Source organism: Cnephaeus nilssonii (genome assembly GCF_951640355.1).
Source record: "Cnephaeus nilssonii genome assembly, chromosome: 2".
In the NCBI taxonomy this organism is placed as follows: Eukaryota; Metazoa; Chordata; class Mammalia; order Chiroptera; family Vespertilionidae; genus Cnephaeus; species Cnephaeus nilssonii.
The window spans coordinates 56,973,686-57,117,864 of NC_137073.1; the positions used below are offsets into that span (position 1 = coordinate 56,973,686).

Genomic DNA, 144,179 nt, shown 5'->3' on the forward strand with positions numbered 1-144,179 from the left:
TAGGATTGATGTTTCTTTGCTGATTTTTTGTTTAGAGGATTTGTCCAATGGTGATAGTGGTGTATTAAAGTCTCCTACTATGAATATATTGCAGTCAATCTCTCCCTTGATATCCTCCAGGAATTTTTTTTATGTATTTGGGTGCTGCTGTATTGGGTGTGTATGTTTACCAGAGTTATTTCTTCTTGTTGGATTGCTCCCTTTAGTATTATGAAGTGGCCTTCCTTATCTCTTGTTATGTCCTTCACTTTAAGATCTAATTTGTCAGATATAAGTATTGCTACCCCAGCTTTTTTTTCATTTCCATTCACCTGGGAAACCTTTTTCCATCCCTTCACCCTCAGTCTGTGTGTGTCTTTTCTGAGGTGGGTTTCTTGTAGACAGCAGATATCTGGGTCCTGTTTTCTTATCCAATCCGTTGCCCTGTGTCTTTTGATTGGGGCATTTAATCCATTTACATTTAAAGTTATTATTGATAGGTACTTATTTGTCACCATTCTTATTCTTTACCCGCATTCCTTCTTCAATTTATATATATATATTTTTACAGCAGACCCTTTAGCATTTCCTGCATTGCTGGTTTGGTGGTGATAAATTCCCTTAGTTTTTTTTGTCTGTGAAGCTCCTGATTTCACCTTCAATTATGATTGATAGCTTTGCTGGGTACAGTATTCTTGGATTCAGACCCTTCCTTTGCATGAATTTGTATATTTCATTCCATTCCATTCTGGCCTGATGAGTTTCTGTTGAGAAATCAGTTGCTAGTCTGATGGGGGTTCCTTTGTATGTAACTGTCTCTCTGGCCGCTTTTAAGGTTCTTACTTTGTCGTTGGTGTTTGCCAATTTAATTATAATGTGCCTTGGCGTTGGTCTTTAGGGGTTCATTTTGCTTGGGACTCTGTGAGCTTCTTGGATTTGTGTGGGTATTTTCTTCCCTATATCAGGGAAGTTTTCTGTCATTATTTCTTCAAACAGGTTTTCTATTCCTTGCTCAGTTTCCTCTCCTTCTGGCGCCCCTATTATGCGAATGTTGTTTTGTTTCGTGTTGTCCCAAAGTTACCTTAGGCTCTCCTCCTGCTTTTTAATTGTTTTTCTAGAAGCTGCTCTAATTGGGTATTTTTTCCCCATCTTGTCTTCTAGTTCACTGATGCGTTCCTCTGCTTCTTCTAGTCTACTCTTGATGCTTTCTATTGCATTCTTTACAGCAGTGATGTCATTTTTAATTTCTTCTTGGTTTTTCTTCATTTCCTCTTGGTTCTTACTCATATTGTCGAATTTGTCTTCCATTCTTTTCAGCCACCTTATGACCATTTCTCTGAATTCTTTCTCTGACATGTTGCTAGCCTCCATTTCGTATACTTCCTTTTCTGGTGATGCCTGCTTTTATTTTATATGCGGGCTGTTTCTTTGTCTCCCCATGGTCTCTCTTCTCTGGATGTCTGGTTATGTAGTTCTCTCTCTCCTTATCCCAGGCAAAATCTGACCTTTCTGTGGTGGAGTGTAGACCTCCTCTGAAACTGCGTGTTTGCGCCTATTGGGGACTGGTGTTCTGGGGCTCGCAGCTGCTGGGTGGTTGCTGCGGTTGTAGCTTTTCAAGCTTCTGCTAAGATCCACTTTCCCCTTCAAGATGGCGTGGTCTCCGCGTCCGAGCCGGTCACTCTGAGAGGGAACCCAGCGCAGTAGGGGCTTCCCGGTCAGGGGAACCCTGTCCAGCAGTCCCCCACCTTCTCCTGGAGTTTATCTATCCCTTAACTTGCCAACAAATACTCCCCATGTGACCCTCAGCTGTTCTTTCTTTCTTCTCTGATACAAGTCTCAGGACCCATGTGTGTATTCCGTCATTTTTTTCAGCAGCAGCCTTTAAAGCAGATTGAATTATTCTTTATGATCAAATCTATTCTCTTTAGAATATCTAAAATGGAATACAGTCAGCCCTCCATATCCCTATGTTTTACATCCACAGATTCAACCAAGCACTGACTGAAAATATTCTGGAAAATAAAAAAGAAATCCAGAAAGTTCCAAAAGGCAAAACTTGAATTTGTCACCCATACCAGGCATAACCTGTTTTAGCCGATCTGCAAATATAGGTTATATGCAAATACTTCCCCATTTTAAATAAGGGACTGGAGCTTCTGTGAATGCTGATATTCCAGAGGGGGTCCTGGAACCAATCGCCTGGAGATATGAAGGGACTGCTGTACTGGCCTTAACTTTTCTAGGATTCAAAAATCAACATTTCTAGACCTACTACATAAGAAATAGGAACCATAATAATTATGTCACATCTCTTTATATATTCATATAATAAATGCAAAATTGTTTGGGACTATTGAGATTCTCTTTAGTATTTAAGTTTGGGACAGCCACAGGTTGGCACCTATTGCCTGGTGGGAAATTATTTTCCAGCCTTTTCTGTCTGGTGTCATTAAGTGTCCTGTGGTCAATTTTATTTTACTACTTGTATTTCACTGTAAGATTTTTGCCTTTACTCTTGACTTTTATTTTTTATTTTTATTTTTTGGGAGAGGGGGGTAGGTTAAAAGGAAATATGGGTATAAGTTTCTGAAACATGGATATTATAAAATAACTAGAGGCCTGGTGCACAAAATTCATGCACAAGGGTGGTGGTCCCTCAGCCTGGCCTGCACCCTCTCCAATCTGGGACCCCTTGGGGGTTGTCCGACTCACAATCCAGGACCGCTGGCTCCTAACTGTTCGCTTGCCTGCCTGCTTGATTGCCCCTAACCACTCTACCTGCCTGCCTGATTACCCCTAACTGCCTCTGCTTGCTAGCCTGATCACCCTTAACTGGCCACCTGCCAGCCTGGCCTCACCCTAATTGCCCCCCCTGCCGGCCTGGCCACCCCCTGATTGCTCCCCTGATAGCCTGGCCACTCCCTACTGCCCCCCTGCTGGCCTGGTTGCCCCCTAACTTCTCCCCCGCTGGCCTGGTTGCCCCTAACTTCCCGGAAGGAAGTCAGACATTCGGAAGATGTCTGGTCGACCCAGTCTAATTAGCATATTACCCTTTTATTAGTATAAATGTGGAATTGAATCCAAAATTTTGTCATCAACATTGATGTTTGAATATGACATATACATTATAGTAACTAATTAATGTTTATGCCTACAGTAGTTTCATGCTTATCGCATACCATACTTACTGTTTTAGTATACTGTTGTAGGCAGTCTTGAGTGGCATTCAGGCAATATAACCTTTATGTTCAGGTCCATTATTTGAAAAAGTATTTGTTTGTGTGCAATTATATGTACCTTACTGTGTTATGACTCATTTCACTCTATGAATGACATCAAAACTAGATAGTATCTTCATTCTTGTTTTATTTCCCATCCAGAACTGAATCTTTCTCTCCTTGCTAACAAGTACTTTTAATGTCTTAGTATTAAAAGAAAACAAGAGTGGGTGGGGGTAAACATTACTCAGAAGCATAAGAGATTTATTGTCTATTCAGTCAAAAATACTAAGAAAGGAAGATGGTCACAACAAACAAACATCTCACAAACAATGAGTTCATGAATAGTTCCAGTTAGACTACATCAGTGGTCGGCAAACTCATTAGTCAACAGAGCCAAATATCAACAGTACAACGATTGAAATTTCTTTTGAGAGCCAAATTTTTTAAACTTAAACTATATAGGTAGGTACAATGGTATTAACTTAGAGTACTCCTAAGCTGGCCTTTGCTAAAAACTCAAGGGGCCAAAGAGCCCCATGTGGCTCGTGAGCCCCAGTTTGCCGACCACTGGACTAGGTCACAGTCCATTTACTGCCTGGCCAAGGTCTGGTGGAAAACAAGGTTGCTAGCTATGGGACTATGATCAAGAGAAGGAATAAATATGGTCTAGTGCAGTGATGGCGAACCTATGACACGCGTGTCAGCACTGACACGCGTAGCCATTTCTGAGGATGAAACATTTGCTGCTCCTGAGGATGAAACATTTGCGAAATAATGTTTTTTCCTCAAAGTGACACACTACCCGAGTTATGCTCAGTTTTTTGGTGAAGTTTGACACACCAAGCTCAAAAGGTTGCCCATCACTGGTCTAGTGGAAAGACAACAGAATTCTAATTATGAACCTGACACTAAATAGTGTTTGATGAAACAAATTTAAATAAATTTATATTCTTGTCAGTATTTTATGAAATTAATGGATTATTACAGAGTTTTTGCATCACTAAGTTTCATATTTGCAATAGGCTTCAGTGATTGCCAACCCAAATCTCTATAGTTTGAATGCCTCCCATAACATCATTAATAACTGGCCTGCTTGCTCCTTCAGTGATAGCGAATTTATCTACCCATTTTGTATGGCTCTATTCAATGGGTGTTAAACATTTTTTGTCTCAGAACCAATCCCCAACCCATTTTTAGCAAACGGTCCCAGCTGGAGATCGAAGCAGGAAAGATGGACTTCTTCATTCTCATTCAACTACCAAGCCTTCTTCACCCACAAACATATCTACATCTGCCCCTGTCCTTATCTCTGCCTGGACATCCTGTGTTCCCTTCCGCCCTAGGCTTCCGAACCCTATGCTCAGGTGACATTCTCTTCATCCTCTCAGAAACCTCACAACATAGCTCTTTATACTCTCACTTTGCATTGGGTTTTACCTTTCAGCACATAAATGTGTTCAAGTCTTCATCATACCTTGCCTTGTGTCCTTGTCTACATTAGCTCTCATCCTATATTTTTCTTTTTCCTAAAACAGTTTATTGAGATACAACTCACATACCATACAGTTTCCAGTATATGGTCTCCAGTATAGTTGGAGTTGCACACCCTTCCCCAAAATCAACTTTATGTTTCTTTCTTGACGTAGCCAAATAGCTTACTAGAGGGCTGCAGGTGGCCTCCTGTCTCATCTCCATTAGCTCCTGAGTGCACCACATATTGGCTTCTGCTTGTACCTCTACTCAAGCTTAGATCACCAATCGTACTCTAATTGAGAGGCAGGTATTAGAATTTCCGTGCATTTGTCTATTTTTCCTTACAGTTTTTGTTTTGTGCATTTTGACATCTTGTTTGTAGGTGCATAAGTCCTCTTGATGAATTTACCCCTTTACTATTAGGAAGTAACCTTCTTTATCCCATCTAATTTTTTTTTGGCCTTAAAGTTTATTTGGACTATTATTAATAACCATTCCAAGTTTCTTTTGATTAGTGTAAGCATAATATATCATTTTCAATTTTTTTACTTTTAGGCTATTATAATTTAAAGTATGCTTGTTGTAGTCAGCATTTAATTGTTTCTTGCATTTTATATGAGATCTGGTAATCTTTTCCTTTTAGTAGAAATGTTTACCATATTTACACTTGATGTGATTATTCATATAGTTAGGTTTAAACCATCATCTTGGTTTTTTGTTTTGTTTTTTTTTTGTCTTATCCATTTTTGTTCCCTTTGTCTTCTTTTTCTGCATTTTTTTGTCCTGATCCTTTAGGAGCATGCTTTAAAGGCTTTCACAGTTATAAAGTAGAAATGTAAGGGTTTTATTTTGTTTTACCTATGTCTACCGCCTTGAACTCTTTTCATTAAAGCTTTTACTTGTGTTTACAAGTAGATTATTTTGCTAATTAATAGTAGCCTGCTAGCTTCCTCAACCTTACACTAGAATTCTCCCAACTCCCAGTAAATTATGGAAAGATTACTGTAAAAAAATATACAAAAGTTACTCACTCACCACTCTCATTTTATTTGTTATTGGCCTAGTTCCTGTTTTTTTTTTTGCATTGAGCTTTTGGGTGCATTTGACATTAATCTTCCCAGAAGCAGGCTGCGGGAACAAATGATATCTTGATGTCCCTCTTGGTTCTATAAATCTAAATTTTAATAATGTTCACCATTTACTTTCTTTTGTTAAAAAACGGATAGGAATTAAATTGTGGGTTGGTGGGACTATCAAGAGTTGTAGTTTGTTTATTCAATAAAGATTGCATTTTGTCATGATCATAAAATTGTGATTACATATATCCTATAGAATTATGGCATATTATTGACTGTTTCTAGGCATCAAAATCAGATCTTGAGTGGAAAAGCAATATGTTTTTAGAAATTATATCCTTATTTCTAATGTACAATAGAATAATTTCTTCCAGTTTAAAGCATTTCTTAATATACGTAAGTCCAACAATGCTTCCTTCACTATATCTAATGTTGTGATGTTTGTATCATAAGTGATGCTTTTATAGAGTTCATAATGTTTTGAATAAATTATAATAATTATCACATATTAGTGAAAAGCTTAACTTCATACAGTATAGTGTTTTATACTAATACTAATTTATTTTTCATAACCTATTGGGTTAACTTTCTTATGGGATTACTGTATTAAATGTTTTCTTTTTAAAAAAATTATGATCATCCTTGTTTATGTATGTACTTAATGATTTATGGTTAGTGTGACTAAAAAAGTATAGCTGCAAATTTTTAATATGTCTTTCTATACAATTATAATTTAAAACATTATTTTAAATATTCTAGTTCAGCATTACTTTTTTTCTTAGATATAATTTGTTATTTCTACACATTTTGTGGGAGCATTTAAATGGCAAAGAAAGTGAAGAATACGAGATCACTTAGATTGTTTCATTGCTTTTATTTAGTAATATGAGATCAAGTGGCATTAATAAATTTTTAATACTGGGATTTTTTTCACAAGATATATTTTTAATCATTTATTTACTCATCCATCTAACCACCCATCCATCTATCTATTCAAGCAATAATTATTGTGTACCTACTACAACTATGAGTTCCATCTATGGGGATACAGCAATGAACAAGTTTGACAATCTCTGCTCTCAAGTAGTTTACATTCCTTGGAGACAGGTCAACAGCAGATAAATAAGAAAATAACACCTAGTAAAAAGTAGAAGATGCACATACAGTGATGTCATAGAGGGTGCTTAGGTGGGTGGCCCAGGAAAGGCCTCTGAAAAGGAAGCATGCAAACTGAGATAGGAGCACCAGGAAGAAGCCACTGTGACAAGAGGAGGGAAGAGCATTCAATACTGGCATTTTTAATTTACTTCAACAATATCTGCCCTTGTCCATCTTTGCATTCAGGCTCTCTCCAAGATCCCTCTAATTTTAATATTCTATGAGTCTCAGTGTTATACCTGTAACGGAGTCACATCCAATTTGCAACTATAATGGAGCTAATACAATATTAAAAGTACACAGAAAGGAAAATGATAAAATACTCAACATAGGCATATACTTCATCCTATTGGTGTATATCTACATGGAAGGCCAAATTATAATCATAAGATTGCTTTTAAGTATGGAATCAGAGCAAGAAGAGTTAGTGAGATAATCTTGACAGCTTTTTTCATTAAGCCACTTTCCTTGGTTTATTCAGTGCCTGATTGGGAAGACCTACCTATTATATATCCTAGAGAATATCCATAGGCAGGGACATCTGCTCCTCTGGAGACTGTTGGAGCTTTACTATAAAATTTGGGTACTATTCTTTTTTCCATTCTCCACCTTCAAAAATATAACAAATAAAATCCACAAAATTAATAGCAATTTATTAATTACCTTCTGAAATTTAACATGGTATATTTTGACTATGCTTACTAGACTTATGCTTACTAGAATTAAAAAAATAATGGGATCACTGTATTACTGTAAAAGATAATTTTCCATAGAATTAGCACAAACAAAACCTATCAAGTTTCTTTGTTTGTTTTGTTTTGCTTGTCTGTCTTTGTTGCAAACCTGAACCTCCTTCCTTCTATCATTGCAGCATAAAGGATGTAGGGGAACAGGAAAGTGGTGTTGATAGCACTTTCAGTAAGAACAATTTGTATTTAAAATGAAGCAATAGTACTTATGCTAGTCTTTCAACAAAATTCTAGAACGCTGCAAGAGTAGAGATTTCTCCTTAGATAGTATAGATTTAAGTGCATGATGACGGCGCTACTTTAACTTTGGTAGTATGGTTTGAACTGATTTATTTTTTAAATTGAAATTTTTAACCAGGTGACACTGGTTAAAAAATGATACAGCTTTCAGGTGAACAATTCTACAATACATCATCTTCTCACTGTATTTATTGTGTGTTCACCACTCCAAGTCAAGCCTCTGACCATCACCATTTATCCTCCCTATATCCTCCTCCATCTCCCCCCACCCCTAAGGTATGACTGTATTTAATTACCTCTGATGAAAGCAAAATTTGCTTATTGGTTAAATTGTTTCATATTTCACAGATAAAATGGTGATCATGCCTAAACCTTTAGATACCACTTTAAGTCCATATCTGTCCACTTTTTTTTGATAGACGGCCTAGGCAGATTACATACTAAATCTAATGTGGATATCTGAAAACTCTGGGCATTCAGAACAGAATTCGTCTTCAAACCTCATCAACATCTGGTATATATGAGTCTTAATCTCTTAGAATTTCTAGGCAATAATTCTACAGAGTTAGGCTGTAGAAATTAAAAAAGAAAAATGCAAAGACCAGGGAAGATATCTGACTGAGAGAACTGACTTCATAGCCTTAAAAAGTGGCAGGCCATTTATTAGCTATACTGTATGACTTTGGGAGAGTTACTAATCTGCTCTTCACTATGTAAAATGTAGACAATAACAGCTACTGCTTGTATAAAGATTAATAATGGGATATTTGGCATACATTTAAAATGTTATTTCAAAACCAATGTCACCCCAGTAAATTTAATTTAAAAATGTAAAAAAAAAAAGTTATTTCTTATTTCTACTCTTTTCCTATATTTTTGGTCAGTCTAGACCTTTTTTGACAGTGAGGGAACAAGAAACACAGGATGTACAATATATTTTTAAAATTTCAATTCCTCGATTCAGTAAATAAAGCATATATAACTGAAACTAAATTTTCACAAAATAGCACTTATGCAATTCTTTTTTCTGAATTCTAGTTTATTTAGAAGTAATAGTGTTTGAAAAACATTTCTCTAAGCCATCTTAACTGAGCCTAGTGTCTATAGTTAGAAGAAATAAAAATAATCTTATTTTAGGAGGAGAAGGAGCCTTTTTATCACCATATTCTCTTCTCTAGGTGAAAGGCTACAACTGGATATGACCATCATATGCTACCAAATCATGGCTATTTGAGATGTATTAGCACTGAATCTACAAGTAGCTTCTTGGGTAGGCAATCAGCCATGTGTTAAATTAAGATAGCAAGACTTGAAAATTCTCTCTAGAACTTGATAGCGTGATGGATTAATATGTGGTGAAGTACTCTAATGTCTAATAAAATGGGGACCTTATATGTGAATAATAGTAGTAGTGTATTGAAAAAAATATAATATAGCAGTATCATATCCAGTAACATCTGAGACCTGTTTTGAGATATTTTATAATCAATAATTAGATCTGAGGAAGTGGGTTCCTTAACACTGTACAGTCTTATGAAGCATAACAACTTCGTACATGTAGCCCTGAGTAACTAGCAAAAAGAAAATATGTATGTTTTATTACGTTCCTTATTGGAATAACATTTAATTTAGGGAAAGAAGCATTTTGAGATCTTAATATATAGTTTTAAAAACATCATTGTTTAAAATATACTAATTTGGGATATATTAGTCTATCTTTAGAAGGGGAGAGAGAATGGATCCTTTGAAAACCTAATCATGTCAGGATCATGTCACTCCTTGGCTCCACATTTTTGTATTTCACTCACAATAAAAGCTAAAGTCCTATAATGGCCTACAAAGTCTGGCCCCAATCACTTCTCCTCCACCCCACCTGCATCCCTTTACCTGCCTGGACTCCTACTGTTCTCCAGCTATCTCATTCCACCCCAGCTGCTGTTCTCCAACATGCCGGGCTCTCTCCCTTACCTCCTTCAGGTCTTAGCTCAAAAGCCACCTTCTCAGCGAGGCCTTCCCTAACCACAAAATTTAAAAGTGCATTGTGTTCCTCCCCTTCTCGGACACACACACACTTTCCAGCCTGCTCTTGCTTTATTTCTCCGCCCCAGCACTTATCACAATGAAATGCACTATATAGTTATTACTTATTATCTATCTCTTTATTAGAATGCAAGCACCATAAGGCTAGGGGTATTTGCCAGTTTTTAAGCACGCCTGTACCTCCAGGGGCTAGAACGGTGTTTGGCACCCAGGAAATAAATATATTTCCACGAATGAATGAATAAATTGTAACCACTACCGTATAATGGTGTTCAGTTCTTCAATGTGCTTTTAAAAATTTATTCCACATTATCTGCTTTTAAAGTTTCTTAATTCCTTTTCTTTCAGTTTGGGGGAAGTAAAATAAAAAAAAGGCGGCTATGTTGTGATGGGGAGCAGGCAGGTAGGAATTTCCTTTTTTTTTTTTTTTTTTTTTAGGGAGATGACGGGTAGAAGTCTCACCATGATGCTCCTGGAATCCAAAGTATTGTACCTGCGGCTGCCAGATTCCTCGAGTCCAAACGCAGCCTGGTGCGGTGGGCAGCTGAGGAAGAAAGCCACAGAATATTTATTTTCTTGAATGATCTCCTGATGCAACTGTGTTTACAGCTTTGCCGCCAGCTCCCAGGGAGAGCTGTGCGGTCACCAGGCTCCTTCAACCTCTGTTAGGCTCTAGTCCCCGGGCTCCCCCCGTCCCCCCCCCCCCCCGCCCCCGCCTCCTCACCTGGCGGCGGCCGGCACGCCCACGACCCGCATCCGGTCGGTCCCGGCGGCCGCAGGTGAGACCGGGCCCGAAGGAGGCGAGCGCAGGAGGCGGGGCCCGGCGGCGGCGCGGCGAGGGCCGGAGAGGGAGACCGGGAGGCGGTACCTCCCCGCACGAGGGCGCTGCCACCTGCCCCGGGGAGGAGCCGGAGCGGGACCAGTTTTTTTTTTCTTTTTTTTTCTCGGCTCAGACACGCTGAAGCGGGGAGAACCCATCCGGACCATGAAGCGCGGCGGCGGCATTGAGAACCCGGCTTTCCTCAGCTCCAGCCCCGACACGCCGCGCCGCGTCCCCGCATCGCCCTCTCACGTCGAGGTCTCCGCCTCGCCCGCCCGGACCCAGACGGAGAATGCGCCGCCGAAGCACCCGCAGTCCCCGGAGCCCCCGCTGCCGGCCGCTCCCGCCCCGGACGCCCGGGCGCGGTCCGGGCTGGAGTCGCGGTCGGAGTGCGAGGGGCCCTGCGGGTGGGGCAGCTTCAGACCCCGGTGCCTCCAGCCCTGCAACACGCCGCAGGGCTTTCTGCTTCACTACTGCCTCCTGGCCCTCACGCAAGGTAAGGTCCAGCGCCCGCCGGGGGGCGGGGGCCGGGCGCGGGACCCGGGGCGCGGGCGGGGGGCGAGGGCGGCAGCTCCCACCCACGTTAGCCAGCCAGGCTCCGACTTCCACATTTCAGCTTCTCTCTTGCCGCTAAGATTTTTAAAACTTGGCAGCACAGCCTTTGCTCTTTGGGGTCCTGCCTCCCTCAGTTTCGCAGATTCGATCCCTCCAGGGAAGATTGAAATGATCGGAGCCGTCCTGTGGGGTGGGGTTGCCCTGGGGGGATTCGTTCTACGGGACCAAAGTGTGCATTTTGCTAAACCTCCAATGGAAGGGATTTTTTTTTTTTTTTTTTTACAGTTTCTGGGACGGATTGATTAAGACATTTGCAGGTGAGGGTAGGCTGGTTCTCCAAGGAGAAGCTTGTTGAGTGTGTCTAGTAGAGGCTGGGTATTAGGTTTTAGTATTTTGTGGCTATTTGTAGTCCGAGTAGTATGAAGGCGCAAGTGAAGTCCTATTAGCGAAGGTTTCCGGCGTTGTGGCGGGTGAGGTCCTCCAACAGTCTGTGGTGCAGCCTCCGTTTTGTTCAAGGGCTTCTTTTACGTTCCCTTGGGAGTTGCTGGCAAAGTCCGGGCTCATACCCTCAGGGGTTTGCCATCCAAGGCTGGTTTGGAGGAGTGAGTCTGAGGGTGGAGGAGAGGGCCTCCCTGAAGAGGGAGCAGAGAGAAGGTGGAAGCGGCGGGGTGGTGGCCCAAGGCAGGGCAGGAGAGAAATGGGAAACGACACCAACACCAACATGACAGTGGGGACAGGTAGACATTGAGGTGGAGCATGTTCAAGGACATGCTGAAGGTTAATTAGAATTTAACGATATGTCCATGTTTTTTAAAATATTGTGTGAGGCAAGCAAGGACTGATCTGAAGTGTCTTCTAAGAAACTTCGGGAACTTTGGCGGAGGGGTTGGACATCCTCTTTTCTGAGATTAACAGAAGAATAAATACAAACGTATTTGCTCCCCTGTTTCAAAGGAACATAATGTCCCTTGCTTTGCACAAGTTAGGCGCTAAGTATTTGTTGATGGTAAGTGGGACTAACTTTAGCTCTTCTACGAAAGGTAGTTTTATGCTAGAGCTATTTCCCTTTCCACCTTTCTTGTCCCCACCAAAGTTCACCTTCTCTCAATATCTCCATCCTAGTCAATTTCTTGATCTCAGTTGTCCAAAACCTGTGATTGGGAAGCATCTCAGTGCCAAAGGAGAAGTTGTGTTAGCAAGCCTAGGAGACCTCCGCGCTTGTCTTGTGTGTATGTGTGTGAATCCTCACTTGATTTTTAGAGAGAGTGGAAGGGAAGGAGGGAGGGAGAGGGAGGGAGAGAGAAACATCTATGTGAGAGAGACACATAGATTGGTTGCCTCCTGCACACGCCAGCAACCCAGGTACGTGCCCTTGACTGGGAATGAACCTGAGATCTTTCAGTGGGAAGGCCAATGCTCTAACCACTCAACACACCAGCCAGGGCAGTTTTTGTCTCCTTAAAGGAAAGATTTCAATCAAGAGACAAAGTGTAGAAAAGCAAGCAAGGATTTATTGACCAAAACGTACTTAGATCAGTGGAACAAGGGCGTAGAAGAAGCAACCGGAGAGCCGCAGCTGGGCTGCTTTGGCTCACTGGTGCAGCAGATTTTTTGGACTGGAACCCGGATTCTTTGTCCGCCCAAGTCAAAGAATGAATCCAGGGTCAGAAGGTGGTCTAGCAAAGGTGATTTATTGGAGAACAAGTACAGACTCCCAGGTGGGGAGGGGGAAAGGGTCCCACCCAGTTCCTTTTCCCTCTGGCTTCTAAAGGCTGCAGATCTTGGTGCTTTGAAATCCCCTCTAGGTCCTGGGCTCCTCCTTCCTTATTGTTTTCCTATTCCCTTTGGGCTTTCTTCTTCTCCTTCTCTTTATTTTGTAAATATAGACCTTCTGCTGTTCCCAGCTTCCTCATTCTATGGAAATGTACCTGTTGCAGCTTTTCAGCTCCCCTATTCTATGGAGATACACCTTCTGCTGCTCTGCAGCCCTGTGCTTCCTCCATGGTCCCCTTAATTTCTAAAATTTCCTAAAACCTGTCTTTTTCACCCCCCAAAGTTCCTGTTTCACTGGGAAGTCAGAGAAAAGGGGGCCTGGAGACCAGTTCTGGGGGTTAGCCCAGGATGAGCTGCTGCTGCCATTGCTCCCCTATTGCAAGTCTTTTCGGGTCCCTTAGAGGTTAGCAGATAGTGCCTGTGGGGAAGGGACAGGGGGAAGGGAAGGCATGGGTGAGATCCTTGAGACCGTCCCTTTTCAGGGGTTTTAAAGGCTGGGCATTTAGGGGAGGTCTTAGGGGAGAATCAATAGAATATTCATCAGCTTAATGCTGATGTACCAAAATGAGATTTATTCTCTTAATTTCTCTGTCCTTGGGTGTGGTTGGGAAAAGGCACTAATTGGATTTCTGTTATCTGTCTCCTTGAGTAGGTTGATTTAAGCTATAAACCATTTAATCTTAAGTATCCTTGGTTTAGGGAAGATAGGATTTACTATGTGGCTGAAAACTGCTCTATAGCTATCTATCTTAGTTTCCCTATTACTAAGGTGACCAGATTTTAACATTGGTAAAGCGGGACACCATTGACAGGGTGGGGGGGGGGGGTGTATTTTTTTAAAAATATATTTTATTGATTTTTCACAGAGAGGAAGAGAGAGGGATAGAGAGTTAGAAACATCGATGAGAGAGAAACATCGATCAGCTGCCTCTTGCACACCCCCTACTGGGGATGTGCCCGAAACCAAGGTACATGCCCTTGACCAGAATCGAACCTGTGACCCTTGAGTCCCCAGGCCGACGCTCTATCCACTGAGCCAAACCGGTTTCGGCCTGGGGCAGGGGGGTTCTTGATTAAAAATTTGGTCTATATTGTAATCGCTTTTGGTTTTTTTAATAAAAGGAAATTCACTTCTTAGATCATTGAATTTGCATCCTCTTTTCTTACTCATTATGTTAAAAATCTAAAAAAAATAATTTAAAATTATATTATAAATTATTATATACATCTTGCTTAAAAACACAGTAGGTACATAATTACATGAACATATTTTATTGTTAGTTTACAAATTAAATTAATTTGATTGTTATAAAGTAACTATATTTTAAAAATTATTTTAATCCTATATTTCTTTCTAAATAATAACAATACTAACTTGTATTATTTTTCCTCTGAATTTGCCGTAACGTAAGTCGTAAGTGTCACTTTCAAGGCCGGCGCTAGACTTTTTGCCACCACTATACAATATAAATAATACGAGTACTGTCTGCTAAATTCAAGAAAATTTATGTATTTATGAAATAAATAAATAAATTACTTACCTAAATTATCTGAATAGCTGATTTGTAATGACATCACTTGTTTAACTAGCTTACTAGCACGCAGTACGATGTGTATCGTCTGAGAGACAGTTACAAAATGTTTTCGTCGTTGCCAATCCCAAAAATGCCATTGTTCATTAAGTCCAAACAATGGTGGTCGAATTCTAACAACTGATCAACAATGCGAACTTTGATAAGCAGTTCTCAATAATCAGTTCTCAATAATTATTTGTTATTATTAAAGTTTAACATTATAAAATTAACAAAAATAATATAAAACTCATATCCTGGCTAAATAGCCACATGGCCGCCGAAAACCGTATATTCCCTTCCCGTTCTCCCGCCGTTCCCTAGCTTGTCGTGCATTCTTTCCAAAAATCGGGACTTTTTTAAAACGCCGCGGGATGCGGGACAAATTGTTAAAAATTGGGACGACTGGTCACCTTACTCTAGACCCCTCGCTTTACATAGCAATAGTACCTGAGCTCTCCTTTAGAGCTGCAACCTCAGTAGCCTGTCTAGCTCAGCAGCTTCTCCTGTCTTCCTTGCCCAGCACACTGGCTGGTTAACATGGTAGCTGTATCTGAGCTCTCTATGAGCTCTTAGCCTCACATCATAGCAGTATCAGCTCTCAGCTCCATCTGAACTCTCTAGCCTCTCCTGCACACATAGGAGCTACCTTCTCTGTGCCTATCACCTCTGCTTCTCTCCCAGCTTCATCTTCATACTCCTCTGCTTCTTACACTAGCTCTGCCCAGCTGCTCTTCGAGCTGGTCTCTAACTTGTATATACCGTATTTTCCTGCGTATAAGACGACATATTCGACGACATTATTCCACATGACATAATTTTACATTTAATATAACATTTTAAAAATTATTATAAAATATAATTGTCACTCTTAAAATGTGTTTAGCCTGCAGCTACATCTACCCAGAGGTCCCTGCTTTATTACCATGTCTCTCTTGGAAGACCATTTCCATTGTATATGAATACATGTTTAACTGCAGGGGAACCCCAAAACTTATCAAGTGAGTTTACTTAACCCCCTGGTCAGCAAACTGTGGCTCGCGAGCCACATGCGGCTCTTCGGCCCCTTGAGTTTTTAGCAAAGGCCAGCCTAGGAGTACCCTAATTAACTTAATAACAATGTACCTACCTATATAGTTTAAGTTAAAAAAATTTGGCTCTCAAAAGAAATTCCAGTCGTTGTACTGTTGATATTTGGCTCTGTTGACTAATGAGTTTGCCAACCACTGCCTTAACCCAATATTTTTCAGAGATAAACAGGATTTCTCTTAGAACCTAATTTCCTAGCATACTTCCTAACTTCAAGCATAATATGCAGTTTTTCATAGAATTTCTTTTTTTTTTTTTTAAAGTAGAGTTCTTGGAACTTCTGTAGCATAAAATTCACATTCAGATTCATAGGCTTAAACTGCCATCCTGTATAATAAAGAGGTAATATGCAAATTAACCCTCACGCCATAATGCTGTCACAAGATGGTGGCTCGAACAGTGTGGGTTGGGGCCAGCTGCTCCATGCGCCTGCTGCTGCAGTTCCCTCAGCCCCGCTCGGGGGCAGGTCCCGGCTGCTGCTCCAAGTGCCTTCCCCGGAGTTCCCTCAGCCCCGCCGGGGGCGCGGGTCCCAGCTTCTGCTCCTCGGCTTCCACTGGGATGACCAGGCTGGCAGGGGAGGGTAGTTGGGGGTGATCGGGCTGCCAGGGGAGCAGTTAGGTGTCAATCAGGCCAGCAGGGGAGCAGTTAGGGGGTAATCAGGCTGGCAGGCAGAAGCAGTTAGGGGCAGTCAGACAGGCAGGCAGACAAGCAGTTAGGAACCAGCAGTCTTGGATTGTGAGAGGGATGCCCGACTGACGGTTTAGGCCTGATCCCTAAACCAGCAGTCGAACATCCCCCGAGGGGTCCCAGATTGGAGAGGGTGCAGGCTGGGCTGAGGGACACCCCCCTCCAGTGCACGAATTTTGTGCACCAGGCCTCTAATACTTGCATAGGAGTTTACAAATGAACTTTTTCAGAAAAGTTTTACCATAAAGGCAAGGAGTTCAAATGACTGAGTTTTAATCAGTATGGCAAATATGTTGGGAAGCTGATTTTTAGATGAGAAAATTTTCATATTATCTCCTTATACCAGTTAAATTGTCTTTCCTAGGTACTTTAGATACTTTATTTTTCACTGACACGTTAGTAATTGTAATTTATTTATAGACTAAAACTGGCATACAAGTATATTAGAACTTTTAGAAACTTGTTATCAATTTTCTTGATAAAGAAAAATCTTAAAAATTACAAATATTATGACTTCTGTATACTTTTTCTATTAATAAACACATGAAAACAATTCATGATATTCTCTTAAGTAAAAGGGGTAACTAATTAAACACTTTGTAATTTGGTCAGATGCCTTTTCTTTAGTAATGTATAAACTAAATTTAATCAATATTTGGACAGGATATTTTTGTCATCAATCAAAATTGGATTTTCAGCTTTTACTTCTTTACATTATATGCCTACATCATAGTTATAATAAACAGATGAAGTGTAAGGTGTTTTTTTAAATTTTATTTCACCTATGATTTAAAATCCCAGTGGTTGAAATAATGGTCTTAATTTATTTTTACTTAAAAAAAATATTTTTATTGGATTCAGAGAGGAAGGGAGGGAGAGGGAGAGATAGAAACATCAATGATGAGAATCCTTGATCGTCTGCTTCCTGCATGCCCCCTACTGGGGAATCGAGCCCACAATCTGTGCATGTGCCCTTGACCCAAATTGAACCTGGGGCCCTTCAGTCCACAGGCTGATGCTCTATCCACTGAGCCAAACTGGCTAGGGCAATTTATGTTTACCTTTGCTCCAGGACCTTTAACTTTAATATCTTCAAGAGCATTAGAAAGAAAAAGAGGCTTGAGAGCTCAATTTTCAACTTTCAAAGACTTAAGTCAAGGATCTCTTGTTATATATAAATATTTTAAGGACTGAATAACTTGGGAAGTGTTTGGGCATTGCGCAGATGACCTTTGGAATCAGCTGTACTTTTAGTACTCTTCTAAGTTAGGGCGGTGAAAGTATGGTACAATTGGAAACTGGCAAACTGCCTCATGAGACTTTACCAGTCTCACTTTTTGATTGTCATTTAAAGAAAAATGAAGTTAGCTACAATTTAGGATGTGGTAAGCATCAATTTTATTTAACACCTGAAAATTCCCAAGTGTACAATTTAAGAGCAAACTGATTTTGTAAGCAGGTATATTTAGGGTTTTCTACCTTTGAAACCTTGAGCCTTTTAAAATTGGTACATTTTTAAATATCAAAAATAACAAACAACCAAATTTTAGTACATTATGCTAGTAATCATAATCTATATGGCAAAGTTGTAATAATGCCATAATTTTTTTTTCTCTTTTAGGTGTTGTGGTAAATGGCCTAGTAAATATTAGTATTTCCACTATTGAGAAGCGCTATGAAATGAAGAGTTCCCTGACCGGCCTGATATCATCAAGCTATGACATCGCATTCTGTTTGTTGTCATTATTTGTTTCATATGTTGGTGAAAGAGGACACAAACCAAGATGGCTTGCATTTGCATCTTTTATGATAGGACTGGGAGCACTTGTATTTTCATTGCCAAAATTTTTTAGTGGAAAATACGAGTTGGGGTCCCCTTTTGAAGGTAAGTTTCTGTTGTGTTTTTGTTTGTTTTACTTTAAGAAGTAGTATGAAACTAGGCCATCAACTATATATTGCAACTCACTGGTACAGGTAAGTAGGGTAAGGTCTCTTGCATTGCTCACTGCTTTGTTGTGATGGGAATTGTGTGAAGTAGATTACAGAGACAGATTGTGCATCAGAAATCACTTCAGTGGTTCCAAACTTGTAGTCCTCTGATACTCATTCCCCATATTACACACAGTCCTCAAAAAACGATGACATTTTTCTTTGAGGTTGTGACCTCACTGGAGTTCTAAGATCTATAGTTTTTCCCTTTGCGGTTTTATTTGCTGTGCTTACAACTCTGTACTCAGACTTGTTTATTCCTGATTTGAGATAAAAAGAGGTGAAATTTCTAGAACTTAAGCTTCTCCTAAGAACTGAAGGATTTAAGAGTTCCTGGAGGAGGAAGAGAAAGTATTTTTCATAAACTCATTATCTGGGACTGTTTCTAGCTCTGGAGGGTCTAAGACTGTCTTCCTTAGCCCCACAGTGTGTGGGGCAGTGCAGACTTGATTGTACAAAATATGTTTTATCAACGTACTATTCACCTGCAAATAAAGTTGGTAACAAATACTTCCATTCAAAAAAAAGAGTCCCCAGAGGCACAGAACTTCAGGAGTTATATAATGTGTTCAAGTTAGTTGAAAAAGCATTATTCAGGGTCTTAAAAAAGAAATTTGATTATTTGTTTTTCTTGTTTTTCTCTGAAAGAATAACTTTTAGTGGAAAAACAATTATGGTATTACCAGAGGAATGTACTAGTGAAAGTAGATGTTAACATTTCTATTATCCTTCCTGGCATCTTAATAGCAACATAGAATAAAATCAGAGGGCTACCAAATCAGAAGCTTTAAGGGCCTTGGGTAAGTGAAGAAAAGGCTTAGAGTAAAAAGAAAGGAGAATTGGGGGCTGCTGCAATATAGGCATTATTTTTTAAAAGTTAAGATTGTTAAGTTTGTGAGAATTAATATTAAAAATTATTAAAGTGTTAACATTTCCTAAGACCAAATTCCCAATTATAGAATGACTAGAGGCCTGGTGCACGGATTTGTGTACATTGAAAGGAAATTAATTAGAAGGTGGCGGGCAGGGCGGGACTGGGCTAGACGGACTGGACACGCCCTGGAGCCAATGTCCAACAGTCCCTCCCCGGCCTGGGGCGGCGCCGAGGCTCAAAGGGCTTCTGCGGAGTCTAGTGCATTATCTAAAATTGGACAAGATTTCATAAAGCCAACAACATAATTTCACTGGGGTAGTTTTAGGAACAGGGTGTATAGGCTTTAGTATGACACCTTTGAAATCTTTAACAGTAAGGGAAAATCTAAATTTTAGTCTGTCACACAAGAAACGATACTGATTTTATGATGGTAAAAACATTACAATGTTTATTGTATGTAGGAGGTGATCTTTGTACTGAATAATCTCACACTCTTGTAGTTGATCAGATGCCCTACTTGTTCCTATAGTACACAAACTTTGATGACAAACCTCTTACTCTCTAAAGCATAATCAACTATTCCAGTACAAAAGCCTGATCTATCCTCAGCAATCTTCTTATCTTCGTCTCTTGCTACATGCACCCAGAGTTGCAGCCAATCTGGATAATTTATATTTCCCACAGGAAAAGGGTCACAAGTTACGGAATGGGCCAGAGATGAAGCCAAGAAGATTGCCGAAGCCAGATCATAAACTTTTAGTACATTATTGTATACTGTGTAAATTTTCACCAAATTCTTACTGCTATTTTTTTCTTATTTTAGCTGAAGTAGGTTAGATAAAGGTATTGGCTGGTCTGTAAAATTTTTACTCAAGGCTCTTAATTTAAATAATAGCTTATCTGTGGCAAATGAAAGCAAGAACTCAGGTTGCCCTTATGTTAGTCTGTCATCCATGTCATAAATATTGGTATGAACTATATGTTGCTGGGAAAATAGCAGTGAAATAGTTGATGCCATCTGGATGTTATGTACTAGTGTGAAGAAATAGAAAATTAAATAAGTAAACAAGATAAAGATTGAGGTGAGTGTATGAATGGAACAGATAGTATGAAGTAGTAGTGTACAAAAGGAAAAAAAATGTGGCCAAGGGAAGGCTATTTTGATAACTGAAAATGAGGAACCAGCCTTGAAAGAAGTGTACCAGCCTGGCTGGTGTGGCTCAGTGGTTGAGCATCAACCTATGAACCAGGAGGTCACAATTTGATGATGGTCAGGGCACATGCCCGGGTTGCAGACTCAATCCCCAGTGTGGGGTGTGCAGGTGGCAGCCAATCAATGATTCTCTCTCATAATTGATGTTTCTCTCTCTCTCTCTCTCTCTCTCTCTCTCTCTCTCTCTCTCTCTCTCCCTCCCTCCCTCCCTCCCTCCCTCCCTCCCTCCCTCCTTTCCTCTCTGCAATCAATAAAAATATATTTAAAAAAAAAAAAGATGCTTTCCAGGATGGGGGAAAAACGTGATCAAGGGCCCTGTAGCAGGAAAGAGCGTGGCAGGTTTTATGACTGTCAGTTTTGCCTGGCATGATCAAAACAAGGGAGAACGTGGCGTGAGATGAGCTTGGAGAGGCAGGTAGAGGCATGGGTTTTCCTTTGTGCAGTGGAAAGTGTGAGAGAATTTTACACAGGGAAGTGCATGGTCTTATTTAAAATGATCATTTTGGCTTCTGTGGTTCTGAAGTGTAAGATTAAGTGGGAAGAAATCACTCAGGAGGATTTTACAGTAGTCAAGGTGAGACACAGGTGGTTGGGACTGGGTTGGTAGCAGAAGAGATCTAGAGGAGTGACTGATTTTCAATGTATTCTAAAGGAAAAGAGATCGGACTTTCTAGTGGATTGATTGTGAAGGAGGAATGAAGAATGACTCTTCGATATTTGCCTTGACCAACTGGGGCCCTTTGCTAGAATGTGGAACACTATGTAGAACAGCATATTGTGTATCTGGTGTTGTAATATATATCTGTGAACACATATGTTTATGTAAATGTGCAAGTCATTCTTGAGTCTTCATTCCTAGAAGTGCAAATACTGGGTTTGAAGGGCTTCCTCATTCTAATTTTTCATAGATAATGTCACACTGACTTTTAGGAAGGAATATAGCAGTTACTCTCCCATAGTCAATATGAACATGCCCAGCTGCTATTTTGAATTTTTACCTGAAAAATTTCTTTAATGGAAATATCATTATGGTATGTGTTGGTGTGTATGTGCAGGTGTTGACACTGTAACAGATACCGAACTCAGGACTGAAGTTGCATTATATATTTAAAGGAACTCAGACATTTAGAACATAAGAAATGTTAGAAATCAGAAATCCCTTTTTTTTTTGCAATGTAGAACCTTAGGACAAGAGATGAAGTGACTTAAAAGTGATTTTATAGGTGGTCAATAACAGCCAAAACTAATACTAGTTTTTATGCTTTGTTAAATGTTTTCTAAATTGTAGTAGGTTTTTTAACTATATCGAGTAATTTAGATATTTTTATGATTTAAACCATTTCTCCCCCAGTTACAAATAGCCAGTTATAAAGGTCTGTACTTTATTGTTATTTTTTAAATCTTCACCCTGGGATATGCTTTTATTGATTTTAGAGAGAGGAAGTTGAGAGAGAGACAGAGACAGAGATAGACAGACACAAGAGAGAGACAGAAAGAGAGAAACACATCAAGTGGTTGCCTCCCATGTGTGTCTGACCCGGATCAGTCCTGCACCCTTCTGGTGTACAGATGATGCTCCAACCACCTGAGCCACCCGGCCAGGGCTGGTCTGTGCTTCCTTTAAAACATAATTGTCTGCTCAAGTGACTTAATCTACTTTTGCAAATATGGGAGATCCTGTCGCCAAAATCTGAATTATTCAGTGTAGAAGAAAGCTGAAGTTTGACGTGGGAAAAGGAAACAAATTAGTTGGAAACGTCCTGTGGCTAAATTAGAAGCCAGGGAATGTACATTTTCTTTGGTAACATAACATAAATAGCCTAAAGAGCATAACATTAAGAACTTACTTTATTAATTAAATCATACATATAACTTAATTTGAAACTGTCATTGAAAGAATTAACATATTCCCTGTGTGCTATTTTGTGACCATTGTTTTTGAATCTGAGATAAACCAAAGTCAGGCCTCAGTTTGGATGAGATAATTTCTGTAAGAAGAGATTAAAGTAATGTAATATAGTTGGTAAGTAGAAGATAACAAAATGTGAAGTATGATACTCATTAACATTTCCACAGGTGTGAGAACACATAAGGATGTTAGGACGTAGCAAAAGGTAGAAAAGTGTGTTTGGAAGCAGTCTGAATTTTCTATTTCGTAAAAAAATAAATTTAAGTACTTTTGGAAAGTATTTATTTATTTGTCACCCAAGGACATGCTTTTTATTGATTCTAGACAGATGGGAAGGGAGAGGGGAGAAGAGAGAGATAAAACATTGATATGAGAGTGAGACATTGATTGGTTACCCCTTGCACTGACCCCCATTGCCCTGCAACCTAGGTATGTACCCTGACCATCCAACCCTGGACATTTTAGTGGATGGGGAGACACTCTAACCAACTGAGCCACATGAGCCAGAGTGGGAAAGTATTTTTTAAGGTGCGCTTTTATGGAGCTATAAGGGTGAGAAGTGATTATCTTACTTTGAAGGGAAATAAAAACATTTATTAACCTTTTGCACTCGGATGTCGAGTGTGACTTGACAAGGTTAGCATTAGAATAAAGGAATCGAGAAAAAAGCAAGCGAGTGCAAAGGGTTAAAGGTAAGCTTTGATGGTTTCTGTTGTATACAAAAAAGGGGAAGAATTACAATTAAGAGATATAAATGCTTCGAAGAGCCAATTTTTGCATATGTTAACCTGAAAAATAAAATGATGTTAGAAAACATTTTCAAGTAAATCCTTTTGACACTTTTGATGTATTTTAACATAACAACATAATGCAACATATTTTAATAAAACTTAAATATTTAAAAAATGTAATAAATCAATCTTTATCATATTACATTTTCTTTTTATCCAAGCACTGCTTAATTCCTTTTGGATCAGTGTTAATTTAATCTTGTTAAGCAAAATAATCTTTTCTCTGAGACTTTGGGCAGGGTGTCATTAGTCATTGGTATATACTTAGGAATTAAAGAGAATAATCACTAAATCCAGTAAGCTCTTTTTCTTTATTGACCAATATTTGGATAACTTTTCTTAAGTTGTATTCTTTTCTTGTTTCTCTGCTCCATCCCCTTCTCTTAAAAAAAGGTAGCTCTCAACACTTTTTTGCTTTGGCACTGATTTTCTAATGTAGATTGATATTTCAGGGAGAATTTTGCAACAAAGGACTTTGGTTATGCAAGGTGACTACTTAATAAAGTTAAACTAGGAAAATGATTATAGCAGAACTCAACATTGTACTTAATTTTTAGTTACTGTTTTGTCTTTTATCTTGTACTCTTAAGGCCTTTTTTAAAGTATGGAATACTTGCCTAGATTGGTACAGACATAGTGCTGAGAATCTTAGTTTTTCAAGCACTAATTTAATATAGGATGCCTTAACTTTGCTTGGCCTGTTCTTGATATTACTTCTTCCTTATGAAAATGACTTTTATTTTTCTTATGATTTAATTTTATTGTAACTGTTCAGCGATGGCCATTGGCGCCAAAAGGAATTCCCAATCTGGGGTGCAGTGAAGAAGGAACAGTGCATGATACAGCATGGAGGTGATACAGCATGGTTGTGGAACAGCTCAACTGTGATACAGCAGCACTGTGAGGCAGCCCTGTGGCCAGGGCCTTCTTTAGCTGGGCAGTTCTGCTGTCTGAGCTGCTCTGCTCTGGCGAGACAATGTCTTTGGTGCTTAAGCTCCATCTGGGGAAACACAGTCTTCAGTGGAAGGGAAAGTGGGCTCACATTGGCATGTATAGGCTGAAGTCCCACCTCTGGTCCCTGATTAGTCCATCCTCATGGAAATGAGGTCTCCAAATCCTCCCAGTTTGATTGGTCAGAATAGAGCGGCTCTGATTGATCAGTGAAGATGTTGATAGGGATATAGCTATGCAGCTTCAATTGGATGGAGAAGCCTCAGTCCTATTGGTTGAAACAGGATTCCAGGAACTCCTCAAAGGTTGGTTCAGATAGAAGAAACTTGTACAGTGTAGGAAGGCGGTGTAGTGCAGGTTTCTCCCTGAAGTTCAGTTTGTGTGCGAGGCCCCTCTTTAGAAATGGCTTTCCAGGCTCTGTTTTCGTTTTGTTGTGTTTTTTTTTTTAAGTCCAGTTAAGCCACCAGGAACCCTTCTTAGTAGATAATGTTCTCAGGGTCCATATAATTGAAGTGAATTGAGGTGATTTCTTAGGTTAGAAGATACAATTTTGTAATAAAACAAATCATTCAGAAATATTTTTAAAGTTAATACAGAATAAAAGAGCTAGATGTGCTCCATATAAAATACCACAATTTTTAATATCAGAAGCACTTTAGTCTTCACCAAAATTCCTAGATAATATGAATTACTCTGTATGGTTATTACCCTTATTTAATAATATCCTTTGGAGATCCTTAATCAGTAAGTCTGGAGGAGAACTCAGGAATTTATATTTTTAAAAAATATCCAAGGTTATCTTATTAGTCCATTTTTGGAAACACTTGTCCAGTTTAGTGTTTAATTATTTTTAGTGTTTAATTAAAAAGTTTCAACTGTGAGCATAAAGAGAAAGGATTCTTCTCATTTCAGGATTATCCTATATAATAAAAGCCTAACATGCTAAGTTTTTGGTTGTCCAGTCGGCTGTTTAACCAATCAAAGTGTAATCCTACATAATAAAAAGGCAATATGCAAATTGCATCACTCCGCTATGCCCACGATTGGGCTGGCTGGAGGCGCGGGGGGCGGGACTCAGGGTGGCCGATTGGCTGGCAGTAGGAGCGGGGGGCAGGGACTTGTGAGTCCCCGTTCCCCGCTCCTCCCGCAGGCCTAAACGGCTGGCGCTGTGGGCGGCAGAAGACGCCGGTGGCGGTGGTGGCTGATTGCGTGGCTGCCGGCACCAGTTTTCCGCCAGCACCAGTTTTCCTCTGGCCACCGCCCCCCATCGGAGTGCCTCCCGAGTCCCGCCCTCAGCCTTCAGGAGGCGCTTCGATCAGGGGTGGCCAGACGAAAACTGGTGCTGGCGGAAAACTGGTGCTGGCAGCCAGGTGAAGGAAAGTCTATTGCACGAAACTTCGTGCAACGGGCTTCTAGTATGCTAATAATATGCTAAGGCGACTCAACTGCTCGCTATGATGTGCACTCACCACCAGGGGGCAGACAGTTGGTCGATTGACCAGTTGCTATGGTGTGTACTAACCACCAGGGGGCAGACAGTGACTGGTCGACCAGTTGCTATGATGTGCACTGACCACCGGGGGGCAGGCGCTCTGACCAGTAGGTTAGCTTGCTGCGGGGGTGTGGCTGATCGGGAGGGACCGGACACGCTCTGGAGCCCTCCTGTGGTCTCTCCCTGGCTGGCCAACTTCTTGTGTCCCCCCTCCAGCCCTGATCATGCACTGGTGGGGTGCCTCAGCCTGGCCTGCGCTCTCTCGCAATCTGAGACCCCCCAGGGGATGTCGGAGAGCTGGTTTCAGCCCTATCCTGCAGGCCAGGCCGAGGGACCCTACTGGTGCACGAATTTGTGTACTGGGCCTCTAGTTGCTTTATATCTTCCTTTAACATAGGAGTTTCACAACAATCATGAAATACTAGGTACTTTAATATAGTCACTTTTGTTGAAATTCAAATGACCAAACTTCTGAAAGAGGGGAAATTCACAGAAATAAATAAGTAGAAAAACATGTGTCAACGAGAAGTTAGCACAGTCTCAATTCTGTTCACAGTTATAGTTTGTAGAAAGATAGACGTTTTCAAAATCCATGGCCTTGACCAAGAAACTATGTCTCCGTATTTCCTAAAGTATGATCTGCAAAGCATAGTTTCTGAAGGTATTTAGAGTATGTTAAAATGTGTTCTATGGTTCAATGAGTTTTGGGGAAAAAGTTAAAGAGGTGTCTATATTGCATCACTGTAAAAGTGAATGAATTTTGTGACTCTAAGTACTGTGTGCGATTTTGAAAGTTCTTGTTGAATTTAGAAATGTCCTTATGTCTAGCACTTAGAACAGCATGTGAGAGATAGTAGGTGCTCAGGAAATGTGTGTTGAGTTGTCAAATAAGTGAATGAATGAATGGATCCCTTCAGTGGAGGCATATTAGGAATCTGATGACTTGTGCTTCCAGAAGGCATTAAGAGTAGGTAATCACAGATAAAAGCAGATTGTGATTCTCTGTTTACATTTTCCATAAACTTGGCTTAATGTTTAATGGGGCATTTTTTCTTCTTTTGGCCACTGAATTTGGGAAGAATTGTGTTGTCAGAGGCAAAATTTTTTTTTACCATAAATGAACTTTTTTTGGGTAGGAATTAGGATTTGAAAATTTTACAGTGTGAACAGGAAGCTAAAATGAGAAGAATATTCAGAAATAGTAACTTTTGGTTTTTGTCTTAATTATTAAAATAATGATTTCACTGTGTATCTACTGTACTTTTAAGGTGGTGTGAAATGTCAGGATTATTTTTTATTTATTATTTTAAAATAGTTTATTGATTTTTAGAGAGAGGGAGAGGGAAAGACAGAGAGAAACATCAATGGTACAACATCAGTCGGCTGCCTTCTATACTCTCCTCCTCACCCCCCAGACCAGAGATGGAGCCTGCAACCTAGGCATATGCCCTTGACTGAATCAAACTGGCAACCTCCTGGGGCACGGGCCAATGCCCAACCAATTGAGCCACACTAGCCAAGGCCTTATTTATCTTAATTTATAGAACAAAAGGGAATGCTTTGACAGGGCATTCATGTGGATCATAGGCATAGTTGTATCTAACCAGATGCATTGTATGTGGGAGGTAAAGATTAAGCAATGCTTTTTGTAGCTTCCTCAGAAAGGTTGGTTAAAATGTGGTTTGTGGAAAGAACAAAATGAGGAAATTCTGTTTTCTTAGTGTTCTTAAGAAATGCACAAATTAGCCAGTGTGTGTTTTAATGTATTTTTTTCTTAAATTTTAATGCTATTGGCCCATTGCATTGAGTGAAAGTATGCAGTAGTAGAGCAAGGATATTAGGGGCAGACAAAACTGGGCTTACATTTTTGCTTCAGCACTGTATTACTGGTATGTGACCCTGGACAAGTTTATGCAACTATAAATCATGATGATGATAAAAACTGTTACCTTTTGGGAGATTGTACACTAAGCTGTACCTAGTGTTTGGTTTGGTTAGTGCTCAGTAAATAGGAGCAATGAATAATAATGATGTTCATGATAATTCAGTAACAGCTATACTAATGTAAAAAACTGCCTATCTTGGTTTGTTTAGTTATTTTCAATGGTAGTTAAAACTAATATGAATAACTACAATATGGTACATTTTAAAAATATTTTATTGATTTTTACAGAGAGGAAGGGAGAGGGATAGAGAGTTAGAAACATCGATGAGAGAGAAACATTGATCAGCTGCCTCCTGCACACCTCCTACTGGGGATGTGCCTGCAACCAAGGTACATGCCCTTGACTGGAATCGAACCTGGGACCTTTCAGTCCGCAGACTGAGGCTCTATCCACTGAGCCAAACCAGTTAGGGCAATATGGTACATTTTTAAACAAAATATGTTTTTGTTGATTTCAGAGAGGAAGGGAGAGGGAGAGAGAGAGAGAAACATCAGTGATGAGAGAGAATCCTCAATCTGCTGCCTCCTAACTTCCCCCCAACTGGGGATCGAGCATGCAACCCAGACATGTGCCCTGACTGGGAATTGAACCTTGACCTTTGATTCATTGGTTGACACTCAAACACTGAGTCACACCCTGGCTGGGCTAGTACATTTTTTTTTTTTTTTTTTTTTGTAGGCACCACTTGATATTGACATACCCTCAAAGTATGGCTAACCACTTTCAAAATAATATATTAGAAAGGGTGTTACTTAGATAATGTTTCCAGTATTGTATTCTTCTTATAAGGTAGGTAAAGATTAATTGAATCCACTAAAGTATCATGTTGAAATACTGTCTTTTAAATGGCCAACTTGCCTCTTTTAAAGTATCTTTTTTTCTAATTTAAAATTTTTAATACGTCCTTTGCAGGACATTCAGAAGATAGAAAACAAAAATGGAATAAAAAGAAACAAGTGGAACAAAAAAGGAAATAAAAATTGCTCATAATATAACCTAGTTACACTGTTAATATTGTTCAAGCTTTTAAATGTATATACATATTCATACATGAATTCACAAATAGTCAGATAATTACACACATGCATTTTGCACAGTAAGCACACAGTCATATCCACACACTCTTACTAACACTCATATGTAATCATTATATCACATTTACACATACATATTCAAATGCATATTTTAAGGAAACAAGAGTTTGAAATTATGGATCTCTACTTTTTGTTTACTCAGAATAATATTGGACATTGTTATATATGAAAAAAGAGCTATAGAATATGCTTTTATATTATTTCCTTTTATAGATAATTTATCTATTTAGTCAACCCTCCTTTGTTGTGTTTTTTTTTTTTAATTTATTGTTGACAGTATTATAGATGTCCCTCATTTTCCCTCACTTTGCCCCCTTTCACCTATCCCCCATCCCCATCCCTGACCTTCCCCACACTATTTTCTGTGTACATGGACTATGCATATCCTATATAATAAAACCCTAATATGCAAATCGAGCGAATGGCGGAATAATAGGCAGAATGACTGGTTGCTATGATGCGCATTGACCAACCGGGGGCAGCTCCTGTGTTGAGTGTCTGCCTCCCCTCCCCATCCCCGCCCCCCCAGAAGGAGGTGACTGGCGGGGGGAGATGGGGGTGCAGGGCTGGCCAGCAGACAGCACCAGGCTGTTAGCCAAGGCAGGTGTCAGCGGGGAGGGGGGGGGGGGCCCAATTGCCCCACTCGCCTGTTGCCCCTCAGAGGGAGATGACCAGCAGTGGCGGCAAGGGGCAGGGCCGGCAAGCAGGCAGCGCCAGGCCACCAGCCAAGGCAGGTGCCATCGGGTCCCCCCCTACCCCCCATCGCTCCACCCGCCAGTCGCCCCACAGATGGCCCTGATTGCCGGCCAGGTCTAGGGACCCTACCCTATATATAGTAGGTCCTTGGGTAACGTTGGAGATCCATTCCTACAGCGCAATGTAACGCGATTTTCTCTAAGTCGGAACCCACCTACATAAGCACCTACGTCACACACATGGAGCACATACACAACAGCAATGAAGTGAAACATTAAAAAAAATTTAAAAGAAAGATAATAATTCCTGACCTTTACTTGTGGTAAATAAATAATAAAAAACATAAAGCACATATGTACATACATCGAAATGACGGAACTTTTTTTTTAATAAATACTGTAAATGGGAGGTGGCGACGTAACCACGAAATGATGTATGTCCCCAGGACTGCCTGTATTGGGAACAGTGTCTTAGATTTAAAAATTGAAACCTGGCAAGGCTACTCTAACACTGAAAAAACAGGATGATGCAGCGATGACATGCATGGACTCTGGCTTGCACATTTTGTGGTCAGCCCTGATTCTGACGCTTATAACTGTGTGATAAAGCCAATTACTTAACTTCCCTCTGCTTCAGTTTTTCCACCCATAAGATTGGGAAAATGGTACTACTGCCTCAGAAGGATCATGTTATGTACTATTTTATAATCAGGGCGAAATAATGTATCTGCCCATATAACAGCAAGAGGGATGTCCAACTGCTGGTTTAGGCCCGGCATACCCAAAGGGGTCCCGGATTGTGAGAGGGCACAGGGCGGGCTGAGGGACCCCCCTTGTGCATGAATTTCATGCATCGGGCCTCTAGTGTACATATATGTTCTTTGGCTAATGTCTTTCCCTTCTCTATAAGCCCCTTCCCTTCTGAGATCTGTTATTCTTTTAAAAAATATATATATTTTTATTGATTTCAGAGAGGAAGGAAGAGAGAGAAAGAGAAACCTCAATGATGAGAGAGAATCAGTGATAGGCTGCCTCCTGCACACCCCCTACTGGGGATCAAGCCTGCAACCCGAGCATGTGCCCTTGACCAGAATTGAACCCAGAACCCTTCAGTCTGCAGGCTGACGCTCTGTCCACTGAGCCAAACCAACTAGGGCTGAGATCTGTCATTCTGTTCCATGCATCCATGCTTCTGGTCCTATTTTTTTCATCAGTTTATTTTGTTCACTAGATTCCACATAAAAGAGATCATATGATATTTGTCTTCCTCTAATTGGCTTATTTCACTTAGCATAATAATCTCCAGGTTCATCCATGCTGTCACAAAGGCTAAGATATTCTTCTTTTTACAGCCCCATAGTATTCCATTGTGTAAAGGTACCATAGCTTTTTTTTATCCACTTATCTACTGATGGGGCACTTGGGCTGTTTCCAGATCTTAGCTATTGTTAATAATGCTGTTATGAACATGGGTGCATATATTCTTTCTGTTGGTTGTTTCAGTATTCTTTGGATATATTCCCAAAAGTGAAATGCTGGGTCAAAAGACAGTTCCATTTTTAAGGTTTTGAGGAAACTCCATACTGTTTTCTATAATGGCTGCACCAGTCTGTATTCCCACCACCAGTGTACTAGGATTCCCTTTTCTCCACATCCTTGCCAGCACTTGTTTGTTAATTTATTGATGGTAGACATTCTGACAGGTGTGAGGTGATACCTTATTGTGGTTTTAATTTGCATCTCTCTGATGATTAGTGACATTGAGCATTTTTTCATATGTCTATTGGTGATCTGTATGTCCTCTTTGGAGAAGTATCTATTCAGGTCCTCAGCCCATTTTTTAATTGGATTGTTTGTCTTCTTGGTGTTGAGTTGTATGAATTCTTCATATACTAGTATTTTGGAAATAACCCCATACCAGAAGTATCATTGGTGTATATGTTCTCCCATACCTTGGGTTCCCTTCTCATTTTGTTGGGGGTTTCTTTTGCTTTTTATTTTGATGTGGTCCCATTTGTTTATGTTGTCCTTTGTTTCTCTTACCTTAGGAGATGTATGGGTGAAAATACTGTTATGTGAGATGTCTGAAATTTTACTGCCTATGTTTTCTTCTAGGATTTTTATGGTTTCATGACTTACTTTTAAGTCTTTAATCCATTTTGAGTTTATTCTTGTGTATGGTGTAAGATGGTGGTCTCTTTTCTTTTTTGCATGTACCTGTCCAGTTTTCCCAACACTATTTATTAAAGAGACTGTTTGACTTCTTTGTATGCTCTTGCCTCCTTTGTCAAATATTTATTGACCATAGTGGCATCGGTCGAGTTCTGGTGTGTCTATTCTGTTCAGTTGATATACATGCCTGTTCTTATGTCAGTACCAGGCTGTTTCAGTTACAATAGCTTTGTAGTATAGTTGGATATATGGTATTGTGATCCCTCCAACTTTGTTCTTCTTTCTCAAGATTGCTGAGGCTATTCAGGGTCTTTTTGGTTCCATATAAATTTTTTGAATATTTTTTCCTAGGTCTGAAACATGGATTGCATTGAACTTGTAGATTGCTTTGGGTAGTATGTACATTTTAATGATGTTAATTCTTCCAATCCATGAACATGGTATATGCTTCCACTGGTTTGTATCTTCTTCTATTTCCTTTTTTAATGACTATAGTTTTCTGTGTGCAGGTGTGTTACTGCTTTTATTAAGTTTATTCCCAGGTATCTTATTTATTTACTAGTGTCCCAGTGCACGGATTCGTGCACATTGAAAGGAAATTAATTAGAAGGTGGATGGTGGGGCTGGATGGACGAGATGGGCCTGACACAACCTTGAGACAACCTCCCACGGTCCCTCCCTGGCCAGCTGCATCTGGGGCGGCACTGGGGCTCAAAGGGCATCTACAGAGTGAGCGGTGTCCCTCTGGCAGGTGGGGTCCCTCAGCCTGGCCTGTGGAGATCTGGCTGAAACTGGCTCTCCGACATCCCCAGAGGGGTCCTGAATTGCAAGAGGGCGGTTTTCGGGTTACGCACCTTGGAATTGGGCTCCCTCCTCTCTGGTTCCTGGTGCATCACCCGAGAACCGCAGCTGCCAAGTCACCACAACTCAGCAGCTCCTGTGTTGAACGTCTGCCCCCTGGTGGTCAGTGTGTGTCATAGCTACCGTTTGGAGCATCTGCCCCCCTGGTGGTCATTGTGTGTCATAGCTACCAGTTGGAAGGTTGACCGGTCAGACAGTCCCTTAGGCTTTTATATAAATAGATTGTTGTTGTAATGGTATATGGGATTGATTTTTTAGTTTCTATTTCTAAGAGTTCATTATTGGTATATAAAAATGCCTTCAGTTTCTTGGCATTAATTTTTTATCCTCCTTCTTTGCCAAATTTATTTATTAGCAGTTTTTTGGTAGTGTATTCTTTAGGGTTTTCTATGTACAATATCATGTCATCTGTAATGACAAGTTTTACTTCCTCCTTTGCAAATTGGATGCCTTTTATGTCTTCCTCTTTTTCTGATCGCTATGGCTATCCAGTACTATATTGAATAAGAGTGGTGAAAGTGGACATCCCTGTCTTGTTCCTGATCTTAAGGGAAACACTTTTAGTTTTAGCCCATTGAGTATAATGTTGGCTGTAGGTTTTTTATATATGGCCTTTATTGTGTTCAGATATCATTCCTCTATTCCCACTTTGCTGAGAGTTTTCATCATAAATGGGTGCTGGATTTTGTCAAATGCTTTTTCTGTATCTATTGATACGATCATGTGATTTTTATCCTTCTTTTTAATGTGATGTATCATGTTTATTTATTTGTGAATATTGTAACAGTCTTGCATTCCCAGAATAAATCCCACTTGGCCATGGAATATGATCTTTTTAATTTATTGCTGGATCCGATTTGCTAATATTTTGTTGAGGATTTTAGCATTTATGTTCATCAGGGATATTGGCTTGCAATTTTCTTTCTTTGTAGTGACTTCATCTGGTTTTGGAGTTAGGATAATGCTGGTCTCATAAAAAGAGCTTGGAAGTCTTCTCTCCTTATTTTTTTGGAATAGTTTAGGAGGATAGGTGTTACTTCTTTGAATGCTTGGTAAACTTGCCTGTGAAGCCATCTGTTTGCTGGGAGTTTTTTCTATTACTGCTTCAATTTCATTAGTTGTTATCAGCCTATTCATGTTTTCTGATTATTCCTGATTGAGTTTTGGAAGATTATATGTTTCTAGGAATTTGTCCATTTTGTCCTGGCTGTCCAATTTGTTAGTATATAGTTATTCATAGTATTTTCTTACAATCTTTTTATTTCTGGCATGTCAGATGTTACTTCTCTTCTTTCATTTCTGATTTTATTTATTAGAGTTATCTCTCTGTTTCTTGTTAAGTTTGGCTAAAGGTTCATCAATGTTGTTCATCTTTTCAAAGAACCAGCTCATGTTTTCATTGATCTTTTGTATTATTTTTTAGTCTCTATTTCCTTTCCCTCTGCTTACTCTGAGATTTTCTTTTTCTCTTTCTAATGCTTTTAGTTGTAGGGTTAGATAGTTTATTAGAAATTTTTCTTGTTTTTTGAGGTAGGCCTGTAGTGCTATGAACTTCCTTCTCAGGTCTGCTTTCGCCCTTTCCCAGAGATTTTAGGTAGTTGTGTGTTCATTTTCGTTTGTTTCCAGGAAGTTTTTCATCTCTTCCTTGATCTCATTGGTAATTCATTCATTGCTTAATATCATGCTTTTTAGCCTCTATGTGTTTGGATGTTTTTGAGTTTTTTTTATTGTAGTTGATTTCTGGTTTTAGGCCATTGTGATCTGAGAAGATGCTTGATATGATTTCAGTCTTCTTGAATTTGTAAAGACTTATTTTCTATCCTAACATGTGGTCTAACTTTGAGAATGTTCCTTGTACACTTGAGGAGATTGTCTATTCTGCTGCTTTGGGATGAAATGTTCTGTAATTATCAATTAAATTCATCTGATCCAGTGTGTCGTTTAAGGTGGCTGTTTCCTTGTTGAGTTTTTGTCTGGAAGATCTATCCGTGATGTCAGTAGGGTGTTCAAGTTCCCTCCTATGACTGTATTGCTATTGAGCTCTCCCATAATGTCCTCTAAGAGTTTTTTAAAATATATTTAGGTGCTCCTATGTTGGATACATATACGTTCACAAAGGTTATATTTTCTTATTGGATCATTACCTTTAGTATTATGTAGTGATGTTCTTTGCCTCTTTTTGGCCTTGTTTTGAAGTCTATTTTGTCAGATATGAGTATTGCTACCCCAGATTTTTTTTTTCATTTCCATTTGCATGGACTATTTTGTCTGATTTATTTCACTTAGGATGATACTCTCTAGGTCCATCCATGTTGTCGCAAATGGCAAGATTTCATTCTTTTTTATTGTTGAATCATATTCTAATATTATATGGTGTGTGTGGTGTGTATGTATCACATATTTTTTATCTATTTGTCTATCGATGGACACTTAGGTATATCTTGGCTATTGTAAATAATGCTGCAATGAACATAGAGGTAATCATATTTTGCCAACTTATTCTTTTTCTTTTTATTCTTTGGCTAAATACTCACAAGTGGAATTGCTATGTTGTATGGTAGTTCTTTTTTTGATCTACATCTAATATATATTAATATATTTTATTTATTTATTCCTTATTAGATATGCCATTTGCAAATATATCCTCCGATTCAGTAGGTTGTATTTTTGTTGTGTTGATAGTTTCCTTTGCTATACAAAAGCTTTTTAGTTTGATGTAGCCCCATTGATTTATTTTTGCTGTTGTTGCCCTTGCTTGGGGAGATGTATCCAAAAAATTATTGCTAAGACTGATGTAAAGAGTCTACTGCTTATGTTTTCTTCTAAGAGTTTTATGGTTTCTCTGTCACAAATTAGCCTTTTGGCATTTCCCTTGTGTGTGACTACTTGATATCTCTTGCTGCCTTCAAGATTCTCTCTTTGTCTTAAACTTTTGTTATTTTAATTACAATATATCTTGGTGGGTCTCTTTGGATTTATCTTGTTTGGAACTTCCTGTGTTTCCTGGACTTGGATGTATTTTTTCTTCCCCAGGTAAGGAAAGCTTTCTGTCATAATTTCTTTAAGTAAGCTTTTTGTCTCCCTTTGTCTCTCTCTTCATTATGTGTTTCCTATAATGTGAATGTTAGTATGCTTGATGTTGTACCAGAAGTCTGTTAAACTATCCTCATTATAAAAAAAATTTCCCTTTCTCTTTACTGTTTTGATTGGGTTATTTCCACTATTTTGTTTTCCAGGTCACTAATCTGTTCTTCTGTATTTTCTAATTTGCTGTTGATTCCTTCTAGTACATTTTTAATCTTTTGCACTCGGATGTCGAGTGTGACTCGACACGGTTAGCATCGGTAGCAGCTCAATGAAAAAAAGCAAGCGAGTGCAAAGGGTTAATTTCAAATTCTTCCTTAGCTCTGATTGATTCTTTATTTTATTTTCTAACACTATGTAAAATTTCTCACTGAGTTTCCCTATTGTTCTCCCAAGTTTGGTGAGCATCTTTATAACTATTACTTTAACTTTTTATCAGGAAAATTACTTATTTTTGTTTCATTAGGGCTTTTTTTCTTGTCCTTTCATGTATTTGTCTTCTCATTTTGTGTGACATTCTGTGTTTGTTACTGTGAATTAGACGAAATAGCTAATCTTGAAGGAGTGTCCTTGTATAGTAGTGACTTCTGTGTAAGATTGCTTATGCCCAATGCTGGCTCGTATGTGCTTGGGGAGCCCTGGAGGGCTGGCTAGTTGCCTGGTCGTGGCTGAGGAGGCCTGGGGCATTGGGCTGGGGGAGCTAAAATGCCTGGTTTATATTAGCTACCCTGCAAATGTTTACTAAATTGAATTAAAACTTATGGCTTTTTGCTATAAAATTTAATTTAATCTTGTATTCGTATCTTCTGGATTCCCCTCTCCCCCACCACAAATTAAAAAAGACCTATGGGATATACATTGTACTGGATAGTTTTCATTTGCCCATTCAGATCCTGGGAGGATAGAAACTAAGTGGCTATGCTAACCTTTAAAGGAAAGCTTGGCTCAATTATTCAAACAAGTTCCAGAGATTGAATTGACATAAGTGGGAAGACTCAAAGTGTTATGGGCAGGAACCTCATCTTAAACCTACCAGACCTGAGGCCCTGAACCTAACTGTCTCCCATACCTGGGCTCCTGAGCATTAAAGAGAAAAAATCAACATGATAGAGAAAAATGTTAGTTACATGCAAACAAGTGGTTAGAATAAGATGGAACTTGGAGACATTGTAGAAAATAGGTCTAGGCAAAGTACTGAAAATTAGGAGTCACCAGAGATTCGAAAATTACCGAAAAATCGGTACAGTGGTCTGGTAGGGTTAATCAGTATGGTGGGGTTTTACAACACTTAAACCAGTTCTAGGCCTAAGTAAATTTATTATTGACTAGAGGCCTGGTGCACAAAATTCATGCATGGGTAAGGTCCCTAGGTCTGGCCAGGGATCAGGGCCAATCAGGGCCTTCTGGCTGCTGGCCGGGGCCTCCTTCATTCCGTGCCACCCCCTGGTGGTCAGCGCAAGTCATAGCAAGTGATCGGTCTCCCGGTCAAACTCCCACATATTAGGCTTTTATATATATAGGTAGGGAAGATAAATCTCTGTAAAGAACTTTACAACACAGCCAGGAGTATATAATGTTTCTCTTCCCCTAAACCTCTCCTGACACCTTTTATCCCAAGTTTGAGGGGAAAGTGTAGTATTCAAACTCATTGGTGGTAATTCGATAATGACTTTGAGCTGATCTGATCTCTGGAACTCTAGAATACTTCCATGGTCCTCTTGTAAAATGAGGACTTAAGGAGTTCCAATAATAAAGGTGGCCCAAGACTACTCTATTTCTAGTGGATCCATCATGTAGTTATTTTCCTAGTCTGAGGATGTAGAAAGGATATAGGTATACCAGCTGGCAGAATCCCCACATTGTTTTCCTGACTTGTGGAATAAGAGATATTATTGAAGGAAGAACTAAGTAGAACCCCCTGTATGAGATAGTAAACCAATAAGGGAATTATGGAGCTTAGTGATACCATTAAATATTTGAAAGACATAGGGGTGGTGATTCCTACTACACTCTCTCTTTTTTTATGTATTTGGTGCAGATGCAGAATAAAGTAATAGAAAATGACTTTAGATCATTGTAAACATAATCAGGTGGTATACTAATTACAGCTATGGTTCCACATTTGGAACTTCCCTCTTCAGGAGCAAGTCAGCACAGACCCTGACACCTAATCTATGGTTGTTGATCTAGCAAATGTTTTCTTTCCCTTCTCAACTGCAAAGACAGTCTAGATAATTTGCTTTTCTGTGGAGGAACAAGAGTGCATTATCACTATCTTATCTCAGTATTTCATACATCCTCTTGTTCTTTATCATAAGATGGTCTGGAGCAGTGGTTCTCAACTGGGGATAATTTTTCACTTCTAGAGATACTTTTTTATTGTTATGATTAGGGTGAAGGGCACTACTGTCATCTAGTTGGTAGAGGCCAGAGACACTGGTAAATATCCTATAAGGCATAGGAGAGCCCCCCCCCCCCCAAAAAAAAAAAAAAAAGAATTATCTGGCCCCAAATGTCAATATTGTCAACGTTGTGAAACTCTAGTCTAGAGGTACCATGATCATGCTAGACTCTATAGTGAAGGTATTAAGCTAATTGGACTTGGTGAGTTGAAGTATTTTAGTTGCCATAATAAAGCATGTGTGTGCCAGAAGATAGGAGATACACCACAAAAACTTTAATAAGAGTCATACCATAACAGTTAAGCTTTTAGTGGTCGGGTGGCTTGGGCCATGTCAGAGCTTCCACTTTGCGTCTTGTATACTCTGCACTTGCACAGGGCTTAGGGTTTAGGAGATATCATCTACCACACTTGTGTACATTGCTCCAGAATATTTACCAGGTAATACATAAGGCTGGAACAAGATGAAGTTCTTGGAGCAGATACAGACAGTGATAAAGGCAGGGAGGATGAAGGAAGCCTCTGGCAAGTCTGCATGGCACTATCAAGTGAGAACCCTGAGTTTTTGTAGTAAGATCATCCTTCTGCCTACACTATTCTCCTTTTGAAAAGAAACTCTTGGCTTGCTCCTTGATACTGGTTTGTTAGATTAAACCTGATTATGAACACCCCGTGATCTGAACTCCGATCATGAGGTATGTGCTATCTACTATAACAAATCATCATATTAGATGTGTGAGGTACCCCTCATTGTTAAATGAAATCTTAGGTACAGGTAGGTTTGGAAAGCACAAGTAGCTATTTAGGCAGCTATCTCAGACTACGGCTACTTATTTTTATTGCCTTGCAATTCTCTCTTCAAATGCAGAAAAGTTATCATTGTAGGCAGAAGTTAACATGGCCTTACTAAAAAAAACCTAGATGACTTCATTATAAGGACCTCAGAGTTCCCTGTGTCTGGCTCTTAGAGGAAGAAGAAGTATAGCCTGGTTTACAGAGGGTATGTAAGGTATGTTGGCACCCACCAGAAGTGGACAGCTCTTAAGTAACAGCCATAATTAAGCATTTCCCTAAAAGGCAGTGATAAGTGGAAATTCCCTTTGATAGGAGAGGAGAGGATTAAGGTACAGATTTATATTGATTCATGAACCACACAATATATAAGCTGGCTGGTCAGAAGCTTGGGAAAAACTAAAATGAAAGTTATTTACAAAGTATAAGGAGTTCCAGCTAAGAGATGTGTAGTGTGCCTTTTGGCATGGACCCAGAATACAAAGATATTTTTGCCACTTGTTAATGCTCACTTGAGGGCATTCTTTGTGGAAAAGGCTCTCAATCAGGAAGAAAAGATGGTCTGTCCAGTGAACGTCAATCAGTGTTTTTCCCTGGCCACTGTGGTGCTTATATAATTGTCCCAGGTTAAAGGTGGCCGTATAGCATAAAAAGAAGCTAAGCCAGAGGTAAAAAAAAAAAAAAACAAAAAAAACCACACACACAAAAAAACATGCCCTTTCCCTCTTTAAGGCTGTTCTAATTACCTCCACCTCCACTGCAGATTCATTGCTTGATTACAAACTGTAGGGGCCAGTCCTGAGAGCTCCTGGTATTGCAGCATTCCCCAGAGCAACCAGTATACCCCAGGGCCACCAAAATATATCTATCCTGGTTGCGATTTATCCTCCTGAGATAAGTGTATATTCCATGGATTGGTGTCTCCTACTACTGTACCTAAACATTTATTTATGAATATTTTGCTTCCTGCCTTGGTCTTGTGGAGTCCTAGTCCCCAAAGTATGAATGCTTCTATCAGGCAACATAGTCCTTATTCCCTTAGAATCAAAGCTGACATTGTTCTCTGATCATTTTTCATCTCTTCATGCAAAATAATCAGGAAGAGATGGTCACTGAACTGGCACACGTGAGAGATCCTAGTTAACAAGAGGAAGTTGGGTTGCTTTTATATATTGACAAAGAACATGCATTTTGGACTGAGTGAATGCATTTGGATGCCTCTTAACACGCCCACACCCCGTAGTATTTGTTAAAAGGAAAACTGCAGCAACCAATAGTGATAGAACAGCTGAAGACTTGTAAAGGCAACATAAAATCCCAGACCAGCTGGGGCGCCTGTCAAGTAAAGGGAACATGACCTGCTTGATAGGAAAATAAATAATGATTGTCAGCACAGGCTTTCTGACCAGCTGCAGAAGGAAGAACTTGTTAGTTGTCCTACTGCCCTTGTTTTCCTCTACCACTTATATGGCGTCCACTGGTGGCTAACATCTCAGTGTTGGGTTCAGATGGGAGAATAACTGGATTGGTGTTGCCCAGGATGATATTTCACTGATAGGTTTTTGTGGATTTCTTGTGTTGGAGATACATTTTTCATCTGGATGAAGATAAAAGTGGGTGCAAAGGTACCAAAGGAAATATTGGGCAGTGCTGGATAATCTCTGTTTATGCCCCCAGATCTGCCATTCATTATTTGTCACCTGTTTTATCATTTCACAGAAGTCCCATGGACCATATGGCCCCAGCACATTTGCCCCCTGGTTTCCAGCTGAGTTCAGTGAAAGGGAGTTTGCATGTTGAGAAGAGATTGTAGTGTTTATTTCCCTCATTTGCTCCCCACCAGACATGTTGCAAAAGTTGCTATGTGCTTCTACCTCAGGCCACAGCTCATAGAGGTTGCCCCTTACAGCTGTAGAACTTTCAGGGCTCCGGTAACTGTCCAGTGGTAGTAGCCCTCACTGTTTGTTCTCTGAACTCTGCCTTTGTTAAAAAGTCTACTTCATAGCCCGGCAGTGTGGCTGAGTGTTGACCTGTGTACCAGGAAGTCACGGTCTGATTCCAGACCAGGGCACATGTCTGGCTTGTGGGCTCGGTTCAGTGTGGGGCATGTGGAGACAGCAGTCAGTCATTCTCTCTCATCATTCATGTTTCTATCTCTCTCTCCCTCTCCCTTCCTCTTTGAAATCAATAAAAAATATTTTTAAAAAATCTACATTCATTAAAAAATGTTTAATTTGCTTTAGTTATTTCTTTTGTTTGTGTCCTACTGCAGCCTTAATTGATACATAAAAATATCCATACACATATTTTAACTTTCATCTTTTAAAAATATGTAAAGTTCCTTCTCATAAATGACTGCTGTTTTGAAATGAAATTTTGCTAATATACATATATTTTTAATCCTCACCTGAGGATATGTTTTATTGATTTTAGAGGAAGGGAGCGAGAGAGAAAAACCTCAATGTCAAAAACATCCATTTGATGACTCCCATATGCATCTAGATCAGGGAATCAAACCTAAAATCTGGATGTGGCCTCTTGTACACACCCTGACTGGGGTTTGGACCTGCCACCTAGATATATGCCTGACCAGGAATCATATACCTCAATGGGGAATCGAACCTGCAACCTTTTTGGTGCATGAGATGATACTTCAACAGAGCAACCAGGCCAGGCGTGTGCTAAGGCTATTATAACAAGTTTGGAACGTTTTATTTTATTTTCTGTATTGAGACAGTTTAAGTCAAGAATTGATTGTTTTTTATTGAGCTTTAATACAAATTCTCTAGAAAAATAATTTCAGATAGGTTGATTTCAGAGGTAGACTTTTGATTCTCACTTTAGCTTATTCCAGAATTATGGCTTCATTCAAATTTTATATCACTTATGGTCAATATTTTTATTTTAAGAGATTTTCAAATTGTTGGTTAGGTCATGAGTTTGCATTTTCAAGAAGATAAAGGAGATTGACTGTTCAATCTATGTCAAAAGCTTTTGTCTCTTTATTTTATCTTGATAGAAACCCTTATAGAAATGTTTTGAATTTATATCCCAGGTTATTTAAGCAACTGATATAGTTTTACTTTATGTCACCATTAATCATGAGTTGAATCTGTTAAAAGCTTAGCCTCTTAAATCTTAGAGCTATTGTAGGAGTTAATCTAATCCCAACTTCACTGGTCTGTAAAATGAGGAAAGTAATTGTACCTCCTTCATAGGATATTTCTGGGGATTAGATAATGCATACCAGTGAATGACCTTGCTTAAGATAAGCACTCAGTAAATATTACTATAATTATTGCTATTGAGATATGTGAAGATAAGAGATAAGTTAGGCATGATAAGCAAGAACCTGGTGAGTCATACAGGCAATTAAAACGTGGTTTATAGTCACTGAAAGAAGAATTCCCTTTGGGCAATTCAGGGGAAAACTTTTAATAAGAAGTGGAATTTGAGCTGGGCTTGAACAAGGTAAAATTTCAATAGGAAAAGCATGTGGTGTGGTCATTATAAACAAGGAATATGCTATTGAAGGATTTTTATGTTTTAAACTTGATTAGAAAATGGATGTTATAAACATATTAGAAAATCAGAGAATTAGGTTTTGTGAGAAAGAGAGTGAGTTTGTTTTAGAGGTAGACATTTGGCATTTGAAAATGAAGCTCTAGATCATAAGAGATACTGGAAATTCAACTTTGAGATTTGTAGTCATCTTCATAGTTTCTACATCCATGGTAGTGGATGTTTATTCTAAAGGAGAGAGAATAGTAAGGGAGAAAGTGAAAAGAGAAAATCCTAAATCTTGACAGTAGGAATCATTAAGTGATCATTGATTGATAAGACTAACTCTCTATGATTTAAGTCTATCTATTCAAGGATTAAATTTTAAAAATTTTATTGCCCAGGATTGTTTTGCTCTACTTGATACCTTTGTCATACTTCAGACAAGTATTTTTCAAAATTGTGTTTTATAGAGCACTGGTTCTGTGAGATGATAGACATTAATGGAGAAAAAAGGTAACAACTATATGATCGATAGTATGTAAAACTTTGTCCTACTACATATAAATGCATGCATATTACTCTGTAAGAGGAGAGGTGCAGTAATAGAATACAGTGTTTTGCAAACTAATTTGACCATAGAACTAGTTACAGAACAGAAAACTCTGTCTGGGAAGCTCAATTGGTTACAGCATTGTTCAGATAGTCACTGTTGCAGTTTGGTCCTTGGTCAGGGCACATAAAGGAATCAACCAATGAATGTACAAATAGATGAACAACAAATTGATCTCTCTCTCTCTCTCTCTCTCTCTCTCTCTGTTTCTCTCAATTGTCAAATAAATAAATAAATCTATATATTTAAAAGCCCAGCGACCAGAAAGGCAGAATGCCTGGAACGACTGGTGGCTATGATGCACACTGTAGCAGCCAACTGGCTTGATCCGGGTCCCTATTGGCCCCCCACCTGGCCAGCCCTGCTCCCAATTGGTCCCCCCTTACCCCGGCCAACCACCCACGGCCCCTCCCCGCTGCCGGCCCAGCCCGATGGCCCCCATCGGGGTGGGCTGGCTGGACCCCACCTGTGTACAAATTTGTGCACTGGGCCTCTAGTAAATCCTACCTAATAAAAGAGTAATATGCAAATTAACCATCACTCTGCTACACCAACAAGCCACGCCCACCAGGAAACCATCCGCTGGAGGCTTTTCTGGCCTTGGGCACCAGCGGGGAGCCTGCGATGAATTGTAGGCAACTGGGGGTCTGCTCCTGTGGTGGATTGCAGGGAGCTGGAGGTCCCCTTCCCAGGCCTAAAGCTTTGGCCAGAGGCTTTAGGCCTGGGCAGGGCATAGCCGGTGATTGGTGTGAACTATAGAGGAAACACCTTTTCTGACTGCACATTGGCTAAGCTTCCTGTATGCCACTGGTAATATTCTTAGTAACTTGGGTAATAAGAATCCAAAAAGATGATCTAGGGTTTTTCCACCTCACTTCTGGAGAAAAAACGAAGGTCCGCTGCTGGAGGGCTAAGAAATGTCATATCCTGCCCTAGCTGGTTTGACTCAGTGGATAGAGCCTCGGCCTGCCCACAGCAGGGTCTGGGTTGATTCTGATCAAGGGCATTTACCTAGGTTGCAGGCTCCTCCCTGGCCGGGGCCCAGATCAGGGCTCATGCAGGAGGCAACCAATCAAAGTGTTCCTCTCACTTTGATGTTTCTCTCTGTCTTTCCCTTTCTCTTCCACATTCTCTAAAAGTCAATGGAAACATATCCTTAGGCGAGGATAAAAAAAAAAATGAAAGAAAGAAATGCATATCTTATGAAAGACACATCTTGAAAATGCCTAAAGAAAGTTGTCATTTTTTCTTGGTGAAGGGACTGGAGTCTGTGTTGATGAAAACACCTTGGTGGCTGTGGTGACTGGCCGTGGCTGCAGCAGCGGGGTGATGGGGCTGCTGCCTTCCCCTGATCAGCGTGGTTGCCTCCCACAAAGGGAGGCCAGACTGTGGCTTAGGCCCGCTTCCCGTGGGGATCGGGCCTAAGCCATCAGTAGGACATCTCCTGAGGGCTCTCAGTATGTGAGAGGGGGCAGGTTGGGCTGAGGGCCCCCCCCCCCCAGTGCATGAATTTCGTGCACCAGGCCCCTAGTAAATAAATAAACAAACAAACAAACAGAAAGAGTTTGTTCTCCCATTGCTAGCAGAACCAAACATTAGACAATAAGAATTGGAGAAATATTGGTTATTTTATTATAATGGCGCCATGAAGGAGAACAGGAAGCTTATGCTCAAAAGCCTGAAGTCCCTGATGGCACATAGGTTACAGATTGCATAGGGCAATATGACAGGACACTGTGGATTAGGGGTTTGGGGTCCCGTTGGGAGCTGATTGGTCAGAGGTGAGATGATGGGGCTGAATCATTTCTTCAGGTGTTGAGAACAGCTCTGAGGTCTGTTCCTGTGTCCCTTGTTCCCTCTCATGAGAAAGCAGCCAAGAGGTCATTCTATCTTAGGGCTCAGGAGCTGAAACATAGCTTAGAATAAGAAGTTTTCTTTATCCTGCTACGGGAGAGGGGGAGGAAGATGTGATTTCTAGAGCTAGGATTTAAAGCTAAAAGTCATAAGGACCCTTCGTTTCAAACCCTTTTGTTCATGAAAATTCTCAGAAGCCTAGGGGTTTCATAAAATATATTTGGGGAAATCTTGCTTTATACCCTTTTAGAGGATGGTTCAACTTATTAAATTATTGTAGCTTAAAGCTCATGGTGAATACATTGGGGGACCAGAAGAATAGGAATCAGATTATTTGTTTGTGTTGCACAATGTGACTTTGGGTTTCTAGTTTCTTCATTTATTAAATGTTTGCAGAAAGTTATAAAGGTTAGACTGGGAAATGTATGTGAAAGCTTTGAGTATTGAGAAGCACCATGAGTCTAACAATATTTGTATAGTTTTTTTTTTTTTCCTCGTGAACAATGCAATGTGTAAAGTAGGATATATTTTATTGTAGTTCAAGGTTAATGGGTTATTTTTCAGAAGGTGCTATTTATATTCGTAGCTTCAATATTTTTCCTTTGTACTTCCATAATTTGATCATTGCCTTTTTTAGAATTTCTTATCCCATTCTTACATTACTTAAGAACTCAATAGCCTCTGTTCACCTGTGTATTCTGAAGTCATTTAGAAGTGCTTGTGATACTTGATATACAGCATACTGCTGGTACTCTAAAAAGAATGCAGTAGTCTCAGTAGTCCATATGTCTATGCAATTAACTATCTCTTGAAAGTCCATACTAAGCTATGTCTTAGTTATGGCTGTTAATGTCATCTTTCCCTGACACCCACTTATGCATATTGAAGTACTGTATATGGGTTTATAGACATACTTTAAATATTAAGGATGTTTTCTGAAATTACATATTTCAGTACTTTATTCATTTATGTTAGTTTTTCTTCCCCTTATGTACTTCACTTATGTGTACATACAATCTCCTTTGGCCACCTTTATTAACATTTGCTGTTGTTCTTTTTTTTTTAATTATTATTCATTTAAATAATTTGTCATGGATACACTACAAGTGTATTTGACTTATGAGCCTTGTTCTGCACTACAGACTGCTTCTTAAGTATTCTTTTTAAAAATTTAAAATCTTAATTTAATTTTAGTAATTGAATTTATTGTGGTAACATTGTTTCGCAAAACCATACAGGTTTCAAGTGTATAGCTCAATAAGACATCATCTTCACACTGCATTGAGAGCCCATTGCCCCAAGCAAAGTCTTTTTCCATTCCCATTTTCCTCTCCTTTGCCCACCTCCACATACCCTCCATCACCCTTTTCCTCTGGCTATCAGCATACTGTTTTCTGTGTCTTTGTGTTATGTATATATGTTTTTTGGCAAATCCCTTCACCTTCTTACATTCAGCCCTCCGGTTCCCCCCAAAAGCTGTCAGTTTATTCCATGTATCCATGTCTCTGATTCTGTTTTGTTCATCAGTTTATTTTATCCATTAGATTCCACATATAAATGAGATCATGTGATACTTGTCTTTCTCTGACTGGCTTATTTTACTTAGCATAATACTCTCCAGGTCCCTACATGCTGTCTCAAAGGGTAAGAGATCTTTCTTTTTTACTGCTGCATGGTATTCCATGGTATAAATGTACCACAGCTTTATTATCCACTCATGGGCACTTGGGCTGTTTCTGTATCTTAGCTATTGTGAGTAACGCTGCTATGAACATCGGGGTACATATATTCTTTCTAATTGTTGTTTCATGATTCTTAGGATATATTCCCAGAAGTGGGATTGCTGACTCAAAAGGTAGTTCCAATACTGTTTTTCACAGTGACTACATCAGTCTGCATGCTCCCCCACAGTGCACTAGGGTTTCCTTTGCCCCACATCCTCACCAGCACTTGTTTGTTGATTTATTGATGGTAGCCATTCTGGCAGGTGTGAGGAGTATTTCATTGTGGTTTTAATTTGCATCTCTCTGAAGATTGGTGACATGTATCTACTGGCCTTCTGTATATCCTCTTTGGAAGTATCTATTCAGGTCCTTTGCCCATTTTTAAAACCAGATTATTTGTCTTTCTGGTATTGAATTGTGTAAGTTTTTTTATGTATTTTGGAAATTAATCCCTTATCAGATGTATCATTGGCGAATGTGTTCTCCCATACCATGGGTTCCCTTTTCATTTTCTTGATGGTTTCTTTTGCTGTGCAAGCTTTTTAGTTTGGTGTGGTCCAATTTTTGTTTATTTTGTCCTTTGTTTGCCTTGCCATAGGAGATACATCAGCAAAAATATTGCTATGAGAGATGTCTGAAATTTTACTGCCTATGTTTTCTTCTAGGATTTTTACAGTTAGGCGACATACATTTATGTCTTTTACAAATTTTGAGTTTATTCTTGTGTATGATGTAGGATGGTGGTCTATTTTCTCCTCCTCCTCCTCCTCCTCCTCCTCCTCCTCCTCCTCCTCCTTTTTTTGCATGTAGTTGTCCAGTTTTTCCAACACCGTTTACTGAAGAGACTGTCTTTACTCCATTGTATGCTCTTGCCTCCTTTGTCAAATATTAATTGATCATGAAAGTGTGTGTTGATTTTGGGGTTCTCTGGTCTATTCCATTGAACTATACAGTATATGTGTGTGTGTATATGTTTGCATGTATATATATATGTGCCTCTTCCAGGCTGTTTTGATTATAGTGGCCTTGTAGTATACTTTGATATAGATATTGTGATCCCTTCAACTTTATTTTTTTTTCTCAAGATTGCTGATACTATTGGGTTTTTTTTTGGTTCCATATAAATTTTTGGAATATTTATGCTAGATTTGTGAAATAAGCTGTTGGTATTTTAATAGGAATTATGTTGAATCTATAGATTGCTTTGCAGTGGTTAGAAGATGGGAAGTAGAGCCAGGGGGAGAAAATTATAGTCACTCCCTGGGAAGGGAGAAAGAGACTTTAAAAAAAAAATTTCTTTATTGATTAAGGTGTTACATGTGTCCTTATTCCCCCATTACCCCTCAAATCCCCCCCCCCCCCCACTCATGCCCTCACCCCCCTGTTGTCTGTGTCCATTGTTTAGGCTTATATGCATGCATACAAGTCCTTTGGTTGATCTCTCCCCCTTACTCCCACCCTCCCCTACCTTCCCTCTGAGGTTTGACGGTCTGATCGATGTTTCTCTGTCTCTGGATCTATTTTTGTTCATCAGTTTATGTTGTTCATTATATTCCATAAATGAGTGAGATCATGCGATATTTATCTTTCTCTGACTGGCTTATTTCACTTAGCATAATGCTCTCCAGTTCCATCCATGCTGTTGCAAAAGAGACTGTTTTTGATTAAAGTTAGCCACCTCAAAGTACCTGGTGCAGGCAATGAGGCAGACCCGGTTCCCCAGAAAACTATCCTACTTCTCAGGAGGTATGGATACTTCCTGAAAATACTGTCACAAAACTTGTTGGGGGTGTGGAATGTCATCTCAGACAGCAGCATCCTGCTGTACTGAAGGCAGCAGAATGAGCCCTGAAGAAAACATAGCCCCTTTAAATTTCCAAAGATTTGAAGGAAAATGCCTGGGGAGGAGGAGGCTGAGGGCCTCTGAGTGGGGATGAGGGTTGAGCTGAGCTTGATATTTTAACTGCTAAATATTTTTCTATGTAGATTTTATTTTGCCTTTTTTGTCTTTAGTTCCCATCCATGTTAGTAGGCCAGAGAGGTCACTAGTTTGTTCATTAAGTGAAGTTCTATGCCTCAGTTTTATTATTAACAACACTCCATGTTCATACACAACAGAGGAGCTCCCTCTTGTGTTATATTGTCAAATCAGATGTTTTTAAATTGGTGATACAAGTATTATTTTCAGATATTTTATTATTCCCCATTAGAAGTTGAAATTCTAGGTTCAAATAGTTTCCTCAGCAAATAATACCACATAGTTTACATAATAGGTAAATCTAGCTATTCTTAAAGATGTTTTTAACAGATGCAATGTAATAAGTTATTTAATATTACTTGTGATGTATGGTTTTCAGGTCCCCATGGCATCTCTGAAACGCACTTTCTAGTTAATAGTTTTTGTTCTTCCAAGAGAAGTTAATTTCATGAGATTTTAAATATATTTAAATATTTGTCATTTGCCTTTATGTTTCTATGACTGTTGGAACATAACATTGTGAGTCATATTATCTTTCACTGGTTACTTTTGCCATTCCTTTACTTCTTTATGGGATTAGTATTGCTGTAGAGAAGTCTGATGTCAGCTAAGTGGTTTTCATTTCCATCTGCATAGTGTGACTGTTTCCCTGACTGTTCAAATAAGTTTTTCTTCATCTTGAAAATCCAGTAACTTTATAAGGGATTGTCTTATTGTTGGACGTTCTGTAACAACATTTTCATCTAACTTGGGCATATGAAGCCTACTGATTTTTTTGGTATGTTAATTTTATATTTTACTGCTTTCATAAATTCTCTTATTGTTTTTAGTAGTTTCTTCATTTATTGTTTTCAGTGTTCCAGAAAGACAATTATAACTTCTGCAAATTGAGATAGCTTTACCTCTTTATTTCCAATTCGTAAGCCTCTAGTTCCTTTCTCTTTCCCTCTAATACATTATTGAAAAGTTGAAGAGGAGCCTGGCTGGTGTGGCTAAGTGGTCGAGTCAACCCATGAACCAAGAAGTCACAGTTCAATTCCTGGTCAGGGCACGTGCCGGGCTTGCTGGCTGTATTCCTAGTAGGGGGCATCCAAGAGGCATCCAATCAATGATTCTCTCATCATTGATGTTTCTATCTCTCTCCCCCTTCCTCTCTGAAATTAAATATACATATAAAGTCCTACTGTATTTTTCGTTTGTTCACATGCTGGTGTCAATTTGTATTCAATTCATAAAAACATTTTGGTGTCAATTTGTATTCAATTCATAAAAACATTTTGGTACTTTTTAACCCTTTTTCTATGTTCTGGAATAGTTTTAAGTAGCATTAAGTAGTATAATAATATGATTATTGTCATTATTATTAAATATTTACAAGATTGGTAAAATTCATCTCTGAACTATGGGCTTGAGAATTAATCATTTTAGATTTTCAAATTTATTTGCTAGAAATCTGCTTTAAGTAATCTCTTGTGATTTTTAAAAATTTTCATCTCTTTAGAGTTTATTTCCTTTTTTCATGTATTATTTGTATACATATATAATTTCTTCTTTTTCATTATTTTAGCTACTGGCATATTTTACTGATTATTTCAAATAACTTTATGTTAATTATAATATTTTTATTCCATTAATCAGATTTCTGTTTATTTGTTACTTTTTTTTTTAAATTAGGGAGGCCTCTTAATCGCTTGCCTCTTTCAGTATTGTTTTTTTAGGTATTCTTTTGCATGTTATTTTCTCTATAGATTTTCTATAATAACCTTATCTAGCTGCAGTGGTGGTAGTGTTGGGAGCAGCTCATTAATGTGTAATTTATTTTTACATATTTTAAATTTTGATTTCATTATTTTTGGTGTGTTTTTTTCTGTTTGAATAAGATGTTTTCTTGTAACTATTATAGTAGTTTTACCATATAATTTTTGATTTGCATTATTTCTAGAATCATTTTGAGAAACTTTGTAATTCCAAATTTTTTTTGACCTAAGAATAATTTAATAGTTTTAAATTTTTTTGAATTTTAGATAGAAGGGCCTAGAAGTTTCTAGTTTTGTTTTATTTTGATCATAGATTTTATTGTCATTTAGTCTTTGGAATGTATATAGATATTTTTGCATTGTAATATTTTGGTTAGTGTTTCTTAGACTTGTCCATGGGACCTAAAAATGGAAGGCACAATTTTATCAGAGAATGGAATTTGACATGCTTTCCTAAATTCAATGTTACTAATTGTATTGTTCAGGTTTTCTCTTTCCTTGCCTATTTTTAACAATTTGTGCTCTTGGACTGAGAAAGATGAAAATTAAATTCTGTTGTTCTAACTTTTTCTGTTTATTCTTGCATCTTCTGGTGGAATCTGCTTAATTAAAATTGCTGTTATATATTTTCATTATTTATTTATTTACTATTAATTTTTATGAAAGTTTAAGCCTGTATTTATAATGGGTTGTTTTATTCTGTACTTTAAACTTGACTTTTAGAACAATTTTAGGTTTACAGAAAAATTGTGAAGATAGTATATAGTTTCCATTTCCCCCTATTATTAACGTTATATGCTACATTTCTTATGATTAATGAACTGTTGATATATCATCCATTAATGTTTATAATTATTAACTGAAGTGCATACATTATTCACATTTCCTTAATTTTTATCTAATGTTCTTTTCTGTTCCAGGATCTGATCCAGGGTACTGTGTAACATTTAATTGTCATGCTCAATTGGCTTCTCTTGGCTATGATGATTTCTCAGATATTTCCCTTTTTTTCCGATGACCTTGGCAGTTTTGAGAAGTGCTAGTCAGATGTAGAATAGCCTTCAACTGGGCTTTACCTGGTGATTAGACTGGGGTTATGAGTTTTTTAGGAGAGGACCACACAGGCAAAATGCCATTTTCATCACATCATGTCAAGGGTATACACTCTCAACATCACTTATCACTCTTGATGATGATCTTGGTCACCTGACTGAGGCACTGTTTTTCAGGTTAATACACTGCGAAGTCACTCTTTTTGTTCTTGCCTTCCATACATACTCTTTGGAAGAAAGTCACTATGTGCACCCACACTTTCGAAGTGGGGTGTTATGCTCCACCTCTTTGAAGGTAGACTATTGACATAAATAACGAGACATGCTTCTGAACTAAAGACTTGTCTTTCTTTCTCATATTTGTTTGTTTATTTAGCCTTTTGATTTTCAGTGTGGATATATATGTATTCCAAAACTACTTTATTTTGTTGCTTAAATTATTCCAGCTTTGGCTATCAGAATCCTTTCAGTTGGCTCATGTGTCCCTTTGACAGACCTCCATCACTGTGGGGTTTTGTTTGTTTGTTAATAATTTTAACACTTCTTTACTTGTTGGCACTATGAGATGATCCAGGCTCATCCTGTATAATTCTTGCCCAGTCCTAGAATCAACCATTTCTCCAAGATAAGTATTTAAATTATTGGCTGGATTTCTTTTTTATATAGATTTTTTTCTGTGCTCATGTATTCATTTATTGCATTTATTGGGGTGACATTGGTTAATAATATTATATAGGTTTCAAGTGTACAATTCTATAATACATCATCTGTATATTGTTTTGCGTATTTACCACCCCAAATCAAGTATCCTTCTGTCACCATTTATGCCCTCTTCTACTTCCCCCTATTTCCCCTTTCCTCTGATAATCACCATAAGTTTTATTTTATTTTATTTTCTTAATCTCTTCACCTTTTTCACCCAGCCCCCCAACTCCTTCCCCTCTTTAAACTGTCCATCTGTTCTGTCTCTATGAGTCTGTTTCTATTATGTTTGTTAATTTATTTTGTTCATTAAATTCTACATGTAAGTAAAATCATATGGTGTTTGTCTTTCTCTGAATTTCTTTATGTTTACAATTTTATTTTTCCCTCTCTAAAGATACTTGCTCAATAGCGAGGAATAGAACCGGTTGTACCTCTTCAAGTTCTTCACTTTCCAACTTCTTGTATGTCTTCATCTTGGGACAACTGTTGCTGGGAGCAGGAGGAACTCCCCTCTATACCCTGGGAACAGCCTTTCTTGATGACTCTGTACCCACACACAAATCTTCTCTCTATATAGGTAAGTTTGCTCTGTAATATGAATGTCTAGGTATCATTTCATCTTATTGATGTTTAAATTTATAAGTAAAGCATAACATATGCTTATTTAAAATTAGTTGTAATATCATAAGAGTATCTATCAGATACATGCAATATTGCTTTTTATTATTATTATTTACTGACATAACGTGTCTTTCCATTGAATTTTGTTGAATGCCCTGCACTATTTCTTATAGTGGGCATGCCAGCCTTCCTGGAAGTGCCGTTCAAGCAGTAGACTCTAGACTGCTTGAATTCCAGGCTGATTTACACAGGGTATGGAGATCGAGCTCTGCCACTCTATGGGACTTACTACATCCTACTGTCTAAAGTCAGCAAAAGAAAACACAAGATAGTGCCCAGAAACTGTGGAGTTTTCCATTTCAGATTAACCCTTTTGATATATAACTGGATCTCCTCTCCCCCCACCCCCCTTTGTGATCTGATTTTCTGGTAGCGTAAGTTTATCTCAAATTCCTTTTCTGATGTACCTGCAAGGTAGAGCTATATGGCCCTACAGCCAATCCATGGCCCTATAGCCAATTAATGTGCAATTCATTTGCACATGAGTTTTTACTTTATCAATTTATTATTCTACTAGTGATGTAGAGGACTATCTTAGTCCATTCATACTGCTATAATAGAATACCATAGACTGGTTAGCTTATAGACAACATATATTTATTTCTTAAAACTCCTGGAGGCTTGGAAGCCCAAGATCAGGGTACCCACTGATTCAGAGTTGGTGAGGTGTTAATTTGCAAAATTTAAATGTTACATATGATGAATTTTTACATATCTGAGAGAAATAAGGTCAATTTAATTCTGCTGCAGGTAAAAATGGGAGATTCACTAAAAGCATATGGCTAAATGAATTGCTTGTTTTTAAGAAACAGACTAATGACCAGATCCAGGTTTTTATCAGCTGTTGTAGTATAAAATAAAGAAGGCTTTTGTAGTGTGTACAGAGTGGAAAAGGCTTATACTTTCATATATTTTCCATAAGGATTGTAAAAAATAATTACTATAACCATCTGTAAAGGATAATAGTCGATGCACTACCCCTGCCACCAGTTAAAGATATAACCCTCCATGGATTTATAATAACTGGATTTATTGCAATTATTATTTATGCAATTATTATTTCAGTGTAATAGCTTTTAAATTATAAAATTTAAGCTCCTGGATTTTACAAGTGATACCATTCAAATGGCATCATGTATTTTTTTTAGTGAAAATATGTGTAATTTTTTTGTTTGTTTCTTTTTTTTTTTTTGTTAATCCTCACCTGAGGATATTTTTCCATTGATCCTTTAGAGAGAGTGGAAGAGAGAGGGAAAGGCAAGGACAAACATTGAAGTGAGAGAAACACATTGATTGGTTGCTCCCTGCAGGTGCCCTGATCAGGGCTCGGGCTGGGGAGGAGCCTGCAACCAAGGTACATGCTCTTGGCGGGAATCAAACACAGGAGCCTTTGGTCCTCAGGCCAAGGCTCTATCCACTGAGCCAAACCAGGTAGGGCTAATATGTGTAATTTTCATGTAATTCTAACCATTTTGATTTTTCTACAGTAAAATATTTGTATCTTTACTATTATTAGACATTTAAAGCAAACTTGTATAGATGACAACTTTCCTTGTCTTTGTCCTTCTAGGAATTGGCTATTCTATGTCAATATTAGGCCCTGCTGTTGGCTATGTGCTGGGAGGACAGCTGTTAAAAGTGTACATTGATGTCGGTTTGGAACAAAGGCAAGGCAATATCTGTTTTTCTTTTATTTAAATTTATTTCATTATTTTAGTGTTAACATCATAGACAGAAATATTTTCACAGTATTTCTTTAGCATATTATGAAGATTTTTTTTCAGGAAACAAAACTGAATACACACAATTTTTATGTAATGTTTTGGTTACATTGTTTCATGAGTTAATCCATACCATCTTTTAGTATAAAACATTTATTATTCATAAATAAGGATATTTAATAGTCACCTAGTATAATTTTTCTATACACATACAAGATGCCATAAATTGTTCAAAAGGAGAATTTAATCAAAATTAGTTATGTTTTTATAAGTACCGCGTGCTAACCGATTGCGCCACTGGAGCTCCTAAAATTAGTTATGTTTTTAGTAGATTTAACTGGAGGTAGGTAGCTTGAAGAGTCAAGAGTGTATGATTCTCAGACTAAGTTCTCTAGTATCTCTAATGATATCTTAGAGATCACAGTTGTGCAGTTTTAATAACTGACCATGGAGGATAGAAATAGGGAATATTTATTTGTTTTGTACAGAGACTATATAGAAAAAGGTGTCAGGGGAAGCCTTGAAGCAGAGAGCTGATTTTAAGAAAGGACATTTTAATTTCAGTGGAGAATTGCATAAGTTTTGTAGGAGTGGAGTATTTTGGGAAAGAGTCTATTATTATAAAATAGGAAACCATTATAAAAATGTAATGAATCATTTTACAAAGACATATTTAAAAGAATGCTGTAATTGAAGTGGGCTTTTAACATAGGTCAGATATGCTGTGAGATGTATTGAATATAGTAGAGAATGAAGACTTAGCCAAAGTTAGATAAAGTGTGTTCAGAAATTCTATGTATACTTTCAATAGTATATTTAGTATTAAATAGTTTAAATTTCTATGTCCTATTTGCCAGTCTGAAATACGTTGCAAACCATTATTCTTATAGCTCTCATTTATGCTTGCTATCTGTTGTCTGATTCATCAGAATGGCTTCTCTTAAAATTTTGGATATTATAAAAATATTACTTTATAAATGTACTTGAATTATAAAGTATATAATTATCATAACTGAGTTTTAATGAACAAAATAGAGTTGACTTTGACCTTTTGTTTTTCTGTCATATAGCACTGATATAACTGAGGATGACCCACGATGGCTCGGGGCATGGTGGATTGGATTTCTTATGGCTTGTCTCTGTGCTTGGTGTTTAATAATACCTTTTTCTTGCTTTCCAAAACATTTACCAGGTAAAAATAATATCTTTAAGACAAGGAAGTTTTAGTCCAATTCTAGGTTAAGTGTTGCTTTCTACATGATTGGTAAGAACCCTAGAAAATTTATTTGTTTTTTTAGAATCTCAGTTTTCTGCCTATGCAAACTTTTGAATAGCTGTCTCTATTTTGGGAAATATTAGGGAGCAATCTTAATATTCATGGTTTCCTTTAATTTTCAATTCATAATCAGCAAAACTATACATATTCACCTATTTACTATATACTTACTAAATTTGTTGCTTATTTGTTATCTAGAATCCTGCTGTATATATCTCTATAAGATAATATCTTTTAAACTATTTGTCTGTATTTAGTTAGTCACTAAATTCAAGAGCCCATCTGCCTTAAATCATTGATGTTTATTATTTACTGTTAAAAGTACAAGTGCTTTTCTTTCAATTATCATCAAAGACATGCTGTAGTATACTCATTTTCACTAGTCTGTTCAAAAAAGAAAATATTAATAGAGAATATTTCTGATATTTTGCTTCTGTATAATCATGAAGTTCAAGTATATATATGTGTACACACACACACACACACACACTAGAGGCCCAGTGCATGAAATTCATGCACTGGGGGAGGGGGGTGTCCCTCAGCCCAGCCTTCACCCTCTCCAATCTGGGACCCCTCAGGTAATGTCTGACTGCCAGCAGTCAGACATCCCTCTCACAATCCGGGACTGCTGGCTCCCAACCGCTCACCTGCCTGCCTGCCTAGTTTCCCCGTAACCACTCCCCTGCCAGCCTGATAGACGCCTAACTGCCTAACTGCTCCCCTGCTGGCCCGATTGCCCCCAACTGCCCTCCCCTGCCGGCCATCTTGTGGTAGCCATCTTTGACCACATGGGGGCAGCCATCTGGTCAGGCATGAGGGTCAATTTGCATATAATATAGTACCAGAAGCCCGGTGCACCCTCAGCCCAGCCTGCATGCTCTCCAATCTGGGACCCCTTGAAGGATGTCTGACTGCCTGTTTAGGCCTGATCCAGATCCTATAGGATCGGGCCTAAACGGGCAGTTGGACATCCCTCTCACAATTCAGGACTGCTGGCTCCCAACTGCTCGCCTGCCTGCCTTCCTGATTGCCCCTAACTGCTTCTGCCTGCCAGCCTGATCACCCCCTAACCACTCCCCTGCCAGCCTGATTGATGCCTAACTGCTCCCCTGCCAGCCTGTTTGCCCCTAACTGCCCTCCCCTGCAGGCTTGATCGCCCCCAACTGCCCTCCTTTGCAGGCCTGGTCCCTCCCAACTGCCCTCCCCTGCTGGCCATCTTGTGGTGGCCATCTTGTGTCCACATGGGGGCAGTCATCTTGTGTGTTGGAGTGATGGTCAATTTGCATATTATTCTTTTATTAGATAGGATTAGATAGGCTAGAGGCCTGGTGCATGGTTGGGGACCTGGTTTGCCCTGAAGGGTGTCCCAGATAAGGGTGGGGGTTCCCTTGGGGTGTGGGGTTGCCTGGGCGAGGGGCCTGTGTTGGTTTGCAGGCCGGCCACATCCCCCTGGCGACCCAAGCGGAGGCCCTGGTATCTGGGATTTATTTATCTTCTATAATTGAAACTTTGTAGCCTTGAGTGGAGCCAAGCCTCCTGCTCACTCCGTGGCCGCAGCCATTTCTGTTGGGATTTATTTATCTTCTATAATTAAAACTTTGTAGCATTGAGTGGAGGCCTGGGCGGCAAGGGCAGGTGGAAAGCTTGGCTTCTTCCATCTCCGGGGGCATCCCTAGCCTCCTGCTCTCTCCAGCTCCATGGCTGCCACCATTTTTGTTGGGATTTATTTACCTTCTATCATTGAAACTTTGTAGCATTGAGTGGAGGCCTAGGCTGGCAAGGGCAGGCAGAAAGCTTGGCTTCCTCCATTGCCGGGGAAACCCAAGCCTCCCTCCTGTTCTCTCCGTGGCCACAGCCATCTTGGTTGGGTTTATTTGCATATTCGCTCCTGATTGGCTTGTGGGTGTGGCTTGTGGGTATAGTGGAGGCACAGTCAATTTGCATATTACTCTTATTAGATAGGATATGCATTGTTGTTTGAATATTTCCATAATGCATTGCTGTTTGCTTATATATACACATATGTACTTTTCTCTAGGCTCAGATATTGTTTCTATTATTTAAAAAAGGATAGAAGATTACCATTGGGAAATGGGCAAAACAAATGTTGACAGAGTAGAAGTAGGTGGAACCATTGCTTTTTATTTATTATTTAAAGATGTTTTTATTGATTTTTTTAGAGAGAGTAAGGGATAGGGATAGATAGAAACACTGATGAGAGAGAAACATCAATCAGCTGCCTCCTGTATGCCCCCTACAGGGGATTGAGCCTGCAGCCAGGGGCATGTGCTCTGACCTGGAATTGAACTGGGGTCAGTGCTCAACCAGAGAACCACACTGGCTGGGCTGATTTTTTTTTTCTTCTACCTTGGACCATCCAACTTATGATTCAATATATTAACTGTTTTCTCAGATTTATTCATAGAACCATTATTAAAAATGAAAGGGACCTGGTAATAGATGTTAAACATTGTTTCATCTGCAAAGTATGTTAGAATTAAAGAGAGTAAAAGAAAAAAAGCCACAAACATACTTTGTTTAATATATAAAAGATGTGAAAGAGAAACATTTGAGCAAAAGAGATATTTTTAAAGAAAGTTTTATAATAAAGAGAATAAATATGTGATTAGAGGAAGAGTGTCTCATGTTAAATTTTAGACCAGTTGGAACTTCCTTAGCTAATTGTAAAAATATTAACTCTTGCCAGATTGCAGACTTGGATATTTATACAGTTTTTTGTTTTTTTTTTGACGAAAAGAGGAACTGGATCCTTATTTATGGAATTTATATATGTGTAGAAGTGTGTGTCAATTAAAAAGTATTTTTTAAATGAAGAATGAAGTGATAGAGCAAGTACATTTACTTTTTTTTTTTTTTTTTTTTTTTTAGGTACAGCAAAAGTTCAAGATGGAAAAACTTCCCAGACTCATCAGAGTAATAGTTCCTTAGATCATATAGACGAGAATTTTGGGGAAAGTTTTAAAGATTTTCCAGCTGCACTAAAGGTAAAATAACATGGTTCATGCACACACCCACCCTCACACATACATATGTAGATATATGTATACATTACATATGTACATGAACACATATATATCCATACAAATATTCCCACAATGCATTGTTGTTTGACTATTTCCATAATGCATTCATTGCTGTTTGCTTATTTACTATTATTCTAGCTCTTGTAAAAAACCCACCAGATTTAAATTTTTTGAGCTTTGAGTAAATGAAAACTATTTCAGAATAGAATGGTTGAAAGAACATGAGTTACGTTATTGGCAATATCAATATTCAGTGCTTCCTTATTAGCACAATAACCTGTTATTCCATGCCATTTCCTTGATGTAATGGATCAATCAGTTATCACTGAATTGTAAATATATATTTGAGAATGCCAAACCTATATATTTGCCTTGTGAAAGAAGTGGAGGTTAGTGGTTACTGGGCTTGAACTTGAGGTTAAAGACACAAAAGTGTTATGGTCTATTCTTTTGAACTCAGCAGAAAAGCATTCTTTCTATTTAGCATTATGAAAGTTTTATACATAAATTTGTAATTTTATCTTTTTGAGATTTGAAATTATTTAAATTATTTACTTTTTCTTAGATCATCTGCCTCTGACTCGTGTGTTTGTGCACATGTGTGTCTGTATGTATTGTGGTTGGTTTTATGATTTTTTTGTATTTAATATTCCAGAACTATACTTTGGTTTTCAATATATGATTAAGTATATTGAATTAATGAATGTCTACACACCCTTCTGATAGATAGATAACATTCTGAGAAGTCTAGCAACATAGACACCCTTTTTTTTAAAAAAAAAAATCTTTATTCAGATTATCACAGGTCTCCCCCCCCCCGCATAGCTCCCCTCCACCTGATTCCCCATCTCACCCCATGCCCTTACTCCCCGCCACTGTCTTCATCCATAGGTGTAAGATTTTTGTCCAATCTCTTCCTGCACCCCTCAGACCCCCTTCCCCCTGATAATTGTCCGTCCCCTCCCTTTCTATGTCCCTGGTTCTATTATATTCACCAGTCCATTCTGTTCTTCAGATTTTTCATTCACTTGATTTTTAGATTCACTTGTTGGTAGGTATGTATTTGATGTCTTTTTGTTGTTCATAATTTTTTACCTTTACCTTTTTTTTCTTCTTCCTCTTCTTAAAGAATACCCTTCAGCATTTCATGTAATCCTGGTTTGGTGGTGATCAACTCCTTTAGCTTTTTCTTGTCTTTGAAGCTCTTCGTCTGACCTTCAATTCTGAATGATAGCTTTGCTGGGTAGAGTAATCTTGGTTGTAGGTTCTTGCTGTTCATCACTTTGAATATTTCTTGCCACTCCTGTCTGGCCTGCATAGTTTCTGTTGAGAAATCAGCTGACAGTCGTATGGGTACTCCCTTGTAGGTAACTAAGTGTTTTTCTCTTGCTGCTTTCAAGATTCTCTCTTTGTCTTTTGCTTTGGCATTTTAATTATGATGTGTCTTGGTGTGGTCCTCTTTGGATTCCTCTTGTTTGGGGTTCTGTGCGCTTCCTGAACTTGTAAGTTATTTCTTTCACCAGGTGGGGGAAGTTTTCTGTCATTATTTCTTCAAGTAGGTTTTCAGTATCTTGCTCTCTCTCTTCTTCTGGCACCCCAAAAATTCGGATGTTGGTATGCTTGAAGCCGTCCCAGAGGCTTCTTACGCTATCTTCACACTTTTGGGTTCTTTCTTTCTGCCTCTCTGGTTGGGTGTTTTTTGCTTCCTCATATTCCAGATCTTTGGTTTGACTCTTTGGGTACGGTGATCTACAGTTGAGTTTCTGTATATTCTCTATTTCAGACAGTGTATGCATAATTTCTGACTGGTCCTTTTCCATTATTTTGGTATTCTCATTAAGGTCCTTGAAGGTCTCTTCAAGTTTCTCAGCATTTTTTAGAAAATTTAAGGTTTTGAGTAACCTTAAAAATGTGGTTCTGAACACTGTGTCGTCCATTAGTTTACTTTCCTCCATCTCTTCTATTTGAGACATACTTCGGTGTCTCCACATTTTGGCTGCCTCCCTGTGTTGATGGAGTGGCATTGTGTGGTTAGTGACCTATAGGGGCCGGTAGCTCAGCTTCCCCAATCACCCTAGGTGGTCGTTCTTGGTACCCCCCTTTGTGGGCTGAGTGGAAAGTCTTGGTGTAGTTAAAAGCCTTGATTGCTGTTGGTACACTGGGAGGAATTGACCTCCAGGCCAATTGGCTGTGAGGACCTGCTGTGTCTATAATGGAAGCACTGCTGCGCTGGAGACACGCTTGTGGTACAGGGCTTGTTTGAGTGGGGCTTTGGTGCTCACTGAGTCCGCCTCCCGAGTGTGTCACTTATGGATGTGAGGAGTTGAAATCTGGTGCCTCACACTGGCCACTAGGTGCATTGGCTTCTGGATCTCCAATGTGGTGCAGTTCAGCTGCTATCTGAGGCTACCCTGCAGGAGCTACAGCTAGAACCACGGCCCTCTCCTCCCTGCTTGGAGCTTGGAGGCCTTGGAGCTGTCTGTATCGGGTTGCAAGTTTACTAGTTTAAACTGCAATAGAGAAGGCCATTCATATGCAAAAGCCGCTGCTAGGAGCTTGGGTGTGTTTGTAGATTGTGCGGGTCGGAGTCTCAGGGCGTCACTAGGCTAGGGCGTGTCAAACAGCAATGGCTGGCAGTGAGCCGCCTCCAACCGCATCCCGCAATCGCGTCCCCGCCATCTCGCGCGCCCCGGCGCAGCCAACAATTCTACCTCCACGCAGTTCTGGTAGTAGCCACCCTCACTCTGACCCGATGGCAGACAGCCCAGTCTCTCCCCAGAAACTGGATTTCAGAGAGATTGGGGGCTTGTCTCTCTTCAGATTGAAGAAAGCAATGCCCGCCTCTAGCTGGGTTCCGCCGCCAGCTCGTAACGTGCGCGTGCTCCCCTGTACCTCAGTTTTTCAGCGTTTGTGTCCTGATTGCGCCTGTCTCTTTCGGTCTAGTTGTAGAGGTTCCGCTCAGCCAGCTTTCCCGTGGTTCTGGGTGATAGACGTTCTGTCTTTTAGTTGTAGTTTTGGAAATTGTTGTGGACGGCAGCAGCCCAGATGTTTATCTACGCCGCCATCTTGGATCTCTCCCATAGACACCTTTTTAAAATGACTTAACTCTCTGCCTATTTAAGCTTCTGAACTACTGAGATATAGACTCAGAACAATACTACAACTTTGATACTTCAAGACCATTCTCTATGCTCACTTACTGGACATAGCAATTCAGAACATAATAACAATGTCAGATAAGGGACAGATTTATTGTATGGAGATTTTATAGTAAGACTGGGGAAGGATAGGCTTTCCAAGTGGGTTCGTACCTCCTTTTTCTGGTCCCTTGCATATGACAAAGGCATAGTCATCCTACTGATGCATTATTTGTCAATCCTCTCAAGTGCTTCACAGATACATTTTCTCAACATTCTCTAAATAAAGCTATTTAACCCATATTTATACTTTTGTGCTGGCGGAAAAAGCTGAAATGTTATGGATAAATACATGGTTTTTATTAAAAAGTTGCCATTCTGTGCTGTATTTTGCACATTCTGTGCTGTATCATAGTTATTCATTTGGTAAACTGTATTTTTTCTTTAGAATTCCATGAGGAATACTGTCTTTATGTGTTTAGTTATATCAACTTCTTCAGAAGCCTTAGTTACTACTGGATTTGCTACATTTTTACCTAAATTTATAGAAAACCAATTTGGATTGTCGTCCAGCTTTGCAGCTACCCTTGGAGGTAAAACATTTTCTTTGTCCTAGTGTAATCTTACTGTACCAATTTAAATGTCTAATGGAATAGCATATACTTTTGGATAGCTGAGTCCTTGAAATTTAAACTTTATACTGATTTTGATAAAAGTTTCTGATTTTCTGACATCAAACAATATTTTGTATGAACTTGATAGGTACAGAGGCTGTATATAGCTAAGGAGACTATATAGTAATGTTAATATTTAAAACATTAATTTTATTAATCTCTTAATATAACAAATCATTTATTCATGTGTCTAAATCACGAGTGCTTTCGTATGTTAAAACCGATTTGATGTTTGTTTTTGATGTTTTCCAGTTTTTGGTAGGAGTTACTGAGTATATTTGTATGTTTTCTGTCTTCTTTCTCATTAGGTGCTATTTTAATTCCTGGAGCTGCTCTGGGTCAGATTTTAGGTGGTGTTATTGTTTCGAAGTTCAAAATGACATGTAAAAACACAATGAAGTTTGCTTTGCTCACATCTTTAATTGCACTTGTGTTGAGTTTTGTATTTGTTTATGCAAGCTGTGAAAATGAGCCATTTGCGGGAGTGTCTGAATCATATAATGGGTAAGTATGTTTTAATGCTTTTTGATATTAATATCAGAGTAATGAACTATGTGTGTATTTCTAAATATATGATAAAATGATGAGACACTGGCTTTTTAATGTTTTATCTGAAAGGCTTTTTCTTTTGTAAGAATAGTCACCTTTTATTTTTAGTTTAAATAATTGACATCTTATTAAAAGTTGGGTATTTATTCAGAGAGCAACTATTCTGTAACTGGGTACTATGCTCAGGGTTACAATGATTGAATATAGCAGAATCTTTGCCCAGAGGGGATTCACATCGTAGGGAGGCTTTCACATTGTATGTTCCTATTAATTTAAATTTTAAAATATGAAGATGCCTCCCTGTGGTGAAAGTCTTGTATTAGGTGGGCTGAAAATGGGTTAGGAGAGAAATTAAAATGAAGCTAGTCCTAGGTGATACTAATCATTGCTTTATCTGCTTTAGAAGTTCATGTTTACTGTAGAGGAATAAACGACTTCTTATCCTTCTGATCTGTAAACATGTTTCTACCTATGACTAGTCTAACTGTTCTATTTTTCTTTGTGCTGTTTGTTTCACACTTAAGTCCTAGGCTCTGAGCAGGGGTTTAGGCAGGAGGTTGCATGGCAGTGTATTTTACATGTTTGACGCTGTTGAGGGAGATGGTACTCCAGGTTAGGGATTTCATGATTTTGTATGATATGGCATTCAGATAACCTAAGGAGATATACTTTGGGAAAGTTTGCCATTAACAGTTATGACTGGCAGTTGCTGTTCATGTCTGCCATTCTTTTACATTAATGAGATGCTGAGTGTTCTAAAGCCGTGTTTAATTCCGCTCCACTGCATGTGGTCAGCATTTGTTGACTGCTCCCTCTGGCAGAACTTATGGCAAAAATCCATACACTAAAGGACTTTTCCGTGTAAGAGGAGAGACTGGGAAACAAAACAGCAAATGAACAATGCATTAGGTAATGAGAGACATACAAAGGGTATGGAATTCAGAAAGAGAGCTTTTCAGTTTCCTTTGACTAGATTCAGGAAAGGCTTCAGGGCATAAGAGAAAAAAAAGGGATTAAATATCCTTTCAGGATGTGAAAAGTTTTGCGAGATGAAAATTTTAGAAGAGTGAAAAGTAGAGGAGATATGTTAAGCCAATAAATGCTAGAAAGTGAAGGCTAGGTTCAGGGACCTGTTTGAATGGACTCAGTCCTGTGTCTGAAAATAGTAGAAAAATATCTGGGACTATGGAAGTAAGTTGGGCAGACCTGGCTTTTACATCTGTAATTTCACCCAAACCTGTTCCAAGAAATGACTTTTTTTGTATGTTCCTCTTGGAAGAAGAAAAAGTTTTGGATAGTGTAACACTAATTTATCACCTTGACAGATGAATGATATAGATGTGAGTCCCTTTGGTATTTTCTACCTTAACCACACTCACCAATCTGTGTATAATTATGTGTCCATCTCTCTCTGCTCCTAGATTGAAATCTTTGAGGACAATGAATAGCGTACTCAGCTTTGTATTCCCAGTAGCTAGCATAGGGCCCAGCACTTGCTCAATATATATTGGCTGAGTCAGTGAATAAATATGGGATTGGAGAAGTTTCCTTGCTTAGGGTAACCCTTTATATTGCCTCCTACTCAGAGGCAGCTTGGAACAACACTGAGCCTGGGAACCAGGAGTATTATATTTGGCAAAGAAAGAAAAGTAGTAAGTTAATCTCTGTGGGCCTCATTTTTCCTATTGATAAAATGAATATGTTGAACACCATGATTTTACTCATTTTTCCAGGTTTAAAAATTTCTTTGTATTCCTGGGAAATTTCTCAATGTCTGGGGACATTTCGGTTGTCACAACTAAGGGGATGCTACTGGCATCCAGGATGGATGCTGCCGAACACCCTACAGTCTTCAGAATCAGCCCCTCCTCCCTAAAAGAAGGAGTTCTCTGCTATCAAATGAGAAACTGTTTGCTTACTCTGCCTATTTTTCCTCTCACTGACCGACATTATAACTACTAGGGGCCCAGTGCACGAATTCGTGCACCTTGAAAGGAACTGTGGGCCGCGAGGCTGTGGTGGGCACAGGGGTGGGTCTTGGCCCATCCTCCGCACCCTGCCCGGCCCCTCCTGCTGCGGCCCCTTACCCCCCAGTCCCCTGTCTGCCGGCAGCACCGCTCCTGCTGCCACCGCTCACACTCGCTGATGGCGCCAGCCCCACTCGCACCCACTGACAGTGCGGAGTGATTGGGTTGGCGCTAGCAGCGGGTGCAATCATGGCCAGTGCTGGCAGCATATGTGAGCAGCGGCAGGTAGAGATGCCCTCAGGGCTGATTGGGGCTGGTAGCCACTGCTTGCATCTGCTGGTGGCACCTAGTGATCAGGGCCGGCAGTGGGTGCGAGCAGCGGCTCCGGCATTGGCAGCAGGTGCGAGCGCTGGGTGGGACCTCGGAGTGTGGGAGCAAAGAATTTTCAGTAACCACCAGAGGCTCGCCCTGATGACAGCGACTGGAGCTCCACCTTGGTCTGGCACCCCCGCTCACCTGCTCCATCATCCTGCTGCGGCCAACAGCTGCCATGTTCTGCTCGTGCCCCCTGGTGGTCAGCACACGTCATAGTAATCGGTTGTTCAATTGTTCTGCTGTTTGGTCTATTTGCATATTAGGGTTTTAGATAGATAGATTGTTCAAATGCTTCTCTCTTCCACAAGAAGGTAAGCTCTATGGGAAAAGGCAGACATTGTTATAATTAAATATTTTAACAGAGATAATTGTCCCGTCTTTCATTTCTTGTTGACAGGACAGGAAACCTGGGAAACTTGACCACTCCTTGTAATGCCAACTGTAACTGCATGCGGTCACATTATTATCCTGTCTGTGGCAGAGATGGAGTCCAATACTTTTCTCCCTGCTTTGCAGGTTGTAAAAGTTCCGTTTCAATGAGACGTTCAGAGGTAACTTGTGTCCGCTACTTCACCTTAATGAGGCAGTGTATTTGTCTATGTATGGATGGCCTTTTTGATCCCTCTGTGGAGTCACACAATGCCTGTTCTTTCCTTCCGGGCCCACCTCCTCCATTCAGAAGCCAGGCATAAGGCTTCAGTCACAAGATGAATAAGCTTTAGAGATCTGCTGCACAACATTGTACTGATAGTCAATAATTATGTATCGTACACTTAGGATTAGTTAAGACTGTAGATCTCATGGTAATTGTTCTACCTTAAACATGCACATGCACACGCACATGCGCGCGCACACACACACACCAAAAATCACACACACTAAACCTGACCACACCGATAGAGAAAGAGCCTTCTTTTAAATCTGAGATGCAATTGTTGTCAAAAAATTAACTTGTCAGTTACATACCTCTTTGTAACATTACTTCTATTACAGCAGTAAAGTGTTATTTATCTTTTTGGATTGTTTTATTTTTTTAATCAACTATACACCTCCCTTGAAGTCAGGGAACTTGTCCTGTTCTTGCTAACTACAGTGTACATAGTAGAAACATCATAAATATTTGTTGCATTCATTTGATACACCATGGATTTATTAAAAAACTGGAGACCCGGTGCACAAAATTCATGCACTGGGGGGAGAAGGGGGCCTTAGCCCAGCCTGTGCCCTCTCGCAGTCTGGGACCCTGTGCTCCTTACCATCCACCTGCTCACTGCTCCTTACTGCTCGGGTCGCTGCTCCTTAGCTAGTGCTGCCGCAGAGGTGGGAGAGGCTCCCGCCAACGCCGCTGTGCTCGCCATCCGTGAGCCTGGCTTCTGGCTGAATGGCACAACCCCTGTGGGAGCGCACTGACCATCAGGGTGCAGCTTCTGCATTGAGCGTCTCCCCCATAGCAGTCAGTATGCATCATAGTGACCGGTAATTCTGGTCATTCCACCATAACGGTCACTTAGGCTTTTATTATATAGACTAGGGGCCTGGTGCACGAAATTTGTGCACTGGGGGGTGGTCTCCTTAGCCCAGCCTGCCCCCTCTCACATAATGGGAGCCCTCAGGGGATGTCCTATTGATGGCTTAGACCCGCTCCCTGGGGGGAGCAGGCTTAAGCTGCAGTCTGGCCTCCCTTTGTGGGAGACAACCGGGCTGATCAGGGAAAGGCACCAGCCCCATCACCCCACTGCTGCAGCCACTGCCAGTCACCACAGCCACCAAGGTGTTTTCATCAACACGGACTCCAGTCCCTTCACCAAGAAAAAAATAACAACTTTCTTTAGGCATTTTCAAGATGTGTCTTTCATAGGATATGACCTTTCTTTCTCTTTCTTTCTTTCTTTCTTTCTTTCTTTCTTTCTTTCTTTCTTTCTTTCTTTCTTTCTTTCTTTCTTTCTTTCTTTCTTTCTTTCTTTCTTCCTTCCTTCCTTCCTTCCTTCCTTCCTTCCTTCCTTCCTTCCTTCCTTCCTTCCTTCCTTCCCTCCCTCCCTCCCTCCCTCCCTCCCTCCCTCCCTCCCTCCCTCCCTCCCTCTCCTTCCTTCCTTCCTTCCTTCCTTCCTTCCTTCCTTCCTTCCTTCCTTCCTTCCTTCCTTCCCTCCCCTTCCCTCCCCTTCCCTCCCCTTCCCTTCCCTCCCCTTCCCTCCCCTTCCCTCCCCTTCCCTTCACTCCCCTTCCCTTCCCTTCCCTTCCCTTCCCTTCCCTTCCCTTCCCTTCCCTTCCCTTCCCTTCCCTTCCTCCCTCTCTGTCTCTCTGTCTCTCTCTCTCCCTTCCCTTCCCTTCCCTCCCCTCTCCTTTCCTCCCCTCCTCTCCCCTCCCCTCCCCTCCCCTCCCCTCCCCTCCCCTCCCCTCCCCTCCTATCCCCTCCCCTCCCCTCCCCTTCCCCTCCCTTTCCCCTTCCCCTTCTCCTTCCCCTTCCCTTTTGTCTTTTCTTTCTTACAGAATGTGGAAGAGAAAGGGAAAGACAGAGAGAAAGATCAAAATGAGAGGAACACTTTGATTGGTTGCCTCCTGCATGAGCCCTGACCTCGGCCCCAGCCAGGGAGGAGCCTGCAAGCTACGTACATGCCCTTGATCAGAATCTAAATCTAACCCGGATCCTGCGGTTGGCAGGCCGAGGCATTATCCACTGAGCCAAATCGCATTGGGCAGGATATGACATTTCTTAGCCCTCCAGCAGTGGACCTTCGTTTTTTTCTCCAGGAGTGTGGTGGAAAAGCCCTAGATCACCTTTTTGGATTCTTATACCCAAGTTACTAAGAATATTACCAGTGGCATACAGGGAGCTTAGCCAATGAGTGGTCAGAAAAGGTGTTTCCTCTGTAGTTCACACCTATCTCCTCCGATCTCCGGCTCCGCCCCTGCCAAGGCCTAAAGCCTCCAGCGCTGGGCAGGGGACCCCCAGCTGGCTCCAATTGCCCGGCTCTGACCCCAGCCAAGGCCAAAAGCCTCTGGCCAAGGCCCAGGCCCTGGCAGGGACCCCCAGCTGGCTCCGATCGCCTGCCTCCGCCCCCGGCCAAGGCTGCAAGCCTCTGGCCAAGGCTCAGGCCCTGGGCAGGGACCCCTAGCTGGGTCCGATCGCCTGCAGGGGACCCCAGCTGGGTCCGACAGCCTGGCTCCACCCCCGGCCAAGGCCGCAAGCCTCTGGCCAAGGCTCAGGCCCTGGGCAGGGACCCCCAGCTGGCTCCGATCGCCTGGCTCTGCCCCGGCCAAGGCCACAAGCCTCTGGCCAAGGCTCAGGTCCTGGGCAGATACCCCTAGCTGGCTCCGATCGCCTGCAGGGGACCCCAGCTGGGTCCAATCGCCCGGCTCTGCCCCCAGCCAAGGCCGCAAGCCTCTGGCCAAGGCTCAGGCCCTAAGCAGGGATCCCCAGCTGGCTTCGATCGCCCATAGGGGACCCCAGCTGGCTCCAATCGCCCAGCTCCGCCCCTGGCCAAAGCCGAAAGCCTCTGGCCAAGGCTTGAGCCCTGGGCAGGGACCCCCAGCTGGCTCTGATCACCTGCAGGGGACCCCAGCTGGCTCTGATCACCCGGCTCCGCCCCCAGCCAAGGCCAAAAGCCTCCTGCTGAGGCTTGGGCTCTGGGCAGGGACCCCCAGCTTGCTCTGATCAGCCGGCTCCGACCCCTGCCAAGGCCAGCAAGGGCAGGCGGAAAGCTTGGCTTCCTCCATTGCCAGGGAAACCCAAACCTCCCTCTGGTGGCCGCAGCCATCTTGGTTGGGTTTATTTGCATATTCGCTCCTGATTGGCTGGTAGGCGTGGCTGGTGGGTGTAGCGGAGGCATGGTCAATTTGCATATTATTCTTTTATTAGATAGGATATTAAATCATCTCAATCTCAAATACAAATTTAATTTAAATTCTGTATTGGAATGTGTGTCATTTTACCTAGATATTTATTTTTAAATGTAGTCAAATTGTTTTAATAGAATCCAATAGAATTTTATGGTATTATATGTATAATCTAAATATTTCATCTTAGCTAAATTTAAGAGCCTTGGAAACAATAGTCACATTATTATTCTATATATATAAAAAGCTAAGTGACCAACTGTCCTTCTGTCTGACTGACTGATTGACTGGTACATATGCACATTAGCAATTTAAATATAAACATTGACTCGTGCATGCACGATACGTATAAAGCTGTTGCTGGCGCCAATCACATGTGTGTGTTTCCATATGTCATTGTCAATTGTGAATTTGGTTGACACTTGTATTATAGAGAAAGGTTGAATGGCAATATTAAAATGTTTCTTCTAATTAATTTCCTTTCAATGTGTGCAAATCCGTGCACTGGGCCACTAGTACTACATAATATGTTTGGCAATAATAGATAATGTGATAACACTAAAAACATTTGTGGGAAATATATATTATGATATAAAAGGACACAATGAATAAGGTGACAACAGAACATAATCTTGAATATCTAAAATATGGACTAGTGAAATAGCATTTTTTTTCCTTATAAAAATAAATTTAAGATTGCAAGTAAAATCTGCCTGGCTGGTGTGGCTCAGTGGTTGAGCATTGACATAAGAACCAGGTGGTCACAGTTTGATTCCCTGTCTGATTCCTGATCAGGACACATGCCAGGATTGTGGGCTTGATCCCTCATAGGGGGCATGCAGGAGGCAGCTGATCAATGATTCTCTCTATCATCTTCGAGTTTCTATCTCACACTCCCTCTCCCTTCATCTCTGATGTCAATTAAAATATGTTTTTAAAAAAGATTGCAAGAAAAGATCCTATAAAATAAAAGGCTAATATGCAAATTGTCCCTTTGGCCAGGAGTTTGACCAGGGGCAGGGCCAGCCGGCCAAATGCCTGCTGCTCCTCCTCCCGGCCGGCCCCACCCCAATCAGCCCCTCTACCCCCTCACCTGCTCCACCATCCTGCCTGCAGGGCGATTGATTGGGGCCGGGCACCTTCAGCGCCTGGGATCCGGGGAGCAGCCCCGCCTCTTGCCTCCGCTGGTCACTGTGTGTGAGGCGATTGGTGGGGTGATTGGGCCCCCACTTGCACCTGCCTTAGCCTGGCACCGCTCGCTCTCCTGCTCCACCATCCCACAGCAGTCCCACTCCCACTGGGGCAGCAGTGCCTCCACTGCCACCCACTGCCAATGCTGAGTCACAGACACCCACCATGTTCTGCGCCGCCCTCTGGTGGTCAGCACACGTCATAGCGAGTGGTTGAACCCCCAGTGGAAGGGATAATTTGCATAGTAGGCTTTTATTATATGCCATCCATGTAAAACAACTAATTTTTTTCTTGGGACTTTTTTTCTTACAGAATATTTCAGATAGGTGAATGCACTGATAATAATGTAATAAAAATACACATTTGTTCACAGAAATATTATTTTTAATATTTAACACTAGTGGCCCAAAATATAAAAACAGATGTTGACTAACTACAACTATATTTAGGCAAATGTATACTTTTTTATGCAAGAAAGTTGTAAAGTTTCATCACAAACAGGACAAAACTGGAAAAGGAATAAGGTGGAAGTGCGACATCTGTGATAGTAATTTTTTTAAATTATAAAAATATACATTTAGAAAAAGACAAAAAAACTCACTTTTTCTTCTGAAAAATTTAAAAGGTGACATTACTTTATTGTTTGATACATCTGATTGCTGAGTCTCAAATAGTCCATTTTGGGGGTGTCATCTGCATGTTTGGGTGTCCTGAATCAGTACCAGTGGCCATAGAACATTTTAGCGCCCAAAAAGGTCTCTGACTTCAGCACAATAAAAGCACCAGTTCCTTTTTACTTCTCTGGCTCTGCTGACTTCATTCATTGAGTCCTTTAATGTGTAAAAAGATTTATTGCAGGGATGGAATTGAGATGTAAAAGGGCTTTAAAAACTAATCATGACTAACTTTTAAAATATTTTATTTTTTCATGCAAAAGCAATACTTGTGATTTATTTACATGTTGCCTTTCAACATTTCATATTTTTAATTTATATGTGGATGTTATTTATATGTAAAATAGCCTACCGGATAATGTAATCACTTCTAGTTTTTGATATTCATAAATATGTCATCTTAAGAGGGAGACAGTTTGCTTTTGGTAAAACAATTCAACAAGTTCAGAAAATTATAGTAAAAAGGTTTAATTGAAAGCAGCAATTTCCCCCCCAACTCTTGTGACACATTAGTTAATTTTACTGAAGCACTTATTTAAATTACAGTGTTTGTTCTTTTAAACTAGTGTAATGATGAGATTGTCACTATGCATGCTTTATTTGTGTGTCCTAGAATGGAAATGAAGAAAGTGAGCAGGTAAATTATTTGAACAATTATGCTCATTCAAAGCCAGTGTAGAATGAGTGTGATAACATATTGTTATATTCTTGTCAATTTGTTTTATAAATCCTGAGTTAATAATAGGTTAAAAATTGAAGTAATGGACACAAAAGACAAATAGAGATGATTCTGCTTCATAAATATGGCTGCTTGTTTTCCCTTGTTTAATTTCTTAGTGTTAATTACTCTTTCTCAGCATTATTTGTTGTGTATGGATGAAGACTGCGGGAGAGAACCATGTCTAGAGATCATCTAATTTACAATGATAAAACATGTTTTCAAATTAAACACTTCTGGTATTTTTATGTCTAATATTCTAGGTATATTACAACTGTTCCTGTATTGAAATGAAAACAGAAATAACACCTCCTGCAGAAAGTATCGGTTATGAAGCTAAAGCTGGAAAATGTGAAACTCGATGTACGCATTTGCCCATATTCCTTGGCATTTTCTTTGCTGCAGTTGTTTTTACCTTTATGGCCGGTACTCCTATAACTGTGTCCATCCTAAGGTATGTATTATATTTTTAAATTTGCCATCCCTAAGGCAGCATGTTGAATGAAAAAGAAAAAAAAAAGACTTGGTTTATATTGACCACTGGTTCTAATATGAATTCAGCCCTTATAAGATCATTAGTTCGATGCTTTTAAAAAAACCTACTTCATTGAACACCAGATGTATGAGGTTTAAATGAGATCATGTATGTGAAAAGTGTCCTGACATTGTCCACCTGTTGCATACTTGGTTAGCTTCTCTGCTTCTTTCCTGCGGCTTCAGTTGTAAGGTGAAATAGGTTCAGTTATATTTGAATATGATGGAAATACAATGCATTCCATATATGTCAGAATCAGAATGACATGCATTCTACCTTATACAGTAGGTGCTATGATTTTAAGTCTTCCTGTGAACAGCGCTAATAAGAAGCCAGCTGTCATCTGGCTCTTCACAGTGTTGTGTGCTTTTTGTTGCTCTTCCTCCTACATCTCATTGTAAAAATATTTCCTATCTGCCCTTCCATAAGCTCATCAGTCTTTCTATTTCTCTCCTAATAAACTTTGCCCTTTTCACTTTTGGTTCCTTGATACTTACCTTTTCACATATTTCTTGATGAATGGAAGCTTTCGAGACTCTCTGAAAACATTAAAGAGTGTGTTAATATTTCACTACATGGAAATTGGAGTTATTTAGAAAATAGGGACTCTGCTTTTTTAAAATTTATTTTGAAAAAAATTATCTATGTCACCTTTCAACTGCAAGTTTGTTTTTAAAGACTAGTTGATCTCTTTTCTCTAACTCTCGTGTCCCAGCACTGTGTCTCATTCATACTTGAGACACGGTGTGAATGTACTGTACAACCATTTTTGGCCTCATGTGTATTTACTATCTCCAGGTGTGTCAATCAAAATCAACGGTCTCTAGCCTTGGGAATACAATTTATGATGCTTCGATTATTAGGTATGCCATTTTTCTCAATTCATTAGTAACTTGGTTATTTTTGTTCATTAGTGTCATTGATTTATTTATTTATGGTATGTGTCAAGAAAGTAATTTAAATCAGTAGAAAACTACATCATTGCTGTTGAAGAAAATATTTTCTTATATTACCTAAGAAAATAATGACTTTACTTTTTACCTATCTGCTTTGTTGGCTATTGTTTTTAATTCAATTGCAAATATAACCTTAAAGAGTATATCATATTTATTTGAAATATAATATATGATCATCAATGCATTTCTAATAGAGCATAGTAAGAGACAATTTTTCCTATTCATATAAAACCCATTACCAACAAATTATGCTAATCTTACCTATAACTACTGTAATGTTTTTTATTCCTGCATTTATCTCTGTTTGGGGCATGATTATGTTTCATCAATAATGAAAAAAATAGTTAAGAATTGATGGAAGAAATAATTTATACTAGAAAATTTTATAAGGTACCAGATGCAGGAAGAATAAGGACAAACATATTATACACATAATATTAAGATCATTTTTAAAAAACTCACCAAAAGTAGGAACATTAGAGGTCACCTGAACCAACTTTCCCATTTTTCAAATGAGTACATGAAGGCCCAGAGAGATTCAGGGATTTGCCTGGATTTACACAATTAATGGTGCAAATGAGAGTAGGAAAATGGTCTCCTGACTCAGTCCAGTGCTCTTTGACTCTGTCATGCCATAGGTCATGAAAGAATAGGTTGGATGTAGCTGAAACCTTTCTCTAAGAAGTATATATTTGATTTGTAACAATTGGAAGCTCTTTAATTATGTGCAAGTTTTGTGCCTTCTGACCTCACATGGAGGAGGGTGTGTGTTCGACATAGCAGTACTAAGCATGTTAGTATTAATAGTGGTGTGTACACATGCATTCTCATGCATCCACCATGTCAATATGTGTGTATATGTATATACATGCATATACACAATATAACACACATACTGTTATTAGTATTTACTTTGTGCATCAATAATTTATTTTGATTCCTTAGAAGTATAATAGCTAATTTCAGAAACACTTATTAAATTAGAAGAGCAGTGAATTAAAATATTTACTTAACTAAATGTCAATGCATTATATGCCAGAGATTTTTATTACAATAATTTTTAATTGGTTAGACAAATATAATTATGTATAATTATTTTAGAATTTTTGCCTATGTTTGTTTGTATTCATATTACTTGTACATGAACTGATTTATTTGCAAATGGACAGATTAATACCTATTCTTATTTGTATAAAATATATGTATAATCATGGACATAAAAATCTGTTAACTATAAACTGTAATCTTTACTTATGTGTATTTCACATATAATCCTCTAGGCTCAATACCTGGACCAATTATTTTTGGTGTCACAATAGACAGTACATGTATTCTCTGGGATGTTAATGAATGTGGAATTAAAGGAGCCTGCTGGATTTATGATAACATCAGGATGGCCCGTATGCTTGTGGGTATAAGTAAGTAGTGACTTCTTAATAACTTCAGAGCAAATGGATGATGTCCAGATTAAAAAAAAAAGTTACTGTTACTTACTTCGGATTTGACATGTTCAGTCCTGAAGACTCAGTCTATAATAGAAGAACATTATAGCTTTCATTACATCACATATCATTTAATTTTCTTTTAACAACTTCTCTCAAAGTTTTTTTGGGAAGTCTAACAAAAACTGAAGGAGAATTCTAAGACACTGGAATGTTTTCATCTAGGTAACCGGGGCTTTGGAAAGCACATAGAGCTGAGGTAGGGAAGTGTCCTTGGCTCTTAAGGCATGTTACAAGAATCTTTTTATAAGTTTAGAAGATTAGCCATGATATTCAACCTCTAAACCCTTTGGCAGTCTGTCTTACATAGTCTTGGTCAAGCAATAAATGAAAATTAAGATTAAGGAAATAAAGCAATGCATCTAGTTTGTAAGAGTGAGATAAACATTTTAAATAAACCTAAGAAATTAGAACATTTTAAACCAAATTCTAGATAGAAAATATTTACATGGTGTGTTATTTTTATTGCAATTGTGTTTGCAGTTATTTTGGCATATGTATCAAGATAGCTTATTGCTCTTATATGTGCTTAGGCCCAGAGAATGCTGTCTGAATTTATGATGACAGAGTAATAAAACATCTACTGCCTAAATAAATACATAAATTACACACACACAAAGAGAAGATCAAATATTGATTAGAATAGACAGAATTAATCTTCCTAGTACTTTTACCTGCTAAAAAGCATTTTTTATTCAAAACGTCTTCATGTTTAAAAATGTAATTGATTATGTTTGTACTCTTTTACCAAAAGATACAGATAACAAATTGTTTCCTTTCCTACTGTGATAAATGTGACTAATTTTATCCCCCAAACATATAGACCTTTAAATTTTTCAAAAACATTGTAACAATGGTACTTATGTAATTAATCTTCCTATAAACCTAGAAATACTTAGCTCATTCCTGTTTGTCAAATACACATTTCGAGCAAAATACTAATGATTAACACAAACAAAGTAGCTACACTGCAGAAACTACATTGTAAGGCCATTTAGCTTTTTTGACTGGAACTTAAATGCTTGTGATGTGGCCAGAACTAGTTTCTGTTAATATAGCTGAGCTCAAAATCTGAGTGCTTTGAAAACAAATCAAAGCTTGTGAAGTGAATCTTGATGTTCCATATTTTTAGTTGATGCTTATAAGTAACTTTGGTTGAGTATTGAATGTGATATATTTTCATAGATGCTTTCTCCTAAGAACTCCAAAGCTTTTTTTATTTTTAGAGTTATTTTCCATTATGAACATGAAAACTCTGCAACTTTATTTCATGTTCAATGATGTTGTAAGCTGTTTTTCTTTGTCATTAACATTTGATTATAGTTTTTTATAGATAAGGTATTAATAAAATTAGAAATGGAATATGGAATTACTTCTATACAACACTTATTTTATAAATATGTACAATTATAATCAAGAATAAAATAATTATTGTATGTTTTTATTGTTTAGAAAGAAAATACAGGATAGTTCATTGAAATGTATACTTTTTTATTGAAGAATATCACTTTTCATCCTAAAGTTTTAAAAATTTAAAACATAGAACTATAATGCCTATCCACTTCTACTTTTTAATGTAATGAATTTCTAGTTGTGAGAATTGATTTTTGTAATAAAGGCCCAATACATAATTAATTTTTCTTTTTATATTTAGGTGTTACTTGTAAAATTATCACCATTTTCTTCAATGGGCTTGCAATCTTTTTGTATAATCCGCCATCATTAGACACAGAGGTGTCATTTCAAAATTCGAATGCAGTTTTGACTGCTGTTTCAGTGGACTGTGACCTCAACAAAGCAGGAAATGAAGGATGAAATAGAAAAAGAGGAGAGTGTTTTACCGCTGGAGAATTGGCCTCCATTTGTAAGAATGCACATTGCCATTGCAGCATTATCTACTCAATGTGGACAATCGTTTTAAAAATTGATGTTTTATAATTAAATGTGTTTTTTTGTATATTTATGGCATATATATATATGGACTCATTTGTTTTATTTTAAAGTAAGAAACAGACCTGTGCCTTCAAAACCCCACCAAAAGCCTCAAAACACACACACACACACACAGACACACACACACACACACACACACACACACACACACACACACCATTGTCTAGGTATGAAATTCCCAACTAATAAACTAAATCAGAAAAAAATAGCCAATGATTAGTTAAAATTTATGGTATAAAAAGTTAATTAAATTTATGAGTGATTTTCAAAAACTATTATTGTCAACCCATGAATTTAGAACCAGCTAAATAATATCATTTCTTTTGAAATTGACATATACTAATCTGTTCTTTATCACAGAAAGTTACCAAACTATTATAACACAGGTTATCTTCTTTGTGTCCCACTATATAGTGAATTTAGAAATATTAACATTGTTGATACATATTTTCACTTTAACTCAGGAAATCTAGGAGGTAATCTGTTGATATTGCTGATTTTTAACATTTACCTCTTAATATGAATCTGTGAAAGTGTTATTCAATTACATATCTTCCTGGGAAAAATACTAGCTTCAGCAAATAAAAGTGCCAATTAGACACAAAAGGTTTCTTAAAAAAAAAAGAAAAGACTTAGGTGCATTTTATTGGTTTTCTTTGAAAAGATTTCTTAAAGAACTTTTGATCAATGTTTAGATACTCAGTACTTTAATTTTTATCATTAAAAAAGGATTATCTAGTACATTTCTTATAGCACCTAAAATAGTGCATTGCTTATAGTAGGCATGCACTATTATTGTTGATTCAAACAAACTCTACTCTGTAACCAATCCATTCATTTGACTATAGGCTATTTCACATGTCTGATAACGTTGCAACACTCCATCAATTCAGGTCAGCCATCAATTCACTTGAGCCAACTTTGTCTACTCAGAATGTGGAGAAAATAGATCAGTGAACATCAACAAAAACAGTATCTGCCTGGTCAGGAATTTTACTGATTAAGAAAAGTGTTGAGTCATACCCACTTGAAATTTTTGTGAAATAAGGTTACTAATTTAATAAGGTTAGCTTTTTTACAAGCAGTGTGTTATATATACACTGTGACCAGAGTAACAGACAATAGCAGACTGAGAGAAAAGGCCTGGTAGGAAACCAGGACCAGAAGCACTAGTAAACCACAGAATTTAAGAGCTCATGTTTCATGGTAATCTGTGGCCAATGATGATTGAAGAAACCAGTAGCATTTATGTATTGAAATACAAGAAGGAAAGAATGCAAACACACTTGAGTCGTAGATGTAGAGGAGCAGTGGGTCAGGAATCAGAGAGACAGATGAACTTAAACCAGGAACATATAAAAACCAGAGGTTGAGGCCAGATGGGTAGTCAAACATCAGATATTTGGGAAGCAGGAAATTAATAACAACCAAAGAGACAGTGCAAGGGAGGCTGGAAAGAAACACATGATACCTCAATTCAGAATCAGTCTCCCTTCCACCCAGCCAAACACATTTTAAATGCTGCCCCTGTTGGAGCCAAGGCTAAATGACAGTTTAGGCTCTCCTGTGTCTATATGTGGAAGCAGGGAATTGAATAAAAATAAATTTCTAGATGTAAAATAATGGCAAATTCCAAGGAACTCATTGATAGAGATGTGAAACAGCAGCAAGAGATGAAACAATAACTATGAAAACATGTTCCTTTAAGGCCACATAATAAAAAGAAGAAAAAATCACCCCATACGTACAAATGTTTGTTGAACAAGTCACTAGATAATTGGCATTCATAATGATTTTTAGTTTCAGGGGTTTTATTGTATTCTATGTACTTACTCAGTTTTCTGATACATTTTACAAACTTTTAAATAATGGTTAAAGTGAAAATAATTTTGGCACTTGAAGGAAGTCAGTCTCTTATTTATAATATATATATTTACAAAGAATACCTCCTTTCATGATAGGGCAGTATAGACACTACTGTAATTTATAAATATTGTTTATACTTTTGGATTCACCTAGCTTATACGGGTTGGTATTATGCTACTTTTAAAAACAAGATTTTGCATAACATGTATTTTTCACAATTTGTAATGATTTTTAATTGAGTCTGTCCGTTGACCTGTGGTGATTTTGGTATGTGATTAATTACATATGTCTTAAACTTTTACTTTAATATTTGGATTTCCTTCTGTAGGAAATCCAAATGTAAAACTCTTAAACAGGAAGAGAACTTTACGGTTGGTTTAGCTATGTAAATTAGAGGAAAATATAAATAAAATTTTATCTCTATTTTCTTTCAAAAAATTTTATTGTTAACAGTTGTGCAAAATGTATATACATACTTTTCTTAAAATCAGACTATACTGGTTGGTTTTAAATATTTAACCTTATTAAATGGTACAGATTTTGAAATATGCTTTGTCTGTTTATGAATACATGCACATATGATGGTTGGGAGAGGGAAAAGCAGTGTACTTTTGAACTTGGTGAAAGTGATTTAGTTAATCCGGTGATTTGTGGTATCTCAACAGATGTATTTAATTCAATATACACCACATACATTATGAAATATATACTGAAGTTCTTCACACAGTAGTTTACATGTATGAAAGATAGGTATATAAGATTTATGAATAGGATACATGTTACAGATGGTTGGTTGTGAAATACCTGTCACTGCAAAATAATGTTTTGGAAAGGTTATATTAAATTCATTGTGGGTTATCCAAATAGTGTAATAATTTTTAAAGAGATCAAATTGGACATTAATTTGAGATGTGTCATTTTCCCCCTCACTACAACACATTCAGGCTCCTTCAGTCTTTTTTTGTGCCACAAACAATAAACATTAACTTATACATTATATGTGAGTGCTGAAAAATAAGTAAAATACTATATTTTAAAAAATGGAATCAGTATATTGGATCAGAATATTTTAATGTTTTAGTAAAATAAATTTACCTTATAAAAATCATCCTCAATAATTGAATCTTATCTTTTTTAGATTTAGCTTGTCTGATTTTAAAATTTTGTAATAGTTTTAGACTTATTAAAAGTTTTAAAAATAGTACACACCGTTTTCTTCTGTTTTACTCAGCTTTCCCTAATGTTAACATTTTATGTATCAATAGAGCAATTATGTAACACAGGAAATTAGCATTGGAGCAATAGTTAATACCATATTTGCAAAAGGGCATGGCAAAACTATTTCGTGCGGTGGCAATGTTAGTGTCTTCTTAAAAAAAATCGAACTTACATATTGAAATGATGCATTTTACTATGAGTGAATTATGCTGCAGTAGAGTTGATTGGTAAACAAGAAATATTAGAAACAATGTTTAAAAACAAAACAAAAAAACATTGCTGGGGATCATGCTAGTGATGAAGATGCTTCTCAGGAGGCTGGTATCTCCTCCCTAATAGGATGTTTGCTGAGTTCATTCCCATCAGAATGGAGTATGAACCCCAATATGTTAAGGGAAGAAAGGATCACAGAATTGGGTTCCTGGCTTAAGCCAAGGGAGCCCAACACCCAGACAGGAAGCCTGAGGAGTAGCTGCACTGATCTGAAGACAAGAACTTCCCTGCCCTGAGAGGCCAGGAAACATGACATTCTCCAGCAGTCTGGATGGGATTCTGCCCAAATGAGCTGGCTGCTCCGAGGTCCTGCAGAGGCTCCCTGACTTGACAATGGTTTGACTTACAATTTTTCAATTCTTTGATGATGGAAAAGCAATAAACATTCAGTAGAAACAATACTTTAAATTTTTATCTTTTCCCAGGGTAGTGATACTGGTCCGTGGAAGCAAGCAAGCGGCAGGTCCCAGTCAGCCAGGCAATCAGTAGGGTAAACCCCTGATACTCCACAGTGCACTGTGTTGCCAGCGTGTCTTGTAGTTCAATGCTTCAAACGTTCTTCAGGCCCAATGTGCTGTCAGCTGTGTATGTGAATGGTGAGTACCTCTAAAACCACTGTTCTTCACTTTCAGTGCAGTATTCAATAAATTACATGAGATGTTCAACACTTTTTTATAAGACATGCTTTGTGTTAGATGGCTTTGCCCGAGTATAGGCTAATGTAAATGTTGTGTGCATGTTTGCGGTAGACTGGGCTAAGCTATGATGTTTGGTAGGTTAGGTGTAGTAAATGTATTTTCCACTTGTGATATTTTAGATTTATAATGGGTTTATTGGGACATAGTCCCATCACAGTGGATACGCATCTGTCTAGGCAGGAGCTAGTGTGAGTAGTTGTGTTACAGAATTTACCAGGCGACCGAAAAATACACAGGGAGTACTGGGAGATTCAGGAAAAACCCATTTATTTTCAGATGTACTAGTACAGTGACTAAGGGGAGCCTGTTTCCAAATCTTGAGTGAGTGAATATAGAGAAAGCTTTCCTTTTAACCCCTTTGGTTTCTTTGTCCCCCAAATATGGATCAGGCTTCCGGACCTTTCGCAGGCTTTGCGAAAAGCCCCGTGTGTTGGGATGGGGGATGTGAGACCACACCCAAAGGCCTGGCCTGGCGCCAGCGCTGATAACCCCCTCTGGGGTTTGTGTATGGTTCATGGTTTATGGCCTCTGTAAAATGGGAATATTACGGGAAACAGGTTCTGCCAGGCAGGACAGGCATCCACGGAGTTAATTATCGGCTAGCAAGAGTGTGCGCTAGAAGGCAGGTTACTGGCACAGATTCAGATTGCTAGCCCCCCAAAAATGTCTTATATTCCCCATCAGTGTAAGAAGTCAGCTCAAGGGAGCACCAGCCTGTCTGGGAACTGATCACTTCAGAAGTCACTATGGACCTACAATTGTACCCCATAATTAAGCCAGCATTTTTACAGGCCTGCCAGAAAGGAGGGCATGGAGGTCAGCTAGGACCTACAAGAGAAGATTATGTAAGTCCTGGTGGTGTCAGCTTTTTGCTTCTTTCCCACTGCTCTGAAGGAGAATACAGAAGATGAGAAGGACTAATGAGTTTATTATCCCTCTTCTAATAGGACAAGTTAGTTCTACAAGCTTTTCTACAAGTTAGTTCTAATTTGGGGGCATGAGGTCACCGAAACCTTTCCGATACTTAAAAACAGGCCTCATAGGTATGGAATCTATCCAAGAATGTTGTCAAGGGGGTGGAGCTAATAGATCCTACAGAAAGTATTTGAAGGTAGCAGTGGGATAAGGTTGTTTGCATGAGTTCCACCTTTTCTAGTTACCTTACTATCTTTGTATCCTATTACTTACTCAGAGGAAATAACACTATGATTTTAGTATATTTCTTTCTCTCTAGTGAGAAAAGTTACTCTTTAACTCTTTGAAAATCATTAACTAGAGTTTGGGTTGAGTGATTAAAAACAATGCCTGAAATTGAAGTCACCTGTTCAACCGCCTCCAGGACCAATTAAATTCACTTGTTAAAAATCTCCTAGATGACACTAAAGTGAAATCAGAGTTAGAAACTGCTAAATACATTTTAGGCAAAGGTCATGGATCACATTTTGTGAGTGATTTAATTATGTCTTATTTTTAATTTGGTCTCTAAAAGTTTGGATTGAAAGCAAAGGATAAAAAGGGAATAATGGGGTAACTTTGGGGGCTTCTGAAAATAGGAAAGTATTGAGTTGGGGAAGAGAGGTGCCAGAAAGTTGGAAAGCAATACAAAGAAATTTACCTGTTTTTAAAATTTTCCCAAGGCTCTTCATTTCAGCAATAAGAACTTAGAGATTAGCACTTATAGAATGGAAGAGAGAGGGAAAGACAGAGCGAAATATCCATGTGAGAGAAACATACCGATTGGTTTACTTCTGCACAATCCCTGACCAGTGCCCGGGCCAAGGAGGAGCCTGCAACCGAGGTATGTGCCCATGCCCTTGAGGGGAATTGGACCCGGGACCCTTCAGTCTGCAGGCAGATGCTCTATTCCCTGAGCGAAACCCGCTAGGGGTATCTACATTTTTTCTTCTTCTCTTTTTCTTGTCTTATGTACATCTTGCTTTTGCCTTTCTTAGATTAAGTTAAGCTATTATTGGGTTTCCTTTTAAACATATAAGTAAATTGTGTAATGATAATTATCACATGCCTTTGACAGGCAATTGGAAGGTCTGAAAAATAAGCAGCAAAACTTGTTGGCTAACACTGCTCATGAAAACACTTTTAAAAAATATAACAAAGATCAAGTAATTCTAGTGAAAATGAGGCTGCTATTGCTTATTGAAAATATCAGTTATTGCTCATCTATTGAGTATGAGGAAATGTGCTAGACGTAATACACATTTTATACTCTCTGTAATACTAAGAGTTATTTCACATGAGAGACAACTAAAGCCCAGGGAAATTACATTTTCAAGGCCAAAAAGCTAGTAAGTGTCAGAGCTGGAACTTGAATCCAAGTATCTGTGGTTCCAAAGCTCGGCCTTTTTTCCCCACTGGCATACGCTGAGGATAAGTACATAGATTAAAATAAAAAAATCCACAAATTTAATTATGAATATTTTCAATCCTAAAAATTATATTTCATGAAGTTATAGTTAGTAAGCAAATTCTCATTAGTTAGTTTCTCTTCTTACTGGAAATTCTTCCCATTATCTGCAATGAAAAAATTGCAGATAATGGGAAGAATTACTACATATAAAATTTGTAGTAATTCAAATTACTACATATAAAATTTGTAGTAATTTTATATGTAGTAACTACATATAAAATTTGCTGGTCACAGAAAAAAGTGTTAAATTTAAATCCTTTCATATTTCCAGGTTGCAATTTATATTTTTACCAGAAGGTGGCAGTGTTGTTTTTATTACCACAGTAATGATACTATGCCTCCAGAACCTTTTCCTTTTCTTAATGGAGGAGTATTTCTTGTTCCTTGGTCAAAATTTCATTTGCATTTTTAAATTATCATTGTTCCTATACTTCTGGTGATTTTTTCCAGAATTATTTTTTCATTGCAGATAATGGGAAGAATTTCCAGTAAGAAGAGAAACTAACTAATGAGAATTATTTGCCAGTGCAACTTTCACTACTTCTATTTTTTTTTTCTCATTTGAAAATAGAAAGGCACACATTTCTGATTTCATTGGTTTTCTATCCAGATATTGGACAAGAATGAATTTTAGATAGTCTATATTTTATTTTAAACACCAAATAGCTATTTAAATGATCTTCCATTTAAATAGTATTTCTTATAAAGCATAGAAAAGAAATAGCAAAAATAATAAATTTCTAGGTTTTGACCAGTTAGTCTCTCCTGTGGCAAACATGAATTCTAAAATTATTAACATTTTTACTGTTATACTGGAATTTCCTGCCATTAGTATCTATAAGACCATCTGAAAATAGGATTTTAGAAAATGAATCTGAGGATATCTACACTAATAAAAGAGAAACATGCAAATTAACCATCACTCCGCTACACCTACAAGCCATGTCCACCAGCCAATCAGGAGCAAGTATGCAAATTAACCCAACCAAGATGGCGGCCAGCCATGGAGCTGGAGCAAGCAGGAGGCTTGGGTTGCCCCGGCAATGGAGGAAGCCAAGCTTCCCTCCTGCCCTGGCTGGCCCTGGCCTCTGCTCAAGGCTACAAAGTTTCAATTATAGAAGATAAATAAATCCTAGATACTTGTTTCCAGCCGGCCCTGGCCTCCGCTCAAGGAGGCACTGAAAAAAAAAAAAAAGAAAGAAAGAAAAAAAGGAGGGGCTGGGACCTTGGGTCACTGGGGGGTGATCAGGCCAGGATGGGACAGCAGGGGCCGTTGGGGGTAAGCAGAGCAGCAGGGGGGCCAGTTGGGGGTGAGCAGGCCATCAGTGGGGGGTCAGTTGGAGGTGATCAGGACAGCGTGGGGGGGTGCAGTTTGGAGTGAACAGGCCAGCAGGTGGGCAGTTGGGGGTGAGCAGGCCAGTGGGGAGGGAAGGTGGGAGCGAGCAGGCCAGCAGGGGGGGCAGTTGGGGCAGTTGGGGGTGAGCAGGCTACCACGGGGAGCAGTTGGGGGTGATCTGGCTGGCGGGGGGGCATTTGGGGGCGAGCAGGCTGGCAGCGGGGGGCAGTTGGGGGCGAGCAGGCCAGCAAGCAGAGTGGTTTGGGGCAATCAGGCAGGCAGGCAGGCAGGTGAGCAGCTGGAGCCAGCAGTCCCAGATTGCGAGAGGGATGTCCGACTGCCGGTTTAGGCCTGATCCCTGTAAACCGGCAGTAGGACATCCTTCGAGGGGTCCCAGATTGGAGAGGGTGCAGACTGGGCTGAGGAACAACCCCCCTCCCCCCATGCACGAATTTTGTGCACTGGGCCACTAGTAGATAATACGTTCTCATATTTATTATATACTTTAATTATATACAAGTATGTTTCTAATTCTCAAACCCTTTTTGGCTAGCCAGGAAATGCATTATGTTCTGTAGTTCTCTTACAAACTGTCTCTCGCAAAGTTTCTTTTTAATTCAAGTGGGGCTATAATGTGCAGTGCTGTGACTAGAGTTACTGTCCTCAAAAACATAGTATCTAATTGGTGAAATAAAGCCTTAGCTTGTGCAGAGTTAACAAGTACAACAATTCAAGCTTTAAATAAACGTCAAAACATTCAGCTTCCAGAAACATTCATTGGCCTTTTACTTAATTCCAGGAACTGTTGGATCTCCAAACAGACTATATTCTTCTGGGTCTCATGGACTTTTGTAAGTAGAATTGTGGTTAATCAATTATATTAAAATAGAGTTCACTTTTATCACCAGGCTTTTTATGTAGAGGAGTTTGGTGTCAAGCACAGCACTGATAATACAGAAATATCGATCCTACCCTCACTGCCCCTCCCAAGTCGGTGCTTACAGTCAATAAAGCTCTAAAGAAATATAATATGGAGTGTTGAAATTGTTAGGAGAATGCACAATGGGAGGGACTCAACACGCTTATCTGGAATTTTTATGCAGGAGAATGACAGCTGTGTTAGTGATTTAGAAAGTGATAGATTGACATCAGGTTACAAAGCAAAACCTGATCACAAATGACTTGCACAGCTTTATGCTCAAACTGGTTTAGTTTAGAGCTTGCTCCACACGGGAACAGGCATTTAGAAGCCCTGGACCTGCATCCTAACCTCATTTTCCACAGGCGATCCTGCTTTTTGCTTTACAGAAAGGAGACAGCATTAAATAGGACTCCTTTCAGCTTCTATTTACATTTCTTTACACCCTGTTTACCAATGAACATTTATCTGATTTTCATACCACCTCAGTGGGAAAGAGGCTCTTCTGTTTCAAAGGTAATCTATCAACCTAGTCCCTTTATTTCGTTCTGAGTCCCACTGATCGTCTTTCTCAGGACCTTGCTCAGTATTCTGCAGGATACCTTAAGCTCTTCTCCCTTCCTCTTTCACATCTAAAGAGTTCAAGGTTCTCCCTTCTCTAGAAAATCCACTCACTCCCCTTATGTCTCCTAAATGCCCACCTCCAGCCCTGATCAGCCTCCCATATTCAGGCATATGTATAGTGGACATGTCACCTTGGGTAAAGTGACCAGACGTCCCGCTTTTGGCGGGACAGTCCCGATTTTTAACAATTTGTCCCACGTCACGCAGCGTTTTAAAAAAGTCCCGATTTTTGGAAAGAATGCACAAGCTAGGGAACGGTGGGACAACGGGAAGGGAATGTACGGTTTTCAGCGGCCATGTGCCTATTTAGCCAGGATATGAGTTTTATATTATTTTTGTTAATTTTATAATGTTAAACTTTACTAATAACAAATAATTGTTGAGAACTGATTATCGAGAACTGCTTATCAAAGTTCGCATTGTTGATCAGTTGTTAGAATTCGACCACCATTGTTTGGACTTAATGAACAATGGCATATTTTGGGATTGGCAATGACGAAAACATTTTGTAACTGTCTCTCAGACGATACACATCGTACTGTGTGCTAGTAAGCTAGTTAAACAAGTGATGTCATTACAAATCAGCTATTCAGATAATTTAGGTAAGTAATTTATTTATTTATTTCATAAATACATAAATTTTCTTGAATTTAGCAGACAGTACTCGTATTATTTATATTTTATAGTGGCGGCAAAAAGTCTAGCGCCGGCCTTGAAAGTGACACTTACGACTTACGTTACAGCAAATTCAGAGGAAAAATAATACAAGTTAGTATTGTTATTATTTAGAAAGAAATATAGGATTAAAATAATTTTTAAAATATAGTTACTTTATAACAATCAAATTAATTTAATTTATAAACTAACAATAAAATGTTAATGTAATTATGTACCTACTTACTGTGTTTTTAAGCAATATGTATATAATAATTTATAATATAATTTTAAATTATTTTTTTTAGATTTTTAACATAATGAGTAAGAAAAGAGGATGCAAATTCAACAATGATCTAAGAAGTGAATTTCCTTTTATTAAAAAACCAAAAGCGATTACAATATAGACCAAATTTTTAATCAAGAACCCCCACCCCCAGGGCCGAAACCGGTTTAGTTCAGTGGATAGAGCGTCGGCCTGTGGACTCAAGGGTCCCAGGTTCGATTCCTGTCAAGGACATGTACCTTGGTTGCGTGCACATCCCCAGTAGGAGGTGTGCAGGAGGAAGCTGATCATGTTTCTCTCTCATCGATGTTTTTAACTCTCTATCCCTCTCTCTTCCTCTCTGTAAAAAAATCAAGAAAATATATTAAAAAAAAAAAAAAAGGAACCCCCCCGCCCCTGGTCAATGGTGTCCCGCTTTACCAATGTTAAAATCTGGTCACCTTACCCTTGGGCTAAATCACAGGCAGCATAAACTCCCGTTTGCAGCAACTGGGCTCACCATCCACCCTGTCTCCTCCCCCAAGTTGGGCCTCTCTTTTCGTGTTCTCCACTTTGGGTAATGGCTGTACCCAGCTGACTCCCAGACTCCCTCTGCTTTTGCATTGTAAACCCATCAACAGTCCTATTCTAAAACCCTAAATAATCCCTATCTTGACAACAGGCTATAACCCAGCAACAAATATTGGGGCCATAATTTCAAGGAAAGTATAACATATAAACATAGTTTTAAATTTCTTCAATAAATATGTATTGGGTTATACCATATGAAAGCAGAATTCACAGAATGCCATATCTAGATTAAACTGAATTTTTATTTCTCCATTATCTATATATATTGTCAAGAAACAATTGAATTCAGAAAAAATCAAGAATTATAATACACTAAATTAAATTTCTTGGCTTCATTTTCATTTTCAAATAAAAATTATGATAATTTAGTCATCTGAAATATGAATCACTTGCTGATATCAGCTCAAAATGGAAATGCTTATTTTCTTGAATTCTTCTTTTCCTGCTCCACAGCTGATTGGCTAGAGCCAGTCCTGGGGAAAAGCTATGAAATAAAATAGGTGGTTTTGAGTATTTTAAAAATAATTTCACCAGGCATTAGGGTGTCAAAGCAAAAATTGTACTGGGCATATTTAAACAGGTAAGAAAGACTTTATTCACAAGAGATTAGAACTCAGTCTCTCAACTCCACAGAAACAAAAAGCAGTATATATATATAGATATATCTATATATCTATATATTCATCTATATCTATCTATCTATCTATCTATCTATCTATCTATCTATCTATCTATCTAGATAGCACCCCATTCCCCAGGCCCCCAATTTCTGTGGAAGAATAGGAGCCTCATCTCAGTGGGTTCCCTGATCTGCATTGTAAATATATATATATTTTTTAAGAGGTGAGGAGAGGGAGACATCACAGGCCATCTGTGTTTTCTAACTGGCTTTAGCCAAAAAAAAAAGTAAACTTTTTCTTATCTTCATGACAGGAGGCAGTTTTACAATGCAGATCAGGGAACCCACTGAGATGAGGCTCCTATTCTTCCACAGAAATGGGGGGCCTGGGGAATGGGGTGCTATCTTCCTAGGTTGTAAAACAGGCAAGAAACTTTTACAAATATTTACACCTCAAAAGGCAGAGAGAATTTACAATGACCAGGTTTCCAAAGTACTGTAAAGGCTCTAAGAGAGGGAGTCAGGGCCGAGTCAGCAAGAAGCTTTTCTAACATTGAGGCGAGCTGAGGGAATGTTAAGGCTGTCTCTTGGTCAAGGGGATGCAAATTCTTTGACTTCATTTCAAGTTGCCCTAAAGTCTCTCTGAGCACATTTTATACAGCATATCTGTGTAGTTGCTTGATGTTTGATTTTGGATTTAGGGAATCTGTGACATCATAGCCCTTCTTAAGTTTTATTCTGACATATCCTATTACTTTATAATTAAACAGCACCTCTGTCAATGGATTTGTGTTTTTAATCAAAAGAGTATAATAGAACAATTAGTTGCTAGGAACTGTGAAAAACGAAGCCACCGTGTCCTTAACAGACATTGAGTTTGACTCTTTACATTCTCAGTGAAGAAGAGAACGCATAAAAGACTGCTGTGAACAGAAGAGGCAGCGGAATCACAGGCTCAGACACACTGAAGCTAATTACGTACAGTAAATGGTTTGAATGTGGGCCAATAAGAGATTGGGCAGTAAGCATATTAAAGACACTATAATAGAAGACATGAAATGAGACAAAAGAAATGAAGGATGGAAATGTAATGCACGGAAGGAAAGCCATACGGGAGATTAAGAAAATTACATTGCTATTGTGCTTCATTCCAGTTACAGTGAATGACCTTCTTTGGCAATGGTTCATGAATCCAGTCTTGTAAGAGAACACAGACACATACAATGGCATATAGGTTAGCTTCTTTCTGCCTTTCTGCTTCTTTCCTTATTCATCCTTCAGTAATTAGCTGCATTGCAGATATGCGCTATTTGCACATAAAACCGTAAAAAATGGAGATGCAATAGGCATCATTCAGCTACAGACTTTTCCAGTGTCACATCCTCTTCACTAGTCATGAAACTGCTGGATTTATACATTAATAGCTGTTTAATTGATGAAGAAATATGTTGTACTGGATTAAAGGGGTCCATTTGCCTGCGCATCAAAGCCCAGTAAGACATGAACAGGAGCTTGTAGCAAAGAAAGTACGGGTTTATTTCAGGAAGGGGCCCAGAGACAGGTTAGCTGATGCCAAAGACCTGGCTCCCTGGTGGCTTCTAGGGGGGTGCTTATATAGGGGACACATCATTAATCATGGTGAGGACGGCAGTTTGGGTCAAGGTCAGGGTTGTGTTCTGCACTGATTGGTTGGTGCCAGGGTATAGGGGTGGCTGGTCCTGATGTCAGGGGCTTTGAAAAAGTTTCTTGACCAGAGTAATAGATATACATGGGAACAGAACGCCTTATTTTTATGCTCAGAAGCACAACCTTACATTTTTTAATTGAAAACTAAATACTGGCAGCTTATAGCATGAAAATAATCAGGAGTTGCTCAGAAAGGCAAGCTCTGTGAGTCATTCATACAGGATAAATTTTAGATCAATATGTGCCTTAGTAGTTATGGACTCCAAAGATCTTTGTTCAAAAATCTGTGTGTAAGTAACAGTAAAGCACTGTGAAAACCAAAGTAATCATTGTTCCTCTGTTACTGATAAGCCGTATTAAGCTATGAGGCTGAGAAAATGAGAAATAACTTACTAAAATCATCACTGAGTTCATTTAATATCTAGATACCAGAGGCTTTAACATTAAACTAATCATAAGAACACAGTTCATTACACTGCTAAGATTCTAGTACTACCACGAGAGATAATAAGCCTGAAGAATCTTCTAAAAAAAATCCTCGCAGTCTTTTTTTCCCCTTTTTCCTCTTGCTAGTAAATTTCTAACATGCTTTTATTGCATTTGTTTTCTCTAGTTACAGAAATGCTAGGCACCTGTACTGGAAATGTGACATTGATTAGAAGAACAACACTTGCTATCCCAGAAATAGCTAACTTTTGCAATGGCAGTGTTATTTTAGGTTTTTGCTAAATTCCAAAAAAATTAAAACAAGATTTTTATTAAACAAAGGCAAGGGAAATTCATCTGACCATCTGACTGTGTTATTATGGGGTATGTGACAATGAATACAATAACTAAGGTTACAAACTAGTTTTCAAAATAACTTGTTTTCAATAACTTTGAATTAATTAAAATAAAACCTAGTTTTGATTTCAGTCTTTGAACATTTGTTCTCAGACTTTCCTGAGAGTAATGATTCTGAAAATAGAAGAACAATTTATTCAGCAATATTGAAAAACAGATGTTTTAGGGAATGTCTACTTTTGTAACTATTAATCTATATATTTTCTCATATAACCACTCTTAAATCAGTGATGGATGAAACTTAACATTGCAAAACCAAATAAACTTTTGGTACATCTCCAAGTTAATGTTATAGGCAAATGATCTTGGATAAATAATCTGATTGGAAAACTAGCATAATTACATTAGTTTAATAAAAATACAGATAACAACGTAGTAATATCTAGTTCTTTAACCTTTAAGTTTATTCTCTTTTGGAGAGGGGAGGGGGTGGCTCTATTCTTCTTGCCTCTTGGATGTCCATTTTTCTCTTGTTCCCAGTTTCCTTGTTTATACTGTTTAAGGGTCACCCACATCAGTTCTCGAGTTCCATACACACATACTGATTGTTCCATTAGCTTCACATACCCAGTGCTATTGAAACTGGACTTAGAGTCTACACATTGCTCTTCTTTCCAACTGTATGTATTCTATTACTCACTTCTGAGTCACACAGATTTAAGTCGTCTTACATGTTTTGGACTCTTTAGCATTCTTCACTGTACAAAGAAATTGTCAACGCCCAGCCACATGTCCTCAGCCCATCCCAAGGAGGCTACTCACAGACAGCTGCCACACTTACTGGCATCTTGGACTTCTCTGGCCACGGGAGCAGTTTTGACCTAGGAATAGAGCAGACTGGCAGTGTCAGGAAGTCGATTGCTTATAATTTAAACTAATACTTTAAACTAACATTTAAAATGTATAAACTATACAGACTGAAAATATTCAAGTTAGTCCTCTAAACGAAGGTTTTTGGTGATTTTGCAGAAACTACATATTCACAATTTTATATACTCAGCTACTGATTGATGGAAATATCAGAGACAACCTTGCAAAACATCTGTCAGAAAATGAAATTTCCAAGTGCCCTCACAGGGCTAACATAAAACACATATTTCTTTTTATCATATTGCCCATTTTTGAAAGGAAGATGTGGAAATCGCTGTCTTAAACAAATCATACAAATTACATTTCTTGCCACATAAATCTAGTGAATGGGTCCCCTATCCACCCTGTTTCCTTCCTAGGGCATTATCTGCCAGTCATTTTGTTTCATGGCATATTTATTATGAGCTTGCTATTTTCCACGTGGCTTATCTATGACCCCTAAGCAATAAAGAAAGGTCATGACTAAAATGATGACGGAGCACCATGAGTGGGGAGAGGAGCCGCACACTGGAACTTGATCTGGGGCGCCTAGCCCAGAGGACTTTAAATCTTCCATACGGAGACGGTGCTGAAAGAGTTCTGGTCTCCTGGCAGAGAGGCTCCTGTGGCCCAGGCAGAAAGTATGTCAGGGACCTCGCGTAAATCATTGCCAGGGACAGAACGCTGACATGTGATAAGTTCATTGGTCATGCTTTCAGTTCTGCTCTTGACTTAGTCATGATTGTGCCTCAGAAATATAGGGTAGAGAACATGCATCCCAATCACACATGTTCCTGAAACCAATGCAGGTGTCTTCATATGCAGTAACTTCTTTAGTCCACACAACCTGTTGGGGAGGGTTCAATAGAGAAGGAAGTGGAGATTTGAGAAAGTTAAATGACTGTAAATCAAACAGTCTATAAAATGAGTGAAATAATACATTTTGGAGCTGTGTATACCCAGTAATAAGAAGACCTCACTCTTTCTTTCTTGCACACAACACACACAAAAGGGATCTTTTTGAGGCTGCTTTGGACTCAGCAAATAATTGTTCTGAACAGCTCTATAACTAAGCATAGTCCAGGAAATGTTTCAATCCTTAGAGATAATAATATCATGCATCACAAAATTTACTGTATATTAGCAGAAACCGTTGGTAAGGAGAAGAGCACAGGAAATTATCAAGATTATATGACAACATTTTTTCATAAATAAACGGAAAGAGCAATATAAAACATCAATTATAACCAACATTTATCTTTTTAAACTTTTACTTCACAAAATACATCAGAAATGAAGTTGTTGCATCAAAGCTAACTAGCCCAGCCCTGCCACAGTCAGGGGATTTAGGATGGAAAAGGAATACTAGTTCCCCTCCAGGTGCCTCTTCATACTCCTCTAATCTCCACTTGACCTTCTACCCACCTTCTCTATCCATTCATTCTCGGCTTTTATCACTGCTGGCAATTTGAAGAGTTGGGGAGTGTTGAACAATACTGAGAGATACTCTGCAGGATTGTCGTCCTCTTGAAAGAGAATTGCGTTACTTTTACTCCTTTGGCCTTTGTTTTACTTCCCAATATCCTATTTCCGAAAAAGAACCCTCTGGAAGATTTGGTTCTGCCCCCCCGCCCCTTCACCACACTTGAAATAATATCTTCATTAGACCATGTTTTTTCAAAGGACAGAGAAAAGACTTGGCTGCAAGATTTTGTTTGCCCATCCTGCAAAACTCTTAGCAAGGAAATCCTGCAGGTCTGGCTGCAGCCTTGCGATTGGAGAAGGATACATTACAGAGAGCACACGCACACTGACTGCTTTCCTTATTCCCGACAACAAGGTTGCTCGAAAGTTCCAAATTCAGAACTTAACACGAAAGGTCTGATGATTTGTCTTTCTTTTTTTCATGATGAAATACATTATATTCTGTGGAATTGGTAGTTAAAAGGAATAAATATTAGGAAATGGAGATCTCAATTAAGAGCACTCTTTTATTTTTAATTAACTATGTCTGTAAATAAAAGGAGCTCTTAAAAGGCGAAAGATTTATGCGATCTGAAGAGAAACCAGAGTTAAAAAAAGGAGCTCTTAAATGCACTCATTATTCTTTGTTTAATGGTGAGATTTAAAGAATTTAAAAGTAACCATAGATCAGGACATGGATGCTTGCACACTACTCACATATCCCTCAATTAGAGTGAAATTCTGAGAAAAAAAAAGTGGATTTAAGTAACAAAATATGGTATTCTTATCATAAAAATATAGTATCAATGCCTTGTAATAATGACTACCATAATAATGTTGTATTCATTCTTTGTTTTGAATATTTGGCTCTGTTCTTTTATATTACTTATCTGTAACTTTAGGAATGCAGATGTTTGTACTTTCCACTTTCACAGTATTCAAATGTTTAGAGAGTTTTGAATCACTGCTTTCAAGAATGAGGCTGCTGCCGAAACCGGTTTGGCTCAGTGGATAGAGCGTCGGCCTGCGGACTCAAGGGTCCCAGGTTCGGTTCCGGTCAGGGGCATGTACCTTGGTTGCGGGCACATCCCCAGTAGGAGGTGTGCAGGAGGCAGCTGATCGATGTTTCTCTCTCATCGATGTTTCTAACTTTCTATCCCTCTCTCTTCCTCTCTGTAAAAAATCAATAAAATATATTAAAAAAAAGAAAAGAAAAAAAAAAGAATGAGGCTGCTCTTCAAGTAGCAAAAAGTTAAATAGATAAATAGCAAGGGGTCTTTGCAAAAGCATTATTATAGTAAAAAGAGATCATGGAATCTGGGGTTTCTGGAAAGTTCTTGACATCATTATTCAATCTTTAAAGGTTAATTCTAATAGAAGAACTTTAAAATTAATGAAAACATAAAGTGAAATTATATTTATAAAGTACTGCCATAATTCCAGATTCTTGCTGCTCATCTCTGTCATTGATGTTTTATAAGAGTTATATGGGAAAATGGAGATTAATTTCTATCTCCAGTTGTAATATTTTAGAAGTGGGCCCAGCAGCAAATAATGAGAGAAAGATTGCCTTCAGAATAATGCAAATAAACTTTGTGTTTTCTTTTGTAACATCACTGTAGTACAAAGATGACATGGGATAGCCATTATGAGCAACGGCAAGTCTTATTTAATCTAAAAGCAAGGAAAAAGTGCTTTCCTATCATAATGGATAACATGTAATGTCATAAAAGCAAGAACAAGCCTACTGAGGGTGGAAAAGCTACTTTACCCAAACAAATTTTCTTTCTCATTTTAACATCATCCAGCTCGGCAGCCACATGCTTAAAAACTCCGTTAGATCATTGCTAGTATTCCCAAGTTTGCATTTTATCATTTGAAATTTGGAAATGGGAAAGCTAATATTAAGAAAAAGCAAAGTAAATTCCTAACCTTACAAATAAATCCAGCTATTTGAATTTTTTTTTTTAATTCTATGGGGCTGCATTATTTGTTCCTACTAGAGTAGTTCCAAATTTTTCTACTTTCTACTAGAGTCTAATCCTTTTATTAATCTTCTATTTAAAGGTTAAAAGTTGCACGAGTTTATTTTATTTTTTTCTATCTTGATATATCGAAAGGGTACAGAATTGTAAGGCTAGGCATTGGACTACCATCCTTTCTTCACAAAATGAATTTTATAGGAATAAGAAATACTATGTGAAATCATGTACTAGGGTTGAACATTTATTTTTTTATAGTTAAATGTTTGAATTAAAGTGCTTCTTTACTTTTTATAATATATCTGATTTTTCTGTCCACTGCCTTGACGCTGTAGGGGGGACAGAGTTCTCATGATCTCCCAACCCCATTTCAGTAAATTAATTTACAATACAGTAAACTCATTCTAATTCGGCAAGTTAAACAATTTTACTTTAGGTCACTTGATAACTAATTCTTTAGGGCATGATTTGATATTTCAAAAGAATTTCATCATCATAAGCTATTTGCCAGGATGCCATCTGGTACACATGATATGGGGCTCTTATGTGATCACCTAGTAGTGTCAGGAGCCAAGATCTCTGGAATCAAGTGATTTTGTCTGGTTTCTGCTTTGGAGTGACTGCTCCTATATATTCCTTAAATTAGTGACTGCTGTGCTGATTCATGGATGTTTGTGCTGTTAAAAGATAAATAGAAATTTAAAAAGATAAGGCATATTAAAAATTGTAAGAGTTTATTTGAGCAGAAACTGATTTCAATCAGGCAGCATGGTTAGGATGCTCCAGTGACAAGAGCTGGGGAGAGGCTTTTATAGAAAAAAGGCAGAAGCAAAGTTAAAAAAATTGTTGATTGGCTCTAGCTAAAGCCTAGTTGGGTGTTTGTAACCCCTTGTCCTTAGGTTTCAATTCTGTAACCTGGAGGGATTTGCAGGCTTAGATTTTGGCTTACTTACATAGGCTGCCTTAGGACTAGTGCCACCTCAGTCTCATGGCCTCCTTGTTTAGTTAATTAAACAGGGAATTATGCTGAGATTTACTATTGGCGTGCATGCGTTCCACCTTTTGCCACCAATCATGAAGTCTCTACACATAGAGTTTTCTTGATACCAATCCCTCACTCTTCTGCTGATCCACTGTGTCTCTCTGCTAGGGTGCAACAAAACTGCTGGCACCCTTCCACAGCTTCCACAGTTCGGGGCAACCTGAGGCTACCTCTCTAACTACGTCCGTCTTCCAGTACTGTATGATCCTGACCTGCCATGTTGAATATGACCTCATGAAAGCTCTCCCGAGAGGTGGGGTAAGCAAACTACTGCCTGTAGGGCTGCCTGATACTGTAAAGAACGTTTTATTGGAACACAGCCACACATATTCATTTGTGTGTTGTCTGTGGCTGCATTCATGCTTCAAGGGCAGAGCTGAGTAGTTGTGACAGAAATGATAGATGCCACAGAGCCTAAAATATTTAATACCTGGGCTTTTACAGAAAAGATTTGTTGACTCATCCCCTAGAGGCTTGTAGCCTTCCCAGGGTATCCTGGGTAAACATGTCACTGTCCTCTCTCCTTCTCTCCTGTTTCCAAGTTCCACCATTCCAAACAGGAACTTTCCAGAAAGGAAAAATGAGGACATAGGTTGCTCCCCCTCACTGCCTTCCTGTCTCCTCTATTTAAATGTCAGGGAACATGGCGTAGGTGTGGGGTGTGGGGTGGATTCTCTTCTTGTCTGGTAGGAGTTCCCTTAAATCAATGTCTCCTTACTGTAATGGTATTTACCCTGTTTCCTATCTTGAGATCCTAGTGGCAGGAAGGGATTGGGAGGGAGAAGCAAGCTTACAAAGAGGAGAATATAAATCAGGAGATTTTCAACAAACATTGTACTTGTTACACATGGCCTGCTTTTATTTCCCTACTTGTATAAATAAATGCCAATAACTAGGCATGTGAAAGAGTAGATTGTTACTTCATTCTTCTCAGTAATGCAAAAACATTCACTTGAATTATTTTTCTCAAATTAAGTAAAACATCGTAATTACGAATGATCAGATAAGAGGAAAATAAATCAGGAAGACATTTTAAGATTAATATTGTGATATTAGCAACCATGTGGAATGTTCAAATTGTGTTTCTACCACACATGGAGTTCTATCAGCTCTTTTCTTTCTATTCTTACACAGTTGGGGAGATATATATATAATCTTTATTCTATCTGTCAACTCTAAATTGTATAATGCCATATACATTAGGAGTGGATATTCAACTACATTTAGGGTAATTTATATAGAATAGTGTAATAGACTTTAGTGATGAGAAGATAGTAAATATCTTTAGTTATGCAATTTAGGAAACATCTGAATGAGATGTTTCTAGTAGCCACAGTATGTACTTATTTTTTCACTATAATTTTATGCTACAGTAAAGATCAAAACCAACATTCACAGATATTAGGTCTAATCCAAATAGTTTTTTTTATTATCTCTTTAGCTAAGCCTAGTCAGCTTTACCAGTGGAATTCTTAGGAATAGTGTGTAGAATCAATCTTTTTAAAATCATAATTTAGCCCAGTTGGTGTAGCACAGTGATTGAGCATCAACCTATGAACCAAGAGGTCACTGGGTGATTCCTGGTCAGAGCACATGCCAGACCAACCCCCAGTAGGGGGCATGCAGGAGGTAACTGATCAATGATTCTCATCATGTCAATGATCAGGCATGTCAGGATCAGGTCATCATCATTGATGTTTCTCTCTTCTTCTCTAAAATCATTAAAAACATATTTAAAATTCATAATTTATATTATCCCATCAAACATACTTATTTACATGTTACTCTACATCCTATCAAGGTGGATCCACTGCTGTTTATATTATTATTAATTGGGGTATGGTTTGGTCATAATCTTTATATCATAAATTATTCACACAGCATCTTGCTTGTATGTTTGAAATTATAACTGTTACCTGATTTCCAGGATTTCCATGAGCTGATCAAAAGCTGTTTCAATTTGTCAGCCAAATGTTGTGTGTTTGTCTTCTTCATAAAGAAGGCTTTAAGGTTCAACTTAAAATGATTTTAAAATTCCCTCATTCTTCTCTCACTACTAACCTCTACTCACTCTTCCCACTCCTAAGTTGAACTATTTTATCTCAGATTTTTCTGAGGAAATCTGAGCAATCCAAAGAAAACTACCTTATTTTCCCATCTGCAAATCTGCAAACCTACTTGCTTCACTATATTTTTGCTCTACATTCTTTTTTATTTTCCATTAAAAACAATCCTCCTAGTTTCACGTGTCATTTAGCTAGTGTTGCATGATCCCTTTTATAGCAAAAGTCATCCAAAGATTAAAAATACTCATTTTCTCTCCATAGTCACTTCCTATTCTCTCCTCAACCCTCTCTAATCAGAGTTTCATTTCAATTACTCCATTCAAATTACTCCTGTATAAGTGCTTTGTGATCTCCATCTTTGAGAACCAATGGACAATCCATGGTATTCTTTTTCTAGAGCTCTTAATATTTAACACCATTGATCTATATTTCCTTTTAATAATACATATATATTTTTAATCTGGCTTATGTGCTGCAACCCTCTTCAGAATCCTGCACAGTTTTCCTCTTACTTCACTAATAGCTACTTTTCAGATCATTTTTCTGGTTTCTTCTCTTCTGAATCACTAAATATTGGGGTGCTCATCCCCATGTCTTTCCTTTTTATCTATTTATACTCACATTCTACATGCTCTGTTCTATCTCATAACTTCAAATACCATCTCTATACTTGTAATTCCCACTTTATATCGCAAGCACTCACTGTGTTACTGAACTCAGTAAGTATAAATGCTTGCTTGATTTTCTGTACTTGAATGTCTACTAGAGCTCTCTGTGAAATTTTATTATCCTAATCCTCTTTTCCCCCAAAACCTGATAGTCCCTCAGTCTCAATATAAGCCTTCTATTTTCACAACCTGATCATGAGCAGTAGTCATCTCAATTTTCAAAAATACATCCTGAACTCATTTCTTGTACTGCCACTATATTGTCCCAGTTACATAGCCTCTCATCTGAGTACTGTAATAGTTTCAGCCCAATTCATACTTCACGTAGAGTACTTCACAAGAACTTCAAGTAACTCTACTAACTGAGGGAAAGACATAAGAGTGAGGCAAGGGGTCTGGCTGGTATAGCTCAGTGGTTGAGCATCAACCTATGAACCAGGAGGTAATGATTCAATTCCCGTCAGTGTACATGGCCTGGTTGCGGGCTCAATCCCAATTGAGGGGCGTTCAGGAGGCAGCCGATCAATGATTCTCTCTCATCATTGATGTTTTTATCTCTCTCTCCTTCTCCCTTCCTCTCTGAAATCAACAAAAACATATATCCTCTCTAATAAAATGGTAATATGCAAATTAACCATCACTCTGCTACATAAGCCACGCCCACCAGCCAAGCCACGCCCACCAGCCAATCAGGGCGAGTATGCAAATTAACCGCATCCAAGATGGCTACAGCCACAGAGAGCAAGGTTTCCCAGGTAACAGAGGAAGCCAAGCTTTCCAATAGCCGTTGCAGGCCTAAGCCTCCACTCAAGCTACAAAGTTTCAATTATAGAAGGTAAACAAATTCAAACAAATGGCGGCAGAATGGAGCTTGAGAGAGCAGGCCAGGGTTGCCACCGGCAACAGGGGAAGCAAAGCTTTCCGCACACCCTGGCTGGGCTCACCCGCTTAAGGCTACAAAGTTTCAATTATAGAAGGTGAATTAACTGCCACAGAAATGGCTGCCGCCCTGGAGGGAGCAGCAGGCTTGGCTCCGCTCCAGGCTACAAAGTTTCAATTGTAGAAGGAAAATAAATTCCAGATACCAGGCCTCCGCTTAGGTTGCCAGGGGGCGTGGCCAGCCTGCAAACCACCACAGGCCCCTCGCTCAGGCTGCCCCACGCTCCAAGGGAACCCCACTCTGATCCGGGACACCCTTCAGGGCAAACCAGCTGGCCCCCACTCCTGTACCAGGCCTCTATCCTATCTAATAAAAGAGTAATATGCAGATTGATCATCACTGCAACACACAATATAGCTGCCCCCATGTGGTCAAAGATCCTGTCCCCATGTGGACACAAGATGGCCACCACAAGATGGCCAGCAGGAGAGGGCAGTTGGGAGGCACCCGGCCTGCAAGGGAGGGCAGTTGTGAGGGACCAGGCCTGCAAGGGAGGGCAGTTGAGAGGGACCAGGCTTGCAAGGAGGGCAGTTGGAGGTGATCAACCCTGCAGGAGAGGGCAGTTAGGGGTGACCAGGCTGGCAGAGGAGGAAAGTTGGGGGCAAACAGGCTGGAAGGGGAGCAGTTAAGCATCAACCAGGCTGGCAGCGGAGTGGTTAGGGGGTGATCAGGCTGGCAGGCAGAAGCGGTTAGGGGCAATCAGGAAGGCAGGCAGGCAAGCAGTTGGGAGCCAGCAGTCCTGGATTGTGAGAGGGATGTCCGACTGCCCGTTTAGGCCCGATCCTAATCGGGCCTAAACGGGCAGTCCGACATCCCTCCAGGAGTCCCAGATTGGAGAGGGTACAGGCTGGGCTGAGGGACAACCCCCCTCCGTGCACGAATTTCGTGCACCGGGCTTCTAGTATATATATATATTTATATATATATATATATATATATAATATATATATATATATAAATATATATATATATATATTTTTTTTAAAGAATAAGGCAAAGGAAGGAAAATAAACTTGGAGGGACAGGGTCATTTGTGATCACTTTTATTAACTTCTGATTAAGTATGAGAACTAAGGATGCAAGAGTGTCTATGACTTAAATAGCTTTAGATGGAAAGGTATGGGGTATTACAAACTCTACTACAAACCCTAATAGGATATAAGACAAAAATTCTGTGCAATGACAATTTTCAGTGTTATAAGTGACATGGTTTAGGTTGTAGAGTTGAATGGGAGAAATACTACTTCATTTATATTACATTTAGGAAGACAAGGGCTCTGGACTTAAATATGACAGGTAAGATGCAAAGGTGGGATACCACTTTAAAGCTGATGTGAAGTAGGGACAGTCAGTTGTTGGGGAAGGCCATTGAGAAGACAAGAAGATGTGAAGGCTGGTTTGACTCCCAAACTGGGCTGGGGCAATTGGAGGCTCTCACTCCCTCCATTGTGCCCCTCTGCCTTCCCTATACTAGAGGCTGCCCAAGCACACAGCCTTGAGACAGAAATGTGTTAGTGAGACAATGGACTGGGTGACTAAACTCAATTAAGGCCTCTATATAAACTTTTTATGATTTGATGGGTGGGTGCAGAAATCTACTTGTCTTACAGACTCATAAGTTCCCTTGCTTATTAAACCTGCCACCTACCAACCTGGAGTGCTCTGGCTTTTTCTTCAGTCTCTCCCGGCCCCTGAGAATGGAGCCAGTTTCAGATCACACCCGGGAAGCTCCCAAAGAGGTTGCCACCCAATATCAATCTATACACTTAATTAATACGCTTCTACTTATTTAGAATAACTTTTCCACTGCAAGGACTGAACTTCACACAATTCCACCCACTGTGTAATATCTACATTTCATGAAAAGCTCTGATATCCCAAGTCCCCTCCAATGGCAATAATGGTTCTTACCCAGTCTGCTCACACACTCTTGTTTTCACACATTCCGTTTTATCCTGAATGATCCCTCTTGCCACTGGAAACAGGTTAGGATAATGAGAACTACGAAGCTCCTTTGACTAGATCTCTGACGAGGTCTAGGATTGTTCAGTTAAATCATTCTGATGTCCGGCCCCAGGCAGTGGTGAGGAAATAAGGAAGGACAGCGGCTGAAAATGTTCTGGCTGCTCTCAGATCCTTTCAAGTACCTGGTCCGCTCTGAGAGCACTGGGAGAAGAACTCTGACTTTTCTTTCTCCACTTTATTTCCTCCTATAGTAGGAAATGATGTCTTTCATTTAAAATATTTTGCTTCTCATATATTTCTCCTTGACCTCCTTAGACTAGAAAGTGTGTATGTGGGGGGGTGGCGGGGTGTGGGGTGTGGGGGGGGGGGGGCGGGTAAGCAGCCATGAAAGAAATGAAACTGAAAAACAAAGTATGTGATAAGAACCAAATTGCAGGTAACAAAATAGCCTCAATGACGTTTATGAAAAATGAGGATATATTTTGCTTTAAAAACTGAAGAGGAGGAAATTTCATTATTGAAATAGCTCATCCTCATGGCTATTACCATGTGTACTGTCAACATAAGAAACATCCAAACCTATAGATCATTTTTATGAGTTTATTTGAGCCAATCTGAGGACAATTGCCAGGAAGCAAAATCTCAATCTGCTCCAGAGAATGGCAGATTTGCAGCTTGTTTTATACATTAGAGTAAAAGCAGGAGACATAAGGAACATCACATGCAATTCATTGGTGATAGATTAGGGAGGCGGGAGGAAGGGAAGTCTGGATAAACAATAAAATGGAGGTAAAGACACATACTTCTTTTACATTGGTGCCTACAGGATAGTTAACAATTAACATTTACAGCACATAGAGTTAAGGTAATGAAGGGTTCTGTGGTCTCATGCTCAGTGGGAGGTTGTGTCCTGAGGAGTGTGGAAAGGAAGTGACTCTGACATTCCAAGGGTGTGTTATCTCAGATGCAAAAAATGACTTCTTGGACAGGCTCACTTAAGTCAAAGATTTACCTTTGTCAAGGAAGCTAATGGCCCGAGATGTGACTGCCTACCATGACTTGCTTTTAGTTGGAAATTTTTATGTTCATACCATTGTATGTGGTTACTTTCGATTTCTGCAGGCCTCTCCTGAGCTGGTCAGGTTTTAATATGTGGGAGAGTGTCAGAGACACCAGGTCAATTCTCGGCGGTGGGGCAGAGAGAGAAGCCATGAGAGGTTGTGGGTGTATAAGAATGAGTCTTTATTGCAGTAGCCAGTGGCCATATAGCCATCAGACAAGACAGTTCTTCACAGCAAAGTCCATATACAGACAGGCAGCCAGACACCAGCTGGTAAATACAAATCCTTCCCATAAAGCAGCATTAGTCTCTGTACCCACAGTTACTGTCTGTGCAGCTGCATGATGCCTCTAGACTAAGGTGACCAGATTTTAACATTGGTAAAGCGGGACACCATTGACTGGGGGGGTTGGGGGTGGGGCGGGGGGTTCTTTTTATTTTTTTAAAATATATTTTATTGATTTTTTACAGAGAGGAAGAGAGAGGGATAGAGAGTTAGAAACATCGATGAGAGAGAAACATCGATCAGCTGCCTCTTGCACACCCCCTATTGGGGATGTGCCCGCAACCAAGGTACATGCCCTTGACCGGAATCGAACCTGGGACCCTTGAGTCTGCAGGCCGACGCTCTATCCACTGAGCCAAACAGGTTTTGGCCCGGGGGGGTGGGGGGGGTTCTTGATTAAAAATTTGGTCTATATTGTAATCACTTTTGTTTTTTTTCATAAAAGGAAATTCACTTCTTAGATCATTGTTGAATTTGCATCCTCTTTTCTTACTCATTATGTTAAAAATCTAAAAAAAATAATTTAAAATTATATTATAAATTATTATATACATATTGCTTAAAAACACAGTAAGTAGGTACATAATTACATGAACATATTTTATTGTTAGTTTATAAATTAAATTAATTTGATTGTTATAAAGTAACTATATTTTAAAAATTATTTTAATCCTATATTTCTTTCTAAATAATAACAATACTAACTTGTATTATTTTTCCTCTGAATTTGCCGTAACGTAAGTCGTAAGTGTCACTTTCAAGGCCGGCGCTAGACTTTTTGCCGCCACTATACAATATAAATAATACGAGTACTGTCTGCTAAATTCAAGAAAATTTATGTATTTATGAAATAAATAAATAAATTACTTACCTAAATTATCTGAATAGCTGATTTGTAATGACATCACTTGTTTAACTAGCTTACTAGCACGCAGTACGATGTGTATCGTCTGAGAGACAGTTACAAAATGTTTTCATCATTGCCAATCCCAAAATATGCCATTGTTCATTAAGTCCAAACAATGGTGGTCGAATTCTAACAACTGATCAACAATGCGAACTTTGATAAGCAGTTCTCGATAATCAGTTCTCAACAATTATTTGTTATTAGTAAAGTTTAACATTATAAAATTAACAAAAATAATATAAAACTCATATCCTGGCTAAATAGGCACATGGCCGCCGAAAACCGTATATTCCCTTCCCGTTCTCCTGCTGTTCCCTAGCTTGTCGTGCATTCTTTCCAAAAATTGGGACTTTTTTAAAACGCTGCGGGACGCGGGACAAATTGTTAAAAATCGGGACTGTCCCGCCAAAAGCGGGACGTCTGGTCACCTTACTCTAGACCCCTCGCTTTACATAGCAATAGTACCTGAGCTCTCCTTTAGAGGTGCAACCTCAGTAGCCTCTCTAGCTCAGCAGCTTCTTCAACCTGTCTGGCTCAGCAGCTTCTCCTGTCTTCCTTGCCCAGCACACTGGCTGGTTAACATGGTAGCTGTATCTGAGCTCTCTATGAGCTCTTAGCCTCACATCATAGCAGTATCAGCTCTCAGCTCCATCTGAACTCTCTAGCCTCTCCTGCACACATAGGAGCTACCTTCTCTGTGCCTATCACCTCTGCTTCTCTCCCAGCTTCATCTTGGTACTCCTCTGCTTCTTACACTAGCTTTGCCCAGCTGCTCTTCGAGCTGGTCTCTAACTTGTATATACCGTATTTTCCGGCGTATAAGACGACTTTTTAGCCCAGGAAAATCTTCTCAAAAGTCAGGGGTCGTCTTATATGCCGGGTGTCATCTTATAGGGCGGGTATATCCCAAACTCTATATTTTAACTGGAAAAGTTGGGGGTCGTCTTATACGCCCAGTCGTCTTATACGCCGGAAAATACGGTATATATTCCTTAGACAAAGAAGGCTTCATGCCAATAGTTACATCAATCATATTTTGGCTATAGAAGGGCACAGTGTATCCTGTGTCCTTGCACTCTTTCATGGTATCTTGGCCTTGGGCACCCTGATTAGGCTCATGCTCAGAGCGGCCTTGGCCATTCTGGTGTATTGACAATAAGGCCTCTGTGCTCCCATTGGCCTTGACTATCTGGGGTCCCTGGCGTGGTTCCCACAGAGAGAGAGGAGTGGGAATTCTCCTTTCCTCTGCTTGTTTGTTCTGTTGAGGTCCTTGGTGGGTTGGATGGTGCACACTACACTGGGGAGGGCGATCTGCTTTACAGTGTGTACATCCCAATGCTCTCTCTTTGGAAACACTCCCACGGGCACACCCAGAAACAATGTTTAGCTGTACATCTAGACACGCTGTGGCCTAGTCACGTAAAACATAAAATTAGCCATCATACTTTGCAACTTAAAAATGGAATCAGAAGACTTTGTTAAGGAATGAGACAAAAATAAATAGTAATATTGATTAGGACTTATTCAATTATAAGTAACAGAAACACAGTTTGAACTTTAGTAAATATAACAAAATAATTAAAACGAAATAAAACAAAAAGATTTATTAGAAAAAAACCTGGAAGAGACTTGAAGAAATAGATTTTGAAAGCAGGAAAGCCCTGTTGTCGTCATAGACTGAAATTAGGACATTTATGCAACAAGGGTCCTCTTTTCCCTCAGGCCTCTTCGCTGGATAAGAGGGGTGGCCTTGAGCATCACTGGGGTTTTGTCCTTTTAGTGCATATCCTGAGAGGAAGCATGTCTTTTCCATCCATAGCAACAGAAATTCATCAGGGAAGGATTCCATTTACCTTGCCCAACACTGGCCTGTGTGTGGGCTGAAGAGTGGGGTGCTATCATTGGCAGCCTTGTTCATGCTGGCTCATACCTGCCCGCCACAGATTATCTGGAGAATAGGGACTCTTGCTGCTGCAGAAGTGTCATTATTTGTTCATGAGTAGCTTCCTCTCGCCTGCAAGGTAACACTGTATGGGTGGAACAAACTTCTTGAAATCAGGTTCTGGTTTCTGTAATGTGCTATGGATTAGAAATAGGGGAAGAAAAAAAATGCTTGTGGATGTGCATGAGGGAGAAAGGGGAGAAGAAAGGGCAGGAGGAAGAAAGAAAGAGAGAGAGAGAGAGGGAGGGAGGGAGGGAGAGAGAGAACAGAAAGGTAACACCAACAAATGAAGGAGAGAGAAGAAGAAACTGGAAAAAAAACAACAGATCAATAAGGATCTCTACAGAAGCAAAGAAAAAAATGATGGGGATGGAAAGAATATGAACTATTAACAAATTCAAGATACAGGCCTGTCTCAGAACTCTGTGCATTGCCAAAAACTTATATGTCCACGGAAAGCTTTTACTCCACTTTGGAAAACATGGCTTTAGATGAAAAGCATTGCTTATTTGGAAGAACAGGAATGAGATCTTACTAAAATCATTTTTGAATATTGCTGCCTGACTGGATATAATTGAAAATTGTTAAGTGTTTTATAATGTGTAATGAAATGTGCCCTGAACTCAACCCCTTCAGCAAGTCTATACTTCAATTATGAAAAGCAAAGCACCAAGTACATTTTGTAACCGTGGCTCTAAAACCATACATGAAAGAGGGAGAAATGTCCTGCAGAATGGAATTTTTTGGCCTGAGACCACATAGAAACATGACAACATATAAACCAATGATCCCTCTCAAACTGAAATCAATTATAAGATCAACAAAACCACTCAAAGGGCTTGAGATCACGCATCATTAATTGACTTAATTTCCACCTGTCTAATGGGTTTCTTAAGATGATACTAGATATACACTTATTTAGTGGTTAATATGGGCTCAGTTACCATAACTATAAATATGCTGCCTCCTAGCATGGAGACTGGAAAGCTGTGTGGCATTTGGCTTTATTGACATTTCGACGATGAAATGTTTATATACAAATGTACTTTGGAACATACTGCAGCAAGATTTTTGGCAGGGTGTTCCTTTTCAAATACCAAGCTTGATCTTACAACCAGTTTTGCATCACAACACTCTGCAACAAAAACATGGGCACTGTTTCCTTATAACTGATGATATGACTCCTCAGTATGACCATCTGTGTAGTATTATTTGTAGTACTAATGTCGTTTTTTTCTCCAAAACAATTGTGTGTTTCTTGATAGCAAGGAGAATATGTTATCTTTTATACACTTAAAAATGTTTAGCATAGATCTAAGGGTATGGCATTTGGTTAATCCATATTTTCTGACTCGGTGTGGTTTTCCCTCCCTTAACATGGCTGCCTGCAAGGTGATGTGGGGTCAGCCTATAAAGTGATGTCTTTTCAGATTCTTCAGATTCCCAAGCACCTTGTCCTTAACATTGCTCCCAAAGTAACCAATATACTATCCCCGGACTCTAACCTGGGCCAAAGCCTTGAAGAGGGCATATGAATATGTATGTCATTGTTTATCCTTTCTCCTACCTCTTTTCTTTTTCTGTTTATAGGGTCATATTTTATGTGGTGTGTTTTTTTCCTGTGCTGAATCACTGAGACTTTTCATTATGTTATTGGAAAGATGTGTTGTTTATGGCTCGCTACTTTCTCATTGCTGTATCCTTATTCCTGAATCTAGGCTCATGGCTCTGCATCACATTTTTCACATTCTATTTGATAAAGCAAGTCACATGTCTGGGCCCAAAAATCTTGGTGGGTGATACTATAGGCTGAACATTGTTTCTTCATAATTTGGAAGAACCTCTAACCCAGGCGTCCTCAAACTACAACCCGCGGGCCACATGCGGGTGTTTTTGCTGTTTTGTTTTTTTACTTCAAAATAAGATATGTGCAGTGTGCATAGGAATTTGTACATAGTTTTTTTTTAAACTATAGTCCGGCCCTCCAATGGTCTGAGGGACAGTGAACTGGCCCCCTGTTTAAAAAGTTTGAGGACCCCTGCTCTAACCCCTGATGTGACTATATTAGAAGACAGGGGCTTAAGAAGATGGTTAAGGTTAAAGGAGGTCATTAGGGTGAAACCCTAATCTAGTATTACTCATGCCCTTATGAAGAGAAAGAAATACCAGGGATGCACATAGCAGAAATAGGCCTTTGTGCGGACACAGTGAGAAGACAACCATTTACAAGCCAAGGAGAGACGCCTCAGGAAAAAGCAAACCTGGGTATCTCTTCCTCTCTAGCAGGGAAGGAAGAGCCCACCAATTGTGCAGCATTGGGAAAACTGCTGGGCAAGATGCTTTTAGAAAAGAGAAAGATTTTTTTTTTTTTCATACTTGCTGGTGGTGTGGATTGGCCAGAGTAACTTCTTCTGTTACTTTTGGGCAGTAAAACTGTGTCCTGATGATAAAATTATCTGCACTTAGCACTCCTAGAAGGCACAGGAGGGTGAAATAAGGCCTCTTTAGGACTTAGACTAGTGGGAAGGGGCATATGTGGATTCTAAGTGTAAGGGCATGGAACAGCCAATTCTCTATCCCCACAGATGAGCTGGCACAGGAAAATGAGACCTTGGCTTTCCTCGTCCATGCAAATCGTCACCTCTTCTAGGTGATGCTACTCAATCTAATGTCAGCTTGATCACAGCTTGGGATAACTAGGACTGTGCTTCTCAAGTTAAGGTGAAAAGCTACATTCCCAATAAAGTTTTTCTCCCCCGATTAAATGGATTTGAATAAGCGAAAAGCCTAAAACCTAGGGACTTTTTTCATTATTTTATTTGTTGGGGGCAACCCTTAAAACTTTTCACTGCCACTTTTTTTTTAACCTACAGAATTGGAATGATATGAAATGGGCAGGGAGAAGTCATTGCATGAATCATAGAAATGGTCAACATGCATCTAATTTTACCCATTGAGCAAAGAGAGCTAAAGGGGGCAAGTTCTTCTGAGAAGAACCTAAATGTGTTTAAAAGGGAAGAATACTACACCAGTCTCTCCCCCCCCCCCGCCCCCCCACACAAACATGGAAGAAAAGAATATATGGAATTGAGGGTGCGTGGGTAGAGTGAAAATGACCATTCAGCAGACACCTATCATTTGTGAAACAGTTCAGTCCGAGTGGCATCAGGTGTGGGCCATTGGTTTATCGTTGGCAGTGATTTTATGCTGTAAGTATCAAGTGAGATTATCTAGCTGGGTAATGGCTGGGTAGAGTTAGTGAATATAGGTTTTAATTTCAATTCACATCCAATGACAATGATCACAGATTTAGCACCTTAGTTTATTCTCCCCCTGTATCTGAATCTATTGCTGGGCAGCCTGAGGTTTGGGTGAGAAAGCTGTATATTCTTAGATAAATAATGTCTCTGTGATTGCTGGGACGGCAGTTTGCTCCATTAAAAAGTGAGGTTTTCTTATTAGAAAATATAAACATTCAGTGCTAAAAATGAGACTGACGCCTTGAAGAAGTGGTAACAGGTGCTTGAGTTCAGGAATAGGCTATTTAATGAGTCAAATGCAAATTGCTCTCTCATAACAATTAACTTGTTTTTAAGCAACAGAATTACATTTTTTGGTTTGAAATGGTGCTTTTTTTCTACATAGGAACTATCAGTTTTCTTTGTAGATATTACTGCCCCCCTCCAATATTGTTTCCAAACTTTCACATTTCTGGGAAGTTTTCTTCGAGGCCACCTTTAATGTTCTGTGTCTCCAGCTGGTGCTACTTCAGGAACACGAGAAGCAAGCAGCATAGAGGCCCTGCAGCTGCACCTTGTCGGTGCTGACGATCGCCAAAGCGTGGTGTGAGCAGCCACTTGGCTCACATGCAGCCCATAAAACGCCAAAGGCTTGCCGAAGCTGCTCAGTTGCTGGAGGCCCAGAAGGCCACATTGCAGAGCAAAGGCCACTGCGAGTGGAAGCTGCCCATGCCGTTGGCCTTGGAGAGGCGTGAGGACAGGCGAGGGCCGTCGGGAACACCTCAAGGTAGGAAAAGGCGGTGCCCAGGCAATGCGGTGAGCCACTGCTCTTGGTGCAGGGACCCGGGCTGGGGTTGGTCTGTGGCTGCATCTGGAGATTTCACAGAGGAGGTGCGCCGAGCGAAGCAGAAGCCATCCTTCACTGGTAAGTCTTTTAATGTTCCTTTTCTGAGAATGTCTGTATTATCCTTTGTTGCTGAGAGAGAGTTTCACTGGAAGGCAGTGTTTGTACTTTTCTCCCAGGACTGTGCTACTTAGCAACTGCTGTGAACCACTCTAAACATCAGTAGCTTCGGATTACAGGCATTTATTTATGATTCTGTAGGTTTGTCATTTGGGCTGGACTCTGTTGAGGACTTTTGTTTCAGCTGGGTTTTCTCTTTTCTTTTAAACCAGTGACAAGTAACTAGACAGCCCTTCTGAAGGTTGGTTGCTGTTAGCCAGGGCATTGTCGCTGTTCTCATGTTACCTGTGTCTCATCCACTAAACGCGTGCACAGGGCTGTGGTGGGGAGGCCCTGAGAGAAAGAAGCAAACTTCAGTAATGTCTTGCCCATTAGGCTTGGAACTGGCACAGCAGGTCTGTAGTTGCATTCCATTGGTTAAAAGTGCGTCACAAATCCACCTGTACACAGGTGCGTGGGAAAAGCTTCCATCTTTAGACAGGAGCCATGGTCGGCAAACTGCGGCTCGCGAGCCACATGCGGCTCTTTGGCCCCTTGAGTGCGGCTCTTCCACAAAATACCACGGCCTGGGCGAGTCTATTTTGAAGAAGTGGCGTTAGAAGAAGTTTAAGTTTAAAAAATGTGGCTCTCAAAAGAAATTTCAATCGTTGATATTTGGCTCTGTTGACTAATGAGTTTGCCGACCACTGGACAGGAGGGTCTATAGCATCAACTTGCAATGGTAGTGGATGCAAATGGGAGGAGTAGGAAACCAGGGGCGTTTTTGAAGTCAGTCTCTCACATGTAATCTTTGAACTTCAAGCCTTGCCTGCCTTGGTAGGCCCTTGATGTTATCAAAGAGATATAAAAAAAATATATTGTAAAGTCTTATTGAACTATATGTTTAATTTTTAATTAAATGTATTGGGATGATATTGGTTAATAAAATTAAATGCATTTCCAGTGTTAAAAAGTATTTTATCTATATTTTCCTTGTTCTTTTTAGGAAGGGTGGTATACAATTTAATCCTCTATAGTTAGAGATAGAAATCCTACAATGGTATTTTTAAAACATGGATTTTGGAGGATGTGGTGGCAAAAATTCAGAAATAACAGAAGTAGTATTTAGTAAAAGTTTATTGTACACACACCAAAAGACAGTTCACGAACTGGGAGCATTCAAGCTGAAACATGGCAATTAGGTTCAGGGATTTATTGTTATAAAGCAGCCCCAACAGTGAGAAAGCAGTGACTGTTTATTCTTCACAGTGACTGGTTATTATAATATGAAAGAGAATTGGTCAGTGGTTACCTCATATCAATCTTGGGAAGCAGATTAAGTTTGCATATGATTTCAGAGTCACAAACAAGAAATGACCCAGGTCAAGGTAATCTTGTGGAATAAGCCAAATAAGCTTTGCTTGTGTGTATGACTAAGCTCGTTTTGTCTGCTCAGGGAATTTTCAAGGCTGGTCTCCATTTGTTTCTTATTTTAACGGAGAAAAGCATATTTGAACTTTTGGAAAAGGTAGGCATCTACACCATAATACTATAAGTGGTATAAACTCTTGAAATAAAGTTCAAAATGCTTTTTATTTCCTTTGTGTAGGATGAATGTGTGAATTAAGATAATTTAGCAAGAGCTTCCTAATCATGATAGAAATAGAGCCGTTACAGGAACATGGCAATCATTGTTGGGAGGAGAGAAATCGAATATAAATGGGGAATTAAGATGAAGCAATGGATCTATGATCAATATCATGACTAAACAGATGAACTTACATGTCAAGAAACATGGTAAACACAAGGAAATTGGTAAGGTGGAGTTGTTTTCAATGCTAATGCTCATGGTTTTTGCTATTGCAATGAAATTATTTTCTGTGGATAAAGAGCCACAATAAGGTAAATTACACACCCTTAAATCTACTTAGCCTGAATTTAACACGGTATTTTTCATGACCTCTATCTGTTATATTTGACAAAGCAGTTTTATTCTTTAGTGTCCCTTAATAAAAGTAAATTAAAAGTCATTTTTATTAGATATCACAAATATACAACTAATCAAAATATTTATGAATTGTGTTTAAAATAATCCCTAATAAAGAAAAGTAGAATATTTGCTTTGTAAATAATAATAAAAACAAATATAAATATTTCTAGCTCATGCCTTGAAAATAAGCTTTTAAAAAATTATATGTGTATATATATTTTATAATAATGTAAAGGTACCACTTTATATCGCCAACAAATTGAAAAACTAAACTTCAAAGAAGATTTTCAGTAGACATTTGTATGAAATCTCTAATTTCAATGATACAGTAATAAGGAAAAATATAAAGTTACTTATGTCTTAGTAGAGCTCAATTAAATGAAGTTTTGCAGGTGAAAAGTAAAATTATGATCTTTACAAGGAAAATCTGAGGCTGACAAAGAACAGTGATGGAGATATTGCCATAGAATTTCTTAAAATGTATTTTTAATTTCAGTGACTACATGTCTTCAAAACTACAAATGACTATGATTTTGATTCTCAATAATAAGGGAGATGTATTATCAAAAAGACTAGTAAAATCTAATTGGTAATAGAAAAAGGTACATTTTTTATATTAGATGGGAATGAGCAAATATTTCTGCTTTTTAATCATAATGGATTGATTTCTACTTCTCTTAGTCTATGTGTTTGATATTCTATAAGACAATTTAGAAGCTTAGTTTTTTTTTCTTCTCTGAATTATTTGGTTGACTGGTTCGTATTTAAATACAAGATATCTTGAGTAAAATTTGAAAAAAGTGGTTGTGCGTTAGTCCATATGGAGTTTGAAAAAATGAGGTGGCTTGTTGAGCTTGGGTTAAAACTGTTCTCTCAGACCAGAGTTGAGAATGACAACATGATAGTTTCTGCAGCTGTCACTGGGGTAGGTAATTCAGTCTTTATCTCTAACCACACCTGCGTTTGCATGTCATTTTAGTGGTTATCTGTGGTCAAGGTCAAGTTTCTCCCTCTTGCTTAGTTGTCTTCCTGCTCAATCTTGGCTTTATTCTTCATCCTCTACTTATTGCTTTTCTTGCTAATCCATTTCAGGCTTCTACTGAGAAAAAGGAAACATGATAAGCAAGACACCAGGATTACACCTATACTTTCATGTATTTTTAGAATTTCCTGAGCCAGCTAAGAATATTCAGAGTGACTTTTTTTTTTCAGATCTGACTATCTTACACCTTGAGGAATGTTGGCCATCAGTAACAAGGCCCCAAATGGAGCCAGGATACCAGCAGCCTCATGTTCATTATTGTCTAGGGCAACTGTAGATGTAGATATTCCTGTTATTATGAGGTTTATTCAAGTTAATGTTCATACCTTTCCTATTTTGGTAAATGTAAACTCCAAGTGAAAAATATGTGATAGTAAAACGAATTGAGAAAACCCTGAAAGTATTCAAAAAAATGAATGTTATTCCAGTGTTCTATATTTATTAACCAATTATGATTTTTCATATTAATTGCACTGTCATATCAAATTTGTAATTTTTTCAGAGGCCAACTGGGAGCTCAACTGATTATCACAAAATTAAGTGCATGCTTCCAAATTAATACACATCAACAACAAAAAATTCTGAAGTCTGGATAAGTTTGCATAAGGAAGATTAGCATACAAAGGGCTAGTCTTGCTTTGCAATATTCAATTTTGGTAAAGGCTTCAGGTGAGTCACCTGCACGGGTACTGCTCTATACATTTGTGAAGCAGTTAGGAGGAGATAGGCTATGGCTTGTAACACGTTGAATTCCAAGCCAGATAAATGACCTTCTCAGTTGTGAGCTTAAATCAAGGCTGTTATATGTTAGCAACTTGCTTTTCAGCATGCTGTTTATGCCAAACCACCAGGAGGGGAGAGGTCAGTAGAAGTAAAAGGCTTCTCTCTCTTCACTCGCCCTGTGAACATCTGCCTTATTCTTCCTCTGTGGCTGCAGCCTTTTCCATAATGCCTGTTGGCTATGAAAAGCATGTCTATGTGTCTGTCACGATAGCTGATGCACACCCTGACAATATCAGTCAGTGCCAGAAACTAGATTCTGATACTTGCAAAGTTGGGACTCAGAGTGGTGGGTGCTAGTCTCTAGAGCTATGATGAGTATTAGCAGAACTGGAGAGAATGTTGATTTTGTGATTCAAGTTCACATATTCTTCCTCAAGGACTAGAACCAAGTCTAGTGTGTCAAGAATGTAGCTCAGTTATATATGCTTGTAGCCTCACTTACCACTTGGCTCAGATTTCCTTTTTTGAGAATAGGCTGACTTCATGCATCTCTTTCCCTTTAGCTGAGGAAGATCAGCTCAGGCCACAAAACTTACCTGCTTTCATACTTTCTCGTGTGGACATCAGTCATTCCATGGCCACCTAGGACATGAGGTGGGCTCACCAAAGGACATGAGGTTCCCACCAAAGGACATGAGGTGGGCTCATTCTGGAGCCTCTGCAACACAGTAACAGAAATACGCACAAGTGCATCTTAAAGTTTGACCTAACCTGGTATCTGGTCAATTTTTGTAATGCAAATATTATACTTTTTGTTATGTAAATATTATACAGTGGTCTCACTTTTCAAATTTTGTTCCTTTAATTAACTATTATGCCCAAAATAAAGATCTCAAGTGAGACTGGAACCAGTGTTTCAAATTTCCCAGAATGTCTCCTCTTTATAGATTATTTTCAATTTCCTTAAACCCAAAATGTCTGTATTGATATTTGTCTTTATAAGGATTATCTAAAACAATTTTTTCTTTAGAGGGTTGATATTTGAGATGAATAGAATTCCTATTTATAATAAAATAATTTCTCTTTATTGTTTCCTTCTATTTCAAAAGCAAATCAATGTTGTAATTTCATTTCTAAACGTCTCTAGTAATGTGCTGACCACTGTCAGGCTATTACCATAGTGATAAAGTGTCGGACATTATCTTAGATGAGGTGATAGCTCTGCTAAATTCTTAAGTGAGCGTTCATACACACAGGGTGGGCAAAAGTAGGTTTACAGTGTGAGTATACGAAACACAGAATTTATTCTTTTTTTGTTGTTAATCTTCACCAAGGATATTTTTCCCATTGATTTTTAGAGAGAGTGGAAGGGGGGAAGGAAGGGTGAGACAGAGAGAAACATGGATGTGTGAGAGACACATTGATTGGTTGCCTCTGGCATGTGCCCTGACCAGGGCTGGGGATCAAACCTGCAGCAGAGGTACATGACCTTGACCGGAAATCGAACCCTCAACCCTTCAATGAGAGGGTGATGCTCTAACCACTGAGAACACTGGCCAGGGCCAGAATTTATTCTTGTACTATTATTTATTAAGTATTTTGTTACTTTCCATAGGAACAATGGTAAACCTACTTTTGCCCCACCCTTTATAAGGACAGTGAGTGTTTCCCAAATAATGACTACATATCTCTTAATAGTAGACAATTCAATGCAAAGGGTAGAAATCATTTATCAAGGTGGAGATAGAAACACATATTTTTGTTGTTTATGAAAATCCACATATCTTGAATCAATAGGAGACTGTAGTAAGAAAACATAACATTTTTTAAGATTATTGGAAATTTAAAGACTTAAAGGAAATGAAAAATGGCACTTCAAACCTAGTAAATAGTTTAGGTCTTTCCACAGTTTGATGACTATCTGGGGCAAGTAGAAGAATAGCAAGAATTTATTCTTGCCTTGAAATTATTAATTAGTAGAATTTCCCGTGATGAATAGGCCAGTGGAAATAAATATCCTGTGTGGTGCAGCTAATGTGTTTTTGGTGAACTCACTTGGAGAGGCTCTACCAGATAAGCTGGAGGTCTTCAAGTCTCTTCAGCCTGCGGTTACTCATTCTGGTCACAGTGGCAGCGTCCTGGGACCTGCTGTTTGCTGTCTATCACGTATTCTTGGGAGTGTCACAGAGACAGTGATGGCCACAGATTGCAGAGCAGTCCTACGGCAGTATAAAGTGCAACCTTCCAGATCCTGTGACTTTTCTTTAAATGCCCTGCCCTGCCTTTTGTTCCCTCTTTCCTCCTCCCATGCTCCCTGAACTGCTTACTTGCTCACCCAATACATCTTTCTCTTGAACATTTCCCTGCTCTAGAATATTCTAGAAAAGGAATTCTGTTTTACAAAATTGCTACTTTTTCCCTTTTAGATAAAATTTTGATCAATTCATGAATCCATAGGTGTTAATATGCAGCCATACTAGGTTATGCAATTTATGTTTCAAATGAAGATTTTTTTTAAAAAGAAAAAAAGTAACTAAAAATAAAATAGGGTTGGTAATTTAAGACAGCAAAGTGGGCATGGGGGTTATATTTGTCTTGATGCAGGCCTTCCTGAAGCTTTTAAATCAACCAATTAGGGAGACTTGCTTAGGGTGGCTTGTTTTATTTTTTTAATCCTCATCTGAGGATATGTCTTCATTAATTTTAGAGATAGAGATAGAGAGAGAGAGACATCAATGTGAGAGAGAAACATTGATCAGTTGCCTCCCATACATGCCCCGCCCTGGGATTGAACCCGCAACATCAGTGTGTGCCCTGACCAGGAATCAAACCCACAACCTTTTGGTGTAGGGATTGATGCACCACCCAATTGAGCCATCCAGCCAGGGCAAGGAGGCAGTCCGTAGCTGCATGAATTGGATTTTCAATTTATGTCCCTGAGAAGCATTTATTCTGTAATTGTCCAAGTTAAAGAAAATAGTACAGGGTCCTGAGAAAATAACCTCATTGTCCTTCTCTGGAGAAATATATGATGTTTTGTACCAAGTTCATTTCAGATTTTAATTTAATTTCTACTTACCTTGTACTTAATTTATAAGATGCCTTTTCCTGCTCAGCAGTCACATTCCCACATTATATAGAAGTTCTACTGTATTCTATCTGTATTCTATAGCTGCCAGTAAGAGCAATGAAGCATTTTTAGCCTCTCCTGACTCAGGCAGTTGAGATGATATCCTGCCCTTATCGCCCAAGTTCTAAGCAGAGGCGTCAGGGCCTCCCAGGGATCATCCATGTCCTCTTCTACCAGCTACAGCCACAAGATGGCAATGTGACAATTTAAATAAAACCAAAAGTTATAGCACTTTGTTTTATTTAGTTCAGGGAATTTTAGACAGTGAATCCACTTTAAGCAAGTACTGAAGTTGAACTGGGAACTATATCCCACAATGCATTAATGTTTGTGCAGTGGTTCAGGGGATGAGTGACCTCCAGTCAGGGTGATGCAGGCTGGGACAACATAGGATTCTATAACCATACATCTTGCCTTCTCCTTTTCTCCCCTAACATACTTGAGTGTATTGGTTGATGCAATCCTGTGTATTCAGCCTTTCCATAGTAGGAAGAAGGTTTTGAATGGCATTGCCTGGCACTGGAGGAAAATAGCAGACATGTTGATTTTTGTTTTTCTTCCTGTGAGATGAAGATAGACTGAGTAAATTCCACTGAGGAGTTAGCTATTGTAGGGTAGTAAATCCTATTCTTTTATAGCTAAGTCATTTAATGGTTCCTCAAAAGTTCATTGTTTTTCTCAGTGAGAGAATAAATGGTGAGCTTTACTTTATGACAAATGTATTATGTAGGTACTTGAATCTGTATTGTAGACTATGAGATTCATTGTAGAGAAATGTTTAATGTATTTTAGGATTGCAGTTTGAAATATGCAGGCATATGTTTATTTTTAAAATACATTTTGCACCTGTTTCCTTCTTTATGACCTAGAATTAAAAAAAGATATAAAATATATAAAATACTGTAATGCTTTACAATACTTAATATAATAAATTTGGGCCTGTTTTCTTTATTATGACTTATAATTTATATATCCTATCTAATAAAAAGTAATATGCAAATTGACCATCACCCCAACACACAAGATGGCCGCCCCCATGTGGTCAAAGATGGCCACCACAAGATGTCCAGCAGGGGAGGGTAGTTGGAAGGGAGCAGGCCTGAAAGGGAGGGCAGTTGGGGGTGATCAGGCCTGCAGGGGAGGGCAGTAGGGGGGGGATGATGCCTGCAATGGAGGGCATTTGGGGGGAACCAGGCCTGCAGGGAGGACAGTTGGGGGAACCAAGCCAGCAGGGGAGAGCAGTTAGGGGCGACTGGGCCTGCAGGGGAGGGCAGTTGGGGGGAACTAGGCCTGCAGGGGAGGGCAGTTGGGGGGACCAGGCCTGCAGGGGAGGGCATTTGGGAGGGACAAGGCCTTCAGGGGAGGGCAGTTGGGGGGAACGAAGGCTGCAGGTCTGCAGGGGAGGGCAGTTGGGAGGGACAAAGCCTGCAGGGGAGGGCAGTTGGGGGGACCAGGCCTGCAGGAGAGGGCATTTGGGGGGGACCAGGCCTGCAGGGAAAGGCATTTGGGGGGAACCAGGGCAGCAGGGGATAGCAGTTAGGGGTGACCAGGCCGGCAGGAGGAGGGCAGTTAGGGGTGACCAGGCCTGCAGGGGAGGGCAGTTGGGGGCGATCAGGCCTGCAGGGGAGGGCAGTTTGATGTGACCAGGCCAGCAAGGAGGGCAGTTGAGGGGGACCTGGCCTGCAAGGGAGGGCAGTTGGGGGCAACCAGGCTGGCAGGGGAGGGCAGTTAGTTGCAACCAGGCTGGCAGGGGAGGGCAGTTAGGGTGACCAGGCCAGCAGGGGAAGGCAGTTAGGGGCAATCAGGCTGCCAGTGGAGCAGTTAGGCATCGATCAGCCTGGCCGGGGAGTAGTTATGGGGTGATCAGGCTGGCAGGCAGAAGCAGTTAGGGGCAATCAGGCAGGCAGGCAGGCAGGTGAAAGGTTGGGAGCCAGAAGTCCTGGATTGTGAGAGGGATGTCCGAGATTGATGAGGGTGCAGGTTGGACTGAGGGACCCCCCCCACCACCGTGCACGAATTTCGTACACTGGGCCTCTAGTATATGTGTGTGTATATATGTATATATGTATGTATATGTATATGTATATATGTATGTATATGTATATGTATATATGTATGTATATGTATATATATATGTGTATATGTATATGTATATATGTTTGTGTGTGTATACACACACACACACACACACATATGATATGTATAAAATCTATATGTATAAAAGCCTAAGCGACCATTACTACCGAAGGACCGGAACGACTGGTCAACCAGTCGCTATTACGTGCACTGACCACCAGGAGGCAGATGCTTAATGCAGGAGCTGCCCCCTGGAGGTCAGTGTGCTAATGAAGCCGGGCTCATGGCTGGCGAGCACAGCTGCTCTCCCGCTTTGCAGAAGCACTAACGAACTGCGGCGTTGGCAGGTGCAGCAAGGCTGGAATGAGTGGGAGCAGTGTGGTGCCTGGCCCCACCTCGGGCTCCTCCCTGGCTGCCTGCCACTTAGCATACTGCTACATCCCTTGTACCCCATAAGCCTGCAGTTACAATTTCCAGAGAATGGTTGAAGTGCAGATACTTGGAGTAACCAGGACGAGCCTGATATCACTGCCAGGCTCCTGGAACTCTGCTGTGGGCATCAAGATCAAATCTCCTCCCTTACTGATTGCTCTGGAGCTATAGAGGAAGGCAGCAATATAACAGTAGCCACAAGTTGGCAACTGACAATTGGGGTAAAAGTCAAAGAGAGATGGATCTGAAGGGTGGGGGCATGGACAACAGAGCACCCCTGTCCCCCAAAGATTCCCAACTTTGTATTGCTCACCTTGGAGCATGTCTCATCTGGCTCCGACTGGTGGAAAGTGTCCAGCACAGCCCAAGGCATCCACCGGGGACCTCCCAGCCAGCAAAGTGCAACCCTGGCTGCAGAAGGGACATTTGGAAATATTTTTTCAGGAAGCTGGGAGGAGGAGGACAGACTTCCCATGTGACTTCCCAACAGCTCACGGGGATGTGGAAACTCCCCGGACATGCGGGCACATGCTCCCAATTTCCTTTCAATGTGCACAAATCCATGCACTGGGCCACTAGTACTATATAAAATACTATATTTTGTAATACTATCTATCTATATAAAAGCCTAAGAGACCATTGCAACTGAACGAATGACTGAACAGGTTGCGTGGGGCGACCAGGCCAGCAGGGGGATTAGTGAGGGGTGACCAAACAACTGAGCAGCAGGCTGTGTGGGATGACCAGGCTGGCGGGGGTGGGGGGGGGCAGTAAGGGGTGACCAAACAACCGAGCAGCAGGCTGTGTGGGGCGACCAGGCTGGCGGGGGGGGGGGGGGGCAGTTGGGGGCAACCAGGCCGGCGGGAGTGGGAGTCAGTTGGGGGCAATCAAGCCGGCAGACAGAGGCAGTTAGGGGTCATCAGGCCGGCAGGGGGGGCAGTGAGGGGCAATCAGGCAGGCAGGCAGGTGAGCGGTTAGGAGCCAGCAGTCCAGGATTGTGAGACGGATGTCCGACTGCTGGTTTAGGCCTGATCCCAGGATCGGGCCTAAACCAGCAGTGGGACATCCCTTGAGGGGTCCCGGATTGGAGAGGGTGCAGGTTGGGCTGAGCGGACCCCAACCCCACCCCCATGCACGAATTTCGTGCACTGGGTCTCTAGTAATATATAATACTATATGTATAGTAACTACATAATAGAAAATTTGTAAAGATTAAGGAAGTAATCTATGTCAAACATTTGGCATATAAACATTCAACATGTGTTAGTTATTATAATATTACTTTTTGTGTTCATAGTGTTACATTGGTGATTATACACAGGACCAAGTTAGCTTGGCTTTGTCACAAAGCCACAGACAAAATTTCTTATCTAATTATCTGTTTTGGAAATGCAAAGGCAATATTAATAACTAATTCATGTTGACCAAAACTTTAAAATGCGTATTTAAACATATTTTTATTTTTTATTGATTTCAGAGAGAAAGGGAGAGGGAAAGAGAGAAACATCAATGATGAGAGAAAATCATTGATCGGTTGTCTCCTGCATGCCCTCCACTGGGGATTGAGCCCGCAACCCAGAAATGTGCCCTTGACCAGAATTGAACCCTAGACCCTTCAGTTCGCAGGTTGATGCTCTATCCACTGAACCAAATCGGCTAGGGCTAAAATGCATATTTTATATGTATAATCTTTCCCCTTCCCTCATTCTGACCTCTGTACAAACAGGCATGGAGCGTAGCTCTCTCTCCTAGTCAGTAGTTACTGAATAAATGTTTTCACCGCTTTAGCCAATGATCAACTGAGTTTATCTTTGCCAGAACTACAGAGTGAAAGCAGGAGTGATCTCAGTTACTGTTCCTCATAATGACCTGTGCGGGGCAGCATGCATCCTGTCCCTGCAACTCTAGACTGTGCAGGGTTAGGTGTCTGGTCCCCAAAGTGAGCACACTCTTAATAGGGTCCTATCCAAATTACTTTCATCAGCCAGCTGGGCACTGTGAACTTCTTGTGTTTAGAGACTAAACGAGACCATCTTGGCAGGAGTCATTGATCCTGATTAGGAGGACTTAAGAGTTCTGACCCACTATTGGGGCTGGGGGACCACTTAAGGAACCAAGGGGAACTGCTTAGGCACGCTTGGTGCTGTTTGTTATGGGTTGAATTCTCTTCCTCCAAATTAACATGCTGAAGCCCTAATGTCCAATGTGGCTTCATTTGGAGACAGGGCACTTAAAGAGGTAATTAGGTAAAATGAGGTCATAGAGAGGAGCCTGTATCCAATAAGACTGGTATCGTAAGAGGAGGGAGAGACACCATAGCGCTCTCCCTCTGCACGCGTAGAGGAAAGGCCATGTGAGGGATAGTGAGAAGGTGGCCAGGAAGCGAGGCTGCACCACAAACCAGCCCTGCTGGCTCTCGGTTTCAGACTTTTAGCTTCCAGACAGTGAGAACAATTTCTGTTTAAGCCACTGAGTCTCTGTTACTCTGCTAAGTCAGCCCAAGCAGGCTAATACACTCCCATTGCCCCATTTTTACATAAACAGCAATAGCAACTCCAGCTGAAAATGGTATACTGACATAAGGCCCAGTCCCCTCTGGGATGAGAGTGTGGGTCACGTCATCAAAGAAGCCCCTGGGCCCAGCCGAGGTGGTAGCAGAGAGTCAGCGACATCTAGCACGGGGAGTGGAGGACGGTGAAAATCGGTATCCTCTGTGGACGGGGCAGCAGTTTCTATCTACTTTTTCATTTTTCTGGAGAAGTGTGGCTTACTGGACTCCGAGGATGCTGCTCCCTGACATATATGCAGAGGTGGATCTCAGTGGTGCACAGGGAGGGTGTGTGTGTGGATAGAAGTACATGCCACCCAGATCCCTCTTTAAGGAAGGACCTGCTACCCCAGGAGCTACAGCAAATAGTCTTCGCCTTCTGAGGGATCTGCAGAGCTGTCTCACCTACCAACATGTCCTTCCAGGCCGGTTCACATCTGATGACTGACAGCGGCAGGAGAATAAAGGCCCATTTGTTCTGCTCCAAAGCAGGACAACTCAGAAGGGTCACTTTAGCTCCAGGTGATTCCCGGGATTTGGTGAGGCTGTCCAACCCTGTACTGCACTTTGGCCTCTCTCTCTTCTCAATTCTGATTCCTCCCTTCCCTGCTGCACTGTTGATCCTAAGGATGTTCCTTTATAAACACCTTGGGCTCTAAACTCTGTCTCAGAGTCTGCTTTCTGGAATTTTAACCTGTAACATTCACTAACGATTGGGAGAACCTTACTAAAATGGAGAATGTCTGAGGACTCCATTTTCATTTGGGGTCCTAGTCACCAATTTCATGACAAAATGCAAAGTCATACTCAATATTGTGTTGTACTAACTCGGTGATTTTCAATCTTTTTCATTTCATGGCACACTTAAATTAATGACTAAAGTTCTGGGGCAAACCAAAAAATATATTTTTTGCCAATCTCACCCACAAAAGTATAACTTTGGTTCATTTACACTGGATTGCTATTGTAATATTTTTTTTGACAGTCTCAGGGAAAAGAGGTCAGTGCCCTGACTAAATAGTCAGGTATCGCATGCTTTAAAAATTCTTGCAGCACATGGGTTGAAAATTGCTGCACTAAACAATTGCCTTTTGACTTAAGTTTGTGTGAGTTGGTTTATAACCAAGAGAGTCCTAAATGTAACCAGTAGATGAGGAGCTTATACATGGAAATATGTAGCTGCTTTATTGTATCTTTACTGATGGGGCCTTATCACTTTGATGCCTCCTTTCCTTAGAAGGCTATAAATATTGAAGGCAGATGGAAAAAGGCTCGTGTAATAGAGCTGAAAAACATTTAATTTTCCTTCCATGGGTGATATATAACCAGGTATAATCTTATAATCTTTGTGCTAAAATTGTGTCAAACCGGCAGTCATTGCAATTGATATTAAAGGGGACCAAAACAAATGGGACAAGCTGTGTGCGGTTGCCTTCTTTTGAGATTAGACATCCATTCTGGGTAGACAGCCGATAATTCTGTAATTATGTTCTGCAAGCTAAGTGAAATGGCAACAAAAAGCATGGTGTTTAGTTTGCACATCACGACAGAAATAACACGGAATAAGTGCATCCTACTCTATTGATTGATTGCTTTTCTGAGCAGTTCCTATAATGTGATATTTCTTTGGTGTATCAAATCTGTTTATTGCATCGAGCTTCCCCTTAGATTAGCTGTGTCCTTCCACTGCAACAAATTCTTACAGGGGGGAAATCGGAAAAAGAAGTCTCAAAATATTTCAGTAAAAGAAAAAATCATTAAAAAAGTTAAACTATTTCCTGGCTGGTGTGGCTCAGTGGTTGAGCGTCGACCCATGGACCAAGAGGTCACTGGTTTGATTCCCAGCCAGGGCATATGTGTGGGTTACAGGCTGGATCCCCGGCAGGGGGTCTGTAGGAGGCAGCTGATCGATGTTTATTTCTTTCTCATCCATATTTCTCTCTCTTCCCCCTCCGTCCTCTTTCTCTAAAAATCAATAAAAACATATTTTAAAAAGTTAAAGTATTTTATATCACAAACAAATCATTAAATAATAAATTTAAATATTCAGGGGAGTTTTTACTTTTAGTTTGGTATAGTAACTTAGATATAGGTTAATGGAATATTGTGATCCAAAACACGTTTTTAAATTATTCTTTTCATCATATTTATTTCTATAGCCTACATTTAAAAGCCCATCATTACCTCTCTTATTCACTAATATATATATACATTCTCTCTCTCTCTCTCTCTCTCTCTCTCTCTCTCTCTCTCTCTCTCTCTCTCTCTCTCCCCAGTGCACGAAATTCGTAATTTGTGCAAGGGGCTTGGCTCTCACAGCCCTGGCTTCGTCTGGAACAGTGATGGCGAACCTATGACACGCGTGTCAGCACTGACACGCGTAGCCATTTCTGAGGACACGCGGCCGCTGAGGTGGCCGCATGCCGAGGATGAAACATTTGCTGCTCCTGAGGATGAAACATTTGCGAAATAATGTTTTTTCCTCAAAGTGACACACTACCCGAGTTATGCTCAGTTTTTTGGCAAAGTTTGACACACCAAGCTCAAAAGGTTGCCCATCACTGGTCTGGAAGGTTGTTTGGCTGTACGGTCTAATTAGCATATTACGTGCATATATATATATATGTATATATATATATGTATATATATATACATATATATATATTAATATATATATATATATTAATTTCCTAAATAAATAAATAAATAAAAAAAGACAATCTAATTTCAGTGAACATTTGCTGTTTCACATAGTGGCTTTTTGTCCTTACCACAGCATCTAGTCTCCATTCTCTTTATAATGGCACTTGATTTCCTTTTAGAAAACTATGCCTCCCCCCATAGTCAAAATCTTAGGTGTATATCCTGATGCTCTTCACATAATTAATGGGCAGAGAAAAGAGGAAATAAATGGGAGTCTATGCATTCCAGTGGTGGTGGCAGCCTGCATGAGAATGTTCAGCAGCATCACCATTCTTGACCTTAGCAGAGTCTCTGCTTTTGTCCTTTTACCCAATTTAGATCTTTTGTTATTCTCTCTGATCTCTAATTTACCTGACAGTTTTCTAATAAATTCCCTTTTGGATCATGTTCATCAATCACTTTATGTTGAAGCAATAAATGCAAAATTTCTGATTGATTCCAACAATATAGGGGATATAAAATAGGGAACTATTATATCTAAAGTGTAAAGACAAGGAGTTTTGAACTTTGTCATTTGATGAATATCTTACTCATTTTCCTCCATATTCACTACTTTTAGAATATTTTCTCTATATATGCTTCCATAATATATTGGACCTAAGAACATGTTTCCATTCTGCTGAAAGTTTTTTTTTATTTTGGAGGGGACATGCCAAATTATTGTCAGAGTGAAGAGGCGTCAGAATGATAGATGAGTCTAACGAGTATGGTGGGATCTAGAGATGGCAAATTTTATGTGCCATGTTCAAGAGTTTGGGCTTTATCTACAAGCCTGTGAGAAGCTTGGGAGCTACTGGCTGAGGCATGCATTTTTAGAGAAATCAAATACCTAAAAGTAAAACTGCTAAAGCCTTTTAAAGAGTTCAGTTGAGACGTTGGAGGAGAGACCTAAGGCAGAGACTTACTCCAGTTAGCATAAAGCCCCTCCCAGGTGATCACCAAAGGAAGGAATACAAACCTGTCCCGCAGGCAGATTTCCTCCCCGCCTCTTGCCTCCTTCCCTCCTTCCTTTATTGAATTAAATGTTTATTATGTGCCCTTATCATGCATTATGAGACCTACTTAGTGTATGGCAGAGAATGAAGCAGGTATATTGTCCACCCTCATGTCTATCAGCCAAGGTTCCAGAAGGAAACAGTGACACACTCCAAATTACATAAATCAAGAACAGTTGAATAAAAGGCATATTGAAGAAGTGGTGGAAGGTTGTATCCTGGAACAGTGTCCGCTGTTACCACTCTTTACCTGAAGAAACCAAAGAAGGGAGCGGTTTCTAGAACCTGGAGGAAGACAGCCTTGTGGAGGGGAGTCACCTTGAGAGCAGCTGTGACCTTCGGTTGGGGTGAAGGGTGTTGCCAATCCAAGGTGACCTCTCACAGAGGGAACTGGAGGATAAATACACGACTACCCTTTTATCACTATCCTCCCCTCCGATAGCCAGCTGGGCTCTTAGCTGGTCCAATCACATAGAAGGGCAAAGGCTTGGGTGGGGTCTCTGAATTTTTCTGTTCAGGTCCTCATTATGGAGATTTTAAAAAAGTTAGAAGTGCAGAAGTTTGGAGATGTTACTGGAGGAGCAAACAAAAGGTATAGAGAATAACAGGAAACTCCCAGGGTTTTCTGTGTATGTGTGCATATGTTTAGTTTTTCAAGACTGGATCTAATGTTTGTTTCAACTTGGCTTGGTCTTAAGGAACGGTGCAGGTCGGGGAGGAGGGTTAGTACACTCTGGTTTCCCCTATGTCAGTTCCAAGAGAAGGCCGTCTTGAAGAAGGGGACATGGTCCAAGGCTGCCTCTAGGGAAGAACAGGGTATACAAAGTGAAATACTTGTTAACAGTGTACCCCGTGTAGTGTGCACATGAAATTTGTGTACTTACCTAGTTCTGTGGTGTGTGGCCCTTTAGGCAAACTCAGCATGTGCAAAGAAATACATTCAATGCATAGACTTTGCTTCTTCTTGCTGTGACCTATGTTAGCCTATGTGCAAATTATTAGGCATGTTTGCTTTCTACAATGTTTTGGATCTGCAATGATGAAAAACTTCCATGTCCGGTCTGGAAGAGCCACTGTCCTCCATTACATTTTCCTATGTTAATAGACAATAAGGAGTTTCTGTCACTGGCGATTTTAAATTCATTATTCTGAACAGAACTGACATTCAGGTTCTTAGCTGGTTCCTTTACAAAGTAAAAGATGTACAATTGACAAGCAGAGTAAATTTGCCTAGGTAAGGGGAATTTGTGGCTGTGTATTTTTACATTGGATATTGTCAAAGGAAACTTTTTGACATTGTTAGTATTCTCACTATCCCAGAAGAATAGATTTAGATGAAAAGGAGTTGGAGACTTTAATCTTATTTCCAGATGTCTTGCAAATGGACATAAATAAAATGCTTTCATAAGATAGGAAAAGAGGCTGAGCTGATCAACTGTGCAGATATTTACTGCAATGATATATCCCAGAGTGAGTAATTTTTAATTCTTTAGACTATACCAGTGTTTGGTCTTTAGTGTTTATCTTTAGTACACTTTCTGCCCCCCCCCCCCCCGTGGGAGAATCACAAACATTAATAAATTAAATAAGTGCCACAAGAAAAGCCACTGGAATCATATGCCAAAGTGGAAAAGGACTACCTCTGTCCTCCACTCTCACTGGCCAAGATAGTAGATGGAAAGCAATACCTTAGCATGCTGGGGCAGGGAGAATCCCAGAGTAAGAGGTTGTGTTGAGTACTTTGGAGACCATGAACTGAGGAGGGATGAATTACAAGGCTGCAGCTCAAGGGTAATGGCCCACATTTAGAAAATGTGAAAGGCCGAGCCCTCCCAGGGCCTCCAAGGAGCACCACCTGTGCTGCACAAAAAGCCTACATTTTTATACCTGCCAAACTGAGGGACGTTGGAAGTTGGCCAATGCGAGGCAGGGAGAGAGAAATGTAAATATAAAACTTCACCCTGCTTCTCTGAATTTCTCACAGGTTCTGGAAAACCCAGAACACAGGTGGGGGGTAGGGGGCAGGAAGAAGTCAAGTAAAAATGAAAGAACATGTATTACCTCTCCCACTGTAGATCCTGAGTAATGGTGCAGGTGTGTAATGGGGGAGGAAACCTTTGGATTGAAAGTGAGATTAAAGTTCTGATTTAGAGTGGATGAATTTTTTTTAGTACCTGAATGTGAATCTAGTTGAACATGGGTTTTGAGCCCTTCAAATGACTCAAGTCATGTGATATTGTTGCAGAAGACCAAGAAGACCAAGGATGCTTTTAAGGAAGTTGGAGGGACACTGTTTAATACGCCAGCGGACTCAGGGAACAGCCGTCCAAATCTGAGTGAAGGAACACGCATGGGGCCCTCCCTTATATCTCCCTCCCTGTGATCTTTGTCCCACAAGCATGGGTCATGCTTCCAGTCCTTTTCTCAGGCCTTGCAAGAAGGCCCCCAGGTGTTGGGGGTCTCCAGGCCATATCTGGTGGTCTGGCCTGGCGTCAGAGTTAGGAGCCTTCTCTCTGGCCAGTGCACTGTCCACATTCCAATGGCCTCTGTAACCGGTTCTGCAAGACCAGTATCTAGGAAAGAGGTAGTGACTTAATCATAGGTCATCAGGAATGTACACCAAGCTTACTGGCTTGGACTCACATCACTAGCCCCAAATATCAGGGCTACATTGGAATTAGCCCTTTTTGCCTCCTCATTATGTTTGAAATGTGACCAGGGAAATGAGAACAGAGTTGAACAGAGTGTGTTTGAAGACAAGTTTGGTAAACAAAGTGACACCCTGGTCCAGTTATAATATTGGCATAGGATTTTCTGCATGTTGAATTTGAAGCCACAATAGCCTAACTAGTCAACACCAGGCTTTCTGAAAGGTTTTTATTTCATTAGTAATGTTATAAGCAGATTTAAATAATTTGGTTTGAGTAAAAAATGACCAGAGTAAACCGAATCCCTGAGTCTTGGTCTCCACAGCTGCTACCTTTCGCTTCTGGCACTTAACTCTTTAACTTCTAGGAGAGTTTTCATTAAGACTGACCCAGCAATGATCCCGACAGTGCTTCATTCAGGTTTCAAACACAGAATCTTTGGATAGATATGCAAAAGAGGTAGACAAATGAGAATCTGTGGCAGATACAGATTTTTTGGACGAACCCAGATTCTTTGTCCGCTAGAGTTGAAAAATGAATCCACAGACAGAAGGTGGTATACAGCAAAGGGGAAGATTTATTGAAGAACACGTACAGACTCCCATGTGGGGAGGGGAAAGGAGTCCCACAGAATGGACTCCCACGTGGGGAGGGGGAAAGGGTCCCGCTGAGTTTCTTTTTTTCTATGTGTCCCAATTTCGTCCTTTAGGAACGTAAGCACAGGTGACCAAGGGTGCCTCAGCCAGTCTCTAAACAGACACTGACACGTACGACCCAAGGTACTTACTTAATATTGACCGAGCATAAATTACACAGGAGACAGACATGCAATGCACGAATCACACATGGTTTATTTACCAGAGTTCTGGTGGTTTCCAGACCTCGGCAGGCCACCCGGGGATCCGCGCCGACAAACACACACACACACACACACACACACACTGGACGTTGGACGTTGCAGCTGCGGCTCGGCATCTTGTTTGAGGCCTCAGTTTCCGGCTCACTGTTTGGACTCACAGTCCACGGCAGAGCTTGGGCAGATTGCAGGAAGGGGGGTGGAGAGTGACCGTCTGTGGAGGAGCAGAGCAGGCCTCTCTGATCTTCCTCTGGTGCTTCCTCTTTTTATGTGCCTAGATGGGTGTCTTCAGTGTGACTTATCAGCGGGTCCCAGGAGCCTTGCATATCTGGTTTTACATATGGGGAACAGATCACTTTATCTATTTTCTACATACATGCCACTCAAGGGTGTTTATCAGCCTGTTTACATTACATTCAATACTTTTTAATATCACACTGTAATTCCACACTTTGATACTTACTCTATATTATTCTTATCACTATTACTATAACATTATGGTTTATAAAGGCTGCAGATCCTGGTGCCTTGATATCCACTCTGATTGGTCACTATTCCCTTGGACTGGTTACTATAGTAACTCCTGAGCTCAAAGGTCGAGCCTCACATGGGACATGTGAAGTTCTCCCCCTCCCCCCCTCCTTCCTTATTGTTTTTCTATTCCTTTTGGGCTTTCTTCTTCTCCTTCTCTTTATTTTGTAAATATAGACTTTTGCTGTTCCCAGCTCCCTCATTCTATGGAAATGTACCTGTTGCAGCTTTTCAGCTCACCTGTTCTATGGAAATGCACCTTCTGTTGCTCTGCAGCCCTGTGCTTCCTCCATGGTCCCCTTAATTTCTAAAATTTCTAAAATTTACTACAACCTGTCTTTTTCAGTCCTAAAAATTCCTGTTTCACTGACACCCGGTAAGAAAAGATAAGTTTAAGGGTTAGTGGGTTTACTGAAGGACTGCAAAGAGGGATTAAAATGTGGGAAAGTTTAGAAAAGATAATAGACAAAAAGAGAAATTTTTATTCTTCTTGAGGGAGAGGGAAAAAACACAGGATTGATAGGGACTAGAGGAGGAAAACAAAACGACAAATTTTGTGAATTCTATCTATGTAATTTAAGAGGGCAAACAATGAAATTCTGTTTTCTTTGAATTTGGTGAGAGCAGTGTGCATGGATCCATGTCATCCTGGACACATTGCTGCATAACCCTAAAGAAATCAGAATGCTTTCCACGTGTTCATGTCATTTTAAGTTTAAAGTTCTTGGTGACTAGACAGGATGCTCATTTTTCTCGCATTTCCCACAAAACCTGGAGATGTATAGAGTGAAGACTTAAAGTTCCCAGAATAGATCTCATGAAAAACTTATTTTAGCCAAAGAAATGTATTACACCACGCTACCACTGTAAGCATGGCTTTTATCCCTCCCACCCACCTGCCTGGTGAATGATTCAAGATGTTAACGTAAAAAGCCATTGAAACCTGTAAAGTATTTTTGAGAGTTTATTTGAGCCAAACTGTTGACATATGATGGGAAGCAGAACCTCAATGAATTGAGATAATGCTCCAGAGAATTGCAGGTTATATCTATATTTATACATTGCAATCAAAGGAAGGGATGTAAGTGGGTTACGTGAAATCCACTGGTGATAGACTAGAGAGATGGGAGAAAGCAAAGTGGGGGAAACCCCTGGGATTGGATAAACAGTAAAATGATAGACACATACTTAGGTGGGTGCAGGAACAATTAACAAGATAGTAATGAAGGAATTTGTGGTATCCGTCCTGGTGCCCAGCACATTAGGTTGTGCCCCAAGGGGTCCAGAAAAAGGGAAGTTACAAGTTACCCAGACATTTCAAAGGGTATCTACCTAATAAAAGAGTAACATGCTAATTGACTGAACCTTTGCAACGCCCACCAGCTAATCAGGAGTGAGTATGCAAATTAACCCAACAAAGATGGCGGGTTAATTGCATACACAGGTGCCTAGTGGCCGGGGATGGGTGGGACGTTTGCACACCACCCCAGCCACTCTTTGCCTCTGGGCAGTGTGGGAAGGCAGAAAGGCTGCTCCTGCCAGAGTGAAGATGGTGCCGGCAGCCAGGGGAACAAAGGCCCATTCTTGCACGACTCTTCATTGGTGCATCAGGCCACTAGTGTTATCATAGATGCAAAAAGACAGATAAGCTCAGTTAAGGTAAAGGTTGACCTTGTCAGTGAAGATACTGGCCTCGGACGTAACTACCCACCATAACTGCTTTTAGTTAAAGTTTAATTTCAGACCATCCTTTGTGGTTACTTTAGGTCACCGAGTTTGCAAGACCACCATGCAGGCCTTCCCTGAGTTTGTCATGTGGTCCCTTTCGTGCACAAAGACACCTTTGGCATGCCCTTCCATGCTGTTGCAGTCTTCTCCTAGGAAGCCTGGGTGCTCCCACCATTCTTATCTTTCACCTTCCCCCATCCTGACAGGTCAGTCTTTCTCAGCAGGTTTTTTAATTGGCAGTAAGTGGTTTGCAGTGGGCCTGTCCTTGGCCTGCTGTCCAGAGCCAGTGCTGCATAGTCAGTGAAGGTGACACCATAATTTGGTTCCTTTTGATTTTTTTAGGGGTTTTGGGTTAAGTTCTACAAAATCTGTTTCTGGACGGAGACATTATTTCGGCAGTTGACTAGGGCAAAGCTATAAAGTTTATATTATGAGGTAAAATACCCAAAAAAACAATGTGAACTATTTGAAGACTCAAATTCATAAAGTATTGATATTTATTTGTATAACCCATAGAGGCAGCAGAGATGGGATCCCTGGACTGTATTCTCAGATTATGTTTGAAAACATTGGTCTTTGATAAGCCAGGGTAAAGGAAAGGTGATCAGCAATTTCCTTGAACAGTAACTGCCATTTGATACATATCCTTGTCTTCTTTACAAGCTTTATGCAGTCCCATAATTTTATCTCATCATGTTCAGTGGCATCTAATATAAAATGCCAGTGTATAAATCAACTATAAAATTAGGCTAAATCGTATAATAAATTGTGTCACATGTTACAGTTTTTGGAAATCTTCATTAACTTCTTTGTAACTTTACTTATTAGAATCAAATGGAAACTTACCTCTTTTCACTTTCATGCATGTGAATGCTCACACACAAATGCATACATAGCAAGTTTGGTGCATCATTTGAGGCGTTTACTATGGAGTTTTATTTTGGAAAAATGTCTGCTTAGAGCCTCTTGAGTTTTTAATGCAGAAATAATTAAAATTATTCAGAGTTTTGCTTCTGCCTGGGATATAGAAAATTGGAAAAAGTCTGTCACTATCAACCAAACACAAGAATAGAAGAAATAAAACTAAAAAATTGTAACTTTTTTTGTATCCACAAGAGAGCTGAAATTGTAGGACAAGCAAGTTACCAGATATCTAATGAAAACCAGGTCCCTCTAAGGGTATAGAACCCAAGGCAGTCCTATCCCTTACACAACAGTCTCAACTGTGCCTAATGGGAGAATGAGATGCTGGGCATGTAAGAATCCAGTTAAACTTTGTAACACATTGCTGAAGGCTGAATGTGGACTATGGCAAGATTACCCGCCCCCCTCATTCCACAGGCAAACGGGGAATTTGCACTCATTCTCAGGATCTTCTCCACGAACTTCTTTTTTTTTTTTTTTTTTCCAATTTTTTTATTAAGGTATTATATGTGTACATATCTTACCATTGCCCTCCCCACACCCCACTCCCATATATGCCCCCACCCCCCAGAGTTTTGTCCACGAACTTCTAATGTGCACCCACAGGAAAGGTTGGAGGTGGGGTGGGGAAAAGGGAAATCCTAATCTCCCCGGTAGAGTCCGGGAGAAGAGGAGCCCCCAGCACTGTGGGAAAGGCTTCAGGGTCCCCACTTTCCTATGAAAGGAAAGCCTTAGTCTCTGAGAGAAGAGCAGCAAACCCTGGGCCCGCCAGGACACAAGTGAAGATCCATTTTAACCACAAAATCAAAATGTGTTATCCCTGAGAAAGTAAAAAAGGGTAATTGGACTTTACCAAAATTAAACCTTTTGCTCTAGAAAACACACTGCGATCGAAGTGAGAAAAGACTATGAAAATATTTATAAATCACCTCTCTGTTAAAGGATTCATCAACCAGAATATATTAAGAGCTCCTAAAACTCAAACATATGGAAGAAAACAGCACAATTTAACAAAATGGGTAAAGGGTTTTAACACACTTCAAAGAATACAATGTATGATAAATACTAGTATTATGCTTATTAAAAGATGCTCAACATTATCATTAGAGAAATTCAAATTCAAACAGCGTGAGATATCGTTACACACTTATTTGTATGGCAAAAATCCAAAGATCTGACAAAACCAACTATTGGCAGTGATGTAAATTTTTTTTGCTCTTAAAGTCCCCCTCACCACCCCCAAAAACCACACACACACACACACACAGACACACAGACACAAAGACCAAAAATTGCTGTCCCAGCAACGCACTTTGGTGTTACAACATGTATAAAAGTAATCCCAAAAGATGGGCTATGGTTCCATAAAGAAATGCCAGGGCTGGGACAGAGAATGTACCAATGAGACTGGAACTTCTTTTTGGACCGTGAGTAAGGAAGTGCTCAAAAATAATGCGTATATGTTGAAAGTACATAGGAGCCAGCTTTGGTGGGGTTTCCAAGGGTCAAATTTTGAAAAAAAAAGTCTCAAAAAATTATAGTAATGGATCATGACATAGGTGTCCTATGTTTGTACTGCTTTAAACAAAGAAATTGAATTTTGGAATAGGAATGAGATTTTTACAGAGTCTCAAAATAACTTTCAACAAAGTACTCATTTGTTACAAAGGGAAAAACGTGATTTTTTTAGTGGAGGAATCTGACAACCACTACTTTAATTACTGATTAAAGTGAACATCTATACTAATAAAAGGGTAACATGCTAATTAGACTAGATAGACTGGGTATGTTCTGCACGTCATTCCGGACATCCTTACTGACAAAGCCGGGGCCTGGGTCAAGCTGCCCTGGGTCCTGGGTGCCTGCGGCCAGCCAGAGGAGGGAAACTTGGGTCCCTGGTGTGGGGGCTGAGGCAGAGGCAGTTAGGGGTGATCAAGCAGGCAGGCAAGTGGTTAGGGGTGATCAAGCAGGCAGGCAGAGGGGTTAGGGGCGATCAGGCAGGCAGGCGAGCAGTTAGGGGTGATCAGGCAGGCAGGTGAGCAGTTAGGGGTGATCAGAAAGGCAGGCAGAGGTGGTTAGGGGCAATCAGGCAGGCAGGCAAGTGGTTAGGGGCAGGTAGGCAGGTGAGAGGTTAGAAGCCAGAGGTCCTGGATTGCGAGAGGGTGCAGGCGGGCTGAGGGACCCCACTCTGTGCATGAATTTCGTGCACCAGGCCTCTAGTTATCAATAATGGAACAAGTTTAAATCCCGAGACTCCTGATAGGATACAAAGCAAAGGACATTGTATCAGTAATTTCCTTATTTCAGTTTCTATGTTGGATTATGTACAAGAGTCTTCATTTGTAAGGAACACAAACTAGTGTACTTGGTGAGGGGTAGCATCATCTCAACAGGTTGCACTCACATACATTTTTGAGGTGTTCTTACAAATTTTCTGTTATGTTTCAGATTAAAAAAATAGTTTTTACAGTTTTAATTGTAATGTACACTTCATATCTTTTTATTCTTGCTATAATGAAGTGATTGATACAAACTTTGAAGCCAATTAAATTAGTAATATTGGTTAAAGATTTTTCAGAGGTTATTTAATAAAAAATTAAATTTTACATATTGAATTGAAATTCAAGGTAGTAAGTTCCCAGAAATTATGACACTATTATATTCATATTATGTTCTAGAGTAATTAAAATATCTTATGACAAAGGTAGACTGTGGAAATTAATTAAAAATTTGACTTGAACATATTTCTTCATAGTAAGATTATGATTATAAATGACAAATTTAGCTCTAGATGAAAGAACATCTTTAGTTTTTAGGCCTCATTAACAACCAATGACATGTCCATCTCCAACTGTTATTCAAATTTAATCATTGAAGACTTGTCATGAAATAAGGCAAGCAAGAAGAAAAGTTACCACATCCCTTTAAGGTCTTGGCAGTACTCTTTCCAAATTATTAGAAAACAGTCACTTAGAGATGGAAATTATTTTATTTGTACAGATTACATCATCAGTTTCCTTTTGATCTTTTTAGTGGTTTCTGAAACTCTTGTGTTACATAATCAAGTTAATCTCAGGGATGTCATATTATATTTGTATGGCTCAGCCATTACATAAGGTTTTACTGCAGTACTCACTGCATCTGTGGAAGAAAATTCCATGCTTTGTTGATTTGTTGCTTCTTTGAATCTGAAGGTAGCATTTGAAACTTGGGTGTCACCGCTTACTAAATGGTGTCAATTACTTAACCTCTGAAAATGAACTATTTGAACCCTGGTTGCCCAGAGATCAGATTTTCTTCTCTTGGTCTTTTAGAAGCTATTTCTTCCAGAAGTATGTGTGTGTGCTTGAGAAAGAGAAAGATGGAGGAAGGGAGAGATGGAAAGAGAGAGAGCACGAGTGAAATTGTTTATTATTTTCTTTTTTTAAAATTGAATTTATTAGGGTAATACAGATTTCAGGTGCACAACTCTACAACAAAACATCTGTATATTGTATTGTGTATTCACCACCCAAGTCAAGTCTCCTTCCATCACCATTTACCCTCACTATACCCTCTTCCACCTTCCTTGTAAATTATTTTTACTTATGATATCCATTTGTGATGGTATGGATTAATATCCTACCTTATAATAGACAAATATGCAAATTGACCGCACCTTCGCTACACCAAGCCATGCCCACCAACCAAGCCACGCCCACCAACCAATCAGGACGAGTATGCAAATTACCCCAACAAAGATGGTGACTAATTTGCATATCAAGACAGCGTAGAAAGAAGCCAAGAGATGCTGAAGGGAGCAAAGCTGTGGAGAAGCAAGCAAGCCGGGGGTGGGGGGGAGGAGAAGGGTGGAGTGGAGGCGGGGCCGGGGGAGAAGGAAGGAGAGCGGGCGGGCTGGCGGAGAAGGCGGGCCGGGGGACAAGGGCGGAGCGGAGGCGGGGCCGGGGGAGAAGGAAGGAGAACGGGGCGGGCTGGCGGAGAAGGCGGGCCGGGGGACAAGGGCGGAGCGGAGGCGGGGCCGGGGGAGAAGGAAGGAGAACGGGGCGGGCTGGCGGAGAAGGCGGGCCGGGGGACAAGGGCGGAGCGGAGGCGGGGCGGGGTAGAGTGCAGCAGGAAACCCTATTGCAGGATTTTTCCTGCAACGGGAACGCTAGTATATATATGAGAGAGGAAGAGAGAGATAGAAACCTCAATGATGAGAGAGAATCATTGATTGGCTGCCTCCTGCATTCCCCCCACTGGAGATCAAGTCTGAAACCTGGGCTTGTGCCCTGATTAGGAATTGAGTTGTGACCTCCTGGTTCATAGGTTGATGCTCAACCACTGAGCTATACCAGCTGGGCAGTATGGCTTCTTTTTAAACATCCAAGATTCCTGGACTCATAATTTAAGCAAGTAGTATAAGATTTAATTGTTGATATCCCAGACCAATTTGTGACTAAGAAAGACTTTTAGGTGACATTCAGATGCAAATATTCAGTCTAAAAGACCTGATTTGTACAGGTAATTCCTTAGGTACTCAATAAGCATACCCCATTGGTGATAGCTGAGTTGTTGTGCTTGTTATGAATAACTTTATACTTCATAGTTTAGAAAATTCCTCACATTGTTGCATTCAGAGCGGTAGAGTATATTCCTTGGTGAGCAATGAAAAGGCCCAGCAGTTTCTGCATTTTGTGAAACAACTATACAAAAAACAAACAAACAAACAAAAAAACTGAGTAACCCTAGGAAGGCCTGAAGACTTTGATTTTTTTGAGTAGGTCTGGTATGTATTCTAATACCATATCTGAAGTAGTATGTGAAGGTAAATTGATATATCAGTATCATACTTATCTAAACAGTTCACAAACGCCTTTTCATGAGAAAATCATCTATTTTTCTTAGTGTTTTTTTTTTTTTTAAATGATGAAGACCTATGATCTAAACTCTAAGATTCAGAACACTGTCAAAATGCAGAATAATATAGTGTCTCTCCCCTGAAGGCTGGGTTTCCAAAAAGTGATAACAATTTCAAAGTCCACAGAAATACCAAATGATAGGACAGAGTTCGATCTCTGAACATCTGTGGTAGCGTCATGAACAATGATTTATAAACTGGACACATTAGATTTTCAAAGGATTTTCTTCTCTCAAGGAAAGTCAGGAGTTAATATTGAAGTGAAGTTGACTATGGTGCTGAAGTGCCTCATTCCCTAAGGCCAGGCACTACTTTAGGCTTGAAGATAACTATGATTAGTGTTGGACAGGGAATATCAAGGGGTCAGGGATGCTTAGATTAATTTTTATATTTGAAAATTTTTATTTAAAAGGGAGACTTTATATCACTATTGCACAATATCTCTTGCCAAAAAATTTTAAAAAATAGAAAAATCACTATATCAGAAACTGGTGACAATGATCTCATATTTCACAGTGGAAAGATACTCTCTTTCTGTTAGTTAGACAGTAAATCTTTGCATGTTGGATTAAATCTTTGCATGTTATATGTACAATTCAAATACACAATGGGTGATCCTCTGGCAGTTTCTTTTCATAACTGTAGTTTCCTAATTAGTAAAATGGATATAAATTTATCTAACTTTTGTGTTCTAAAAATATAAGTATAATGAAAAGCAAACAGCACTACTGGAACAAAGTAAGTAATCAGTAAATAGCAACTATTATCATGACCATCTTTTTAAAAGCTGTGTTCTGCAGTTTTCTCATCTCCATCTGCTGAAATCCTACTCGGTCTTTAAGACCTACACTTAAAAATTGCTTCTTCCTCAAAGATTTTCCCTGTTTCCCATGTTCTAAATAAAATTTTATTGTAACATTTTGAAATAATTTAAGAAGATAAGCATGAAAAGTAAAGATGGACAATGTAAATTTTTCTTACTTTATTGAATGTGATTTTCTCTAGTTTTAAAAGAAGCAAAGGATAATTAGTACAAATATTGGCAGGGTATTTTTTTTTTTTTCAGAGAAGAGCTGTTTTAATGAAACTGACTTTTTAATTAACAGAGGGAAGATTCTATGCATTGTGTCATGATTCATTTTCAACTTGTTATAACAATAACACACACACATACACAAATTGCAGAAGAGAATTTTTAAAAAAGACCATCGAGTCTAAAGAGGTTATAATTAGAGACCTTAATAAAATAACAAAAAAGCTCCCACATGAACAAAATCGTGTTGATGCATATTCTTTAGCTTTACTTGAAACAGAGTAGAGAATACATAAAAACTTGCTAGAATAAGGGCTTCTCTCTTTAATGACCCGAGACATCTTCTGTGACTGTACAATTGGATACATTCCTATCAGGGCAGCAGAAGGCTATTAAACCTGAAGAGATCAGAGTGTAGCACAAGCTAGAATAATGGTAAATGGCTAATAAATGTCTTCATGCATATCGCAGTGTTTCCTGGTATCATTAGTGTGTTTGCAATAACTTTATATAATTGGTAAGCAGCTATTTAGGTTAGTTTAAAATGAACCTAAGGTTTTGTATTTTAAAAATTATTTTAAAGAATGCCCCAGGTTTTTTATACATTGAAACCTTGACAACTTTAAAAGAATAGCTGAAAACCTTTCTTCCGAGCAAGTTGGGCAGAAGTATGTGGTATGAAACTGATTCTTCTCCACAACTGAATTAAAGAGCCATAAGTACACAGATATAAATGGATGCACATAACACCTATTCTCATTGCAAAGCAATGGACACAAGTACACTAGTTTCATGTGTACAACCCAGGGATTCAACCTTTGTTTACATTGCAAAAGGATCACCAGAATAAGTCTGGTTTCATCTGTCATTGTACAGAGTTAACATATTGGCCGTATTCCTCATGCTGTACATTCCATTCCTATGACTCACGTTATGACTGGAAGTTTGTACCCCTTGTTCCCTTCCAATCAATTCAATCCCAAGCCACCCTTCCCTCTCTCAACCATCATTCTGTTCTTTGTATCTATTGAGTCCGGGTTTTGATTTGTTTTTTTTTTTTTTTTTTAGATTCCATGTATAAGTGAAATCATATGGTATTTGTCTTTCTCTGTCTGACTTATTTTACTTAGCATGATACACTCAGGTTTCAACCATGTCACAAATGGCAAGACTTCATTTTTTATGGCTGAGTAGTATTTCATTGTGTGTGTAGCATATCTTTATCCATTCACCTATTGAACACTTAGGCTGCTTATACAATACTGGAGTCCAGATGCACAAAATTCATGCAAGAGTAGGCCTTCCTTCCCCTGGCTGCCGGCACCGGTTTTCTTCCGGCATCGGGGACCCGGCTTCCCTCTCAGAGGGAGGCTGCCCACCGTTGCAGCCTGGTGGTCAGTGGCCTGGGCTTCCCTCTGCGCGGCAACCGTGGGGCGATGGCCAGGCCCCCGACCAATCACATCGCACCCACCTTGGCTGGCCTGGAGCCAGTGGGTGTGATAGCGAGGTCCCAGATGGCCATCTGGATGGTCGTTCCACTGTTTGGCCGTTCTGTCTATTTGCATATTACACTTTTATTATATAGGATGAGTTATAAATAATAAAATATATGCAAAAGACAATGCATTGCTGGAACCAAGATCACTACCCAAAACTGCTAATTTCTCTACCTCTACACACATCCATTTAATTCAGGATTAAATAGAACAACATTAAGATGCAAAAAAAAAACCCCACCAAAACAAAAACAAACGTATTTCTTAGGAAGGAGGGAAAATAAGAGGGAGAGAAAAAGGCAAATGAGGAGGTTTCTTTTCTGATTTGGCAAAGGACCATATGGGGTAATGGTAAGAGCAGATTTCTGGGATTAGATCTGTCCACCAATATATAAATCTCAGTTTGAGTCCTATATTCAACAATTCTCAAAATGTTTGGGTACTTAACTTACAAAGTGCACAGTTTCCTAAGTTAATGACCATAGGTCTCTTTGAGGAAGGACCTGGAACATTATTGTTTTTAAAATATATATTTTTTATTGATTTTTTTACAGAGAGGAAGGGAGAGGGAGAGAGAGTCAGAAACATCGATGAGAGAGAAACATCCATCAGCTGCCTCCTGCACGCCCCCCACTGGGGATGCGCCCGCAACCAAGGCACATGCCCCCGACCGGAATCGAACCCGGGACCCTTCAGTCTGCAGGCCGACGCTCTATCCACTGAGCAACACCGGTTAGGGCTGGAACATTATTGTAACAAACATTTACCATGGTTTTGCTAGCTTCTTCCTGTGGAGGAACTGACCTCTCCTTCGCTTATAGGTTCAAGTCTGGAAACTGGGTCTGGTATGTAAGCTGGGCAGGAACTTTTACTCGGCAATTACCTTCATCTTCCTGGCCATCTTTGGTTTTGTTTGATGATGCAAGTAGACTTATATCCTTGGTGGTTTCTCATATATTTGGGGATATCAGATTCCATGAAGTATCTCGGGGTCAGGCCCTCTATCTCTTCTGACCAAATTTACAGTGAGTGTAGAAGTACCTTGTCACTCACTGTAAAGTTGAGTTAACTTGGTTTCTGAGGACTAGGAGGCACCATCTGGTCTCTATTGTTTCAGGATCCTATCATCCCCATTGTGTAGGTCTGTACCCAACTTTTCAACTCAGCCCTTCCCTACAGGAAAAAGTCATTAAACTGTATGAGTGGCATCTGTAAACTGACTTGACTCCACAGCTTTTCTGAAAATCTTAAATAATTAAAAATAAAATTAAAAGGCTATTAAAAATAAGAAATGCTAATCACTATTAAAAAATTGAGAGGAGGGGTGGGGATAGTAAAGGGCAAAGGGGTCAAATATATGATGAGGGGAGATTTGACTTTGGGTGGAGAGCATGCAATGCAGTATACACATTATACTGTATATCATAGAATTATACACTTGAAACCTACATAATCTTATTAACAATCAAGTTTAATAAAAATTTTATGATATAGTTTTATGTACATTATCAAAGTAATGTTTTAAATTTTTGTTGTTTGGAGAGAGAGAGGAAGGGGTAGAGAAACATTGATATGAGAGTGAAACATCAATTAGCTGCCTCCTTTACACTCCTACTAGGGATCAAGCAACACCCCAGGCATGTGCCCTGATGGGGAATGGAGCCTGTGAGCTCTGGGTGCAGGAAACAACACTCAACCAACTGCGCTACACTGACCAGGGCCAAAGTAATGCTTTTAATATACACATTCTCTCTCTCTCTCTCTTTTTATTTGACACTTTGATGTTTTTATTTAAGGCTTTTGCTTATAATTATCTTGCATATAATACAATCTATGAGATTTTTTATGTTCAACATAATTATAAGACTATTAATTACAGCCACTATAGGCATTATAATCCAATATTGAGACACAGGTTTAAAATTGTATAACGAATGTCTTTCAGTCCTGTCAATGGTTATATCATTAAGGATATGTCAAAATAAGAATCTTTTCCAATGGGATTATAAGAGCTGCTCTTTCTTTCCTCTGAATAATAGAACTCCTATTTTTCACAATACTCCTTCAATTAGAACTGAGTAACAAGGTATTTCAGAACACGTTACTGAGGCGCCATGAAAAAGGCAGTGACACTGCCGGTGATGACCAAAATGAAAACTTTTCAACAATAGTGCTACGTTAACGTAGAGTAAGAAGAAGCAGGTTAGCAACGAGGCCAAGGAAGAGGGGGAGGAGACTGAGTGCTTCTGACGGTCTCGTCCGTGTGTTTGAAATTGTCTAGAACATAACAGAGAAAATAAATTGCCAATCAAGTGCCGCATACAAGAACTACAAGTAATCCAACAATTCTTCTAAATTCATTTCTGTACAAGCTGTAGGGTACTTGTAAAGATAGCAAACAAATAAAATGCTAATTATGGGTAAGGTAGAAAATGGTCAAACTGCAATTTATCTGGAAAAGAAAATTTATCTCAGACACATCAATGTTTCTCTCCTTCCCTTCCTCCCTTCCACTCTCTCTAAAAAAATCAATGGAAAAAATATCCTCAGGTGCAGATTAACAAAAAAACAAAAAACAAAAAAGAGAGAGAAAATAAAAAATAAATATGAGAGACTTAGGAGACAGTGTGAGTCATTCTGTGACCCATAAGTCACTCAGCAAAGCCTAAGAATGTGATGTAAACTGGCAGAGGGCAATGAGGGAGAAATTAAAAACATTTATAATATAAAGTCCTCTTTGGCATTGCGGTTTCTTTTCTCTGAATAGTAGAAGTCCTATTTTCATGGGAAACTCCTTTTTTTTTTTTTTCCTGCTTTATGACGGGCTTTTCCTCAAAACTCAAGAACCCGAATATAGAAGTTGACACTCTCAGTTCTGTCTGTTAGAATGCCTCACATTCCTTATCAACAGGATTGATTTAGGGATGGGCTCATGACCTAAGCAAGGTGAATCAGTCATTTTTAGAAACTTTGCTGGGAATAATTTTTTAGCAATCAGTGCAATATAAAACCATGCGGTGGTATCTATATTTGTCACCAAAAGAGCACCCCTGAAAATGAAGATGACGTGGAGGGAGAAAGATTTGACAGATGGAGGAAGAAATAGATTCCTAATCACATTGTCTGAATGCCTTGATCAAGTCCTATCTGAAGTCGGTTCATTCCTTTGGAACTCCCAGTTATTGAGCCAATTTATCCCCTCTTTATACTTACCTGTTTAATCTGAATCCTGCCTCTACTCAACTAATGGACCTAATCTGCTCCTATGTAATTAAAGCTGTAGCTTGCTTTCTTGTCCTGTATGGTTGCTAGTTATAAAGGCTTTTGGTCACTCTGCTTCCCCAGTGTCTCAGACACCAATTCTCCCTCAATTCAAACTTATGGCCATTTGGGAACTCTCATAAGGATAGCTGCTAGAAGAGATAAAGTCTAAGCTTTGCTTGTGAATGTGTTGGCTCACTTTGTGAGTGTGAACTAAAAATAGAAGATAGTCACACTAAAGCCCCAGTTAGTGGTGACTTTGGCAGAGAATAGAAAAAAGTGAAGATGCAAAATTCTCAAAATGGGCAGAGCTTTGGGTAATGTGCTTGGCCATCCAATTTGTGTAGAGAGTTTATCAAAGTCAGAAAACACATGGACTAATGGCTGATGGCAAATTACTACATAACTGCTCATCTCTTTTTAACTTCTCACTGAGCAGAGTCACGTTAGTGAGTCATTGGCCACGATGGGAATATTCACTCCATGGAAACTGGCAAATACTGCAAATCAAGGGCTCACTTATTCTCCTTGGTAAACATTTTCCAGAATATTGACTGCATGTAAGTCTATGTAAAGCCATCTTCCTTTAAGGTGGGGGAACCATTTTTCCTCTTAACAGCAAAATCGATATTAAAAATTCTCTTTTGTTAGTTTTTATCCCTTCAGATTTAAAAAACAGTATGGGGGTAAGAATTCATAGCATGAAGACTTTCAGACTCCTTGTTAGTATGATTGAGCTGTCTCTCGTGGCTCAGGGAAGTACCCCATAAAGTGGAACTGTTTCCCTTAATTTAATGAATCTGTTGGTGTTTCTAAAACTTTATTAAGAACTTAATATTTGTCAGAAATAATTCTGGGCCACTGAATCTCAGTTAACCCTGACCTTCTTTGTCATATAATTTCTAGGGTACTATTGTTTCTGTAAAAAAATTCCCTTGCTATACAACTTAAAAAAACCATACACAACAGCTCCAATTATTAGCTGATTAATGAGATCCTTTTCTATTCAGTATTTTGTTGTTGTTGTTGTTGTTAGTCCTCACCTGAGGATATGTTTTCATTGATTTTTAGGGAGAGGGGAAGAGAGAGGGAAAGACAGAGAGAAACATCGATGTGAGAGAAACACA

The 144,179-nt window shown here is 39.6% G+C and overlaps 1 protein-coding gene across 1 annotated transcript; it reads left to right on the plus strand.

The window, feature by feature from the left end:
- Positions 1-10,414: 10,414 nt before the first annotated feature.
- SLCO4C1 (solute carrier organic anion transporter family member 4C1) lies at positions 10,415-79,023 on the plus strand. The gene is made up of 14 exons (XM_079760832.1): positions 10,415-10,472; positions 10,890-11,252; positions 18,053-18,316; positions 52,274-52,456; positions 54,131-54,227; positions 55,352-55,473; positions 58,447-58,562; positions 62,187-62,331; positions 62,721-62,916; positions 65,701-65,854; positions 71,984-72,174; positions 73,054-73,118; positions 74,492-74,629; positions 76,368-79,023. The coding sequence occupies exons 2-14, from the start codon at positions 10,922-10,924 to the stop codon at positions 76,526-76,528; spliced, it is 2,163 nt and encodes a 720-aa protein (XP_079616958.1). The 5' UTR covers positions 10,415-10,472; positions 10,890-10,921; the 3' UTR covers positions 76,529-79,023.
- Positions 79,024-144,179: the final 65,156 nt, after the last annotated feature.

Excerpts from the sequence above, each read along its gene's own strand:
- SLCO4C1 (XM_079760832.1), top strand. The coding sequence starts at position 10,922 with ATGAAGCGCGGCGGCGGCATTGAGAACCCGGCTTTCCTCAGCTCCAGC. Across the intron at positions 11,253-18,052 it reads CCTCCTGGCCCTCACGCAAG|GTGTTGTGGTAAATGGCCTA; the intron begins GTAAGGTCCAGC and ends TTTCTCTTTTAG. Across the intron at positions 62,917-65,700 it reads GTGTCTGAATCATATAATGG|GACAGGAAACCTGGGAAACT; the intron begins GTAAGTATGTTT and ends TCTTGTTGACAG.